The 115,211-nt window shown below is 46.0% G+C and overlaps 6 protein-coding genes, 2 long non-coding RNA genes and 2 pseudogenes across 14 annotated transcripts in view; 8 read left to right on the top strand and 2 right to left on the bottom strand.

Annotated features, from left to right (window-relative positions):
- LOC120668806 overlaps positions 1-1,636 on the bottom strand; it is a 2,918-nt gene extending 1,282 nt beyond the window's left edge. The window contains exons 1-2 of the long non-coding RNA XR_005672574.1: positions 1,482-1,636; positions 1-40 (exon numbers count right to left, since the gene is read on the bottom strand). The exon at positions 1-40 is cut by the window's left edge and continues 30 nt beyond it. This is a non-coding gene — a long non-coding RNA (uncharacterized LOC120668806). The remainder of the gene's footprint in view (positions 41-1,481) is intronic.
- A 1,882-nt stretch (positions 1,637-3,518) lies between these two features.
- LOC120668805 (ruBisCO large subunit-binding protein subunit beta, chloroplastic) lies at positions 3,519-8,396 on the top strand. The gene is made up of 14 exons (XM_039948602.1): positions 3,519-3,662; positions 4,678-4,836; positions 4,929-5,054; positions 5,405-5,542; positions 5,627-5,965; positions 6,070-6,304; positions 6,381-6,550; positions 6,644-6,721; positions 6,814-6,885; positions 7,049-7,153; positions 7,257-7,349; positions 7,454-7,546; positions 7,867-7,990; positions 8,091-8,396. Exons 2-14 carry the CDS (start codon positions 4,684-4,686, stop codon positions 8,102-8,104), a joined length of 1,740 nt encoding a protein of 579 aa, XP_039804536.1. The 5' UTR covers positions 3,519-3,662; positions 4,678-4,683; the 3' UTR covers positions 8,105-8,396.
- A 12,768-nt stretch (positions 8,397-21,164) lies between these two features.
- On the top strand, positions 21,165-26,389 carry LOC120670604 (putative disease resistance protein RGA4). Of its 3 annotated transcripts, XM_039950746.1 has the most exons (4): positions 21,166-21,662; positions 21,770-25,197; positions 25,753-25,852; positions 25,979-26,389. In XM_039950746.1, exons 2-3 carry the CDS (start codon positions 22,620-22,622, stop codon positions 25,821-25,823), a joined length of 2,649 nt encoding a protein of 882 aa, XP_039806680.1. In that variant the 5' UTR covers positions 21,166-21,662; positions 21,770-22,619; the 3' UTR covers positions 25,824-25,852; positions 25,979-26,389. The 3 variants fall into 3 exon arrangements, with proteins under 3 accessions (XP_039806681.1, XP_039806680.1, XP_039806682.1); XM_039950747.1 differs by having other exon boundaries at positions 21,165-25,197; positions 25,985-26,389; XM_039950748.1 differs by having other exon boundaries at positions 21,167-25,197.
- Positions 26,390-36,188: 9,799 nt separating this feature from the next.
- LOC120670897 (putative disease resistance protein RGA1) lies at positions 36,189-41,604 on the top strand. 5 transcript variants are annotated; one of them, XM_039951076.1, is made up of 4 exons: positions 36,189-36,933; positions 37,041-40,468; positions 41,023-41,122; positions 41,249-41,604. In XM_039951076.1, the coding sequence occupies exons 2-3, from the start codon at positions 38,077-38,079 to the stop codon at positions 41,091-41,093; spliced, it is 2,463 nt and encodes an 820-aa protein (XP_039807010.1). In that variant the 5' UTR covers positions 36,189-36,933; positions 37,041-38,076; the 3' UTR covers positions 41,094-41,122; positions 41,249-41,604. The 5 variants fall into 5 exon arrangements, with proteins under 5 accessions (XP_039807010.1, XP_039807009.1, XP_039807012.1 ...); XM_039951079.1 differs by having other exon boundaries at positions 36,207-37,692; positions 37,763-40,468; XM_039951075.1 differs by having other exon boundaries at positions 36,189-40,468; positions 41,255-41,604.
- A 13,413-nt stretch (positions 41,605-55,017) lies between these two features.
- Positions 55,018-56,264, top strand: LOC120670356. The gene is made up of 2 exons (XM_039950436.1): positions 55,018-55,892; positions 55,966-56,264. The coding sequence occupies exons 1-2, from the start codon at positions 55,220-55,222 to the stop codon at positions 56,262-56,264; spliced, it is 972 nt and encodes a 323-aa protein (XP_039806370.1). The 5' UTR covers positions 55,018-55,219.
- On the top strand, positions 56,231-63,369 carry LOC120670353 (annotated as a pseudogene).
- Positions 63,370-64,506: 1,137 nt separating this feature from the next.
- On the top strand, positions 64,507-70,293 carry LOC120669858. The gene is made up of 8 exons (XR_005672839.1): positions 64,507-65,127; positions 65,202-65,293; positions 68,314-68,457; positions 68,615-68,716; positions 68,841-68,918; positions 68,993-69,088; positions 69,730-69,862; positions 69,963-70,293. It is a non-coding gene; the product is annotated as an uncharacterized LOC120669858 (long non-coding RNA).
- Positions 70,294-88,525: 18,232 nt separating this feature from the next.
- LOC120669519 lies at positions 88,526-92,867 on the top strand. The gene is made up of 2 exons (XM_039949254.1): positions 88,526-89,356; positions 91,192-92,867. The coding sequence occupies exons 1-2, from the start codon at positions 88,899-88,901 to the stop codon at positions 92,501-92,503; spliced, it is 1,770 nt and encodes a 589-aa protein (XP_039805188.1). The 5' UTR covers positions 88,526-88,898; the 3' UTR covers positions 92,504-92,867.
- Positions 92,868-101,477: 8,610 nt separating this feature from the next.
- Positions 101,478-103,628, top strand: LOC120670352 (annotated as a pseudogene).
- A 5,354-nt stretch (positions 103,629-108,982) lies between these two features.
- Positions 108,983-111,946, bottom strand: LOC120670350. Its single transcript, XM_039950433.1, has 4 exons — positions 111,689-111,946; positions 111,235-111,296; positions 109,106-110,122; positions 108,983-109,067 (listed from the first exon to the last, which is right to left on the bottom strand). Exons 1-4 carry the CDS (start codon positions 111,944-111,946, stop codon positions 108,983-108,985), a joined length of 1,422 nt encoding a protein of 473 aa, XP_039806367.1.
- Positions 111,947-115,211: the final 3,265 nt, after the last annotated feature.

Raw genomic sequence — 115,211 nt, 5'->3', positions numbered from 1 at the left:
ATAAATGCTTACAGAGTCCTTTTTATTTCAAACAGGGATTCTGACAGTAGCATAAAACACATTAATTGTAATCCACATATATTGGCAAAGACTGATATGCAGCACTGATATGCACAAGTACATGATAACTACACAAGCAAGGATAACTACCTAGATCACTTAGATTATAACAAAAGGCCAAGTACAGGCATGTCCCACAGCACTGAAAATGGGAGCCGAACAAAAAAATGCCATGACCACCCACTCAGCATTAACAGTACTATTTTATTAGCCACACATAAGAAAATGGCTGCCATCATTTTGTTGTGCAAAAGCAGTTAACCCAGGGACATGTTATTCTGTCAAAAAAGGATTAAATACAGTTGCCATTTTTTATATGTTGTACAGAAATTGGAGAAAATAGTATAATCTGTACGACACAAACTAAAGATTATCTAGCCAACTTGCAAATCTGGACAAGGACTGGAAAGGCAACCAGCAAATATTACCAACTAAAAAAAATCTTAATAGAGATTGCCAACAAGTAGAAATTTTACTTTTGTCATTGAAAAGTGTTGCAAATTTCCTTAAACAGCTACAAGAAGAGAACGTGTATATGTGTCAACTAAAGAGCAGGTTATTGGTAGGCTTGCATGTCACTGTGGTCTATGTTTATAGCCAACAAACACGCAGACAAAGATTTAGTGTCACATTTGACAGTGAGACAAAGCATGGGTATTCACATGCTTTAGCTATCTGTACTTCTTCACAGGCAATTTGTTAAGCACATGGTGTGCACCTTCTTTAACACTGAGATGAGGTATCGGAGATCAGAGAAGTGACGATGGGAGAGGTGAAGGCTTGAGGCTGTGCATCGAATGGCTTGGGCGGACGGTGTGATTTATTCCAGCGCCGCCGGCTCGTAGGGAAACGCTGGTCAGGGGGAGGGAGCAGCCTGGACCACGCTATGGCCAGACACGCCATGGCCATGGCCATGGCCGGCTGCAGGGCAGGGCGAGCCCACTGCCGGCGGCGGGGCAGGGCAGACCAGCGGCTAACGAGCCCGGGAGGGGTCGGCGCGCTCGGCGGTTGGGCACGGCGCTGTATGCTCGCAGCCCCCGACGAGCGCCGGCGCGGCCGCATTCCGGACCCGGCGATGCGCGAAATCGACGGTAAAAAAATAGGCCGGACAGGTTGAGGGCTCACTGGGGATTCGATTTTGCAGGCCGGAGGGTGAGGATGAGGACCATAGGAGGATCATCGACGGAAGGTCGCAGCTCCGGGCGAAGCTGTAATGGCGGCCGATGGTGGTAGGGTCTATTATGGCTGATTCGGCCATGGAGGAACTCGGCAAGGGGCTGAGGAAGATGGAGGGGGTAGTGAGGAAGGTGCTCCCGGAGGGAATCGACGAGGGGATGCCGGAGATGTCCGGAATCGACCGGCGAAGTCCGGAATCGGCCTGACTGGAGGAGGAAGAAAGTGGAGGAAGAAAGTGTAGTTACCTGCTTGCAGATCGTGGGTGAAGATCGCGGGGGGAGGGGGGCGCAAGATCTCTGGCGCAAGAGCGTTGGCTGTTTGGTGCTGCCGACAGGTATCGCGAAAGGTCGAGAATCTCCGACTCGACTCTGCTGACTGTGCTTGATTTTGATTGTCGATGTAAGATCCGACGGTGCTAAAATAGTAGTGACGTGGCCCAATCTCCTGCTGGATCTTATGGTGCTGCTTTCGTTCTTTAGAGATCGGTTCGATTGGGTTAGGGGTAAAATAGTCGGTTCATGTGCTCTGCAAAATGAAAATAAAAAAGAAATTCACTAAATTCAGAAAAAGGAGGAGGAATCCCCTGTTTTGAAACAATTCGCACGCTCAGTGTTATATTTTAAAAGACTTGCGAATTTAATGTCAAAACAGATGACACGTATGTATTCGATGTCAAATTTTGAAATTCCTTACTATATGATAGAGCTTGTGTGAAATAGCTTATGACCCATCACTTTTGTTAATGCTATCACGATGACCTGTTAGTGGCGGATGCAGTCTTGGATGTTAGACTGACCCCAACAGCGCGAGGCAAAAGCATTTTTGCCTCGCGCTGGCACTGTGCATGTTCGCTCCCTCCTCCAACAGACCATGCATCGCGGGATGCATTTTCCCTTCGGAGGAGAGAGGGGATGCAAAAATACATCCCCTCTCTCCTCGAATGCATCCGGCCGGCAGGGGAGAGGCGGCGGCGGACCAGAGGAGGAGGAGGAGGAGGCCGGCCACGAGGAGGGAGCGAAGACTTCGCGCGCGTGCCCTGCTCTAGCAGCCGGTCCACGAGGTGGCTGCCGACGAATCCGGCCCCGCCGGTGACGACGACTTGGCGCGGAGGCGGGCGGAACCCGGCGGGGACGCCGGAGCGGGCGGCGAAGGAGAAGAGCGGGCCGAGGCGGCGACGGCGGAGGGCGAGGCCGCCTGCGCGGGCCTCCCGGAGGCCGTCTTCGTGGAGGCCCGCTCCGCGTCCAGCTCCTGCCGCAGGCCGTGCGCCGCCGCCTCCGCGGCCTCCTTCTCCCCCGCAGCAACCTCACCGCCGAGATCCTCCACCCGTCGCGCCTCCGCCGCTACAGTCCCGCCCGACGCTGTGCGCTCGGCAATCTCTTCGCGGACCTTGACCGGCAGCGCTCGTCCGGCTCCGGCGGAGTGGTGCTCGCCGCCGAGAGCCTGCGCAAAGCCATGTTCGGTCTGCTGGCTGCGATGTGCTTCGGCGGCGGCGTCGACGCCAGCCTCGTGCGCGCCATGGCCGACGCCCAAGATGACCTCGTCCAGTGCTTCCTCGGGGGTGGGGCGCGGAGTGGGGAGGAGCGAGGTGGGCGGCCGGCCGCCGCTGCAGGGACCATCTTCTCCGGGCCGGTCGCCGCCATGAAGCCCCTCAGCTCGCCCCATGGACCCGTCGCGCTGCTCCATGTGGCCGCCCGCGCGTGGAGAGCCGGTAGGCCACCTCCGCCCCGTGCGTGGAGCTCCCGCGGCTGGCCGACCACCTCCGCCCGGGCCTCGAGCTCCCGCCGCTGGCAGTGGAGGAGGTGCCGACGGGGGAGAGAAGGGAGGGGAAGGGGTGGCGCCAGCAGCAGATGGAGGGGAGGGATGGGGGTGGCGCGGAAGAGGAGGCGAGGAGACGGCGCCGGCGGCGGAAGAGATTTTGCATCCGTCTGTTAGAGAGAAGAGTTTTTGCGGGCGCGTTGCAAATACTGTGCGCGATGCAAACTCCCGGATGCATCGCTCATTTTGCAACGTGTTGTTGGAGTCAGTCTTAGAAGGACTTCTCTACCTCCTCCTCCACATTTATCTTTTTTTCTCTCTTTTCTTTTTTTCTTTCTTTTTTCTCCTTCAACTTATGCTCCAATCACTCTATTCGGCTGTCAGCAACAGCATCAGTCGCTAGATACTGGTCTGTGAGCCGGTATCTGCAACTAGGTTTTCAGTGGCCTAAAAAATTGTAGCGTGGTGCTTTAACAAATAGCCATAATCACAGGGGTGTATGCGCGAACGTGTAGCCTATTGCTAAACCCTGGCGTGTATTTAATACCTCATCCCTTCCCCTCTGCCCCGCCCCCAAACCCCTCCTCACACGCAGCGCAGCGACCCAACCTCCCCGAGGCCGCCAGCCTTATCCTCTCCGCCCCCGCCACCCTCCGATTCCAATCCGCGAGGTGAATCTCTAATTCGAGCTCCTGCCCTCCTGTTCCGCCCTGATTTCGAGGTTATCCCGCGCTCTCCCAGAGTTTCGCGGCGAGTTTTCAGCAATTCGACCCGTGGTTCGAGGATTAGGCGAACTGGTTTGCCTGTGCCGTGTTTCGCTCGAATTCGTTGGTGGGTTGGATGCGAGATGGCTCCAGTTCGTCCGCGTAGGTTGAGGGCGCGTGGGTTTGGGACGTTTTGTGGATGTATTTTGTCACGTAAGCTAGTTTCGCCCGAATGTTGTGGGTGGTTGGCCTCGTGAATCTCGCAGGGTTTTGTGCTTGAGGTGTAGTTAGCTCAGTAGAATTGCCACATTAGTCTAAAGGGCATATCGGTTGAAGTAGATTCTTCTTTTTTCTCAAAAAACCCCTTCCCAAACTGTTATCGGGCAAGGACACCAGAATTTTTACTAGAAGTGGAAGGATTCTTTTCAATAAAATCCGATGCCATCATAGGTAAACTCTTGAGGTAGGGTACCTAAGGCCTCTGGTTCAAGGCTGTGGCATACTGGCATGCACATTTTGGCCTCAGCCGTAAATGAACTGACTGTTATTGGTTGGTTTGGGATTTACCTATTTCACTTGTCTGTCTCTGCTTGGAAAAAGGTTAGGGGCTTGCTTTCTGTAGGTGGTATGCTTTTGCTTTCCGTTGCTTGGACTACCAAAGCAAGATGGATGCACATGCTTTGTGCAATTGCCATTTGGGTAGTGGAAAGTGTCAGAAATGCTATGTATGTTGGTGACCATTAAGTTCTTAGAAGTTGCGAAATTGCCGGAATGGTTGAATGTCACCTGAATTTTGAAGGCCATGCAAATTGGTTTTTGATTACCCTTTGTTATCGTGCCTCAACGCATGTAGTACAGGATGATGCTTTCTGTTATGCAGTCAAAATATCCTTTTGTTAGTTTCTGCTTGAGAGCTGTTAAGATTGTAGATTATGGTTTGCATCGATTGTTTTGTCATGCTAATGTAATTCCTGCTGCACAGGCAGATATGGCTTCAACATTCGGTGCCACTTCTACGGTTGGCCTTATGGCTGCGCCAACCGGTAAGAATGTGCGCCTTCAGAGGAGGGCTAACTTCAGAGTGAAAGCAGCTAAGGAGCTGTACTTCAACAAGGATGGCTCAGCTACCAAGAAGCTCCAGGTGGGCTTCACCATTCTTGGACATTCTTTTTTTTAATGAAAATGTACTGTTTTGTCTTAACTAGACATTAATTAGTTTTTTCTGTATTTCAGACTGGAGTTAACAAGCTTGCAGACCTAGTTGGAGTTACACTAGGGCCAAAGGGGAGGAATGTGGTTCTGGAGAGCAAGTATGGGTCTCCTAAGATTGTTAATGATGGTGTTACAGTTGCAAGAGAGGTACAGTGCAAATGTTATCTCATTTCAAAGGATTACAGTGATCAGCATTGTACTTTGAATTTGCTTGCTAGCTGGTAAATTGTGTACCCCTGTCTATACATTTTTTTCACTCTCGCGACACAGTTTTAATATGTGAACTTTACAAGATGACCACAAGCATAAACTTGTTAGCTGTTGTCTGTACCTCATTTATAATGTACCCTTTGTTTTTCTTATCAAAAAGAATATTGCAAATTGTTGAATTTGTATTGAATGAGTCTCTTCTGAGGGCTTCTGGATTGTCATATGCAATTTGTGGCATAAATTTGAAGTCCACGCAGAGTTTTATAGTATTAGTTGTTATACTGCAGGTTGAGCTGGAGGATCCAGTTGAAAACATTGGAGCTAAATTGGTCAGGCAAGCTGCAGCTAAAACCAATGATCTAGCTGGAGATGGGACAACTACTTCCGTGGTTCTTGCTCAGGGGCTGATAGCTGAGGGTGTTAAGGTACACCATAGCTGGATCTTTTTTGCTACCAGTACAATTAAATGATGAAATACTATTTTGTAAGCTAAACACTCTCTTGTACAGGTTGTGGCAGCTGGTGCTAATCCTGTTCAGATTACCCGTGGTATTGAGAAAACAGCAAAAGCACTAGTTGAGGAACTACGAAAGCTTTCAAAAGAGGTTGAAGATAGCGAGCTTGCTGATGTTGCTGCAGTCAGTGCCGGTAACAACTATGAAATTGGAAACATGATAGCAGAAGCCATGAACAAGGTTGGTCGGAAGGGTGTGGTTACCCTTGAAGAGGGGAGGAGTTCTGAGAACTTTCTATATGTTGTGGAGGGAATGCAATTTGAGCGTGGTTACATCTCTCCTTACTTTGTAACTGACAGTGAGAAGATGACCGCTGAGTATGAGAACTGCAAGGTAGCATGGAATCTAAGCTATCATTTTGATTTTTTTATTTTGCTGTTCATTGTATGGCTGTTTCAGATTATTGATGCTACTATATCTTTATCTACATTACCCAGCTGCTTTTGGTGGACAAAAAGATCACCAACGCAAGGGATCTTATCAATGTTTTGGAGGAAGCCATCAGAGGTGGATACCCAATCCTGATAATTGCTGAGGATATCGAGCAGGAGGCTCTTGCTACTCTTGTTGTCAACAAGCTTAGAGGATCATTGAAGATTGCTGCTATCAAAGCCCCTGGTTTTGGAGAGCGCAAGACCCAGTACTTGGATGACATTGCCATCCTTACCGGAGGTCAGCTGAGCTTCCCTTCTGAGCATCCTTATGCTTATGTATGCTTCTTATTTATAAGCATTCTTCATTTCTGCAGGAACTGTAATCAGAGATGAAGTTGGGCTCTCACTTGACAAGGCAGATAAATCAGTCCTTGGAACAGCTGCAAAGGTCGTCCTTACCAAAGAGGCAACAACAATAGTCGGTGACGGCAGCACACAGGAAGAAGTTACTAAGAGGGTTGCACAAATTAAAAATCTCATTGAGGTCTGACCTTTTCTTGTGTCTTGTTGAATTGACTCAGTATCACACTGTTCACGTGAAAGTCTGAAACAATGTTTTTATTGACCTAACTTTCAGGCAGCAGATCAAGAATATGAAAAGGAAAAACTCAATGAGAGGATAGCAAAGCTTGCTGGTGGTGTTGCTGTCATTCAGGTATAGTTAAAGTACATGGATAATGAATTTCATCGATTCAATGTTGCAAGGATGGTAGCTAACTGTAATTCATGTTCGGTGTTGCTCGACAGGTGGGAGCACAAACAGAAACTGAACTAAAAGAGAAGAAGTTGAGAGTTGAGGATGCCCTAAATGCAACTAAGGTAAGTCTGTCGGAGTAATTAACCATTCTGTGCTGCCAGATTCTTATTTGCTTCATAAGGAATGGGAATTCTGCATTATAGTGCTTTCTGAAGCATTCTATATGTTCTGCTGATTTTTCTTCTGGTCACTTGTATCACTAAAATGGTTTCTTTGTCTCCACAGGCTGCTGTTGAGGAAGGTATTGTTGTTGGCGGAGGGTGCACTCTCTTGCGGCTTGCCGCTAAAGTTGATGCCATCAAGGACACACTGGAGAATGATGAGCAGAAGGTGAGAATGAAGTCAGTAATGAATTCATTCATTTCAAACAAAAGTCCTATAGCTGCGCCATTGGGCAATCCAAAGTGATGCGCTGAACTGTCAACATTTGTAGGTTGGAGCTGAAATAGTGAGGAGGGCTCTGAGCTACCCACTCAAATTGATTGCTAAAAATGCCGGTGTTAATGGAAGCGTTGTCACTGAGAAGGTACCGGGGGGGGGGGGGGGGGTTACTCAAAAGCTCATGATATGTCTGCATTTCAGGGCTTAGATCGAAAATTCTGATGCATATGGAAATGCCTTTTGCACCAGGTTCTTTCTAACAATAATTTCAAGTACGGTTACAATGCTGCTACCGGACAGTACGAGGACTTGATGGCTGCTGGTATCATTGACCCCACCAAGGTTTGTGGCCCTGTTGCTTTACTATCCTTTTGCTCGAGTACTGGATAGTTGTTCCTGCAACTTCAGGCATTCAAAGCTTGTACCCTACCATTGGGTAATGTTTGGTTCATTACTTTCTGATGTAGAGCTAGATCTAGGTGAAATGGGTAAGCCAACCTAATTTATCATGTGTAGAGCTAGTTCTTTAGTTGAATGTCAAATAGATATAGAAAGAACTTGCAGTCCTTGCACGTGGTTGACACTACAATTATTTCATATCTTTTCCCAACCTTCCTTTTCCCCCCCAGCCGAACATCTCAAAACCGTGATGAACTGTGTAGGTGGTGAGGTGCTGCTTGGAGCACGCTGCGTCGGTGGCCAAGACCTTCCTCACGTCGGATGTCGTGGTCGTCGAGATCAAGGAGCCTGAGGCCGCTCCCCTCGCTAACCCCATGGACAACTCTGGTAAATGATGATACCCTGCATCTCACGCTGATAAACGTTTGTAGTGTATGCCTCAAGACATGTTTTGCTAATTACCTGCTTCTACTCTTGCCACGACCAGGCTATGGATACTGATGAGTGACGGCCATGCCATGGTTGCCCCTGGGAAGAAGTTGATCACCATTTTTTTTTAGTAGGCGGGTCTTGGAGAGGTTGGTCGAGGTAGTTTTGAGATAAAAAGTGAATTTGTTGTACCGCTGAAAGGTGAAATAAGCAGAGGAACCGTAGTCCAAAATTTGCGATGTAACTGGAACTGAATAGTAGTCAGGTTAAGCAGAAGAAGAAATTGCTGAAAGATTTTGAAACTGGTGGAATTGATTCCAGCTTTATTCTTCTGTTTGTTACAAAAGCTCTTTATTTGATCTCATCAAAGCAGCTATCAAGACCATGACAGCCATGGTTAAGGATATAAATTGAGTTTATTGCTATGCTATGAATCAGTTTTATGGCTGCCATTAGAAAAAGAAACTGATGTTCTAAATGCCTAGTCTTAACTAGGTTGTAATCTCCCTATATAAAGGGATCTTGAGATCAATGAGAAAATTTGCTCCATTCACTACATTCTTGTCCCTACAATTTTCATTCTCTAATACGTTATCAGCACTGGCCCTAGCCAACTGAGTAGAAGAAGACGACAAGAACTCCGACGAACAAGTGTAAGATGCCGAAGCACTCACCAAATTCGCTCGAACTTCGACGTCAACTTTGTCAGCTGCTCCTGGATGGCCTTCGTCATCCACTGCACCACCGTCGTCATCGCGGACGTCACGGTGGAGGCGTTGCCGCAGCTCGCCGTGATGCCAAGGGAACCCCTTGCAATGCCACCGCCGACAACCTCACCGTTCGCTCCCGTTCTACAACGGCGGGTGAACTCAAGCATAGCGGCCCAGGTGGTCTTCGACGAGCCGACCCTCGCGCCACCGCCTCAATCTCCGACACCAGCAGTCGTCGATGAGCTCGGCATCGCCGAGCCGGCCATGGCCCCTCCACTCCAACCTCTGCGTGGCCCCGAGCCTCGCTCCTCTCGCTCCGGCGAGGGGGAGAGCTAGGCGCACCCGGAGTTGGTGAGAAGGGGGGGGGGGCGCGGAAGGGGGGAGATCCGGCCACACCATGGCCGGATCCGGACGGCGCGATGTGCCTCGGCGGCAGCGCCTCCGCGCTCGTGTGACGGCACACCGGCAAGGCCGCGGCGCCAGCGCCTCAGCGTGGCGGACGGCGGCACCAGTCCCGCGCGGCAGAGGCACGGCGGCGCATCAGCGCCAGCGACGGCGCCTCTGCGCGGCTGTGGCAGCGCACGGGCACGACGACGCCTCGACCCGCGCGGGCGGCACGGCGGCAACGACTGCAAGGCATGGCGGCGGCGCCTGCAATGCGCGGAGGCAGCAGCGCATAGCTGCTGGCGACGGGGTTAGGGTTCGGACCCCTAACCCTTGCCTGGCCGGGCCATCAGGCCTTGGCGCGGCAGCTATGGGCCAGCCCAACAGGCCGCGCTAGCCCAAATTGCTCCGCCTGGCTCCCTCCGGACCCAAATCGGCAGTGGGCCGAAATTGAAGTTGTTTCGGCCCACCGCCCAATAATTTTTATTATTTTTTGTGAATTACACGATGGTCCAAACAGATTATTAATGTATTCCCGAATTATGTTTTAACCCTCAGGTTTTAACAGAACTACAAAATAATATATTTACAACATGTAAATATAATTATGATGCACCATATTTACCTCATGTAAATAAATATTTTTGTGACTATATGTCAACAGAAATTGCATCATATGAGTTTACCACAGTAAATTCGTGCATATGAGTTCCTATCTTTCAAGGAATTTGTTACAATGTTCAAAGTGTTTGCCCATGGCAATTCCCAATAACATGTAACCAAGGTGTTGAGTATATTGTTCAAAGTGTTGTCATATGACATTCCCAATAACAATATATTCCACTTTATTTTTCATGCAATTTATTTTGTATGCAATTTATTTTCCATGCAATTTAATTTTGCATTTCTTTAATAAAGTGCTTAATTTATTATATGCAATTTACATTTGCATTTTTAATTAAGCACATTTACTTATATTTTAAATATCTAGTGCTTAATTTATTTCATGCAAATGTTTTATGTGATTACCTCTTCATTTGTGTATAATATTCTAAAATTTTGCATATTGCCAACGTGCGTATCCAATATCAAATTTTAGAACAAAGGACCTTCACCTTCATGGTGACAACTTTTGTTCATTACAAAATTGGTCATACACGCATGGTGTACCACAGTACCACCATAGGATTTCATCCTCAATATATGCGTCCCAATTTTAAATATGAACTACAAAAGAGGGCTACACCTACAGGTGCTTGCCATAATTCATCTTTGAGATTGGTCATACACAAGTTAGTATCACAATATACTACTGCAGCATCTACACTATGTCCATCACATAGTGATTATCTGCATGTGATTATCCAATCTAAATATGAATTGCATAAGGTTTACATCATTTGGATGTTTACTTTCAAAGCAATAGTCTCACAATTTGAGGTCTACACCGTGTTTTCTACAAACATAGTGACTACCTCCGAGTTCAATCACCCAATAAGGTTGATGTCATATGACCACCTTCAAAGTGTGATCAACTCGTACTATTGGCATAAACACAAAGGTAATGGGATGTCATCTACTGCACATACACATATTTGCCGATTATGCTCCCTACTACAAGGTCACCAATTTGGTTTGCGCTTTTGTGTGTTAAATTGCTAATATCAAATTGATACTATATCTTGGCAATAATCATTGTACATAATGATGATAGTAGTGATTTTCTATCACATATCCAATATGAGGTAAACACTATATGTAATTCAAGACTCATCTTGACTTCACAAAATTTTGCATATGCCAATTCAAGACACATCTTGAATATGAAGTTATTTAAGTAACCATTTACTTAAATAAATAGCATATATAGCGCATAATTTGGGGGTCTATTCTGTCGCATACAGAGCCTATGTTTTGGCAAAGATTTCACATCATCTATTCCCACAGGAATAGATCCCAAAACACCTTGAATCCCCAAAAGTTTAGCCCTTATGCTATACAATTTACTCTTCGAGTAAATTTATACATGATAAACTCATGTAGGACATGGCTAATATATCCAGCTTAGGATATATCCAACCTCGCATTAGATGGAATTAATTTTTCCTAACATGAGCATTAAGATATCAACGATATCATTAGGGGCATATGGCATAACAACAGTTATTCCTCAACCCCCAACCAAATGCTCAATCCATTCTGGATATTGTCATATTTGCATTTTTATGCAACTCCAACACTTGGATTTTTTTACAAATCCGTGTATTCAAAGGAGTGAGATCCATCTACCCTTTGCATGTCCCTCATTGGGATTTCAACAAAGGATGTAATTTTGCCCAAATCATAAATGATTGTTTACTCATTCATTTATCAAGGATCTTCGATCCATGGCAATTTACAACTTATGGATCCTCATGAATGCAAACATTTTTTTCACTTAGCATAGTGAATGTGTGTGACAAATCTCACATTTTTCAAACAAAAATGTGATTGTACAGTCCATGTACACAGAAATGCCAAATCCAACATTTGGCTAAATTATACCTCTAACTCATTGGAGGGAAGCGAGTTCTTTGGATCAATTTAAAGTTGACTTTCACAAGCGAACGCTTACAAAAGTCCTCATATTTTCATTGAAAATATTATTAGCCTAATGTCATACTACTGCATGTAGTATGATATCCATAATATGTGTGAGGAACCAGCCCAAGTTGATCCCATTTAATCAAGTTATCGTCCATTGATCAACTAGATTAAAAAGGGCCAACCCCGGTAGTCCTTGGAATGTGTCATGAGCACCACCCAGGATTTAAACACACTCCACTTGCACAACATGTAGACATCGTCACACAAGCACAACCGTACATAGAGTTTAGATTACATAAAAGAGGTTCAAGTACAAAGACATCAAGTTTCAGAGTTTTTGCAGCAGAAAGTTCTACGTCGCGCTCATTCCATACATAGTACAAAATAGAAGGTTAACACTATATGCCGATAGTGCCCTCCTCATAGCCACCGGCCATCTACTCATCACCCGCACCTCCGTCCGCGGGGTAGAAGTACCCAAAGACGGCCTCCGACTGCGGATCACCTGCAACAACTTTTACGATAGCATCATGAGTACAAAAGGTACTCGTAGGGCTTATCCAATATGGGTATATACTATCCCGACCTCAAGGAGAATGCATTTGGTTAGTAGCAAGGATAGGGTATGGTATTTAACTTTTGCATAAAAGCATCTAACTTTGATCAAGTTGTAATAAGCAAAAGACAGAGCATCTATGATCTCTAAAGCATGCATCAAACAATTACATAAGTAAAGTGTTCATAAATCATAAGCTCAATCTTCCATGAACTTCCACGGTAAGTCTACGTTAAAGTCAAAGTACAAGAGCGTGCTCAATGTCCAAGAGCGTGGCTATTGCAATAGATCAAAAACCCTGCAGGGGTGTACAACTTTTCCCACACGAGAACAAGACCAACGACTATACCCACGGCCAAGGATAAGTGTTGATTCATGCCTCAACCTTTCACACAAACACAACCGGCTATGAGCGAACGGTCGAGAAGGACAAGTGGACCGGACCCGCCGATCACACTCCATCACAACTCGCACCGAATCTGATCAAGGCAAGGTGTGACTCATGCTAATTGGCTTACCATCCCATTATAAAGTATGCGGTTTGTACGGAAAGGTGCTCAAGTATCAAAGCGATTACGCATCAGTCCTCAATCAACTCAAGCAAGACTAACCATGTGAGCTCCATCCCAACATGGTCCTATCATACTTGCCCAAGTCTGAATCATCTTTCATATTTGCTCAACTTTTATCCATTCTTGACTAATCATGTAAATTAATCAAATATCCTATAGCTCGTGAGTGGTGGTGACCTTGCCACCTCTCGTCTTATACCGTAGCTAAGCATGGCTAAGCATATAGTTCGTGACACCTATTCAAGCATACTCATCTAAGGATGATATCCTAATCAAGGTTGATAATGCATCAAATAGGTTCTACGCAATCAATGATATATATATATATATATATATAGTAACTCATGCGCAAACAAGACACATATACTTCTTTGATCCAAAATAGGGTGTAAGAAATGCTTAGGGGCCCGCCTTGAGTCTCGACGGGAGTAGAGTCTCCAACGATCTCCGGTTCAAGCTCCTCTTGCTCCGGCGTCACGGTCTCTACACAAGTGCAATGATGCATGATAAATAAATATGCCATGAATGATTGACATGGTATGCAAATGGTATGAAAAGGTATGATTTAACATTGTAAAACTATGATAAAAGGGGCTAGACATGTAGTACATATGTGGATTAATCATAGCTAAGTGTAAGGGTAAAGAACAACTAAATGCGGACCGTTCGGCTTGGGATAAGCGGACCGTCCGGCTCTAAACGGCGGAACATTTGGCGGACCGTCCGCCGGTCAGGTGCGGACCGTGTTGGGTGAAAACATGCTTTCTGACTAAATCGCGAACCGTCCGCGTAGGTTAAGCGGACTGTCCGCCTCTCAATTTGTGAAAGGCTAAGAATCGTGCATAGTCTCTGTTGGTTTTTGTCAGGAGCTGGCGGACCGTCCGGCCTTGTCGGGCGGACCGTCCGCGACACGGCCGGGGCTCATCGGCGAGTTCGCCGCTGGCGATTCCGGCCACGGTTTGGGGTGGGGTTTGATCCTAGAGGTTCCTGGGAGCCTAGGGAGTTCACTTTAGTAACTAAATCTCACATGCATTAGGGTTTCGAAGTTCTAGATCAACAATGGTGATTGGGCTCTAGGTGAGTTCTTGGCTTCAAATCCTTGGGCAATGGGGGATGGATCGGGGAGGGAAAACACTCACCGGCGTCGAATAGGATACCGGCAAGGGCTTCAAGGCGACGGGGAAGGCTTGGAGTAGCTCGGGGTCGTCTTCCTTGCTTGGAGCTTGAAGGAGGAGATGGAGTAGAAGAAGAACTCGTTGGGGAAGCTCCTCCCCAAGGAAGAAGAGGAGATCGGGGCGGTGTAGCTCGTCGGCGTCGTTTCTTGGCGTTCTCCGGCGATGCTCCGGTGAGGTAGGGCTTCAATGGCAAGAGAGGAGGAAGGGGAGCTCCTCCATGGCTTAGCTAGGGAGAGAAGTGTTTGGGGAGAGTGGGAGGGAGAGAGAGAGGGTTGGGAGATGGTTCCCAGGTGAAGAGGGGTCGGGCTGACGAGTGGGGCCCGAGGGTAGGACGTGGTGCCCAGACTCTGCGCGCATGACACGCACCAGAGATGCACTAGTGGACCGTCCGCGAGGAGCGGACTGTCCGCGGATGGGTGATATGGTAGTGATGTCGATGTGTCCGAGGTTAACTATGGTCGGCCACGTGGCATAACTGCGGACTGCCCGCCGTATAGGGGCGGACTGTCCGCCACTACAAAAAACAGTGGACTAGTCTAAGGTTTAATTCTCTCCTTAAGTGTGAGCTAATTATGTTTAAAGCTTAATGGTGCACATGATGCCATGTTTACCTCATTAACAAACATAGGGCTGTTACAAATTCTCCCCCCGTTAGAAAAATCTCGTCCCGAGATTTGGCTAAGGACCTAAAAAGAGGGCGGACTGTCCGCTAGCTAGGGCGGACTGTCAGGTGGTCAGTGAGGAAAAATTACCAAAGAGGGCTGTGCTCGGTGAGGTCCTGGGTTTTGTCTACGGCGGACTGTCCGGTTCAGAAATGCGGACTGTCCGGTTCAGAAATGCGGACCGTCCGCAATAAAAAGGCTGGAAACTCTAAATTTCGGGTTGGTTCTGTGTAAATCTGGGCAAGTCTGCTGCGGACCGTTCGCGACATATAGGCGGACTGTGCGTTGATTTGCATTTGAACGGCCTTTTAGCTGAAGTGGTGTGTGCGAGAAGAATCCAAAGGCAGTAGCAGTGAAGCAGGTCTACGGAGACTGGTTAAACGGATGAACCCTTCTCTGATGATCATCACCTTCACGAGAAATCATGAAAAGTCCCTAAAAAAGTAGAATGTTTGTATTTTTTTTGAAACGATACTCATGCGTAGCGCATCCATAGATACACATGCGAAGCGCAAGTAGCTCCGGTGCAGTTCGGTTCGAATCAGTACTAGAGATGCTCTTATACAACTGTGGTGCTAGTAAGTGTAGCTTCAAACAATGTCACTACATGAAAGTTTGACCACCATTGTTCATACCTGAAATTTGCGTGCTAAATTCGAAGTTAGTAATCAAATTATTTGGAAGTTGCAGTCTTGCAGACACTCACGAATTATCAGTCACAAGGCTCAGCAGTAGAGTAAAACAAGTAGCTATTATTAATTGCAAACTGGGCTGTGCTGTCTACGTCTGGATGCATTGATAGGGATGCTGATTAGGTCTGATTTTTTCTTGCGAGAAAGTCTACGGCGAAGTTTCACGGAAGATTCTGCATCCAGTTCAGTCTCCATCATGTGAACTACTTCTAAGCAAGTTGCAGACCGACTGACCGACTCAGCATATCATATTGCTCCAAGTACCCAAACAGTGCACCCTGTTATTAGCTGTATCCTATTAAGGAAATTTGTCCACAGCACACCATCAAAAATGCAGTTTTGCGCAGAACACACCATCAAAACCGATTTTGTCTCCAACCACATCACCAAAGTGCAACTTGGTCTACAACACACCACATGAAATAAACTAATTATTTGCAGCTAAGAGGTTAGGTAAAAGGGCCATTTTGCCCTTTATTGGAGCCCACTTGACATCCTCTTCCTCACTTCTATCGCTGCTGCACTTCTACGGCCTCGACACCGCCGGCCCGCGCCTCGCCGCGGCCCCTCACCGCCGGTCCAAGCCGCCTCCGCCTAGGCCCTGCGCCACCGCCTCCTTGCGTCCCGCCACGGCCCTCAACGCCGTCCGCGCCGCCACCCGCCCGTGCCTCGCCATGGCCCCTCGCCGCCAGCCTGCACCGCCTCCGCCCAACGCCGCCGCCAACCCGCACCCCGCCGCGGCCCCTCGCCGCCTCCACCGTGGCCTCGCTCCGCCGCCGGGCCGCGCCCCACCGTGGCCCCTCGCCGCCGGTCCGCGTCGCGCCCTCCGGGGAGCCCCTGGAGCAGCCCGAGCTGGAGGCCGCTGCGGCGGCAGCGCTCACCATGCGGGAGGTGCAAGAGGACGTGCACCGCGTCGTGGAGAGCGTCCTGTTTCGGTCGTGCATGCCCGTCGCCGTCGACAGCCGCGACGGCATCCGCCTCGTCTTCGAGGACCGAGGTCCTTGATCTATGCCGGTAGCAAGACCTGGAGGCGCCATTGAAGCACAGCCGCCGCCCCCCGCGCGCGTCCGGGAGGTGGCAACTGCGCTGCCGTCGCGCGGAGCCCGCACCACCGCGCCCCGACCTGCTCACGGCCGTCGTCATCCTTGCCATCCTCGCCGTCGTCTTCTTCCTCCTCTGTCTCCTCTACCAGTTCGTGGCGCACGGCCGGGGCGGCTTGTCCGCGGGCGTCCACCGCTCCTTCGGCTCCTTGGGCAGGAGCGCCCGCCATGGGCTCGACGCGTTCGCGCTCGCCGCGCTGCCCGTCACCACGTACCGCCGCAAGCCGGAGCAGGTCGACGGCGGCGGGCCTGCCTCGGCCTCCTACAGGCGGTCGGGGGAGCGGACGCGCGCGCGACGGGGGCAGCGCGGTCGTCGGTGACCGCCGCACGCGCACACTGGGGCGACGCGGTCGCGGGCTCCGGACGACGCGGGGACGGCAGATGCGCGAGCAGGGGAAGTGGCAGCGCTGCCCTCGTCTACAACTCTGTGGCGCTCGGCTCGTCTTCAGCACCGGCGCGGGAGTCAACGGGACCGACGGCGGCGGGTACAGGGGTGCAGCCGGTGAGCGGCCAAGGGGGTGGCGATGTCCGGCCTTGCAGGGAGGAGAGGGGAAGTGTAACACCCCGGGTATCTGCACAGTAATTAAATAGGTGTCTGCACAGTAATTATGTATGTTTACTATGCATCATGTGTTTGATTTGCTTAAAAAGGATCTTTTTGTAATTATGAAAGGTTATATGTGTAATTATGATTTTATGCAAGGTCCTTTATATAGTTATTTCTGAATATAGCTTTTGTGGAGGGTGTTTTTGTAAAATTTTAGTGCATTTAATGCATGGTAGTCAATTTTGTTTGTAAGTCTACTTTTGAAGTGAAATTGCTTTGAAAAAGACAAATTTCCTACAATTCAAATTCCTTTCTATGTTTTTAATTTTAGCCCTTGAATCTTTGGTCAAATAAATTTTTGCACAACATCAAAGTTCTAGATCTTGAAAAGTCGAACAACTTTCATGTTGGGCACTTTTTCATTTGAGCCCTATTTTAAAAGTTATCGCTGGTTTACAGTTTAGTCCCTGGAATTTTTAGTAATTACAAATCGACCCTTATCACCATCTCCCACCTCCCTGCTCTGTTCTCGCCGCCGACGCCACCGACAGCGCCGCCGCCGCCTTCCCGGCCATTCCGGCCATTAATCCGCCGTGCGCTGGCACCCAAGCGTCGCGGACGCCTTCCTCCCCCTCCTGTTGCCTCGCGCTGGAGCTCCTCGGCCGTGCCACGCACCCCCGCTGCTTCCAGAGCCACCTCGACGGCCGCCACCGCGACGCCGCCGTGGAGCGCCCCCTTCAGAGCCCGCTGCTCTCTTCTAGCGAGCACCCGCGCACTACAAGAGTCCCAGAACTCGATTTTGTGCGTCCCTTCGCTCTCTCATCGCTCCCACGCAGCAGAACGCCGCCGCCGCCCCGCTGGAACGCCGGCGAGCTCACCCCCGCCGCGGAGCCGTCTCACCGCCGCTCCTCCGCCCGCTCTGACCCCCTAGCTAGCGCCGCCTCATCCTAGCGCAGCTCCCAGGCCTTTTTCCCCTCGCCCAAACCTACCGGAGCTACTTCGCCGCCGTGCTCCGAGCCCGCAAGCCGCCGCTCGCCGTCGACCCGCTATCTCCGGCCCTCCTCTCGAGCTCCAAAGCCACCCAGAGGTGCGCCTTGGCCTTCTTAACCTCCCACGACCCTCCACCCTCGCCGCCGGCGCTCACCGTCGCCGGATTGGGCCGGCCATCCTCCCTCTGTTCTTTTCCCCACGGCCAGGGACCCCGAGTTTGAATTTGAAAAACCTCAGGGGGCTATCTGCGTTGTTAGTGACTCAGGGGAATAGTGCTATAGGGGCTTGTTTGTATTAGTTTGCTGTGATATTTGAAATTCAATATCAATTCGTAGAAAATTCGTAAAATAGCAAATCTTGATGTTTTGGAATCCTCTTGAAGATCTCTATGCAGTAGAACCATAATATGTTAGGCTTTAGTTGCAAGTTTTTGCTGTAGATTTTGATTTGTGTTACTAGGTATATAAATACTTGTTCTTTAATCTTTTTCTTATCTGATGCTTGAAAGCTTGTATTGCTCTGAAATTTTTGTGGTAGTTGAATCATGTTACACTAGTTTTGCTATAAAAATTTCATATTCAGTTCTTTGTTATAGTTATTTATTTGATTTAATCCTTGTTTAGTAGACTTTAATTATGATAAATAGTTTCTGTTCTTAGTAATTCATGAATTTATTTTTTGCATGTTCTTCTGGAGTAGCTTAGCTTGTCCAGGAAGTTTGAGCCTTAGTTCATGACTAGAACAGGAGCTAAATTTGAATCTTGCTAAACTGATGTCTGTTTTGTTTATTTTCTCAGAATTAATTCCGTATAGACAAAATCATGAAAAATTCACAATAGATAAATCATCCCTGTGTAGATCTCCTGTTAAATTTTGAGCTTCTGTTTGGCTCTAGTTTGATCTGTATAATTCAAGCTTGTACTAGGTGTTGCCTGCATAAATGATTTATTGTGATTAAATGGTTACATGTCTTGGCATGATATTTTTTACAGGGTAGATTACTTTGTTCATGTTCTGTTTAGTGTAATTTTGGTAGCTTTTATTACTATTTGTACTCTGAGTTGTTGATTTATTTACAAACCATGACTTAATTGTTTAGGAAATCACCCCCACTTGTTTAGAAAGTTAACCAACTTCTTTTGTGCTGTTGATCATGATGCCTTGTGTAGTTAAATTTGGTATTTAACTACTCTATAAACGATTGCCCATGTGTGTATTTATGATGTTGTTCTTGCATTACATATAGACACGACTGCCTTATCAGACGGGACGTACGAGCTGATCCCGGAGTCTGACGGAGGTGATCTCGAAGCTCAAGTGAACACCGCCGAACTAATTGAAGCCCCGGACCAAAGTTTGGAAGAGCCTAGAGCTGAAATAGTTAGCAACTACCGAGAAGGCAAGCCCCGGACATAACCTATACTTCAAATTATTATCACTACTGTATTACTTACTTGTGCATTTACAGTTCATAGGATTTGAATTGAAACCCTAGATGCATGATCCTAGAAACCTATGTACTGAACACTAGACCTGAGTTCGACTACTTGCTAAGCTTATAGGACCGGTAAAAGTCGAGTGATTGCCTGTCACTCGCGAGCTTTATAGGAATTGATTGTTTACTTTCTGTTATCAATATAAGGACGACGGATGGGGTTGTGTTCGATATCATGACCTTATGTGATACCCCGTCTGTGTTGATGAACTTACTAAGGTCGCGGTGTGTGGTAGTGCCGGTTAAGTTTTTGAAAGTACTAGCCACATGCCGTAAATATGGTACGCTGCAAGCCTAGTAGCCGATTGGACCGGGGAGTGGATATACCTTTCACTCTCTCAGTAGGGATAGGTTTTAATTTATGTTGCGCAACACTACGACTTCGAGGGACAAGGTTCGGCCTTGGAGCCCTGTAGTCGGGGAGAGTGACCCTATCCACAAGCCGGAAAGAAAGGTCAACGGTTGTTTGGGAATGACCCGACGGTGTTCCAGACATGTGTGCTAGGTTATCCTTGCAAGGTTGAATTTCGATTCAGAATCGTCCGCCTCTCACGATGAAATGAGACTGCTTGATTGATCTGCCACACAGAGTAATAAGAGCAACAATACTCTGATCAATCTTGTTGTTTGCTTATAAATTTCCACCATGATTGGATAGTAGTTGCTTACATAGAATGGTTAATCAACTAGAATCTTGAAGCTAAAACTTGAAAGTAAGGACATACTCTTTATTGCTTTTCAGCAAAGGAAAACCAGAGCCTCACAAAGCCTTGCATAGTCTAGCTAAGGTGGGTTACTTATACCCGTTGTCGGTTAAGTCTTGCTGAGTATTAGAATACTCAGCCTTGCTGTTGCCACTCTTTTTCAGGTATGAGTTTTGAGGATCAGATCGCTAGCTTGACTTATCCTTGCTCGTTGCCTCCTGGCTGGTCCGTAGAGTGGGATACGTCTTCGACCGGCAATGACTATGACGAGTGATACCATGCTTGGGCTAGCCTGGTATCCTTTTTGCGACGTGTTGTAGCCGTCGTGTTTTATCTTCCGCTGTTTCAACTCTGAACTTGCACTTATGGCTTGTATAGCTGTTTTTACTTAAGTTGGCTTTGTAATAATGTTTTGAACTGGTTTGTAATCATTTCTTTGCCTGTGTTGTAAAATTGTGGTTGTAATATCTCTAGACTCGCCTTCGTGCGGGGTATGCTTGTTCGATCCGAGAACCAGTGGTTGTATCGGGACGTTACCCGACAGACCCAGAATTGTTCCGTTTGAAGTGCGTTTGAGCTAATGTTGCATTTATGGTGATGGCCTGCGCACTTGAGCCGGGATAATTTAGGCGGTTCTGCCACAGGAAGATGACGAGTGGGTCTAATTAGGGGCAATATGATCTTTTTGCCCTTTATTTGAGCTAAAATGTTTATTTTATTCGGTGTGGTGTGTTGCACACCAAACCACTCTTTCGCGGTGTGCGAGGAACAAAATCGATATTGGTAGTGTGTTCTGTACAAATTCACTCTTTGGCAGTGTCCTACACACAAATTTCCCATCATATTTTGTCCCCTGTGCATCTGTGCCTCAGTGACAATGTAGTAGTATTACAATGAAGCCAAGCAAGTAGGGGGTATTGTGTCTGTGTATGCCAACAGAGTATCCCTAAGAATTTCGAATGGAGGTCAAGTCTTATCTCTGCGCTGTTCTTTCTGAAGAAGCAAAGTTCTCATATGCATCTTACAAATGCTCTGATATCCACAAAATTTCTTTCTCCCTGATACTCTCATATGCATCTCCAAATGCTCTGATATCCACAAGATTTCTTTCACTCTGATACACACATAAATCCATGGCTGTGGCTGCTGCCGCAGCACTCGCGTTTACCGGGAAGTCGGTCGCAACTGCAACCATATCCTTCTGGCTCAACAAGGCTTTCACCTGCCTGACTGAGTATTGCAAGGCTGAAGGTTTGGAAGATGTCAAGAAAAGGGTACTGAAGTCAATGAACAAGGTCAAGGCTGTGCTCATGGTAGTGGACACCGAAAACATCAAGGAAAAGAGCACTGATCTTGATGCATGGCTGTGGGACTTCAGGGATGCAGTCGAGGAGGCCGAGGACGCGATCGACGAGCTTGATTACTACGAGCGCAGCGAGAAGGCAAATGAGCACAAGGTTAGTGACTGGGGCTCCTCTTTTTCAAAGATGAAGCATAAAGTAGTCAGATCCGTTAAAAATGTTAGCATTTTGGATAAGACTGCAAAGCAATTTACTCGCCGCAGCACACTCAAGAGGCTGAGGAAAGCTATGGAGAGTTTAGACAAGGTTGCTTCAGACATTCTGCCTATTCTCAACGTTGCTGAACATCTCATGGGCATTCCTTCTGGAAGTCAGACGCAGGTGGACTGGATGAACGTCAACGACCGTGTTACAGGTTCAACATTATCTGAACCTTACTTCGTTGGGCGAGAAACGGAGAAGGAAAGGATACTCCAATGGTTAGCCAAGACATCAGATGAAGATTCTGAAATTGTGATGAGTAGTAACCATATTCCTATTCTTTCAATAGTTGGTCATGGTGGCATGGGGAAGACCACTTTAGCTCAACACATTTGTCAACAAGATGATGTTATGAGTTTCAGGGTCATATGGCTATGCGTGTCGACGAGATTTGACGTAACACTTATTACAAGAAAAATATTCGAGTCTCTTACAGGGGCAAGACCTAGTGCAGATGATTTTGATGCGGTCCAGCGGAATATCAAGCAGCAGCTTATGTATGGTAAATTTCTCCTTATTTTAGATGATGTTTGGGAAGATAAGAAAAAAGATGAATGGGAGAAGGTATTTGCTCCTTTGAGGGAAGGTATTACGGGGAGCAAAATTTTGGTAACAACTAGAATGAGATCAGTAGCAGATATGGCTGCGAATGCAATGGGTGTTAAAAGAGAGTATCTTGAATTGGAAGGGCTGCAACAAGCTGAAAATGTTAAACTCTTCAACCATCATGTCTTTTCTGGTCTGAATCCACAAAACTATGAAGAATTAATACCAATTGGTGACCAAATTGCAGAGCAGTAGGACGGGTGTCCCTTGGTAACCAAGGTTGTCAGTGGTCATTTACAGTGCATCATGAGTCCTGATTACTGGGATGGGTTCTTGCGAGGTGGTCTGGAACGTTTCAAAGGAACTGAAGATGGTATTATGGAAGCCCTCCGATTAAGCTACAGCCACCTACCAACAGAGCTTCAGATTTGCTTTCGTTATTGCAGTTTGTTCCCGCAGGACTATGAATTTAAAAAGAAAGATTTAGTGATAATGTGGATGGGTTCAGGATTGATCTCACTAGCTGGAAAAGCTAGAAAACAGTTCAGAAGGCCTGAAGATTTTGGAGAGCTAATCTTGTCTCAGTTAACTAGCAAATCATTCTTTGAAATGAAATTCAAAGTAGTTCCATATAGTCAGAGAAAAGAAGAGTATTATGTAATGCATGACTTGGTGCATGAATTGGCCATCTATGTGTCATCAGGTGAATGTGCAGCAATAGTTGATTCTACCATGTTAGAAGATGTTGAGGGCACCATTCGGCACCTACGTATTGCATCGATTGACAAATTACCTATAGAAGATGTCAAGAAAATCACGCATTTTAAGAATCTTCGCACTATTATTATTGACGGTCCAGGTCTCATTAACAAGGATATGTTACATACAGTTGAGAATGTGATAGAGAACTCAAAATCCTTGCGTCTACTGCGATCGAATTTGGAGAATGCTTTCCTTCTTCCTAAACTTGCTGATTTGAAGCACCTTCGTTATATACATCTGCATAGGATATCGTCCATGGGAATATGCGGACTTGCCAAACTTTATCATTTACTGCTCATTGATTGTTTGACTGATCGGGGGGAAGAACAAAGACAAACAAGGTACATAGGGAACATTGATCAGTTGCGCTATGTAAAGTTTGGGCCATCTAGAAGTGCCGAGTTTCCAATTGGAAGACTAACTTCTCTTCAGGAGCTGCACAGCTACCGTGTACAAGGAAGTAAAGTTAACAGCATTACTGCTGTAAAGAACTTGACGAATCTCCTTGAACTAGAAGTATCGGGTCTTGAGAATGTTGAGAGTGCTGAAGAAGCTGATAATGCCGAGTTAAATAAAAAGAAGTATCTCAACTCTTTGTCACTCTTGTGGTCAGGGCGTGATGATGTGGAAAGCAGTAAAGATGACTTGATTCTTGACCACCTTGAGCCACATGCTAGTATTAGAAACTTGAAAATTTCTGCTTATTGTGGTGCAAGACTTCCTGTTTGGATTGAGAATGTGCACATCACAAACTTGATTTCACTTGAATTGGCGAGATGTTTGCATTTTGAACACCTGCCTTCATTTGGAGGACTGAAATATCTTAAGAAACTTTGGTTGGAGCACCTTTCTAACCTTCAACAGATTGGTCAGCTGTCAAATACTAGTTGTATTGACTCATACCTTCCTCCCAATCTTGGAACTTTGATTGTAAGATATTGCAAACTACTGACGCAGTTACCAATCCTTCCACCCAGCTTGGTTCATTTAGAAATATGTAAGGTTGGGTTGACCGAATTACCAATGATAGGCAGGCTACACAGTGTGAGCACTGAGACCAGGCAATCCAAATTACTATTTATCAGTATTGAAGAATGTGAAAATTTGACCTCACTTGGAGAAAGCCTTCTGTCGCAAACACAGTATATTGGAACTATCCATGTCCTAAGCATCAACGACTGCGAAAAACTGGAGTCTGTACCATTGTCTTTCAGAGAAATGAGTGAGCTTAGAGAGCTTGATATCAGAAATTGTCCAAGGTTGAGGATCGTCTCAAGCGATGTTGGTGATAAGATCCTGCCACCATCTCTTGGAAAACTTGTAGTTAAACAGTGTGGTGACCTTAAACTTGTACTGATCGAGTCACTGCATGGCCTTGCCAACCTTTCTGAATTGGTATTAGAGAACTGCCCAGGCCTGGAATCTCTTCCCTCTGCAGACGTGTGGAAGAATCTCAAGTCACTAAAGTTCATGGAGATAATCGGGTGTGAGAATCTCACATCGTTTGGCGGGCTCGGCTCCCTTGGATCCCTCATTTCGCTGAAAATCAGCGGTTGCAGTAAGCTCACTGAATTAAGCTTGTCTATGACACCACAAGAACCTGCTGCTGCTGCTGAAGGTGCTTGTGGTGGTGGTGATGATGATGGTATACAAGAGGATAATGTAGTGGTGCCAGCTGCCAGCTCCCTGCACGTCGACTACCTTGAAGTTGATATCCCATCTGTATTGAACATCGATCCTCTAAAGAGTCTCTGCCACACCAAAGGGCTGGCAATTGGAGGTGGAAGGCAAATGCAGAGCTTACCTGAGCAATGGCTTCTGCAAAACCGCAGAAAACTTCAATCACTGAGGGTGCAGGGTGCTAGTTCCTTGGAGTCTCTACCAGTGGGCATGCGAGACCTGACCGCTCTCAATTACTTGCTCCTGTCAGGTGCTGAGAAACTGCGATCACTAGTAGACTTGCCCTCTACCCTGCGGTCACTTGATATCATGGGTTGCTGTCCAGAGTTGGAGACAAATATTAGAGAAAAGAATAGTGATGAATGGAAGAAAATCACCCACATTCCCAAGGTGCACATAGTTGCCGTCAAGACTGTACAGTCCCGTCTTCACGTTTTTCATGGTACTGATGCATCTTTATGATCTGCATAACAGTTTCCTTATGTGCAAATTGTTTCAATGTTCATATGCTCTATGACAATTCAAGGAAATTTGTCCCTCTACAAAGTTCTATTTACCAATCATATTGCGTGACTGCACTTTTGGTTAAACATCATGTTATATCATGTTCTGCTGTTTATTCTTAGGTCATCTATTGTGTTTCTTAGAAGTATTCTAGTCTTTCTATCCTTTTTCTGGTTGCATCCATGTTGCCTCCATTTTCAAAGTAAGTGCTAGAGGAATTTTATAGTCATTATTGTTAGGTAACTTAGTAGCATCCCTGGGTGTTATAGAAAAGGCATGCATGTGCTTTAATTTAGCTTTGTTTACACATAATTTTATCTTTTCTCCTTTTTTTCTGTTTCAGAATAGGTGGAGTTAGTTTCTCCTCATAAGCTATCTCCTAGACTTGCATTGCTTACCAGTAATTCAAATCTTTTAAACATTGTTGACTACTTTTTAAATTTCTTCCACAATGATAATAGTTTTGTTCTATTGGATGAATAAAAATCTGTAGGTGGTTATTACTTCATGTACGGCAAAGAATGCAGTGAAGAGACCTTTATGGACGACAATAAGCGGAGCTAAAGCATTTTTTCACTCTTCTTAAAATCCAGGTAATTACCTTTTGCTTTCCATGCATGCTCTTCATTTCATTGCTTTTATTGACTGCAGCATCGACACTATGTTGGCCGATTTACGAAATAGTTTTTGGCAAATGTTGGCCCAAATCCTTTTTGAAGGTACAGTTTAGAGGGATATATTGGCTCCGACAATGAGCCCAATTACAGTGACACGAAGAACAACATGATGATTTGCTTGCGGCGTGCTGATTACTCGAATCTTCGTCTCTTGAGCTGTTTGCTTCTAAGAGATGTTTATCTACTTTTAGGATTGGTTTTCATTAGTCTAAACTAAAGAAACTTTGCATGTTTGTGTCTGTACCTGGTATGTGTGGAGATGCAGGTCATCCGTTAATGGCGTGTTAGTTGCATTGGATTGTGGTTCTAATAATTGGCCTGATTTTACCTCACCAAGGTAAATGAAGCTGGATGATTTCTACCCTTTTATCTAAAAAAATGCATGCTCTTTATTGCAACATGCTGTCTCTAATCCAACAGTTCTGTTAAATAAGATTCCTTAATTCAACATTAGCATTTGTCTCCAAGTCAATGGGGTGCTTCCATTTGAAGGTGTTGGGGTTTTAATTGGTGCTTATCCCCCTTTTGAGGAGTGAATTGCATTGTTAACATATATTCTCAGCAGATTAAGTCATGCACATGAGAAAGAAAACTGCGGTTGACATGCAGAGTCTTAGGACTTAATCTTGTAGAATGTGATCTGTTTTTGCTTCATTGAGAAACGATAAGAGAGGTACATACATTTTAGTTGTACAGTGTTTTTCGCTTTGTAACTTAAAGGCCCATACAGTCATACAGAACATCGGCTAGCTAGAGGAGTACTCCCTCCGTTTTCATTTACATGTCGTGTTAGTTTTTGTTCTAAGTCAAATTTAGCTAACTTCGACCAACTCTAAAGAAAAATAGAGCAATAATTATACTAATTAACATATGCATTATCAACATATATTTCATGGTGAATTCAATAGAACAAATTTGGTGATGTAAATGTTATTATCTTTTATATATAAGTTTGGTCAAAGTTGGTAAAGTTTGACTTAGGACAAATCTAACGTGATATGTAAATAAAAGCAGAGGGAGTAGAGGGAAAACTCGAAATAGCTTCACATAGCTGAACACTGAATTTGTTACAAAGCGCAATTCAATTGCACATTGGGCCCAGCCAAAAACGTTGGCACGGCATGCAGCTTTGTAGATGAACAATTGTACTCCGATCTGAGAGCAACTCATCAGTGGTCAAGCATTTGGATGCTGGTGCCGTCTTATGCAGTGTAACATAATTTTCTGAAACTTGACAAACACAAGTGTAACACCTCACGTGTTAATCACCTATAATTAAATTTAATCACAGCTATTAGTTTTAAACTTACGTGATAAACCACTAGATAAATTTTTTTATCAGCTCGGGCTGGACCGGTCCGACCGGTATGAGTAACCGGTCGGACCGGTTAAACCTGTATGACTTGGTTGGTCCCACAATCATTAAAACAAGAAGCAATATCTCTCCCTCTCTCTCTCTCCCTCCCTCACCAGCACTCTCTCCATCTCTCACGTTCACTCTCCCTCTCCCTTACCGTTCACTCCCTCTCTCTCTCCCTCACGAGCTCTCTCTCCCACCTAAGCCCTAGACCTCAAATCCTCCATTTCCACTCAATCTCAGGCTCAAGGAAGCTTCAAATCCGCGTGAAGGATCATCTCCCCCACATGCTCCTCCCCGGGGTGCCCTTGATTTCAAGTTATTCGCGGAAAATCTCGTTCAAGGTACTCCAACTTCTGCCGGCCCGATCTATCTATGTAGGAGGTTCTAAGTGATTTCCTTTGGTCAATCGTCTCTATATGCATCCCTTCACTAGGATCCAAATGGGGTTTTGATTTTTGTTGGTTAGTTTTCCCGTGATAAGGATTTCTATTTTTGGCTGAAAACGTGTTTATCGGAACTTCTGATACGTTGTCGGAACTTCCTACATGTTTATTTTGGATAGGCCGAGCACCCCTTGACGGAAGAAAACAAAAACTTCCGATGGTTGTCGGAACTTCCTACACATTTATTTTGGTTTGGCCGAGCGCCTCTTGTCGGAAGAAACTCAAAACTTCCGATGGGGGTCGGAACTTCCGACAGCAGGTCGGAACTTCCAATCAGCACTGAGCAGTAGTGCTTGTAAAATGCGTAGAAAATTGCAGAAAATCAGAAAAATGCAAAACTAAGTTTGTTAGCTTTGTATTTTCATGCTCTATAGGATAGAACTATAAAATGTGTTATTTGATAACTTTTACTATGTGGTTTTAATTATATTAGATAAAATGCCCTTATAACTTGTTAAATGCATAATTAGGGTTAGAAAAGTGCTAAAAATATAAAACTAATTGGGTTCACTTTGTTTAGCCTGGTGTAATGTTTAATCGACTTTCGCTTGTGTAGTTGTTCATATTTAGGCAATAGTGACCTTGTGCTTATATTGCTGCACTTTTTATTGCATCATCCATGCATTTATATATATGCATCGTTGCACCTCATTTAGGTACGCCAGATATACAACGTGTGATGTGAAGCACACAGTGTTGGAACCGAACCACAAGACGGTGTTCGGTGGACATCTCCAGAAGATGGAAGGACCCGCTGAAACAACCGAAGACCCGGTCCAAGGTCGGAAAGGTCCAAGGCCTTGATAGTATTAACACTAACTTAGTGTTACCCTCAGGCAAGTCCCGGTGCATAACCTACTATTTTAAATTATGAAAGATTATATATCTATTACTTGTGCATTACGTTTCAGGAATTGTTTGAAACCTTAGTTGCATGATCCCTAGGTTCCCTTGAGTCTTATACTAGTATGTGTAGGTCGATAGTACTTCCATGTTTAATAGGTCTCGGTAGAAGTCGAGTGATTTACTATCACTCGCGAGCTATAGGGTAGAAGTCGAGTCCCAGTTACTCGCGAGATATAGGATGTCCTTATATTTCATTATATGAGTTATTATGTTCAACATGGAACGAATGGAAATTTGGAGACCGGATGGGGAATGATGAAGTGTAGGTGTGGCATCAGGGCAGAGTTCCTGGTGTCTAGCCCCGTCTGTGTCGATTGAGGATCGTACCATTGTTGGCCCTGCTGATCGAGTTTGAATTGTACTAACCGCATGCCGGGAGTAGGAGGTAGTTGAAACCGGTAAGCCTAGTACTGCCTTGCTTCGAAAGTACAGGAACCTGCACCCAACTCCTAGGATAGTCGAGTGGCCGCGGAGAAAGGGGTTGCACGCATTTACTTTTGGTGGTCTCTCGTAGGGCTCGGCTAACTATATGTCGTTGGGCTGGTTCCTGTAGTTCGAGGTTGGGAGGGGAATGGTTGGTGCGTATGATCTGACGGGACATATGTGTGCCATGTTGGTTAGGTCAACCTTGCAAGGTTAAATCGAATCGATTCGCCGTCAGTCGCTCTTGGATATGAGCACCTTGATCACTGCGTCGCATCGTAGTAATGAGATAGATTATGAATGATATATGATGATGATTACTTTAAATTGTTATTTAATGCTCCACCATGTTTGATCTAGTTGTTATACAAATATTAGCTGATGGTTAGGCTAAAGAAAAATCTTGAGCTAAAAAATTGAAAGTAAGGACTCACTTTTAGATGTTTTTTCTGCAAATAAAACACCAGCCAGAAAGCCGTGCATGTCTAGATATGTGAGCTATGTATACTCATAGTCAGGTAAGTCTTGCTGAGTATTAGTTGCTCAGGGTTTGTTGTTTATCCTGTTGTTTCAGGTGTAGAAGCTAACTAGGACTCCCATCGGTGGGCTCGATGTGACGTCCTGTCCTCACGTCTCCGTAGTTCTCGATTTATTGTCTTTGTTTTACTTGTCCTCTATTAAAAATATTCCTTAAGTTAGATTCTCTTCCACTCATGTCATTTCTTATATTAATTCTAGATTGAAAGCTATTTTGTAAATGTATTAGTAATATTTACTATTTTTTTGTGAAATTGTATCATGCTGGCACCGTCTGCGCTCGCCGTCGTGCGAGACTTCTGATGTGTTTCGGTCGGCCTGTGGGTTGGAAGCAGACTGTCAAGTTACGCCTAATTAAGCTAATGCGCCTGATGTATTCAAATGATGGCCATTATGCTTAATTAGCCGGTTTAACTCAGCGGTTCTGTCACAACAAGCCTACACGTAAATCCTTTGATAGCTTCAAAGTTCAAACACGTAAATTTTTGATAGCTCAATAGACACCACCTAAACTTGATTGTAGGATCGTGGATTTCAGAAGATGAGTGCAGACCAGATCAGACAAGTAGAAATCCAAACCTTCCGACACACTGCGTTGATTTGCATTTGAACGGCCTTTTCGCTGAAGTGGTGTGTGCGAGAAGAATCCGAAGGCTGTAGCAGTGAAGCAGGTCTATAGAGACTGGTTAAACTGACACCCTAGCAGTGGTTTACCGATGGTCCATGGGTCTAGCAGCGGTTGAACCGATGCTTTACGCAGAAATGCCATAACGGCAACAAACAACTACTTCGAGTTGGTGTTGGCAGCCAAAATTGGCAATGCCGAAGGCCGACCGGTCAGACCGGTTTGGTCCTGTGTAATCCGAATCAGATTAAATTTGATTTGTAGAGTCCGTTTGTAATCCAATTTGGAAGGGGTACGTCCTCCCCGGCCTATAAATATAAAGGCCACGGCCGATTGAGGTCCTTCTACCCAATCGAATCAATTAATCTACAATTTTTCTATTTTTCTCCAAACCCTAGCTTTTCCAATCTCGTGCTGTTCTTTGCTCGTCTCTACGGCATTCAAGGGCGTCTTGGGTGGCCTGCCGACCTCAAGACAATCCTAGATCTTCGAGCTCCGATGGGTCCCTCCCGAGCTTGAGGTTCTAGGTCTTCACGGAGCTCTCTGCGCCCGACCGGTCTGATCGGTTGGCACAACCAGTCTGACTGGTCGCCGGGGGACTTCATCTGGTTCTAATCGTTGCGATCCTGCGCGTTCTAGCGCTTGTGTGTTGGCCAATTCTGCATCAACATACTTTTTGGCGACTCCGCTGGGGAAAGATCTGAGTTCATCGGGTGCAATGGCTAGTGATAAGGTTGACCCCAAGGTAGATGCAACTCCCATCGACATCAAGTATGAAGACATACCTGAGGAGATGCGTAAGCAATTCGAGGTTGTATTCTAGAAGGAACAGGAGGATGCCAAGAATAGATTGCTTGCATGCTTCGGGAAGACTCGGCAAGGCGTGTTCAAGAAGGAGGAATTCAGCATGCCCACATTTGCACCGCCACCGCCGAACCCATCTACTATGGCTACAGCTCCTGCTTCATCTGCTTCCACTCCAAGCGAGGTAAGTTTTACCTTCGATTCTATTAAGCAGTTTGCCGATGCCTTCTTGAGTAGATTCGAATAGTCCCAAAAGCTTACGCAAGATATACTTTTGGACTTGAGTGTGCAAAACAAGGGTAAAAAGCCTGTCAATGAATATTCCGATTTTTCCCTTAACCCTAGTCTTTCGGTCGCACCGTCAGAGAATTATCAGTATGGGATGCCGCCGAATTACTTCGCGGGATATACGTCCCCGCCGGGCTCAGTTCAGCCGTCCAGGGCCGAACCAGTCAGATCGGTTGCCCCGACCGGTCAGACCGGTGCCCCAGCGGGCGGACCGGTCAGACCGGTGCCATGGTGCTCGGTTCTGCATCACAGCCGCACGTCACGCCTCCTCCTGCTTCAGCTGATTATAGCCTGGAGCGGGAATTGGCGGATTTTGTGCTGCCGTATACAACAAAGTCATATGGTGAACCCCCTTTTCCTCCACCGTTTGGGGGGCTATTCTGTCGCATACAGAGCCTATGTTTTGGCAAAGATTTCACATCATCTATTCCCACAGGAATATATCCCAAAACACCTTGAATCCCCAAAAGTTTAGCCCTTATGCTATACAATTTACTATTCGAGTAAATTTATGCATGATAAACTCATGTAGGACATGGCTAATATATCCAGCTTAGGATATATCCAACCTCGCATTAGATGGAATTAATTTTTCCTAACATGAACATTAAGATATCAACGATATCATTAGGGGCATATGGCATAACAACAGTTATTCCTCAACCCCCAACCAAATGCTCAATCCATTCTGGATATTGTCATATTTGCATTTTTATGCAACTCCAACACTTGGATTTTTTTACAAATCCGTGTATTCAAAGGAGTGAGATCCATCTACCCTTTTGCATGTCTCTCATTGGGATTTCAACAAATGATGTAATTTTGCCCAAATCATAAATGATTGTTTACTTATTCATTTATCAAGGATCTTCGATCCATGGCAATTTACAACTTATGGATTCTCATGAATGCAAATATTTTTTTCACTTAGCATAGTGAATGTGTGTGACAAATCTCACATTTTTCAAACAAAAATGTGATTGTATAGCCCATGTACACAGAAATGCCAAATCCAACATTTGGCTAAATTATACCTCTAACTCATTGGAGGGAAGCGAGTTCTTTGGATCAATTTAAAGTTGACTTTCACAAGCGAACGCTTACAAAAGTCCTCATATTTTCATTGAAAATATTATTAGCCTAATGTCATATTACTGCATGTAGTATGATATCCATAATATGTGTGAGGAACCAGCCCAAGTTGATCCCGTTTAATCAAGTTATCGTCCATTGATCAACTAGATTAAAAAGGGCCAACCCCGGTAGTCCTTGGAATGTGTCATGAGCACCGCCCAGGATTTAAACACACTCCACTTGCACAATATGTAGACATCGTCACACAAGCACAATCGTACATAGAGTTTAGATTACATAAAAGAGGTTCAAGTACAAGGACATCAAGTTTCAGAGTTTTTGCAGCGGAAAGTTCTACGTCGCGCTCATTCCATACATAGTACAAAATAGAAGGTTAACACTATATGCCGATAGTGCCCTTCTCATAGACATCGGCCATCTACTCCTCACCCGCACCTCCGTCCACGGGGTAGAAGTACCCAAAGACGGCCTCCGACTGCGGATCACCCGCAACAACTTTAGCAATAGCACCATGAGTACAAAAGGTACTCGCGGGGCTTATCCAATATGGGTATATACTATCCCGACCTCAAGGAGAATGCATTTGATTAGTAGCAAGGATAGGGTATGGTATTTAACTTTTGCATAAAAGCATCTAACTTTGATCAAGTTGTAATAAGCAAAAGACAGAGCATCTATGATCTCTAAAGCATGCATCAAACAATTACATAAGTAAAGTGTTCATAAATCATAAGCTCAATCTTCCATGAACTTCCTCGGTAACTCTACGTTAAAGTCAAAGTACAAGAGCGTGCTCAATGTCTGAGAGCGCGGCTATTGCAATAGATCAAAAACCCTGCAGGGGTGTACAACTTTTCCCACACGAGAACAAGACCAACGACTATACCCACGGCCAAGGATAAGTGTTGATTCATGCCTCAACCTTTCACACAAACACAACCGGCTATGAATGAACGGTCGAGAATGACAAGTGCACCGGACCCGCCGATCACACTCCATCACAACTCGCACCGAATCCGATCAAGGCAAGGTGTGACTCATGCTAATTGGCTTACCATCCCATTATAAAGTATGCGGTTTGTACGGAAAGGTGCTCAAGTATCAAAGCGATTATGCATCGGTCCTCAATCAACTCAAGCAAGACTAACCATGTGAGCTCCATCCCAACATGGTCCTATCGTACTTGCCCAAGTCTGAATCATCTTTCATATTTGCTCAACTTTTATCCATTCTTGACTAATCATGTAAATTAATCAAATATCCTATAGCTCGCGAGTGGTGGTGACCTTGCCACCTCTTGTCTTGTACCGTAGCTAAGCATGGCTAAGCATATAGTTCGTGACACCTATTCAAGCATACTCATCTAAGGATGATATCCTAATCAAGGTTGATAATGCATCAAATAGGTTCTACGCAATCAATGATATATATAGTAACTCATGCGCAAACAAGACACATATACTTCTTTGATCCAAAATAGAGTGTAAGAAATGCTTAGGGGCCTGCCTTGAGTCTCGACGGGAGTAGAGTCTCCAACGATCTCCGGTTCAAGCTCCTCTTGCTCCGGCGTCACGGTCTCTACACGAGTGCAATGATGCATGATAAATAAATATGACATGAATGATTGACATAGTATGCAAATGGTATGAGAAGATATGATTTAACATTGTAAAACTATGATAAAAGGGACTAGACATGTAGTACATATGTGGATTAATCATAGCTAAGTGTAAGGGTAAAGAACAACTAAATGCGGACCGTCCGGCTTGGGATAAGCAGACCGTCCGGCTCTAAACGGCGGATCATTTGGCGGACCGTCCGCCGGTCAGGTGCGGACCGTGTTGGGTGAAAACATGCTTTCTGACTAAATCGCGAACCGTCCGCGTAGGTTAAGCGGACTGTCCACCTCTCAATTTGTGAAAGGCTAAGAATCGTGCAGAGTCTCTGTTGGTTTTTGTCAGGAGCTGGCGGACCGTCTGGCCTTGTCGGGCGGACCGTCCGCGACACGGCCGAGGCTTACCGGCGAGTTCGCCGCTGGCGATTCCGGCCACGGTTTGGGGTGGGGTTTGATCCTAGAGGTTCCTGGGAGCCTAGGGAGTTCACTTTAGTAACTAAATCTCACATGCATTAGGGTTTTGAAGCTCTAGGTCAACAATGATGATTGGGCTCTAGGTGAGTTCTTGGCTTCAAATCCTAGGGCAATGGGGGATGGATCGGGGAGGGGAAACACTCACCGGCATCGAGTAGGATACCGGCAAGGGCTTCAAGGCGACGGGGAAGGCTTGGAGTAGCTCGGGGTCATCTTCCTTGCTTGGGGCTTGAAGGAGGAGATGGAGTAGAAGAAGAACTCATTGGGGAAGCTCTTCCCCAAGGAAGAAGAGGAGATCGGGGCGGTGTAGCTCGTCGGCGTCGTTTCTTGGCGTTCTCCGGTGATGGTCCGGCGAGGTAAGGCTTCAATGGCAAGAGAGGAGGAAGGGGAGCTCCTCCATGGCTTAGCTAGGGAGAGAAGTGTTTGGGAGAGTGGGAGGGAGAGAGAGGGGGCTGGGAGATGGTTCCCAGGTGAAGAGAGGTCGGGCTGACGAGTGGGGCCCGAGGGTAGGACGTGGCGCCTAGACTCTGCGCGCATGACACGCACCACAGTTGCACTGGCGGACCGTCCGTGAGTGAGGAGCGGACCGTCCGCGGATGGGTGATGTGGCAGTGATGTCGATGTGTCCGAGGTTAACTATGGTCGGCCACGTGGCATAACTGCGGACCGTCCGCCGTATAGGGGCGGACTGTCCGCCACTACCAAAAACAGTGGACTAGCCTAAGGTTTAATTCTCTCCTTAAGTGTGAGCTAATTATGTTTAAAGCTTAATGGTGCACATGATGCCATGTTTACCTCATTAACAAACATAGGGTTGTTACAAATTCTCCCCCCGTTGGAAAAATCTCGTCCCGAGATTTGGCTAAGGACCTAAAAAGAGGGCGGACTGTCCGCTAGGTGGGGTGGACTTTCCGGTGGTCAGTGAGGAAAAATTACCAGAGAGGGTTGTGCTCGGTGAGGTCCTGGGTTTTGTCTACGGCGGACTGTCCGGTTCAAAAATGCGGACCGTCCGCAGTAAAAAGGCTGGAAACTCTAAATTTCGGGTTGGTTCTGTGTAAATCTGGGCAAGTCTGCTGCGGACCGTTCGCGACATATAGGCGGACTGTGCGTTGATTTGCATTTGAACGGCCTTTTAGCTGAAGTGGTGTGTGCGAGAAGAATCCAAAGGCAGTAGCAGTGAAGCAGGTCTACGGAGACTGGTTAAACGGATGAACCCTTCTCTGATGATCATCACCTTCACGAGAAATCATGAAAAGTCCCTAAAAAAGTAGAATGTTTGTATTTTTTTTTGAAACGATACTCATGCGTAGTGCATCCATAGATACACATGCGAAGCGCAAGTAGCTCCGGTGCAGTTCGGTTTGAATCAGTACTAGAGATGCTCTTATACAACTGTGGTGCTAGTAAGTGTAGCTTCAAACAATGTCACTACATGAAAGTTTGACCACCATTGTTTTCACCTGAAATTTGCGTGCTAAATTCGAAGTTAGTAATCAAATTATTTGGAAGTTGCAGTCTTGCAGACACTCACGAATTATCAGTCACAAGGCTCAGCAGTAGAGTAAAACAAGTAGCTATTGTTTAATTGCAAACTGGGCTGTGCTGTCTACGTCTGGATGCATTGATAGGGATGCTGAATAGGTCTGATTTTTCTTGCGAGAAAGTCTACGGTGAAGTTTCACGGAAGATTCTGCATCCAGTTCAGTCTCCATCATGTGAACTACTTCTAAGCAAGTTGCAGACTGACTGACCGACTCAGCATATCATTGCTCCAAGTACCCAAACAGTGCGCCCTGTTATTAGCTGTATCATATTTTGTCACCTGGTGCATCTGTGTCTCAGTGACAATGTAGTAGTAGTACAATGAAGCCAGGCAAGTAGGGGGTATTGTGTCTTTGTATGCCAACAGCGTATCCCTAAGAATTTCGAATGGAGGTCAAGTCTTATCTCTGCGCTGTTCTTTCTGAAGAAGCAAAGTTCTCATATGCATCTTACAAATGCTCTGATATCCACAAAATTTCTTTCTCCCTGATACTCTCATATGCATCTCCAAATGCTCTGATATCCACAAGATTTCTTTCACTCTGATACACACATAAATCCATGGCTGTGGCTGCTGCCGCAGCACTCGCGTTTACCGGGAAGTCGGTCGCAACTGCAACCATATCCTTCTGGCTCAACAAGGCTTTCACCTGCCTGACTGAGTATTGCAAGGCTGAAGGTTTGGAAGATGTCAAGAAAAGGGTACTGAAGTCAATGAACAAGGTCAAGGCTGTGCTCATGGTAGTGGACACCGAAAACATCAAGGAAAAGAGCACTGATCTTGATGCATGGCTGTGGGACTTCAGGGATGCAGTCGAGGAGGCCGAGGACGCGATCGACGAGCTTGATTACTACGAGCGCAGCGAGAAGGCAAATGAGCACAAGGTTAGTGACTGGGGCTCCTCTTTTTCAAAGATGAAGCATAAAGTAGTCAGATCCGTTAAAAATGTTAGCATTTTGGATAAGACTGCAAAGCAATTTACTCGCCGCAGCACACTCAAGAGGCTGAGGAAAGCTATGGAGAGTTTAGACAAGGTTGCTTCAGACATTCTGCCTATTCTCAACGTTGCTGAACATCTCATGGGCATTCCTTCTGGAAGTCAGACGCAGGTGGACTGGATGAACGTCAACGACCGTGTTACAGGTTCAACATTATCTGAACCTTACTTCGTTGGGCGAGAAACGGAGAAGGAAAGGATACTCCAATGGTTAGCCAAGACATCAGATGAAGATTCTGAAATTGTGATGAGTAGTAACCATATTCCTATTCTTTCAATAGTTGGTCATGGTGGCATGGGGAAGACCACTTCAGCTCAACACATTTGTCAACAAGATGATGTTATGAGTTTCAGGGTCATATGGCTATGCGTGTCGACGAGATTTGACGTAACACTTATTACAAGAAAAATATTCGAGTCTCTTACAGGGGCAAGACCTAGTGCAGATGATTTTGATGCGGTCCAGCGGAATATCAAGCAGCAGCTTATGTATGGTAAATTTCTCCTTATTTTAGATGATGTTTGGGAAGATAAGAAAAAAGATGAATGGGAGAAGGTATTTGCTCCTTTGAGGGAAGGTATTACGGGGAGCAAAATTTTGGTAACAACTAGAATGAGATCAGTAGCAGATATGGCTGCGAATGCAATGGGTGTTAAAAGAGAGTATCTTGAATTGGAAGGGCTGCAACAAGCTGAAAATGTTAAACTCTTCAACCATCGTGTCTTTTCTGGTCTGAATCCACAAAACTATGAAGAATTAATACCAATTGGTGACCAAATTGCAGAGAAGTTGGACGGGTGTCCCTTGGTAACCAAGGTTGTCAGTGGTCATTTACAGTGCATCATGAGTCCTGATTACTGGGATGGGTTCTTGCGAGGTAGTCTGGAACGTTTCAAAGGAACTGAAGATGGTATTATGGAAGCCCTCCGATTAAGCTACAGCCACCTACCAACATAGCTTCAGATTTGCTTTCGTTATTGCAGTTTGTTCCCGCATGGCTATGAATTTAAAAAGAAAGATTTAGTGCTAATGTGGATGGGTTCAGGATTGATCTCACTAGCTGGAAAAGCTAGAAAACAGTTCAGAAGGCCTGAAGATTTTGGAGAGCTAATCTTGTCTCAGTTAACTAGCAAATCATTCTTTGAAATGAAATTCAAAGTAGTTCCATATAGTCAGAGAAAAGAAGAGTATTATGTAATGCATGACTTGGTGCCTGAATTGGCCATCTATGTGTCATCAGGTGAATGTGCAGCAATAGTTGATTCTACCATGTTAGAAGATGTTGAGGGCACCATTCGGCACCTACGTATTGCATCGATTGACAAATTACCTATAGAAGATGTCAAGAAAATCACGCATTTTAAGAATCTTCGCACTATTATTATTGACGGTCCAGGTCTCATTAACAAGGATATGTTACATACAGTTGAGAATGTGATAGAGAACTCAAAATCCTTGCGTCTACTGCGATCGAATTTGGAGAATGCTTTCCTTCTTCCTAAACTTGCTGATTTGAAGCACCTTCGTTATATACATCTGCATAGGATATCGTCCATGGGAATATGCGGACTTGCCAAACTTTATCATTTACTGCTCATTGATTGTTTGACTGATCGGGGGGAAGAACAAAGACAAACAAGGTACATAGGGAACATTGATCAGTTGCGCTATGTAAAGTTTGGGCCATCTAGAAGTGCCGAGTTTCCAATTGGAAGACTAACTTCTCTTCAGGAGCTGCACAGCTACCGTGTACAAGGAAGTAAAGTTAACAGCATTACTGCTGTAAAGAACTTGACGAATCTCCTTGAACTAGAAGTATCGGGTCTTGAGAATGTTGAGAGTGCTGAAGAAGCTGATAATGCCGAGTTAAATAAAAAGAAGTATCTCAACTCTTTGTCGCTCTCGTGGTCAGCACGTGCTAATGTGGAAAGCAGTAAAGATGACTTGATTCTTGACCACCTTGAGCCACATGCTAGTATTAGAAACTTGAAAATTGATGGATATTGTGGTGCAAGACTTCCTGTTTGGATTGAGAATGTGCACGTCACAAACTTGATTTCACTTGAATTCGCGAGATGTTTGTATTGGGAACACCTGCCTTCATTTGGAGGACTGAAATATCTTAAGAAACTTTGGTTGGAGCGCCTTCCTAACCTTCAACAGATTGGTCAGCTGTCAAATACTAGTTGTATTGACTCATACCTTCCTCCCAATCTTGGAACTTTGATTGTAAGATATTGCAAACTACTGACACAGTTACCAATCCTTCCACCCAGCTTGGTTCATTTAGAAATATGTAAGGTTGGGTTGACCGAATTACCAATGATAGGCAGGCTACACAGTGTGAGCACTAAGACTAGGCGATCCAAATTACTATTTATCAGTATTGAAGAATGTGAAAATTTGACCTCACTTGGAGAAAGCCTTCTGTCGCAAACACAGTATATTGGAACTATCCATGTCCTACGCATCAGCGACTGCAAAAAACTGGAGTCTGTACCCCTGTCTTTCCGAGAAATGAGTGAGCTTAGAGAGCTTGATATCAGAAATTGTCCAAGGTTGAGGATCGTCTCAAGCGATGTTGGCGATAAGATCCTGCCACCATCTCTTGGAAAACTTGTAGTTAAACAGTGTGGTGACCTTGAATTTGTACTGATCGAGTCACTGCATGGCCTTGCCAACCTTTCTGAATTAGTATTAGAGAACTGCCCAGGCCTGGAATCTCTTCCCTCTGCAGACGTGTGGAAGAATCTCAAGTCACTGAAGTTCATGGAGATAATTAGGTGTGAGAATCTCACATCGTTTGGCGGGCTCGGCTCCCTTGGATCCCTCATTTCGCTGAAAATCAGCGGTTGCAGTAAGCTCACTGAATTAAGCTTGTCTATGACACCACAAGAACCTGCTGCTGCTGCTGAAGGTGCTTGTGGTGGTGGTGATGATGATGGTATACAAGAGGATAATATAGTGGTGCCAGCTGCCAGCTCCCTGCACGTCGACTACCTTGAAGTTGACATCCCATCTGTATTGACCATCGATCCTCTAAAGAGTCTCTACCACACCAAAGGGCTGGTAATTGGAGGTGGAAGGCAAATGCAGAGCTTACCTGAGCAATGGCTTCTGCAAAACCGCAGAAAACTTGAATCACTGAGGGTGCAGGGTGCTAGTTTCTTGGAGTCTCTACCAGTGGGCATGCGAGACCTCACCGCTCTCAATTACTTGCTCCTGTCAGGTGCTGAGAAACTGCGATCACTAGTAGACTTGCCCTCTACCCTGCGGTCACTTGATATCATGGGTTGCTGTCCAGAGTTGGAGACAAATATTAGAGAAAAGAATAGCCATGAATGGAAGAAAATCACCCACATTCCCAAGGTGCACATAGTTGCCGTCAAGACTGTACAGTCCCGTCTTCACGTTTTTCATGGTACTGATGCATCTTTATGATCTGCATAACAGTTTCCTTATGTGCAAATTGTTTCAATGTTCATATGCTCTATGACAATTCAAGGAAATTTGTCCCTCTACAAAGTTCTATTTACCAATCATATTGCGTGACTGCACTTTTGGTTAAACATCATGTTATATCATGTTCTGTTGTTTATTCTTAGGTCATCTATTGTGTTTCTTAGAAGTATTCTAGTCTTTCTATCCTTTTTCTGGTTGCATCCATGTTGCCTCCATTTTCAAAGTAAGTGCTAGAGGAATTTTATAGTCATTATTGTTAGGTAACTTAGTAGCATCCCTGGGTGTTATAGAAAAGGTATGCATGTGCTTTAATTTAGCTTTGTTTACACATAATTTTATCTTTTCTCCTTTTTTCTGTTTCAGAATAGGTGGAGTTAGTTTCTCCTCATAAGCTATCTCCTAGACTTGCATTGCTTACCAGTAATTCAAATCTTTTAAACATTGTTGACTACTTTTTAAATTTCTTCCACAATGATAATAGTTTTGTTCTATTGGATGAATAAAAATCTGTAGGTGGTTATTACTTCATGTACGGCAAAGAATGTAGTGAAGAGACCTTTATGGACGACAATAAGCGGAGCTAAAGCATTTTTTCACTCTTCTTAAAATCCTGGTAATTACCTTTTGCTTTCCATGCATGCTCTTCGTTTCATTGCTTTTATTGACTGCAGCATCGACACTATGTTGGCCGATTTACGAAATAGTTTTTGACAAATGTTGGCCCAAATCCTTTTTGAAGGTACAGTTTAGAGGGATATATTGGCTCCAACAATGAGCCCAATTACAGTGACACGAAGAACAACATGATGATTTGCTTGCGGCGTGCTGATTACTCGAATCTTCGTCTCTTGAGCTGTTTGCTTCTAAGAGATGTTTATCTACTTTTAGGATTGGTTTTCATTAGTCTAAACTAAAGAAACTTTGCATGTTTGTGTCTGCACCTGGTATGAGTGGAGATGCAGGTCATCCGTTAATGGCGTGTTAGTTGCATTGGATTGTGGTTCTAATAATTGGCCTGATTTTACCTCACCAAGGTAAATGAAGCTGGATGATTTCTACCCTTTTATCTAAAAAAATGCATGCTCTTTATTGCAACATGCTGTCTCTAATCCAACAGTTCTGTTAAATGAGATTCCTTAATTCAACATTAGCATTTGTCTCCAAGTCAATGGGGGTGCTTCCATGTGAAGGTGTTGGGGTTTTAATTGGTGCTTATCCCCCTTTTGAGGAGTGAATTGCATTGTTAACATATATTCTCAGCAGATTAAGTAATGCACATGAGAAAGAAAACTGTGGTTGATATGCAGAGTCTTAGGACTTAATCTTGTAGAATGTGATCTGTTTTTGCTTCATTGAGAAACGATAAGAGAGCTACATACATTTTAGTTGTACAGTGTTTTTCGCTTTGTAACTTAAAGGCCCATACAGTCATACAGAACATCGGCTAGCTAGAGGAGTACTCCCTCCGTTTTCATTTACATGTCGTATTAGTTTTTGTTCTAAGTCAAATTTAGCTAACTTCGACCAACTCTATAGAAAAATAGAGCAATAATTATACTAACTAACATATGCACTATCAACATATATTTCATGGTGAATTCAATGGAACAAATTTGGTGATGTAAATGTTATTATCTTTTATATATAAGTTTGGTCAAAGTTGGTAAAGTTTGACTTAGGACAAATCTAACGTGATATGTAAATAAAAGCAGAGGGAGTAGAGGGAAAACTCGAAATAGCTTCACATAGCTGAACACTGAATTTGTTACAAAGCGCAATTCAGTTGCACATTGGGCCCAGCCAAAAACGGCATGCAGCTTTGTAGATGAACAATTGTACTCCGATCTGAGAGCAACTCATCAGTGGTCAAGCATTTGGATGCTGGTGCCGTCTTATGCAGTGTAACATAATTTCCTGAAACTTGACAAACACAAGTGTAACACCTCAGGTGTTAATCACCTATAATTAAATTTAATCACGGCTATTAGTTTTAAACTTACGTGATAAACCACTAGATAATTCTTTTTGTCAGCTCGGGCTGGACCGGTCCGACCGGTATAAGTAACCAGTCAGAACGGTTGAACCTGTATGACTTGGTTGGTCCCACAATCATTAAAACAAGAAGCAATATCTCTCCCTCTCTCTCTCTCTCTCCCTCCCTCACCAGCACTCTCTCCATCTCTCACGTTCACTCTCCGTCTCCCTCACCGTTCACTCCCTCTCACTCTCTCCCACCTAAGCCCTAGACCTCAAATCCTCCATTTCCACTCAATCTCAGGCTCAAGGTAGCTTCAAATCCGCGTGAAGGATCATCTTCCCCACATGCTCCTCCCCGGGGTGCCCTTGATTTCAAGTTATTCGCAGAAAATCTCGTTCAAGGTACTCCAACTTCTGCCGGCCCGATCTATCTATGTAGGAGGTTCTTAGTGATTTCTTTTGGTCAATCGTCTCTATATGCATCCCTTCACTAGGATCTAAAGGGGTTTTGATTTTTGTTGGTTAGTTTTCCCGTGATAAGGATTTCTATTTTTGGCTAAAAACGTGTTTATCGGAACTTCTGACACGTTGTCGGAACTTCCTACATGTTTATTTTGGATAGTCCGAGCACCCCTTGACGGAAGAAAACAAAAAATTCTGATGGTTGTCGGAACTTCCTACACATTTATTTTGGTTTGGCCGAGCGCCTCTTGTCGGAAGAAACTCAAAGCTTCCGATGAGGGTCGGAACTTCCGACAGTAGGTCGGTACTTCCAATCAGCACTGAGCAGCAGTGCTTGTAAAATGCGTAGAAAATTGCAGAAAATCAGAAAAATGCAAAACTAAGTTTGTTAGCTTCGAATTTTCATGCTCTATAGGATAGAACTATAAAATGTGTTATTTGATAACTTTTACTATGTGGTTTTAATTATATTAGATAAAATGCCCTTATAACTTGTTAAATGCATAATTGGGGTTAGGAAAGTGCTAAAAATATAAAACTAATTGGGTTCACTTTGTTTAGCCTGGTGTAATGTTTAATCGACTTTCGCTTGTGTAGTTGTTCATATTTAGGCAATAGTGACCTTGTGCTTAAATTGCTGCACTTTTATTGCATCATCCATGCATTTATATATATGCATCGTTGCACCTTATTTAGGTACGCTAGATATACAAAGTGTGGATGTGAAGCACACAGTGTTGGAACCGAACCACAAGACGGTGTTCGGTGGACATCTCCAGAAGATGGAAGGACCCGCTGAAACAACCGAAGACCCGGTCCAAGGTCGGAAAGGCCCAAGGCCTTGATAGTATTAACACTAACTTAGTGTTACCCTCAGGCAAGTCTCGGTGCATAACCTACTATTTTAAATTATGAAAGATTATATATCTATTACTTGTGCATTACGTTTCAGGAATTGTTTGAAACCTTAGTTGCATGATCCCTAGGTTCCCTTGAGTTTTATACTAGTATGTGTAGGTCGATAGTACTGCCATGCTTAATAGGTCTCAGTAGAAGTCGAGTGATTTACTGTCACTCGCGAGCTATAGGGTAGAAGTCGAGTCCCAGTTACTTGCGAGATATAGGATGTCTTTATATTTCATTATATGAGTTATTATGTTCAACATGGAACGAATGGAAATTTGGAGACCGGATGGGGAATGATGAAGTGTAGGTGTGGCATCAGGGCAGAGTTCATGGTGTCTAGCCCTGTCTGTGTCGATTGAGGACCGTACCATTGTTGGCCCTGCTGATCGAGTTTGAATTGTACTAACCACATGCCGGGAGTAGGAGGTAGTTGAAACTGGTAAGCCTAGTACTGCCTTGCTTCGAAAGTACAGGAACCTGCACCCAACTCCTAGGGTAGTCGAGTGGCCGCGGAGAAAGGGGTTGCACGCATTTACTTTTGGTGGTCTCTCGTAGGGCTCGGCTGACTATATGCCGTTGGGCTGGTTCCTATAGTTCGAGGTTGGGAGGGGAATGGTTGGTGCGTATGATTCGACGGGACATATGTGTGCCGTGTTGGTTAGGTCCATCTTGCAAGGTTAAATCGAATCGATTTGCCGTCAGTCGCTCTCGGATATGAGCACCATGATCACTGTGTCGCATCGTAGTAATGAGATAGAATATGAATGATATATGATGATGATTACTTTGAATTGTTATTTAATGCTCCACCATGTTTGCTCTAGTTGTTATACAAATATTAGCTGATGGTTAGGCTAAAGAAAAATCTTGAGCTAAAAAATTGAAAGTAAGGACTCACTTTTAGATGTTTTTTCTGCAAATAAAACACCAGCCAGAAAGCCGTGCATGTCTAGATATGTGGGCCAAGTATACCCATAGTCGGATAAGTTTTGTTGAGTATTAGTTGCACAGGATTTGTTGTTTATCCTGTTTCAGGTATAGAAGCTAACTAGGACTCCCATCGGTGGGCTCGATGTGATGTCCTGTCCTCACGTCTCCGTAGTTCTCGATTTATTGTCTTTGTTTTACTTGTCCTCTATTAAAAATATTCCTTAAGTTAGATTCTCTTCCGCTCATGTCATTTCTTATATTAATTCTAGTTTGAAAGCTGTTTTGCAAATGATTAATAATATTTACAATTTTTTTGTGAAATTGTATCATGCTGGCACCGTCTGCGCTCGCCGTCGTGCGAGACTTCTGATGTGTTTCGGTCGGCCTGTGGGTTGGAAGCAGACTGTCAAGTTACGCCTAATTAAGCTAATGCGCCTGATGTGTTCTAATGATGGCCATTACGCTTAACTAGCCGGTTTAACTCAGCGGTTCTGTCACAACAAGCCTACACGTAAATCCTTTGATAGCTTCAAAGTTCAAACACATAAATTTTTGATAGCTCGATAGACACCACCTAAACTTGATTGTAGGATCGTGGATTTCAGAAGATGAGTGCAGACCAGATCAGACAAGTAGAAATCCAAACCTTCCGACACACTGCGTTGATTTGTATTTGAACTGCCTTTTCGCTGAAGTGGTGTGTGCGAGAAGAATCCAAAGGCTGTAGTAGTGAAGCAGGTCTATAGAGACTGGTTTAACTGACACCCTAGCAGCGGTTTACCGACGATCCATGGGTCTAGCAGCGGTTGAACCGATGCTTTACGCAGAAATGCCATAACGGCAACAAACGACTACTTCGAGTTGGTGTTGGCAGCCAAAATTGGCAATGCCGAAGGCCGACTGGTCTGACCAGTCGGGCCGACCGGTCAGACCGGTCTGGTCCTGTGTAATCCGAATCAGATTAAATTTGATTTGTAGAGTCCGTTTGTAATCCAATTTGGAAGGGGTACGTCCTCCCCGGCTATAAATATAAAGGCCACGGCCGATTGAGGTCCTTCTACCCAATCGAATCAATTAATCTACAATTTTCCTATTTTTCTCCAAACCCTAGCTTTTCCAATCTCGTGCTGTTCTTTGCTCATCTCTGTGGCGTTCAAGAGCGTCTTGGGTTGCCTGCCGACCTCAAGACAATCCTAGATCTTCGAGCTCCAACGGGGTCCCTCCCGAGCTTGAGGTTCTAGGTCTTCACGGAGCTCTCTGCGCCCGACCGGTCTGACCGGTTGGTGCGACCAGTCTGACTGGTCGCCGGGGGACTTCGTCTGGTTTTGATCGTTGCGATCCTGTGCATTCTAGAACTTGTTTTGGCTAATTTTGCGTCAACATACTTTTTGGCGACTCCGCTGGGGAAAGATCTGAGTTCATCGGGCGCAATGGCCAGTGATAAGGTTGACCCCAAGGTAGATGCAGCTCCCATCGACATCAAGTATGAAGACATACCTGAGGAGACGCGCAAGCAATTCGAGGCTATATTCTAGAAGGAACAGGAGGATGCCAAGAATAGAGTGCTTGCATGCTTCGGGAAGACTCGGCAAGGCGTGTTCAAGATGGAGGAATTCAGCATGCCCACATTTGCACCGCCACCGCCGAACCCATCTACTATGGCTAGAGCTCCTGCTTCATCTGCTTCCACTCCAAGCGAGGTAAGTTTTACCTTCGATTCTATTAAGCAGTTTGCCGATGCCTTCTTGAGTAGATTCGAACAGTCCCAAAAGTTTACACAAGATATACTTTTGGACTTGAGTGTGCAAAACAAGGGTAAAAAGCCTGTCAATGAATATTCCAATTTTTCCCTTAACCCTAGTCTTTCGGCCGCACCGTCAGAGAATTATCAGTATGGGATGCTGCCGAATTACTTCGCGGGATATATGCCCCCGCCGGGCTCAGTTCGTCCGTCCAGGGCCGAACCAGTCAGATCGGTTGCCCCGACCGGTCAGACCGATGCCCCAGCGGGCGGACCGGTCAGACCGGTGCCATGGTGCTCGGTTCTGCATCACAGCCACAAGTCACGCCTCCTCCTGCTTCGGCTGATTATAGCCGGGAGCGGGAATTGGCGGATTTTGTGCTGCCGTATACAACAAAGTCATATGGTGAACCCCCTTTTCCTCCACCATTGCCCAAAGATGTTTGGGATGATTGGCTTAGGGCCAATCCATAGTATGCCGCACAAGCGATGTCCACTATTGATCCTGCGACACATTGTTTTGGCCAAACATCTACGGGTAACTATGAGGCCGATCTTGCTAGAATGAGAGAAGATCTAGCCGATATGTTTAAAGAAAAACTTGGTTTTGTTGCGGGTAGGAGTCGGCTATATCGTAGGCTGTACGTTGATGCTTTTGATTTGATTCCTTACCCCACTAGTTGGCGTGTTCCCAATTTTGTCAAGTTTAGCGGTGATGATAACTGATCCACTTGGGAGCATATTAGCCAATATATTACTCAACTTGGAGAAGTCGGTTCTAGCAAGTCTTTGCGTGTTCGCATATTTTTTTTTATATCTTTGACTGGAACAACTTTCTCTTGGTTTTTGTTGTTAGCTCCTAACTCGATTCGTTCTTGGGATGAATTAGAACAAAAGTTTCATGATCACTTTTATAATGGGGATAACAAAACTAAGTTGACAGACTTGACATCGGTTAGACAGGGTAGAGATGAATATATCCAAGAATACTTTAAAAAGTTTAAAGATATTAAGAACCGATGTTTTAATTTGTCACTTTCTGGAAAAAATTTGGTTGATTTGGCTCTTGCGGGTTTACATTCTAGCTATAGAAAGAAGCTTGATGGTTCGAGTTTTTATTCTATAAATCAGCTTCAAGCTAAAACTTTGAGTCAAGAAACCAAGTTTAAAAAAGAAAAGGATACCTACAAGTCCCATCGTTCAAACACTCACATTGTTGAATATGATTCTGATTCATCGGACGATGAGGACAAAGAGGTATATGCTGCTGAGTTTGTTTGGCCCGCCTCGGCCAAACCATCTACTTGTACATCTCTTAAACCGACTCAAAAGAATCGGCAAGAGGAGATGAAGTTTACTTTCGATGTGTCCAAGTGCGATAGCATTTTTGATGAATTATTACATCTTGGGCATTTGAAAATTACACATGTTATACCACCGCTTGAGGAGCTAAAGCGGCACGCTTATTGCAAATTTCATAATTCTTCATCTCATGCAACTAATGATTGTAATGTGTTTTGTCGACAGGTGTAATCGGCCATAAATGAAGGACGATTGGCCTTTCCGGAGATGAAGATAGATAAGGCTCTGTTTCCAGTTCATGCCATTGATCTCAATAATGCAAAGGTGCTGATTCGGCCGGATCAAGCCGAAGGAGCAAAAGGCAAGAATGTGATCATTGGGGATGATAGGCCGTTGACTGTTGATAACAAGATTCTAGCCGGGGAGGAGATTCAGGAGAAGACTCCTGATGGAAAGAAGAATCTGAGGATCATACTTAAGCCTCGCACGCTCGGGGGGCAAGCGGATTCTTCTTCGGGCGACCGGGCTGCTGCTCAGTCGAGACCGGTCAGACCGGTTTCTCTGACCGGTCAGACCGGTCCTGACGGCCGGTCAGACCGGTCTGGTGGTCAGCCCTGGACATTCAAGCCGAAGCGTCTGGAAGTGGGTACATGGAAGACTAATCAGCCAAAGGTGCAAGGCAAGCTTGCAAATCAGAAGCCTACCTTTTGCAGACTATTGAACAAGTACTCAAAGGCCGCTCGAAACGATCGGCCTATAAAAAAGAGACTGAGGTCACCTCCGTGTCAAGGCGCACCTTCTTCTCCTAGGGGAGAGTCAAGCAAGCGCAGGGGTGATGTAATTACCTTGTTCCCTTCTCAGCAGATGCAGCCGATGCACGCTACAATGCCATGGGCTCCACCGGCATCGGATTCTCAGTTTCCCGCATGGGTGAACGAGGGATTTTGGATGCAATGCTATCTGATGCTGTATCCACCACGCTTCCAGGGGAATGGAAGCTCCAGAGGACCTGTATTTGATAGGTTGAAGCAGCCGGTTCACGACTGACTAGGTCAACACCAATCTGGTCAGGGGCAGAACCCCGGACCGGTCAGACCGGTCTCAGCAGAGGCCAGCTCAATTTCGTCCCATGCGCCAAGAATACCGTGTCAAGGAAAGGAAGGACAAACCAGTGCCAATGCAGGTTGATTCTGAGAAGGTTCCAGCTGCAAAAGTTGTGCAAGTTGAGGATGGAAAAGGCAAAGCTCAAGATGCACAAGGGGGACCGGTGATCGTTGAGAAACCGGTCAATGTCTCTTAGAAGCTTGTGTTGACCAATAATCATGAGGCCAGCAGCAGCAACCTCAAAGACCAAGACAAGGAGAAATACTTCCAGCCCAGGTGGTGCCCACCGGGGTTAACACATACTCAGAAGAGGAGGTTGCAGCGTCTTCGCCGCCAAGAACAGAAGGAACAAGAGGTGGATAAGATGAGGGATGAACAGTTCGACAAGTACAGACCAAGGATCCCTCAAGGCAAGGTGTGGCAGGTCAAGGCAGCTGACCAGCCCACAGGACCGGTCGGACCGCTCCAGCCGACCGGTCTGAACGCTCAGAGCAACCGGTCAGACCGGTCGTCCCTGAGCCTGAGCAGAAGGCCAAAGAGGTAGTTCCTACTTCGGCTCCTGGAGCATCAGAGGTTCCAGCAGCTCCTTCAGCTGCAGAGGATGAGGAGTTGGTGGATTATAAGGCTTCTCCGGAACGCACAAACATGGAGATCAATATTGTGCGCTTTTCTGATGACTATTGGGTGATTCCGGAGGAGGAGACAGCACATCTGGACTTTGGGCCCCGCGAAGCCGTATTTCAGAAACCCAAAGATTCGGATAACCACTTGAAGGCTCTCTACGTGAGGGGGCACATCAACGGGAAGCCAATTTCTCGTATGCTTGTGGATAACAGGGCAATTGTCAACTTGATGCCCTATTCACTCTACAAGAAGCTCGGTGGGACGGACGAAGAGCTCATCAAGATGAACATGACGGTCAACGGCGTTGGAGGAGGTGATCCCATTGGTGCCAAGGAGGTTGCTTCGATGGAGTTGACCGTTGGGAGCAAGACGGTTGCTACGACATTCTTCGTCTCCGAGGCGCAAGGTAACTTCAACCTCATACTTGGACGTGATTGGATTCATGCCAAACAATGTGTACCATCTTACTTGCACCAGTTTCTTATTCGGTGGATCGGCGATGAGGTCGAGGTTGTGCATGATGATGCCTCTTTCTTCATTGGTACCGCCGATTCTGAGTTCGTTGGTGCACATGATAACATCAAGTGTTTATCAGGCCTGGACTTGACCGATTACGACTTGATCAGTTGAACCAAGGAGGGTTTTGTCTCTGCAGTCCTAAAGCCGATGGAGAATCGGCTACACTAACTTCTATGATGCAGCAGGGTAACAACACAGAACCGACCGGTCAGATCGCTTCCTCTGACCGGTCAGACCGGCCGAAGCCGACCGGTCAGACCGGTGCATCAGACCAGTCCAACGCAGACTGGCAGCAGCAGCGCATCGAGCAGTACTATCAGGACAAGGCGAACGATATGTGCGAGGCTATTGAAGACTTGGATAACTTAGACAAGTTAGGCCAAGGTTTTATGTCGGCTGATCCTTTAGAAAAGGTAGACATTGGAGATGGTTCTATTCCTAGGCCGACTTTTGTAAATGCAAACTTACCGGATGATTGTAAAGCCGATTTAATAAATTTATTAAAAGAATATGTCGATTGTTTTGCATGGAAATATTCTGAAATGCCTGGTTTGAGTCGTGTTTTGGTTGAGCATCGGCTGCCGATTAAGACTGGTTTTAGACCTTTTAAACAACCTTCTATGCATTTTAATCCTGTTACGTATGACCGAATAAAAGAAGAAATCAATCGTTTATTAGATGTTCGATTTATTCGGTCTTGTCGTTATGCGGAGTGGATCTCTAATATTGTGCCCGTTGAGAAGAAAGATTCGAGCAAGATTAGAATATGCATTGATTTTAGAGATCTTAATAAAGCTACTCCGAAAGATTAATATCATATGCCTATAGCCGATATGTTGATCAATGAGGCTTCTGGACATCGTGTTATCAGTTTTCTTGATGGTAATGCGGGTTATAATCAAATATTTATGGCCGAAGAAGATACATCTAAAAGGGCCTTTAGATGTCCTTGTTTCGTTGGTTTATTTGAGTGGGTTGCCATGACTTTTGGTTTGAAAAATGCTGGTGCTACTTATCAAAGGGCTATGAATTTGATATTCCATGATTTAATTGGCATTATATTGGAAGTTTATATTGATGATATTGTGATCAAATCGGCCGGCTTGAGTCATCATTTGGTTGATTTGAGACTTGCTCTTGAAAGGATGCGTCAGTATGGATTGAAGATGAACCCGCTCAAGTGTGCTTTTTGGTGTATTGGCTGAGAAATTTTTGGGCTTTATTATTCATGAAAAGGGCATATATATTGATCCAAAGAGAATTAAAGCCATGAAGAAGGTAGAGGCTCCTGCTTGCAAGAAAGACTTGTAAAAATTTCTGGGCAAAGTAAATTACTTGAGAAGGTTTATATCTAATTTGTCCAGAAAGTTAGATGCTTTTACTCCTATTCTTTGGTTGAAGAACGAGACTGAATTCACTTGGGGGGCAGAACAACAAGAGGCTTTTGAGGAGATCAAAAAGTATTTGTCTTCACCACCGGTTCTCAAGGCGCCTATGTAAGGTATTCCTTTTAGGCTTTATGTGGCTGCAGAAGACAAAGTTATTGGTGCTGTTTTGACTCAAGAAACCAAAGGAAAGGAGTATGTTATCACATATGTTGGCCGACGACTTATTGATGCGGAAACAAGGTATACATTTATTGAGAAATTGTGCTTATCATTATATTATGCTTGTACCAAGTTGAGGCATTATCTTTTATCAAGTACTTGCATAGTTACTTGTCAAGCCGATGTTATTAAGCATATGCTACAAAAGCCGATTTTGAGTGGAAGAATCGGAAAGTGAGCTTATGCACTTGTTGAATATGATTTGGCCTATAAGTCTTTAAGAGCTATTAGAGGCCAAATTATAGCGGATTTCATTGTTGAACATCAGATTAGTGATGAGCATGATTTGGAAGTCGGCTATGTTACTTGCACATCATGGAAGTTGTTCTTTGATGGATCGGCTTGTGATGATGGACAAGGGATTGGTGCCGTTCTAATCTCCCCGAATGGTACTATTTTTGAGTTCTCAAACTGGTTAGAAGAAGAGCGCACAAATAACCAAGTTGAGTATGAAACACTTCTATTTGGCTTGAAATTCTTGGAATCAATGGGTGTTAAACATGTGGAAACATATGGTGATTCGCTTCTAGTGGTGCAACAAGTATCCAAGGTATATTAAAGCTATAATGGTTCTTTAAATGCATATCTTGATAGATGTCTTGATATTATCTCTTGCTTTGATGAATTTGTAATCCGACATATTCTAAGAGATAGTAATAAGAAGGCAAATGTTCTGGCTCAACAAGCATCTGGCTATGATGTCACTTAAATATATTTTAATATGACAAAACCGATGCGACCAACAGCCGAGTTACTGATTTTGGACGAACCGGTTAGACCAGACGCCCTGCTGAAAACAGCAAGTCGGCTGCTAATTCCGATTCCAAAGGGAAGGCCGAGGTTGTTGATTGGAGGGTGCCTATTGTGACATATTTAAAGGACCCTGGTCATGGTGCAGAAAGGAGTATTCGGCGTTTGGCATTTAAATATATTTTGATCGACGATGAGCTTTATCATCGAACCGCCGAAGATGTACTTCTCAAGTGCTCTGTGTTGCTATGGGGGAAGTTCATGAGGGCATATGTGGTACACATCAATCGGCTCCTAAAATAAAGTGATTACTTAGGAGAGCCGGTTTTTATTGGCCAACTATGATGGCGGATTATTTTAGATATTATAAAGGGTGTGAAGAATGTAAGCGATTTGGTAATGTTCAGTTAGTGCCTACTGCGTTATTACATCATATTATCAAGCCATGGCCGTTCAGAGGTTGGGGGTTGGATTTCATTGGTCAGATTAATCCCCCTTCTTCAAAGGGACATCGCTTCGTGTTGGTTGCTACTGATTACTTTACTAAGTGGACCGAAGCGGATCCTTTGAAGAATATGACACACCGGGAGGTAATTGAGTTTATTACAGAACATATTATTCATAGATTCGGTATTCCTCAAACTTTGACGACGGATCAAGGTTCATCTTTTATTTTAAAGGAGGTACGTGATTTTGCTGAATCATATAAGATTAAGGTACTCAATTCATCTCCATATTATGCTCAGGCCAATAGTCAGGCCGAGTCTAATAATAAAATCTTGATAAAGCTCATCAAGAAGAAGATAGAGGAGAATCCCAGGAGATGGCATGAGGTTCTATCTGAGACATTGTGGGCTCATCGTATATCTAGACATGGTGTTGCTGGAGTCCAGAGGAACCTTATACACATTAAAGAAACATATCCATGCCGTCAAGTGCAAATTGATCATATCCTTAGATTTAGCACAGTTGTGAGTATCCTTAGGTTTAGCACTTGGTTTGTGATTTAGAGTGCTAAGTTATCTCAAGATTCCTAGTGTCACAGCGGCAGCAGTTCCTGCCTGCGGCAAGCTGAGAACAAATAGATGTCTTGAATTGTAGGTAGCTTCCCGAGGGGGCTTCCATTTGATCAGTTGGGAAACAACCCCTTGTTTAGTTGCAAAGTTCAAAATTCCAAAAAAAAAATTCCGGCACCTGCATAGAAACTTAAATCTAGATGAAATAAAAAACACATTGCACAGTTTGCCTGTAAATCGCGAGACGAATCTAATGAACCTAATTAGGCCGTAATTAGACACTAAATTGCTATATCTAATGATGGATTAATTAGGCTCATTAGATTCGTCTCGCGATTTACAGACAAGCTCTGTAATTTATTTTGTGATTAATTTATATTTAGTACTTCAAAATAAAAAAAATACTCTTTCAAAAAATTTATAAGAGGCAACTAAGGGGCCGTTTAGTTCCCTGGGTGAAAATTTTTGATGTCAAATTGACTGTTTGACCAGATGTCAGGAGGGTTTTTCGGACACTAATTAAAAAACTAATTTCACAACTCACTTGGAAACCGCGAGACGAATCTTTTGAGGCATTTGACCGCATCATTAGAACATGTGGGTTACTGTAGCACTTATGGCTAATCATGCAATAATTAGGCTTAAAAGATTCGCCTCGTCATGTACATCCAAACTGTGTAATTAGTTTTATTATTTAATTACATTTAGTGCTTCATACATGTGTTTAAATGGGAGGTAAAAATTTTTGGGTGAAAATTTTTGGGAACTAAACGGCCCCTAAACAAGGCCCAAATCAATTTGGGAAGAAGACAGGCATGACCGGAAATGCACTTCAATCTTTGTTGAGGGAGCTCCATACATAATAGCCATCACTCGTTTTTCCACCGTCATCTTGTCCATCTGTTGCGCATCCATCGGCTCCGAACGAGAGGCAGCAAGGAGCCTGTGAGGTGCTAGGAGTCGCGACCGCAGCAGTAGCTCAGTCATGAGCAGGGTTAAAAAAACCGCTGGGAACCGGACCGGTAACCGCGGTTACCGGTGTAACCGGTCCGGCCCGGTTCCGGTTCCGGGCGGTTCAAACCGGGGCCAAATTCAAATTTTAAATTTGAATTCCAGGAAATGAAAAAATCCCAAAAAATTCATAAAAATACTTCAAGTTGCGAGGAATGTAATGGTGTCAAATTTTTTGAAATATTCATTCATTTGATATATTTTGGGGGCATTTGAATTTAAAAAAAAAACAGGCGGCCCATTAAGGCCCACCGGCCCGTCACCGACACATAAGGCGCCCCCCCCCAGAACCTTCAGACCTGCGCCCCCCACCCCATTTCCGCCTCCCTCTCCCTCCAGGCGGCGCCAGGAGGCCCGACCGCCGGTGACCGCCGGCCAACCGCTCGGTTAGCGCGGCTAGCCGGCCGGCAGAACCGGTTAGCCGGCCTCGGCCCGGATCTAACCGGCCGCGCCGGTTAACCGGCCGGGCGCAGCGGTTAGCCGGCCGGAATAGGCGGTAAGCCGGCCTGGGAGGTAGGTAAGCCGTTTTTTTTTTTCCTTTGAGTTTTTGCAAGTATTAGATGATTTGTTTTAGGATTTAGATGTATGATCTAGGTGTAGTTAGGATTTAGGTAAGATTTAAGTGTATGACGTAAGGATTTAGGTTCATTTAGGATTTAGGTAGAATTGAATATTAAGGTGCATATATGTTTTTAGGATTTAGGTTGATTTAGGATTTATGTGATTGATATGTCTTTGTTGTCCATTTATGCAGATAGACAATGTCAGGTAGAGATAAAGATATTGTATGGGAACATGGTGAAAATTTTTATCCCGGATGGCGGTGCAAGTATTGTAATACGCAGAAAGCAGGAGGTGGTGCGACTAGATTGAAACAACATTTGGCTCACCGCGGGGCGGAGGTGGTCCATTGCAGGAATGTGCCGCCAGATGTGCGGGAGTATTTTCAGCGTGACATTGAGAAGGCTAGGAAGGCAACTGCTGAACGGGCTCGAGAGAGGTTGAGACGGGAGAAGGCTGCAGCGGAGGGAAACTATCCCGGTGAAGAAGAAGATGAGGAGACTCAGCTGCAGCGTGCCTTGGACCAATCGAGAGCGGAAGCAGTGTACCGACGGGGGGTGGAACAGAGAGGAGGTGTATACGAGCATGGAGGGGATAGTGGTTCGACGAGGGGGAATCCTTTGCAGAGGATGTTGCGTAGGGCAACTTCGCAGAGGGAGAGTCCTGCGGTGAAGGATTATAACGTGGCATCCGGTGGGAGAAGAGGAATGACCCAACAAAGAATTGATACAGGCTCCTGGACGCAGAAGGGTAGAAATGCAAAGGAAGCTATTGGTAAAGCTTGGTCAAAGTTTTTCCATTTTGCGGGAGTACCTGGAAGACAGGCTGACAATCCTTACTTTGTCAGCGCGGTCAGGGAGACACAGAAGTGGGGTATGTTTTCTTTCATTCGTATAACACCTATGAGCTTACATTTCTGTATCTCATGATTTTCATATATTTGCAGGTGAAGGTATCGCATCACCAACTGGACGGGATATTGATGGCAAGTACCTTGATCAGAACGAGCAAGACTTGAAGACGAGGTACGTAAAGTTTCGGAAAGACTGGCCCTTATTTGGCGTCACGTTGATGTGTGATTCATGGACTGGGCCGACGAGGATGAGTGTCATCAACTTTTTGATATACTGCAATGGAGTCATGTGGTTCCACAAGTCTATTGATGCGAGTGGAAGAACTCAAGATAGCACATATTTGCTTAGAGTAGGCCCTAAACATGTCCCATTCACTTTGAGTATATTTTGAAACTTACTAAAAAATCCTACCTATTTTGACAGGAGATTCGAAAGGTGGTGGACGAGATTGGACCGGAGAATGTCGTGCATATAGTCACCGATAATGGCTCGAATTACAAGAAAGCTTGCAAGGCACTAGGAGAGGTGTATGAACACATTCTTTGGACACCTTGTCTAGCACACACCGTCAATTTGATGTTGAAGGATATAGCTCGAAGGCCCGAACATTCTGGTACGATCAAGCAATGCAAGCGAATTTCTAATTGGTTACACAATCATGGTCAGTTGAATACAATGATGAGGAACGCAATCGGTGGTGAGTTGGTCAAGTGGAATGCCACTCGATTTGGAACCAATTACATGTTCTTAGAGAGCATATATCGGAAACGTGATCGTTTCATGCAGTGGATGGCATCTACTGAGTTTTTACAAAGCAAATGGGCAGATACCGAAGATGGTCGATTTACTCATTCCAGGTTTTCAAATTTGGAGTGGTGGGACGGATTGAAATATGTCATCGACACAGTTCAAGCAATATACAAGTTCCTTCGCTTCGCTGATCAGGACAAGCGGCCCAACATGTGCGAAGTCGTGATGTCGTACCAGAATACGAGACAGGAGCTGCAATCTTTCTTTGGAAATAATGTTTCCACTCGGGACGAGTATCTTAAGGTTATGGACGATAGGATGCGTGACCTTTTCATAGGCACGTATGTGGGTCCAGGTAAGACTATACGAGTCATCTATTTTGGAACTCTATGAAACTTATGCTTATTTGAAGTGATTTATATTTTGCAGCTGCTGTCCTAAATCCGAGGTATTCATACACGATGGAACCAACTCAAGAAATGTTCCGTGGACTCAAGGATACTTTTGAGCGCATGACGGATGTCCAGAGCGCCGTGCAGGCATTGCAGGAGCTTGAGGTGTTTCGGCAGAAGGTTGGCGAGTTTGGCAGTGAAATGGCAATGAGAATGGCGATGGATCCAAAGACATCCCCATGTAAGAGTTACTCCGTAACATATTGTTATTTTCTCTATATTTGAATATATTGCTTACATACTTGGTTGCACATACAGCGTCCTGGTGGATGATGTTCGGATCAAGCACTCCAAAGCTGCAGTATCTTGCCATGCGGCTTGTTTCACAATGTTGTTCGTCCAGTGGATGCGAGCGCAACTGGAGTACTTTTGCCTTGCTGCATACAAAAGTTCGCAATCGATTGTCGCACAAGAAACTTAACAAGCTGGTCTATGTCAACTACAACCTTCGTCTGCGACTAGAGGAGGTCTCCGGCCCACCGATACGTGAAGAAGGTGATTTTATCGACCAGCTGGCCCATCTTTCATTTTATGATGAGAATAATCCGGTGCGGGAATGGATGGAATATGGTCGATCTAACCGCGCTCCAGTTCTGGACGAGGATGATGATGACGGAGACGTCCCTCTCCCGTCTCATATTGTCAGGGATCAAATAAACCTCTCAGATCTACGTGACACTACGGGGGATGCTTGCATCAGCGATTGGGCACGTAGACATGTGGGTGACACTCACCTAGGGAAGAGGAAATTCCAGAGGGGGCATACGAAGGGTGACTCGAAGCGTCAAAAACAAAAAGAAAAAGCAACAGCAAAATCAATGAACAGCGACACGTCCACAGATGATGGCGATGGTGAGCGTAGTCCACCGTATCAAGAGACTGGGGATAGCAGCTCCGCTGGTGATGGTGACGGTAGTGACGGTGCAGATGCTGCTGCTGGTGGTGGTGGTGGTGGTAGTGGTGGTGGTATTCCCATTCGTTTCACAGGTATACATTGCACCTATATATGCACACTTGTTTCTGATTATGAGTACTAATTATTATATATGGTTAATTGCAGGGGAGACTCAGTTCACACATGCTACACAGGACCCCGATCATGGAGCACCGGAATCGCCGAGGAGAACGGTTGGACCGACGGACAACGATACTCCACAGTACTCTTCTTCCTCCTATAGCGATTCCAGGCACTCTTTTCACTATCCCATACCTGACATCAGCATGGAGCCACAGACGAGATGGGTGTACGAATGGGAAGACCCCCATTTTTACACTATGTTAGTTCAGGAATGGGAGACAACATCGGCGTGGACAGGGCAATCTTTGCAAGACTACAAGGCTGAACTGCTTAGAGTGCGAGGTTTGAATGTGATGTCCATCGCCGAATACCAAATGGCGTCCAGAATGGGGGTCTTCCCATTCTTACGTTGAACTATTATTAATGTGTATCAGTGACTACTGTATTTGTAGGCACGATTAGGACTATGGTATTTGTATGCACGCGCATTAATATTGTATATCTCTGCATAATTATAAATTGTTACTTTGGTGTGGTATTTTACATTAATATGTGCATAGTTCATACCAAAATTTCCTTTTATTTCACACCACGGAACCAATTTAAAACTGTCGGTTTATTTTGTTAAAAGGCCGGTAACCGGTGCAACCGGTCTGGTTTTACCAACAAACCGGCCGGCTAACCGGTCCTAACCGTTAGAACGGCTACGTTTGAATTTGGTTTTGAATTTGGCCGGTCGGAACCGGTAACCGGTCCAACCGGTCCGGTTAACCGGAACCGGTGGCCGGCGGTTCGGGTGAACCGGTCGGATAAAAAAACCTTGGTCATGAGTGAAGCCTCCCGCACCAGCAACGCCCCCGTCCTTGTCTCCGCACACTCGGAGGCCCAGGCCGACGCGCTCACGCCCGACGGCCAGGCGCTGCTGGCGTTCAAAGCGGCCGTCGTCCAGGACCCCACGGGGGCGCTCGCCAACTGGGACGCCACCGCCGCGGACCCCTGCGCCTGGAACGGCGTCGCCTGCTCCTCCTCCCCCGCCGGCGCCACCCAGCCCCGCCGCGTCGTCGCGCTCTGGCTCCCCAAGCAGCGCCTCGTCGCGGCGCTCCCGGCGGCGCCGCTCCCTTCGTCGCTGCGCCACCTCAACCTCCGTAGCAACCGCCTCTTCGGCCCCGTCCCGCCCGAGCTCGTCTCCGGCGCGCCCGCGCTCCAGAGCCTCGTCCTCTACGGGAACGCGCTCGGCGGCCCGCTCCCCGACGAGCTCGGGGCCCTGCCCTTCCTCCAGATCCTCGACCTCTCCTCCAATGCCCTCAACGGTTCCCTCCCGCCCTCGATCCTCAAATGCCGCCGCCTCCGCGCGCTCGCGCTCGCGCGGAACAACCTCACGGGCCCGCTCCCCGCAGGCTTCGGCGCCCAGCTTCCCGCGCTGGAGCGCCTCGACCTCTCCTTCAACGGCTTCTCCGGCGCCATCCCGGAGGACATCGGGAGCCTCTCCAGGCTCCAGGGGACGGTCGACCTCCCGTACAACCACTTCTCCGGCACGATCCCGCCGAGCCTCGGGAGGCTCCCCGAGAAGGTTTACATCGATCTCACCTACAACAACCTCTCTGGCCCGATCCCGCAGAACGGGGCGCTCGAGAACCGGGGGCCCACGGCGTTCGTCGGCAACCCGGGCCTCTGCGGGCCGCCGCTCAAGAACCCCTGCTCGCCGGACGCTATGCCATCGTCCAACCCGTCCCTGCCCAACGACGGGGACTCGTCTGCGCCCGACGCTGCCGGTGGCGGCAAGGGGAAGGGCAAAGGGCTGGGGAAGATTGCCATTGTGGCCATCGTGCTGAGTGATGTGGTAGGGATTTTGATCATGGCGCTCCTCTTCTTCTACTGCTACTAGAGGGCAGTTTCATCCAAGGACAGGAAGGGACGCAATGCAGCTGCCGGTTCTAAGGGGTCCAGGTGTGGAAACGATTGTGGATGTTTCAGTAGGGATGAGTCCGGGACTCTGTCCGAGCACGCCGAGCAGTACGATCTCGTGGCCTTGGACCAGCAAGTGAGGTTTGATCTGGATGAGCTGCTCAAGGCTTCAGCATTTGTGTTGGGGAAGAGTGGATCGGGATCGTGTATAAGGTGGTTCTTGAGGACGGACTCACCATGGCCGTCAGGCGGCTTGGGGAAGGGGGATTGCAGAGGTTTAAGGAATTTCAGAATGAGGTTGAGGCTATTGGCAAGGTCTGGCATCCCAACATTGTCACCTTGAGAGCCTACTACTGGTCTTTTGATGAGAAGCTGATGATATATGATTACATTCCTAACGGCAGCCTCTCTGCAGCAATTCATGGTATGTATTCTGTTCGGCAACTCACACTGAGATTTAACAATGACTTTGCTATGTCCTCTTCCATTGATTCTGCTGTTTCAGGAACAAGTAATTATATATTTTATTTTCTTTCATGTCGTAGTTGTGTTTGTCAGGATCCTAGTAATACCTGATTCCTAATTTAGTGCAATAACTGCAATATGATGGAAAATTGGTACACACTTGGCCGTATTGTGTTGTGCCTAACTTTTCAATTGTTTTGTTTTTTGTGATGATAGTATGTCAAGATTTCGGAATTCAGTTCATGCCAATTACTGTATTTCTATAGGCTTGGAAGAGCTAGTGTTTTTTATATAAGTTTGGTACAGTTTGGAATCTGGTATCTGTCAAAGGTTGACTTTCTGATATAACCTGTATGGATGTTTTCTTTACTCCGAAATTGAAGATCGTGTGTTACTAATTGGAATAAAGATTGCTGGATTATGTTCTGAACCTGTGGTGTAGGACATGTGTGGTTGTTCTGAGCTAGTGCCGTGCGTGTTTGCTGACCGCCAGCTCTGGCAAATTGCTATGGCTTTCAGGTAAACCTGGAATGATGACATTCACGCCATTGCCATGGGAGGCCCGATTGAACATCATGAAGGGAGTCGCCAAGGGGATGTCTTTCTTGCATGAGTTCAGCCCCAAAAAGTATGTCCATGGGGACTTGAGGCCAAATAACATCCTCCTTGGAACAAATATGGAGCCATACATCTCAGACTTTGGCCTCGGCTGTCTTGCAAACATCGCTGGAACATCACCTTTCACGCAATCAGATCGAGTCGGTCTAGAAAAGGCCCAGAGCCAACAGTCAGATGCCTCAGTGAGCCCTCTCATGAGCAAAGGGTCATGCTACCAAGCACCCGAAGCACTGAAGACGCTGAAACCGTCGCAGAAATGGGACGTCTACTCCTACGGTGTGGTCTTGCTTGAAATGATCACTGGCAGATCGCCTGCGGTTCTCTTGGAGACCATGCAGATGGATCTCGTCCAGTGGATCCAGTTCTGCATCGAGGACAAGAAACCGTCTGCCGACGTGCTTGATCCTTTCCTTGCCCGGGACTCGGAACGGGAGGATGAGATGATCGCAGTGCTGAAAGTCGCCCTCGCTTGTGGTCAGGCCAACCCTGAGAGGAGGCCATCGATGAGGCATGTAGCAGAGACCTTGGAGCGCCTTAATGGGTCGAGCTAGAAATTGCTATACCAACAACTGGCGGTGATTTTAGATGGGATACGACCATTGTACAGCTCAACTGTGGGACAAAGCTTAGGGGAGGAGGGCATGAAGCTGCATTAGCGTACTCCGGTATGTAACATTATCATTTCCGACCTATGCTATGCCGACCTATGCTATGTGCACTTTAAAGCTTCCTGCTACAGTCATCAAAGCCATTGACAGAGCAAGAAAAGATTGCCTGTGGAGAAAGAATGACGGTTCTGGTAAACCCCTAATTGCTTGGTCTAAAGTAACTACTCCCAAGAAAAATGGAGGGCTAGGGGTCAAAAACCTAAGAATCCAAAACCAAGCTTTGCTCATCAAACATCTGCATAAATTTTACAATAAAATGGATGTCCCTTGGGTTCAGCTTGTTTGGACAGCTTACTATGGTAATGGTGCAGTGCCACATGCAACCAGATTGAAAGGGTCTTTTTGGTGGAAGGATGTTATGGAATCGATTGATCATTTCAGAGGGATTGCAGCTCCTTGGACTGGAAATGGGAGTACTTTCCTGCTCTGGCAGGATATCTGGAATGGGCAAATGCTTCAGTCTAAATTCCCCCATTTATTCACTTATGCTACTAACACCAATATCACTCTAGCCACTTATCTGAATAACCAGGACATTCAAGCAAACTTCCAGCTCCCTCTATCTCAAGTGGCAATGGAAGAATTTCACAGTTTCAATGATTACATTCATAGTCAGATGCAAAATTTACAAGGTAATGATGTCTGGACCTACAGCTGGGGCAATGCGATCTACTCTTCACAAAAATTATACAAGAAAGCTTTCACATCAATCACACCACCTGATCCTTTCAGGTGGATCTGGAGGACAAAACTCAGTAAAAAAATAAAAGTTTTCATCTGGCTACTTCTCCGAGACAGAATTAATTCTAGAAACCTTCTAAAGAGAAAGCACTTCATTGATGAGAATGAGGAGGCAAACTGTGTGATGTGTCATCCGGCACCAGAAGAAACAACTTATCACCTCGTTTTCCAATGCCCTTTCAGTGAACTTTGCTGGGACTTTCTGCATATTGGCTGGGACCACACTATAGACTTCTTCCAAACCATGATCAAAGCACAACAGGATTTTGGGCAACCTTTCTTCATGGAGGTTTTCTCTATTGCAGCCTGGGAAATATGGAAGCAAAGAAATGGTTACATCTTTAGAAACAAAATTCCTAGTTTTCAAGCTTGGAAGACTTGCTTCATCGATACCATTAAATGGCAGTTGCTTAGGTGTAAAGAATCAGAGCGTTCTGTAGTGCTAGCGTGGCTAGATTCAATTTAGTTTCCTTCCTTTTTTCATTCAATCCCCTCCCGCTTTCTCTCGGTTTGTACAGTTTCTAACCCTAACTTGTATTCTTTCCTTTTTTTAATATATATATTTATACCACAGTAGGGGTTTTCCCCTACTGTTTTCCCCTTCAAAAAAAAAACATTATCATTTCCATAGTGCCACAGATTGTACTGGCTGTTACATGTTAGGTAGTAGCTAGCTCAGATAACTAGTGTGTTGTATTTGAGATGGGACTTTCTTGTGCTTGCTCAGTAGTCACATTGTGGGGGTGAGTTAGTTTAACTCTTTTTATCCTTGCTCTCTGTTATGAGTGAACAACAGCTTGTAGTAGCATATGAATCTTGCTTGAGCATTTGGGCCATGCTTCTTATGTTTTGAATCTTGTGCATTTGTGGGGGTTTCTACTGACCATGTTGTGTTCTCCCTGGGATTGCTGAAATGTTAACTGTTGAGATTGTACTTCTTCTTTTTTTGAAACGGAACCGGCAGAAGAGCTGCCCGTTGTATTAATAAGGAGAGAGTAAAGCCAAGAGGCTACAAAACTGGAAGAAAAAAACTTTACAAAGAGAGCCCGCATTCAAGCTCTAGAAGAAACTCAAGCTCTACAAATTAGGCACGCTAGGTGCTTTGCCCCTGCCAAAATCCAAGCCGAAACCTCTCCCTTAATCTTCTCTGTCACTGTAAACGAAGGCGCTTCTGTACCGTTGAAGATACGTGCATTACGCTCATTCCAGATCTCCCAGCATACGAGAATGACAAGAGATTTTAAACCCTTGCGCGAAACTCCTCTTGTCGCAGCCATTTCCGACCACCATTCATGGACCGAGTTTGTGTATTTCCAGTTTGTCGGGTGCAGGGACGGCTCCCCAAGCCAAGAGGATAGGACGGCCCAAATGCGCCTGGTGAACCTGCATTTGACAAGAAGGTGATTTCCTGTCTCCAGACACCTACGACAAAGCGAACAGGTTGGGTGATTTCCTGTCTCCAGACACCTACTTCTACTTCTGAGTGATACAAGTGTTAACTGACATTATTTGCAGCAGTCCAACAATCATGGCTTGAAGCTTTGGCCTTGCCATTAGGTGAAAGTCTTGCTCATTCACTGCTCCTGATAGCATTTCAACATGGATAGGTTGGCTGTCAAGAAGCTGCAAGTGAGTTAGCACATGATCTTTCTTCCGGACGACTGTGCTGTTGAATCTGCAGTGGTGTCATGAATCAGATAATTATGATGTCAAACTTTGCCGTGACCATTATGTGTGGTATACTGGTATTACTGAGCCAGTGCCCATAAGGGATTGCATATCAACATGGATGGGTGGGTCATCAAAAAGCTGCAGAGGAGCTGCTCTAGTCTAGATTTTTTGTTTTGCTATGCTGATTGGTGTTCTGTTATGTGTACTGGTGCCAATAAGCTTTTAGACATTGTTGGGTTTACTCGTGGACTGGAAGGGCTCAATGTACTTGATAGTGTGTGGATCACCTAAGATTGTCAATAATGGTGCTACAACAACAAAAGAGGTAACTTATAATTTACTGAAAATAACAATATTCTTAGTAGCACCCTCGTCTGTCATCTCCCTCAAAGTAGATTGAAGATAATAAAGTTATGCACTCTTCTGATACGAACCACTGAAAAATTAGGTTGACGTACATTATTACCTGCAATTCTGTGAGTATTATTCTGTTATACTCTATTACCAGTTTCCGCAGCAGTAGTAGGTTGTTCGATAGCATAGATGGCTATCCTAGGCGAGACAATATTACATCGAGCTGTCTTTATACTTTCTTACATCGCTTTGAACTCCTCACTTGAGACTGAAGTTGCAGTTTGATTTTGCTCTGTGTTTTTTTCTTCATAATTTCTCTGTTTTCTCTGAACAATTAAAGCTGCACAAGCACAATCATGGTATATTTCTACTTCAATGATGATTTTAGTTGAACCTTTTTAGATCACAGAAACATTAGACCTCTAAGCTAACTGTGATCCTAGTTATTGGTTCAAAATGGATATTTTACACTGAAACAGGTTGATTTTTTTTTTTGGAAAAGTAAACAGGTTGATCTTGAGGATCCAGTATTTATTGGAGCCAGATTTGTCAAGCAAGTAGCTGCTAGGATCAATGATTTGTCTGGCGATGGATTAAAGTACTGGTTTTAATGTTAAAAGCACTGTACACGTTTGAAATTCAGCCATTAGTTTATAAGAGAAGAAATAAAGTTTACCATTTTTCAGGATATTCAGTGGTTTCTGCAGGAGCCAAAGATAACTTGGTATAGAGAAATAGGAAAAGTTCTAGTCAGTGAACTAAAAATATGTCAAAGGAGGTATGTTCTGGGCAAGATATGGTGCTTCTTGTTATGTCTAGTAATATATCCTTAATTCCAAATGCGCTACAATATGAACTTGATTCTTATTTCAGCATTGTAATACAAATGACTAATGTCATCCAATTGTTGTGGCTCTTTACTTGTTTGAACATCCATTTATCAAACTCCTCTTGTTCTTGTCCTATAGTATCAGATTGTCTTGTGTTTTTTTTTTGAAGGAAAATTGTGGGGGAGATCCCCACAGTAAAAAAAACCTTTATAAATAAAAAAGAGAGGGGGGGTGTTCAGAGTTTACAGTGTTCTTACATCAATTCAACTGAAAGTGTCAAGCCAAAAGCAAAAGGCTGACCGTAGGTCATCCTTGAACCTAACAGGATGAGAGAGAGCTTGAGACTTAAAATTGCTAGACCACCTCACAAACCTAGGGTTAATATTACGGAAAACTTTATCATTTCTTATCTTCCAGATTTCCCAAGCAGCGATCAAAGTGGCTTCGGTGAAAAATTGCAGGTTGTTAATCTGTCTGGCCTCATAGAATCTGTCGAGCAGGCTTAGCAAAGAGTTCCAGTTTATGTTCATGGAAGTCCAGCAGCGTCTGGAGAACGGGCAGTCAAAAAGGAGGTGGTCAATTGTCTCTTCTGCACGTGTGTTGCAAAGAACACAAAGATCATCACTATGCACATGTATATGTCTTCTTGTCAGCACTGTTTTTGTATTTAGACGGTCAACCGAGACTAGCCATGCAAAGAATTTTATCCTTGGAATGCATCTAGATTTCCATAGGATCTTGTAGAAGGGGTGAGCTTGGACAATATCATAGACGTGTCTGTAAAACCTGCTGGATGTGAATTGACCCCCCCCCCCCTCCCCCCCCCCAGATTGTTAGCCAATTGTCTTCCTCTTCCTGATCATATTTGTCATGCTGTAAGGAGTTTTGTAGCTGAACTAGTTCTTCCATGGCTTGCTGAGAGAGTGGGAGATGAAAGATGTCATCCAAATTATCAGTTTGCATAACCTCTTGCACTGAGATGGTATTTGACTTTGAGAAGGAAGCAATTCTTGGGAATTCCGTGGCTAGGACAACTCCATTTGCACCCCAAAGATCCTCCCAAAAGCAAACTGTTGCACCATTCCTTACCACACAATGGGTTATGGCACGATAAAGGCCATGCAATCTGAAGACATCCTTCCACCAGAAAGATCCTATCTCTCTTGCAGTGTGTGGTACTTTGTTCAGATAATATCTATGCCAGACAAGCTGAACCCAGGGCACTTGTGCATGATTATAGAATTTATGTAGGTGCTTCATGAGAAGGGCATCATTCTGCAAGCGTAGGTTGGTAACACCAAGGCCACCCTTTTCTTTTGGTCTTTGGACGATCTCCCAGGCTACTAAGTTGCCTCCTCTTTCTTTTTCAGAATTACCTCTCCAAAGACACTGCCTTTGTATTCTGTCAGTGTTTTCGATCACTCCCCTAGGTAGCTTTATAGTACACATGGCATAGGTGACTATTGGGGAAATAGCACTATTTATCATCTGTAATCTTCCTGAATAAGAGAGCCAGGTGGCACACCCAGAAAGACGACGCTCCACCCTGTCCATTATCGGTTTGAGGTCTTCCATTCTGGGTTTAGTTGTGCCCATTGGTAGTCCAAGATAGGTGAAGGGCAAGGATCCCACCGAGCAGCCAAAGGTAAGTGCAAGATGTTCCATTCTCTCTGCACTTAAGTTGATTGGGATCATCTGTGATTTTCTGTAATTTACTTTGAGGCCAGTGGATTCTGCAAAAGTGTTAAGTAGGGATTTGAGAAAGAACAGTTGCATTGGGTCTGCCTGCATTATGAGAAGGGTGTCGTCTGCATACTGGACAATTGGAAAATCATCTGTTGGCTGGGGTATTGGTGGCCGTAAGAGGTTGAGAGATGAAGCCTTGTTGACCAAAATTTGAAGTAGCTCAGCAGCTAAGACAAACAGCAGGGGGGAGAGGGGGTCCCCTTGTCTCACTCCTCTTTTGCATTTAAATTTTTTTTCCAGGAACCCCATTGAGAAGGACAGCTGAGGAGCCCGAGTTGAGAATGTTGGAAACACAAGAAAGCCATTTGCTTGGAAACCCCATGTGGTTTAGGATGATAGCTTCTCTTCTCGATTGGTGACATTGGTGGATGTATTCAAAGCTCCAGGCAAGGCAATCTTGGATTGTTCTTGTTTTGATGAATCCATATTGGTTCTGGTGGATAAGCAAAGTTATTACTCTCTGCAGTCTGTCAGCCAGTATTTTGCAGACTATTTTGGGGCTAATATTCATCAATGAAATTGGCCTATAATCATTGACAGTCTCTGGGCTCTGAGTCTTGGGGATCAGGGTAATATAAGAACTGTTAATGCATTCAAGGTTTGCCTGACCTTCAGAGAAGCAATCAATAAAATGATAGAAATCATCTCTAATAATAGGGCAGCATTTCTTTAGAAAAAGGCCGTTAAAACCATCTGGCCCAGGAGCTTTGTCATTAGGCATCTGTTTGACAGTGGCATCAATTTCAGAAATCTGTATGGGGTCTGAGAGATCCTGCAGAAAATCTCTGTGATGGATCAGACTATTGAGATCAAAATGCATGGAGATACTTGTACTAACTCCCATTCTGTTTTTAAAGGAGTTCCAGAGCAAGCCAGCCTTTCCTTCATGATCTTGTATCCAAGCACCTTGTTCATTCTGAATTTGACTAATTGCATTTCTCCTGTGAGAGATTGTAGCCATAGAGTGGAAGAATTTTGTACATTCATCACCATACTTGATTCTGTTAACTGTGAACCTCTGTTTCCAATAGCCATTTCTGTACTTCAGAAGGGTTTGCATTTGTACTTTGATTAACCTGCGAGTGTTGGATTCAGGGTTGAAAAGTGGTCTTCTGTCCTCTAGGCCATCCAGAAAGCTGATTACTCTGAGATAGAACATGAGAAACATAACCTCTTGAATGAGAGGCTAGCTAAGCTCTCTAATTTTGTTGCTGTTATTTAGGTATATCTACTTGACAGTCTGGCTCATATGTTGGTCGGTTCTTTTTCTGTGGCTATTGACTAAAATGAGGGAGTCATCCAATCTTGCTATATAGGCTGGAGAGCAATTGGAACCTTGACTGAAGATGCTCTGACTGTAACAAAGGTGAATGCCCTTTTGCATCTTCAACCACCACACTTGTTGTGTTCCCTCTAGCAGTTCATTAACTTCTGGGGCCTGATGTGCTATAGCAATGCATTAACTATTTACACCTTTTCTTAATATCCAGTTGCTAACTCATTGTCATATGCTTTTCGGTTAGGCTGCTGTTGAGGAAGGGTTTGTTGGTGATGGCTGTACTCTTTTGAGGCTGGCTTCAAAAGTTGATTCCATCATAGAATCTCGTGAGAATGATAAGCAGCAGGTAGAAGAGTGGAGTCATCATGTCTAAACTCATCAAACCTATTATTTTACCAGTTCATGTTTAACTTTAGTTGGTGTTATGCTTGCAGCCACCAAATAGTGACATATTGTACAAACTGATGTAGGTTGGGACTGAGATTGCAAGGAAGACTCTGAATTACCGTTTAACTTTATTGTCAATAAGATAAGCAGAGCAATGACAGGTTTGAATACCTTTCAGTTATAAAGTATAGTTGAATGGTTTTTGCAGCTTGTGAATATAAAATTTGAAAAACAGATCTTTGCAAGGTTCTTGCCAGGCAACTTGAGGTATGGATATAATGCTGGAAAGTACGAGGACTTGATGGTTGGTGGAATTATTGGCCCCTTTAAGGTATGCCATTTTGTAGTGGAGTTCTGGTTACTGCTACCTATGAAGATTTTGTAGTGTACTTCTGGTTATCCTACCTATGAAGATTTTATCATTAACAATTCTGTTAGATTATGGATGAACTCCCATAATAATCTTATCTTGTTTAAATGTTCTTGTACATGTTTCCCTAAAAAAAATGTTCTTGTACATGTCGTTATGCTTTTTATCTTATGTCCCCCTATGCATATAATTTAATCCATTTCCCATTCGCAACTGCAAAAGGATTAACTTAATGTCAGGTTCCCCGGTTTATGCCCCCACCCATCTGTGCCTGATTCCTCTCTGGTACCCCTTTTCTCTTTCACCTGCTCTGTAATGCTTGACGGTATTTCTGTTATTGAATGTAAATGGGGTATGGCCTCGGTTCAAAAAAAAAAGTATTAACTTCATGCGTCTTCTTGAATTAAACAACATAATTCAAATTTGTAACATCAAAGATCTCTGGCTACTTGAAATTGACAAACTGGGCAGATCTGGAGAGGGAAATCAGCTCCAAGCACTAGTTCTGGGAGCAATTGCATAGTTTTGATATGTTTATGTGGATGCTTTGGTACACTGAAACATTAGCTGTGCACGTAACCTTATTTTCCCGACTTTTCCAGCTCGAAAATTTTTGATAAACAGAAGGCTGTGATGTGCTGCTGCTTGGAGGACCCTGGGAACATCATGCTGCATCCGTGGCGAAGACATACATCAGTTCCAGACCGCGTGCTGGACTACTGAAGTGCTGGTAAGGTAAAACCAATGGCCGACTCTGGTGCCTAGCCTATAGGACACCTGATTCCCTGCAAGCTTTTTTGACCGTTCCATAATCTGGTCTTGCTCTCACGTTCAGGGCAGCAGGCCATGGATTCTAACCGACCGAAAAGGTGATCCGGTTTTCTTATGAGTAACGGGTAGGGGAGGACGACTGGACGAGGGGGGCGAGTTACTAATCCCATCCAGGTATGCACGGTCACGTCGCTTCCCTGACGCTCTAGTTGGCAATGCATACGTATGTTTCATGGTCATGGACACACACATGCCTAAACGGCCTCCTTTTCCAGAACGAGAAATGCATGTTTTGTTTCATTCTCAAAATGCGCATGCATCATGCTGTTCATCCAGCCCCTAGAAAACTACAAAAAAAAAACCTTGATAGCACACGAGTACGGAGGAGGGGCGCCGCCACCAGATCTAGCGCCGCGAGAGCCAGAGGGCAGAGGGTGACGATAAGGTTTGGGGGTGATCGACAGCTCGTGTGATGGTGCGGGAGGGAAGTGGGTCGGGATGGTCCGTTGATTTTCGAGAAATCACCCTGACCCGCATCTAGTGGGTATATTCTCCTCCCGGTTCAACTCGTCCCATGTGAACCCTCTAACCAAACATGGGTCCGACTGGGTCCAACCCATCCCGACCCAGTTGAACCCCGGAACCAAACACATGCTTAATTAACGCCTTCGTTGGATTCTGGTTCTAGAAGCCCGTTTGATCCGAAATATTGAAGACCCAGAAATCTCAACGGATGAGGAGTGGGGAGGAGCATCGCGCTCACGTGCGCATCGGATGCCCCTGCTGCGTGCGTGCGTACGTGGCAGTTTGTTTCTGCAGGGGCTACGGTCTTTTGGCAGTCGGCAGTAGGAGCAGTAGTTTGGTACCGTAGCGAGCAGAGAGAGCAGCACGGCAAAATCCAGTGGGGGGCCGGTCCGGCCCGGCCCGGCCGTCTTTGCTCTTCCTCCCTCGCAGCCAGCAGCCTTGACCTTTTTACATTGCTCGAGGTGGTGGTGGTGGTCTCGATCAGGCGAGCCCGGCCGGACCCGGGAGGAAACTCCAAGCAGAGCTCGCTGCTCTTCCTTTGGAGTGGAAGGCTTGGAGAGCATCCCAGCCCCAGGCCCCCAGCCGGGCTCTGGGCCAGAACAGAACGGAGATACTCCTACCATTTTGCTGCTCCAATCCAAACCAAGCCGTTCTGGTTACGTACTTCCACCGCACAGTGTACGCGGTACAGGTGCTCGTACGCATGTTGCACCCGCCACCCCCCCCCCCCCCCCCCCATCAGATGAGTCCATGGCGAGACCTGTTGTCCCAGCCTTTACCATTGTGGCGCCCAAGTGTTGTGTTGTTACCAGCAATAGTGTAGTGTTACTACTCGTACAACCTACCCTATTCCTACGCATGTGTACGAGTAGCTGCAACGCCGTCCTACAGGGAGGCTAGGGACGTCGGCGGCGGCGATACCACGCACTGATCCATCCGGGTGCCGGCCGCTCATGGCGGACCAGGGTTCACCAAACCGGTGCGAACCGGTCCCGGTGTCCGGCCCGGTTTCGGTTTGGGCCGGTATCAAACCGGTCTAAATTCAAAATTCAAATTTAAATTCAAAAAATTCCTAAAAATACTTCAAGGTGTGACGAATTTAATGGTGTCAAATTTTCTCAAAAATTCGTTCATTTAGTATAGTTTGCGAGGATTTGAAGTTAAACAAAAAAATGTGCATATAAAAATATACAAATACAATGTAAAAGTAATACAAAAGAGGGTTGGAGGGTTTATTTAGTCTAAAATATGTTATACAAATATTTATTTAGTATACTTTGCTGGCATTTGAATTTAAACTAAAAAAATTTGAATTTAACCGGTTACCAGTCAAACCGACTGGTAATCCGGTCGGAACCGGTTGAACATGCAATTTTGAACTTGAATTTGAATTTGACCGGTTTCCACCGATTTCCGGCCAAACCGGTCCGGTATACCGGTACCGGACCCCGCCGGTTTGACCGGATCGGTCGGTAAATTAAACCCTGGGCGGACGCGGCCTCTCTGGTCCTAGCCAGGGCAGCCGACGGGAGTGGGGAGCCGGGGTGAGCCCAACGGCCGGCCGGTGTGGCAGTACCGCCCTAATTAATCCGGCTCAAATGCGCTAACCATCATCTTAAAGATAATCCTGGCTAACACGCACTTCAAACGGAGTAATTCGGCAGTGCTGTCGGGTAAAGTCCCGAAGAATCCACATGAGCGTCGATCGAACCCAAAGCTTACATGTAACCCACACGAAGGTGAGTCCAGATAGTACAACAATTCATAGTTACAATATATTACCGAGTCTTAACTTAATTATTACAAACCAAGTTCGAAATCTCCGAAAGGTACTTGAAGTTCAAAATGAAGTAGTTCAGAGTTCACTGCAGCGGAAATAAAACGAGTTCTAAACAACGATACAGGATGTCATGATGAAGCCTATACATGACATCACTCGGCATTGTCATCGTTGGCCGGGGTCGTATCCCACTCCACCGACCAACCAGGAGGCAGAGTACACGGCCAAGTCAAACTAGCAATCATGTCCTCAAAAGTATCACCTGAAACAAAATTGAGCCACAAGCAAGGCTGAGTATACTAATACTCAGCAAGGCTTACCCGACTAGGATATAACTAACCCTCTAACTAGACATGCAAGGCCTTTGGCTTGAGGGGTTTGTCTTTGCCGAAAAGCAATAAAGAGTAAGTCTTTATTTTCCGATTTTAGCTTTCAAGTTCTAGTCTGATTAACCATTCTACATTAGCATCTACCCTAAAGCATACATGGTGAGAAACAATTATTTTTCATCATTCAATCATATTTCTCATCATCATTGTTCCACTTCTTACTCTATGTGGCAAAAGGGTTAAGCAGTCTCAATATCCGTGAGAGACGGACGATTCGAATCGAATTTGTTAACCTGACCAGGCAGACCTAAACACACGCATGGGGAATGCAATCACCCACGCGACTTTTCCCCTTTTTCCCCGGGCATGAAACAGGCCCACCGCCCTAGGGTGCCCTGCACCCGTGCGTGACCATAGACCAGACAGTGGGGAGTATGTTCCACGGCCGGTTCCATCAGGTACTTAAGCTTACCGATTACCATATTCTCGGCATGTGGTAGTACGTTCAAACGCTTAACCACCACTACCACACACCGCGGCCTTATCCATTTTCACTAAACAGACGGGGTATCATGAGTACAACAACCCCGCCCGTAAACCTTATATTGCAGTGCGTAGTACTCATTCAACTCCTATGAGCTCGCGAGTGACAGGAAATCACTTGACTTCTACGGAACCATTAGCATAGCCAACTAGCGACCTACACATACTAGTTTTCAAGCATAGGTACCTAGGATCATGCAACTAAGGTTCCAAACAATTCCTGCAACTTAAATGCACAAATAAATAGGAATATAAATAGTTGCATAAATTTAGAATAGGTAGGACATGCTCCGGGGCTTGTCTTCCTGAGCGGAGCTAGCCTTGGGCTCTTCTGAACGCTGGTTCAAGTCTTCAGTGATTTCAGTTAGATTAACTTGAGCTTCACGCTACTCACTCTCGGACTCCGGCACCAACTCGTACGTACCGTCAGGGAGAGTAGTCGAATCTATATGAAATGCATAAGCGTGAGTTACTTTAGTGATAACGATTTATTCAATTCTTCACTATAGAGTTGTAATCCAACGCAACTCAAGATGATTTGCAAAATATTCTGTTACATCATTTTGGGCAATCATTTATAGAGTAATAATCGTTATATCTGACTTCACAAAGTAACTAGGGTGGATTTTACCTTTTCTCCCTATGCAGCAAAAGAAATGATTTTTCTCATTTATTACTAGGTTAAGCATGTCCTTATCATAATTAAAGTTATACAGAGATTCTGGGTTTGAAATTTTTATGCAAGGTACATATATGAGTAACTTGCCTACTGTGAAATTTTCAGCCTAATTCATGCAGCCTATTAACCATGAAAAATAAAACAAACAGCTACTGCTAGAAACAAAAATGAATTTTACAAGTCAAATTATGCAAGTAATGGTAATGAAGTTTTAACTGAGTGTTGCCTACCTAAATATGAGCTTGCCATATATTTTTCACAATTAAACAAGCATTGTACAGGGCATGAAAAATAGAGCAAAGTACAACTGCCTTAAAGAAAATTAATTTCCACAGGTAGTTCTAATGAGTTTAAGAGGTCAAAAATTTTCCAGCAAGATACAGTACTAAAATAGCAGCTCTTATAAAAACATCAGATTTTTCTAGGTAGAGGAACTATTTTTCTTAGTTTAGTGCATTTAATCACAGCACAAAACACTTGAGCATGTTCTGCTTTTGGTAAAAGGCCCTACATTTTTCTAGAGCATCCAGGTAACAACTCAGAGGCACTGAAAAAGTTTCAGCTTGTGGTTCAAGGTGGAACAACTTGGAAAAACAAAACTATTTATACTAGGCATACATCAAGATTTAAATAAACTGATAGCTAGGCATGTCAACTGTCCACGAAACTTTTACACAAGGTTATACATCTAACATGTACCCCACTGACCAAAAATGGCTAACAACTCATGCTTGTAACTTGAGATCTAATATAAAGTACATTTTCTTTGCATTTAAAATGAAGTAAAAACTATTGAGCAAATGAAAAAGTGCATGTAGAAAAAGTTGTAGATCTCTTTGCAAAGATCCCAGAACAGTTGAGTTTGAATTTTTCCGATTTTTCTACGAATTTACATCGATTTTACAAGTTCTCTAGAAAAATTAGAAAACACAAACACATATTCGCAAAGGGGCCCCTGGAACTTTCACAAAACCCCCTGGAAAACTAAAACTAATCGCGTCGGGATCCCTGGCCGGAGGTAGGAGACAGGGGAGGCGGCGGCGGCCCGTTTCCCGGCGAGGGAGCTCGCCGGAGGTGGGGGAGAGGGGGGAAAGGGAGAGGGGACCGAGAGCTACCCCGTGGTGGGTCGAATCGGGGTCGGGGTGACTGGTAGAGGGCCGGCCACGGCGAACAGGGAGCGGCGGTGGCGGCTATAGCGAGCGGCGGCGCTCCGGCGGTTCGGGGCGGAGGCGAGCGGGCCTGGGAGCTTCACAGAGGCGAGTAGAAGCTAAATAGGGGGTCCATTGGAGGCGAGGAAGGGCGGGGAAGGGGGCTCCGCGGTGAGGGGGTGCTCGGCGGCGGCAATGGCGTGGGCGGCGGCGTTCTAGGGCGCGGGGAGCGGAGGGGGAGCTCGGTTTGGGATGGAACGGGGAGGGGAGGAGCGGGAACGCGAGGTGGCGAAGCAAAATGGGGAGGAGAGGGCTGCAGAGGGGAGCTCGGCAGGGGAGGAGTTAAGGGCGGGCGCACTGGCGTGGGCGGCGGCTCGTCGCTTCGCCGTCGTTGCGGAGTGCCAGCACTCGAGCATGGCACAGTGAGGGCAGGCGAGCACTCGAACGCGGCGCGGGGTCAACGACGGGGACGGGAGCGTGGTGGCGTGGCCGGGCGGCGGGGCAGTAATGGCGCGGCGGCAGGCGCTGCGAGCTCTGGTGGCGAGGGTGCCGTGCGGGCGGGCGGCAGCGAGCGGCATCCGGGCACGTGCAGAGTGGGGAGGGGCAGCGAGGGAGAGAGAGGAGAGAGAAAAAGGGAGCAGAGAGAGAAAAACCAAGGTCAACCATTTGACTTAGCCCAAACTCAAGATTTTCAAAAGAAACTCGAAAAATTTTGAACACGAAAGTTGTTCAAAATTAAATTTCCTACAACTTTCCTTTCAGGCAAAACTTCATTTGAGCGATGATTTGGAAGTTTAAAATTTGAATTCAAGTTTAATGGTGCCGCTTGTTTTTCGGGGTTAACTCCAAATTTCATGTTGTAACTTGAAAAACTTTGAGCACGAAAGTTGTTTATCTTGTCAAACTCTACAACTTTTGTTTTGGGCAAAAGTTCATTTGAGCAAAGGTGCGGGAGTTGACTTTTTGGTGTATTTAAACGGAACTCGGCTTTTAAGTAATTACCAAAATAGGGTTTACTATGTCATTTGATGTTAATGGCATGTTTAAACAGTGCTAAATACCGGAGGTGTTACAGCCGGCTGGCCATTTAATATTGAGAAAAGTCCATTTGACCCCCTGAACTTATCACCGAGTCTGAAAAACCCCCCTTAACTCCAAAACCAGATATTATGCACCCCCAACTCGTGAAAACCAGACAAATAACCCCCCTGCAACAGTTCAAAGTGGTTTTTGGGGTGGTTTTGCTACTGTGGCATGCGGGCCCCACATGTCAGCCTTTTCCCTCTCTCACTTACATGTGGGGTCCACATGTCATCACCTACCTCGCTCTCCCCGCCGCCACCAACTCCACGCCACGCGCCCGCGCTACCCGGCCGCGCCGCTGCTCCACTCGCCGCGCGCGTTGCCCACTCGCGGCCGGCCGCACCACGCCCTGGCTCTCGCTGAGCTGGACCGCTGCGGGGAGCTCCCGCGAGAAGCGTCGCGGGCTCCCGTGAAGGTCGGCTGCCACGGGGAGCTCTCGCGAGGCCGCGAGTGGGGCCACCGCCGCAGGCTCATGTTGAACTCGGTCGCCGCCGCAAGCTCCCACCACCACGCCCGTCGGAGCTCGGCCTGCGCCACGCCGGTCCTAGCCCCCATTTTCCCCCTCCACCATTGCAGCTGCCCCAAGCTCCTTGCCGGCGTCGATTCTCCTTCTCTAGTGAGCCTGCCTTCGATTCCTTGCGCTGGGAGCTCATCCTCCCTTCTCTTGAGCTGTTCGGGCCCTCACCCGACTGTTTCCAGGCTCTTCCCGGCGTGCTCCTCCGCCTGGCGCCGCCTCCCTCCGTTGCGCCACCCCTTCCGCCGCCTCTCTCTGCCCGTCCAAGCCGTGGTGAGGCTCGCCGCCTCCCCCTCGTGCGCGCGCGGCGAGGGCAGCAGTGACGCGGCACGGCCGGCCGCGAGCGGGCAGCGCGGGTGCGCGCCATGTGGCGGTAGGGAGAGCGAGGTAGGTGATGACATATGGACCCCATATGTAAGTGAGAGAGGGAAAAGGCTGACATGTGGGGCCCGCATGCCATAGTAGCAAAACCACCCAAAAACCACTTTGAACTGTTGCAGGGGGGTTATTTGTTTGGTTTTCACGAGTTGGGGGTGCATAATATCTGGTTTTGGAGTTAAGGGGGGTTCTTCAGACTCGGTGATAAGTTCAGGGGGGTCAAATGGACTTTTCTCTTTAATATTCCCTCGTCCTCCGCCCGCCCGCCCCCTCTCTCTCTTCCCTGGACTGGATGCGCTCCCTGCATGGAAAGCTGTGTGAGGCTGGCCACAGCTGTCATCCTCTAAAATCCTCCACTATAAGGAATATTCTTGTCTAATTATCGAAATTCTCTCCTCTATCCCAATTTCTCCTACACTCGTCATACTTTATATCTCATCCTCTATATCCTAGTCACCTCCATTTCATACTCAAATCCACTTCTTCTATAGTCAATGACAAGCGGGTCCCACACTTCATCTTTCTCCCCTCTCCCCCTCCTCTCTTTCTCTGTCCCCTGCGAGCCCTCCCCTGCTCTGCTCCCACGGCCATCCCCCCTACCTCTCTCCCCGGCGGCGGCGGCGAGCTGCTGCCGCTCGAGGTCCGCTGCGGCCGGGTGGCGAACCGGCGCGCAGCAGCACGTTGCAGCGGACACGCGCCACCCCCTCCTCCCTCCTCCCTCGCCGCGCGGAGCCGCCCCCTCGTCCTCCCTCCCCAATCTACTGAGTTCCAACACAGCAAATGGGCGAATACCGAAGATGGTAGATTTACTCATGCAAGTTTTGCAAGTATGGAGTGGTAGGATGCATTGAAATATATCATCGACACGGTTGAGGAACTATGTGGGTGACACTCACCTAGGGAAGAGGAAGTTGCAGAAGGGGCCTACGAAGGGTCACCCGAAACATCCAAAAGGCAAAGGAACAGCAAAACCAGTGAGCAGCGACACCGAGACTGATGATGGCGAAGGTGAGCGTAGTCCTCCGTATCAAGAGTCCAAGGATAGTAGCTCGGCCGATGATGATAATGATAGTGACGGTGCTGATGCTGGTGGTGGTGCTGGTGGTACTGGTATTGGTGCTGGTGGTGCTGCTAGTGGTGGTGGTGGTGCTCGTGGTGTTCATTTTACAGGTATACATTGCATATATAAATGCACACATATTTCAGATTATGAGTATTGATTACTAATTATGATATATGGTTGATTGCAGGGGAGACTCAGTTCACACATGCTACTCAGGACACCGACCATGGAGCATCGCAATCGCAGAGGAGAACAGGTGGACCGACGAACAACGACACTCCACAGTACTCTTCTTCCTCCTACAACGATTCCAGTCACTCTTTTCACTACTCCATTCCTGACATCAGCATGCAACCACCGACGAGATGGGTGTACGAATGGGAAGACCCCCATTTTTACACTATGTTAGTTCAAGAATGGCAAACAACATCGGCGTGGACGGACCAAACTTGGCAACACTATAAGGCTGACCTACTTAGAGTGCAAGGTATCGCTTTGATGTCCACCGCTGAATACCAAACCGCATCACAAATGGGGGTCTTCCCATACCTACGTTGAACTTTTATTTCATGTGTATAAGTGTATGACTCCGTATTTGTATGCACGCTTATTACTATTGTATTTGTATGCATAATTATAAATTATTGCTTTGGTGTGGTCATTTATATTAATATTTGCATAGCTCATGCCGAAATTTCCTTTTATTTCACACCGGGGATCTATTTTGTAACCGTCGGAAAATTTCTTTAAATCACCGGTATACCCGCTGGTGGCCGGTATACCGGTCTAACCGGCCGGTATAGCGGTATTCTCAAATCACCGGTATACCGGCCAAACCGGCCGGTATACCTGCCAAACCGGCCGGTATACCGGTATGAACCGGTTGAACGGCGAAATTTGAATTCAAATTTGAATTCCACCGGTTCCGACCGGTAACGGCCAAACCGGATAGGTATACCGGTACCGGAGCCCGACCGGAGCCCGACGATTTGGCCGGTTCGGTCGGAAATTAAAACCCGCCTCTGCCCCCTTTGGTTCTCTCCCTCTCTGCCTCGCTGGCGCCGCTCTGGCTGCCGCCCGTCGCCCGCCTACCTGCGCCGCGCCGGAGTCCGGCCGGGCGCCCAGGCCGTGTGCCCGTGTCGCGTAGCGCCCGCACGCTCTCACACTGTTTCCCATGTGTTGCGTGTGGCCGCTGGTGCAGCCGATCCTGCTTAGCTGGAGTGCGACTCCAAACTCCAAAGCCCCGCCCCGCGTCGCGTTGGAGTTAAAATATTTGCCTGTCTGGGAACGAGCGGTAGCTCAGTTGATGGAGCGGCTGGCTGCAGCGCCCACCGCCCCGCGTTCCAACGCTGGCTCGGACGGGGTTTTCCCACCGAGAACACTGGTTTCCTAAATAATTTTTGGTATCTGACTTTCGCGTATGGAGCCATAAAAAGAATGTGACGCACCCGTCGCCTACGGGTGAAGGATGCGGTGTTACATCTGTGTGTAGTTGTAGAACTATTTATACACGGGTGGTGTGTGTGGTGTGGTGTGTGGAGTGGGCGTGCGTGTGTATGAACAGATACTACCACTCTGTTCTACTGTTCTGCTCCAGCACCAGTCAACAGTATTTTTCTCTCACACCACTCCAGCAACAGTCACCAGCTAGACAGCAGTGTTTTTTCTCTCATATCACTCCAGCAGCAGCCTCCAGCACCAACACAGCGAATATGGTGTAAATTTGTACCCAAATGAGAAGCACTCAAAAAAAAATATTTGCCTGTCTGCTCCGCTGGTGGTACTACTATACTAGTACCATGCTGCCCCTGGCTTGAGAAGATGCTCGCCAGTTTAGTTATCGAAAAATTTTGGGCAAAAATTTTTGGATATTTTTACAGCGCTAATTAGGAGTATTAAATATAGATTAGTTATAAAACTAATTACACGGATGGACGAAAAATCATGAGACGAATCTATTAAGTTTAATTAATTTGTCATTAGAGGTTGTTTACTGTAGTACAATATTGTCTAATTATTACATAATTAGGTTCATTAGATTTGTCTCGCGTTTTCACTCGGGAGTTATGGAATGGATTTTATCAGTTATTCATATTTAATATTTCTAAATAATAATCAAACAGTTGAAGTTATTGTAGCACACGAAAAATTTTGGAAACAGTGCCGAACAAAGCTGGTGTGAGACCGGGTCTACGTACACAAAATTATACTAGTAGCCAAACCAAAAGCTACGGGTGAGGAAAAGGGGTAATAAAAGGTTGGTTGGGGGAATATCTACCTCTTTGTGGATTAGCAAATATATACCCGTTTGATCTTCTTTTGGTCCTTTTCTCCTTGCTTTTGCACCTTTGATCCTTTAGGGTCGTTTAGTTCCCAAATTTTTTTGTCTTCCTTTTGAACACATACATGAAATATTAAATGTAGTTAAACAATAAAATTAATTACACGGTTTGGATGCACACGATGAGACGAATGTTTTGAGTCTAATTAGTACGTGATTAGCCATAAGTGCTATAGTAACCCACATGTGCTAATGATGCGGCCAAAGACCTCAAAAGATTCGTCTCGCAATTTCCAAGCGAGTTATGAAATTAATCTTTTAATTAGTGTCCGAAAAACCCTCCCGATATCTGGTCAAACAATCGATGTGACCTTTGAACCAAAAAATTTCGAGCCCTTTTAGTTATAAAAAATTTTCACCCAAAATTTTTTACCTCGCCTTTGGACACATGCATGGAATATTAAATATAGTTCAAAAATAAAATCAAATGCACAGTTTGGATGTACACGACGAGACGAATCTTTTGAGCCTAATTAGTGTATAATTAGCCATAAGTGGTACAGTAACCCACATGTGCTAATAATGCGGTCAATGGTCTCAAAAGATTCGTCACGCGGTTACCATATGAGTTCTGAAATTAGTTTTTTAATTAGTGTTCGAAAAACCCTCCCGATATCTGATCAAACAGTCGATTTGACATCCAAAATTTTTCATTTTGGGAACTAAACGGCCCCCTCCCCTGCCTTGGAGAAAACAGATTGTTTCCTGGAGCTGACATCATTTGCGGTACACATTCACATTAGTATTGTATGTCTGGAGCTGTGAATGTGACATTAAAACATTTTGTTCGGCAGCTCCAGGAGCCTCCAGCCCAACAGTATTTTTCTCTCACATAATTCCAGCATCAGCTTCCAGCCACCAGCTAATCAATAATATTTTTCTCTCACAGCATTCTAGCTACCAGCTCGAGATCAGCGAACAGAGTGAAAGTTGACATCTACACGCCGTCCTTGGGTGTCAGTGGTACAGTCAGCCCACCCGCCGTGCTGAGGCTGCTGCCAGATTATGCCCCAACCAATGTGGGAGTAAAATCATTATGGCATTACCTTCCTTTAACTGCAAACGCCGTCGCCAAAAGCAACGCCATTTTCACATTCAGAGCCTCTCCTCTCCTCCAAATGCCATTCTTGCTTGCTTGCTCGACACTTGGGTTGGGAGCCTGACAGACACCTTCAATTTAAAACAACGTCATCGTACCCAACGTCCCAACCCAAAGCAGGGGTAGCTTCCAAGGCAGACCAGAGTTTACCTTTTCATTTTTTTTCCGAATCCCGCCGTTTGCCGGAAACGAAATTTCGGCCGAAATTTCGCCGAATTTCGCTAATTCCGAACGGAAAGAGAATTTAAATTCAAAAAATGAAATTTCGGTGAATTCCGACCGAAATTTCGGTGATTTCGACCGAAATTTCGGTGATTTCGACCGGAAAATGATATCCGTTGTGATTTTCGTACTGTTCCCGAGGTCAAATGAAAAACTTTTGAATACCAACTTTGTTCAGTTTTTCGAGATCTACAACTTTTGTTTCAGGAACTTTTTCATTTGAGCAATGGTTTGAAAGTTATTTAATTATTTCAAAAACTACCAATTAAAAGTCTTGTCATTTCATGTGACAACTTTCATTTTCTCTCTTAGGCCTCAACTGGACTTTTATTATTCTTGTTATGGCGGATATTCCTATAAATTTTTAGGGACATTAGTTGATCCAATTGAAAGTTGTTTTAAATCCAGGACAAACATGATTTGAATTGGTTATCAATTCATGTGACAGTGTTTGAATTTTTTGTTTGATTCAATTTGTATAGAGAATTGTTAAAGCATTTTGAAAGGTGTGTTTTCCGGCAGTTTTCCAACGGAAAGTTTTTCCCTGCTCTATAGATGGTGACAATTCTCTTGTGGCCTAAGATTTTGGTCACATGCATGCTGTGGATGCAAGAATTTGACCTTCTCTTCTTATCCTCGGGACTGGAATGACGTCAGAGGAAATTCACTGGAATAAGGTTACAGTCACCGACCTACTATTGCAATGCAAAGCTTTCTTCCACGAAGTGGGGGCAGATCAAAGGCCACAACTGACTTAATCTGCAGTTGCCAATGGAGAAGAATTACCAATGGAATTTAACACGTATCAGCAATGGCCACAACTTCAAAAAAAAACTCCCAAGTCTCCACAGTTACCGGCTACAAAGCTAGAAGAAGAGCCAGATCGAGGGCCTGGTTAACAATAATAGACTACAGCAGACAGAGAGCTTTAGCTGCCATCTCATTCGATCTCACCGCTACATACAAAAGAAAAGAGCTGCTAGATGATAATATAAAAGCAGATGCAAAAGGCAAAAGCGAAGCAAGATTGACGACGAGCCTAATTGAACAGCACGAGGAGACCAGATCTACTAGTCTACTGATGAGAGTATAGTCCACCCGGGCCGGCCGATGGATCATCATCCTAGTTGTAGGTATGCATATGAAATTGAATAGGTACCTCACCAATATCATGATAAACCAAAGTTTAGTTGAAGTCGAGGGGAGAAAACAAATTTTTGCACATGAAATGACGAGTCATTCAAATTACGGTTTCAAATGTTAATTTTAGCCTAGCAAATGATCTTAGATTTGAGTGTGTTCTAGTCCTATTTGCTTAGAAAAACACCTAGTTTTTTATCATATTTTTTACATATTTTTTTACAAATTTTTTTTGAATTTTTGAATTTTGAAACGAAATTTACCGAAATTCTACTTCCCGGTAACTACCGAAAACGAAAAAAATACCGAAATTTCGCCGAAATTTCACCGAAATTTTGAACCCTGAGGCAGACATGCAACCACAACCGCTGCTGCGGACGTTGCAATGCTGCAACGTGTAGCAGCTCGCTCGCTCTTCGCATGCGTCCCAATCACCACAGCTGTTGCACCTGACCTGATCATTGTCTCAAGTGTACTCTACAAAAGTACTACTTGGCCACATTGCAGGTTAGTACAAAGTTCAAAACATTTATAAATATAGTATAAAATGGGACGATCCTACGGATATACAAGATGCGGAGAAAATCCTGCCCCCTCTGTCGAACGTCTCTTGCCAGTTGTGGCCGTTGGAAAGGGACAAACTTGACCGGGCCATTGCAGCTTGCCTCTTGGACTCGGGTGGGAGGGGCTACTCGTTCCTGCTCCGTGGCCGTATCTTCCTCCAGTATTGTCCGGCCTACTCGCATCTCTACGGAACATTATTTTGTACGCGTGCTCGATCGAGGTGCAGTCCAACTGGTCCGGACCTGCCTCTGAGATCGTATGCTAGCTGCGGCTGCACCGTCGGTACAAAAACAGCCGTTGAGATCGCTCAAGTGCATCGTCAGATTGTACACGTACACGGCCGTTGTACGTGACTCCTCTTGGATTTAAATTTGAGCTTCTGTTTTCATTTGTTTTTAATATGCAACTGTGCATGTAGTTTATGCTGGCAATAAGGTTGTTTCGATTGATCTTTTTTGTCGCACGAATTGCTGGTTGGGTTGGTTCCAGCGAGACACGGATGCGTGCCGCATGAGCTAGCAGCCATCATCGCGGCCAACATGTAAATGTAATGCCTGCCCAACTGAAAATGTCGAGCTGGGAACTGGAGTGACCGACCGACCCTGAGCTGTGAGCTGCACGCTCACAACGCACAAAGAGAGAGATGGGTGAAAAAAAGAGAGAGGAAGTCGTCGTCGTCCTCCTCCTGCAGAGGAAGCTCTGCAATATTCTCTTGTCCAACGATCAAACCTAAGCCCAGGAAGCAAACTCCTCACTCCCACATGCTGTTGTACATTACCTGCTCGCTAGCAGCCACATAGTGGCAACCTGTCTTAACCAATTAGCTACTACAAGTGAGAGAAAAAAAATGAATTTTTAAAATAGTACATACAGTTCTACTGGTACGACTAGTGCTGAGTCCTGAATGCATGCAGAGGACAGCTGCAGAGAGAGAGAGAGCAGACGATCGTTGCGATGCGTTGAGTTGTTTTTGCATTTGATTTCTTTGAAGAAAACAAGCCATTAATGGGATGCTTTGGGGGTCCTGGGGAACAGCACCACCAGCTGTCTCGGCCTGCATGCGTATCATTAGCGGTGCAAAAGCTGAGGGAGGGGGCCCTTTTGTGCAAATAATGATACTTCTCGAGGGGGCCAGGGCCAAAGGCGAGGTTTTTGCAATCCAATCCCTCCAGCTTCCAAGTCAAAAGGGCCGCCCGGGAAAGAGAAAGGCGCGCTAGGGCTTGCTTGCTGGGCTGCCGCGGCATGCCGGCATCATTGCGCAACTCTCTCATTTCTGCTCTCCCTCCTCGCCCCGTTGGAATCCAAGATGGTTTCCCTGTAAAGGGCAGCACCGTGAGAAGGGAACACCAAAGTTCTTCTTGGACCCTCCCGGCTCTCTCATCACACAAGTGAACACACACAGGCTTGCTGTAAACATCGTTTTCCAGTGTGTCCTGCCTGCATGCTTTCAGTCTTTGAGCAAGCCAAGAGGCTTCTTCGCCTGCTTCAACCTGCATTCACTGCGTTCGGCTGGTCTCCAGCCTCCAGCCCTTACAGTATTTCTCTCTCACATCACTCCAGCTCCAGGCTCCAGCCTCCAGCCACCAGCCAGGTAACAGTATTTTTCTCTCATATCACTCCGGCTCCAGCCTCCAACTCCAGCCTGCCGAACACGGTGAATTGAGCGCACTATTATGCTGGTTACTTTGGGTGTGTTTGGTTTGGGAGTCGAGTGGGACGGAACGGTTCCCTCCTGTGTTTGGTTCATGAGCGTGAGAGCGGAGTCATCCCAAAGAGCGAATATTCGCTGTTGATGCGGGATGGCTGCGTCCGGCAAAATTGGGCGGACCGAGCGGCTCCAATTGGACGACGTCTCTCGCTGTGAGCCCGTGACGCTCTGACACGACAAGGCACAACGCGGGGGCGGAGCGTGGCAGTCGACGCTCGGCGCAGAGCAGGGGCGGCGCTCGGGCGGAGCCCAGGCGGTGCTCGCGCACGAAGCAGGGGTGGAGCTCCGGCGGCGCTCGGGCGGAAGCGGAGGGGGCGGAGCTCGGCGGGGCAGAGGCGGAGCTCGACCGGAGCTCGGAGGAGAGGGAGGGGTGGAGCTCGAGCGGGAGCGGTTGGAGCAGAGCTCCACCGGAGCTCGGGGCGGAGCGAGGGCAGACGAACTCCGCGGCGGACCGAGGGCGCAGGATCTCGACGGCGTCGGCGCGGCGGACCTTTGCTCCCCGCGAGCTCGGGCGGAGCGCGTCCGCCGTCGGAGCTCGGGCTGCGCGGGCGGAGCGAGGCCACCAGCGGAGCTCGGGCCGGGCAGAGCAAGGCCACCGACGCCGACGGAGCGCGAGCGGAGCGTGGCTGCCGGCGGAGCGCGGCCAGGACTAGCGCGGTGGAGTGCGGCCGAGGAGGAGTGCGGGCGGCGCGAGCGGAGCATGGGGCGGAGGCGAAGCGTGGGCCAGGGCGCGGGGTCCGGCGGCGCCGCGGGTGGAGGGCAGTGGCGCGAGGGCGCGAGTCCGGCAGCACGAGGGAGCAAGCACGGCGGCGCAGGGAATCGGCGAGAGAGGGAGGGAGGAAGAAGAGGGAATCAGGGGGAGAGAGAGGAAGAAGAGGATAGTGCGGCTAAGATGCGGGCCCCACATAACGGGAGTTAACGGACTAGTAGCAGTTCCATGCTCGTACCTCAGAAATAGAATCGTTCCATCTCTCTAACCAAATATAAACATATAGTATAGAGCCATCCTATCTCTAAAATCTGGAATGGAACCGTTCCATTCTATCTCTCTCCAGCCAAACCAACGCTTTGGCTGTTGGGTCGTGGGTGAGCTGGTCCGGGTCCTTCTCATCACAGGAACCAGGATGCATGCGAGTGAGAGACTGCAGGACAGGGGAAAAGAGGTGCTCACTGTACTAGTGTGCCACAGTTGCAGTAAGCTGTATTAGCACTAATAATGCAAGTGAGACACGTTTTCGATCGATGGCCAGCTAAGCTGAGCCACAGTTCTCGTTGCATTGTGTGTAGGAGGAGTAGTAAGCTGCCGGTAATAATTGAGCCGGCGAGGGCGAGTGGCATTTTTTGGGGCAAGGGGTGGTCCTTTTGTCTTGTGCTTCAACCGGCCAGCAAGCGAAAAATAAACCCCCCCAATGGCCAAGGGAGGAGGGAGGGTTTAGCTTGAGCTTGAGCCCTAGCATGTGACCATTCCCCTTGGAGCTGCATGTTGTACACACATGGTAGGACCTGGGCTGGGGGTGAGGTGAGGTTAAAAACCTCACCCGGGCTCACTTTATGCTCACTGTAGCAAACTCGAAGTTTCATAGACTAGCTCGTTCACATGCAATGCATGGAATCCAAATGACCTGGACCCTCTGAAAGGCACAGGATGGATTACATTTACACAAGTGCTTACATCACTAATGCTTATTAGAAAAAATGAGTATTGTTCTTATTTCAAAAAGTAAAAAAAAACATCTGTGGTGTGATTTGGGCTTGGGGGTCATTGTCACACGAATCTTGGCATGATCTCCACTGGGTGTGTACACAATACAGCGGTTACATGTTGTTCAGGCAAGCGGCTTTTGTTGTGTTGGGGGTGGTGACCGTGGCCTGTGACATCCTGATGACCGCATCGCGGCGTGAGATCAGAGTACGCTCGTATCGCTGTCCACGACGTAGCAGTTGGATGGATCGGATGCAGGCCCAAAGCATACCTTGTTCAGACTGCCATTATTGCGTAAATGTTTAGTAGTTGCTACAAGACAAAGGCAAATCGTAGCAGCAGTTGTTGTACAAGTTGGTAGTAGTATTGTTGCGAGCGGCTTGTTGTCATGACAGCGAAGTGGAGGTTGCCTCATGGATGTGGCGAGGGCCATGCGGGCACATCTCTCATCTGATCATCGAGAGAGAGAGAGAGAGAGAGAGAGAGAGAGAGAGAGAGAGAGAGTAAAAAACGTGACCTCAGGAAAATGGAATTTGGTGAGATAGTAAAAGGTGAAAATGGAGGAAATATAGCGCATGGCACTGCATGCAAGGTGGAGATATGAACAGAGAGGTGTTTGTAAAACCGAAATGAACAAAATTTCCGATTCTCAAAGCAGGGACCACCACCACACCACACCACAGTCTCCTGGGGCACTGGGCAAGGCAAAAATGAAGCTATAGGTATCCAAAGGCCCATGTTCCTCTCCACCAGGAACTGCTATGGGTCCCCACTCGAGTACCCTCCTTCTGGTAACAGTAACAGTGCTTTCCGTTTTAGAGGAAAATAAATAAATGAGGAAACTTTAGTTATTTGCTATGCTATAGTTTCAACTGAATTATTGTAGCCCTTAGGAATTTATGTGCTGCTAAAGTCTACTGTGTTTTTATCAATTAAATACTCATGATGAAAACGATGGGTGATGCCAACAAATCCTATAAAAACATGGCTGAAGAAAACTACGAACTCAACCAACTCTTATCTCAACCAACTCTTATCTTGTTCTCGTACGCTATTCACAAAGTGCCAAACTACCAACCAATAGTGTCGTCATGTATACTGCCATATTAAATCTTTTGATATGTATTGTAACAATAAATTTAATTAAACACCGCTAATTATCTTATAAGTGTTTATCCCTCTACTCATAGCACCACACACTAGGTTCTTGTGATAGAAAACACACAAAAGAGAACAACCTAATCTCTAGTTTCACATGTTTAAAAAATCACATGTGAGCAAGTATCATCTGAAATAAATAGAGCAGTTTAAAACAACACTAGAACGGTTTAAAGTGATCACCACTCACTAAAGGTGTGTTTAGTTCATTTTGCAAAAACTTGTAAAGATGTAAACAGGGCATTTGAAGTATTAAATGAAGTTTATTTGCAAAACTTTTTGCATAGATGTGTTGTAAATCGCGAGATGAATCTAATTATGCTAATTAATCCATGTTTAATCAATAATTAGTGGATGGTTACTGTAGCATCACTGTTGCAAATCATGGATTAAGTAGGCTCATTAGATTCGTCTCGTGATTTACAGTCCATCCATGCAAAAAGTTTTATAAATAGATTTCATTTATTGTTTCAAATTAGTAAGATTCCGTTTCACTTTAATGTGTTTATAGTTTTTTTGCGTTTACATGCAAAGATCTAAACAGGGGCTAAGTATGGAGGGAGACGTAGACGGTCCCATCTTCCAGCGCGACGGAAGGCCTCTAGGCCAACTCATAAACACCAACACTAGTGTTGTGTGCACCCCCGTCCTTCTTCCCCCTAGCAGAACCCCACCCCATAAAAGCACCCCTCCATTGGCCGAACGGCGAGCACCACTCTTCCCACTCCAGCTCCCCACCCCTCCCAAAACCCCAGTTCAATCCCAGGTTTCAAATCCGCCACCTTTTGCACATACACACATACACAGGGAGGCGCACAGTCACACTTCCCCTACCCCCGTAGCTCAGCTCTCAGCTGCTTTACCCCAAGCAAACCAAACCCAAGGCCAAGGATTCCTCAAAAGAACCGCTAGGAGCTAGCCGCAGCGCTCGTGAGCGCTCTCTCTCTCCTCTTCACTCCTCCCAGCTAGGAGCTAGCCGCAGCGGCTGTTTAAAGAGGGGGAGGGGAGCCAAGGGGGAGGAGCAATGTCGGAGCAGCCATTGCCGCAGCCTCGGAGCAGCATGCGGGAAGCGCTGGAGAAGGAGGACAAGGAGAAGGCGGCGGCCAAGGACAAGGCGGCCGTTCCCAAGAACGGCGGCAACGGCGGGGGCAAGAACGGCGGCGGCAACGGTGGCGGCGGCGGGAACAACGGAGGGCCCCCCCAGTCCGGGGAGGAGACGGCCCGGGAGATTCAGGTCGTGAGGGAGGCGTACCGCCGCGAGACGACGGCGCCGTCGTACGTCATCCCCGAGGAGCCGCCGGCCATGGTGGAGCTCGTGGGCTGGTACCTCTACGGCTTCTGCTCCTACTTCATCACCCACCTGCTACTGCCGGTGCTCTTCCCGGCCATCGTCACCCAGGTCGCCTTCCCCTCCTCCGACTTCACGCCGGACCCTAAGTACACCCTCAAGGGCGCCACCTGCTCCATCCATGAGATGTCCATGTAAGAGACGCACCACCTCCTATCCTCCTTGCCTACCCTATCTTCCTTTCCCTTGGTGCTCACATAAATCTTTTGAGATTTTGTTTCTCACCCTTCCCTCTTCTTCCCCTGGTTTTTGAGTTCTTGGGGGTGGTTTTTTTTGGTGGTTTAGATGGGTGTTTTAGTTTGTTCCTTTCTCAGGGGTTTAATGATTTGTTTTTTCTTCTGGTATTTTTCTGTATCTTTTTTCTCTCAAGACCTAAGGTAGTACAGAGTGGGTCTCTGAATAGACTGTTGTCTTTCAGGTTTATTTCCTTCGAGGAAGTTGTGATTTTTCACCTCTTTTCTTTCAAACTTCGAGCTACTAAGTAGTGAGTTTGCTTTGAGGCTGTTTCCCCCAGTGCGAGAGTTATCCACTTGCTCCTCTTCTTTTAAGAGCTCTAGGTTGGTGCCTCCTTTTCAGGTTTCCACCTGATGTCTTCTTAAAAACAAATCTTGTTTTGTTTAGCAAACTAGGAGGCATACGCTACATCCTTCACTTGGAAAACATGTTCCTTTTTGCCTTGTTTACGCCGCCAGGCTCTCTGTCTCCTCTGGTTCTTGCTTTGAAGTTTTCAGCTTGTTATTGTTGGTCCTATTCATCTTGTGATGTTGTGCATACCTCTTCTTTCTTCAACCACGATTATTTACCTGCCCCGTACGCTAAATGTGGAAATAAAACTTTGCTGAAGCGTAAAAACTGTATTTATTTTCTTGGCTTTAGTCTACTTATCCGGTGCATATGCAAAATAAAACCTAAAAGAAAAGACCCTGATTCCTACTTCTGTGCTCTCAATTATTAGTAGCAGATAAGAGATTCATGAGCAAAGCTCCAAAAGATGCTACTGTTTGGCCCTATCTAGTTGAGTAGTGTTTAGCTAGGTATTTCATATCACCCATTTCTTTCTTTTTCGTTATTGTCCTATTTAGATTTCTCTATCTAGACGTGGTCTTGGAACACGCATTTTTTTTTGTCAGTTTCTTTTTGTTAGCTCGCTAGTGAGGGTCACAAGATTGCTTGGGTGAAAAAGGTCAAACAAGAAACTCTTAGGGGTGTGTCTGCAAAACTTATTTAAAATCTTTTTGCGACGTTGAACATTTTGGTTGCTATTCCTGAGATGGGAAAGTGGTGGCGGGAGCCATAAGTGTGAAATTTATGAGGTGCCAAGAGGAGGCCTGTGCATCTCATTAAATTGTTCAGAAACTTGAATCATACTCAAGATAGCTTCCAGTTTCTACATCAAAATACAGCAATGAAATACTGACCCAACCGAATTCAACCAGTTACTACTCACCCTAGCAGTAAATTTCTTTTGCAATCTGTATGATGTTGGCTGTTAGATCTAGTTGGCACAGCTGGGGGTTACATTTGCTTGTCTCACTTTTGATAGAACCTAAAAAAAATGAGTGCACAAAAGCAGGCCCATGCTTTTGCCCCATCTCTTTGGCCTTGGCCCTTTTTCCTTTTGAACAGGAAAAGAGGGTCTTTACCGTTGCAATTACACAGAACAGCACTCTGCTCCAAAAATACTGTTGGTGGCCAACTACAGGTCCAGCCAACTGGCAGGTGTGCTACAGCATGTCATGCTTAAAACTCCACCAGACCAACTAACTGCTCTTGATTGCAAAAGGGAGGGGTATTGCTGATTCTTAAATTCATGAACATTGACGCCCCAACTGTCAACTGTTCTTTCTGGCTGTGTGTAATCTGTGAAGTTTTGTAGTTATGTTTGTGTTCATTTTTAGTATTTACGATTCAAGGTTCATGTTATGCACAAAACTTGCATGCTCACACCAAATTTGTTGACTGTGGCCAGGTACCAAAGGCTTACTAGGCACTCCATTGCCATTGATGGATCCCGGTTGTCACCATTGGGCTGGAGTGGTCTGTCATGGGCAATTGGCATCCTCATCGTGGCGCCGATCCTCACTCAGACTGCTCACCACCTTGACCGTGGCCAGTATCAGTCGCTCATCCTCATTGCTGCCACGTCCTTTGGGTCATTCTTTTGCCTGCTCACTGGCTTCTTCAAGACAGTCTGGGTGTTCCTCTTCTACATCCTCTTCATTGCAGGATCAATCATTGTCGCTGAGGCTGTGCACACCCGCAACCTTGGACTGATGATCCGTGGCCTTGCTGCGCATGACTCAGGCAAGCACCTTGTTCTTCGTCGCCGTGCTGCTGCTAGCCAGCTCAGCCTGTACTGCACTGCCATTGGAGGCATTGGGGCAGCCCTCATGGCTGCATTCATGTACCACATGCTGCGGCGCACTGATCAGCTCACTGGACTTTGGGTTGTCTCCATCTTCAGTGGCCTTATCTGGTTCATTGGCATCTGCCATGGTCTTTTCACAAACAGGCCCAGCAGCTCATCACCCTCCACGGCATTCGAGCCCAACTTCTTCACCAAGCTCAGCTACAGCATGACCCTTCTGCGTTACCCACAGGCCATTGGCAGCTTGGTTGCTGTGTTCCTGTCATCTTTTGCCACGATGTGCATCTTCACTAGTGGTACACTCTTTGCCATTGGTGGTGTTTGCATCAAGCCTGTGCTCGTGCTCGTGCTTTGGATCCTTTATTTCCTATTCCCCTTGATATCACTTCCACTTCTCCACCCACTCCAGATCATCATCCGTGCTGATGCTGTTCGCATGCAGCTGCTTGGTTTCATAATCTGCCTTTTCGTGTCTGGTGCTGGATTCTACTTCAAGAGCCGCAGGTGGAGAGCTGCCCACATCATTGTCATCGCCCTTGTGCAGAGCACTGCCAATGGTATATTGTACGCATTTGGCCGCATTCTGCTCCTTGACGCCTCACCACCGGGAAAGGAGGGTGCATTTGCGGTCTGGTATGCATTTGTCCGCTGCATTGGTGCTATGATTGGCTTCGCTGCTGCATCAGCTGGCCCTGGACGTGCTGGAGGATCATTTGCTGCTGCATTCCTTGGGAGCTTCCTAGGCATCATTGTTCTGATCTTCGGCAATGTCAGCAACATTGGGGCGTTGAAGGCTGCGGGGCACCTCAAGGGAATGGACGATGAGAAGAGGATGGGTGGTCTTGGCATGGAGAAAGGTGAAGGCATGGGTAGTGCCGTTGCTGATTCCGGCGAAGGCAGAGGGAGGGTATGATGACGATTTCAAGAGACGTGGTGTATTCTGGGAGGAAAAGATTGCATTGCTGTGGAGGTTGTGTTTGTGAGAAGGATTTGTTCTCTTCTTTCTTGTTTCTTGGTCATGTTTCAGTGACACTGTTAATCCCAGTGCGTTGCCCCTGATGCATGATGATGGATGACATAGTGGTAGAGGAGTGTGCTAGTTGTTAATATCTTATTCTTTTGCTTGCAAGACAATTGTAACTGATGATGATATGGTTCTTTGTTCACCACCCATCCAAAAATCTCTTGCAGTCTCCATTCATAATTTAATTTCAGTCTGGAAAGCTGCGATTGTGTAGTATGAATATACTTCTGTAAACTCTGATGTTCCATGTGCATTTCATTGGTATGTCACCAGTGTCGTTTCAGCATATCTATCTGTGTTGAGAACTTCCCTCATCCGGCTAGCCATATGATGAAATTACATATCTTATATTATTTGTTTGAACTTTGAAGCCAGTGATGTAATGCCTAAAGGTTCTTTTTTATTACCAAATAATCAGGCTGGCAAATGCCATTATAAACAAAGATTATTGGAGCCAATTTTAATCATGTTGAAGGCTGCTATAAACAAAGATTTTTTAAGCCAATTTTAACCTTGTTGCAGCCTGCATCTGGAGTAGTTACAACAGCATGTGATGTAATTCCTTCTGACTTTATCTGTTAATCATTGCACAAGATATTGTACTTCCACGCATTAGTTAAATTGTGCAAACATCATAACTAAGAATTTAAAAGGTACATTATTTTTCCCAGGCAGCGACTCTTAGCATCTGACACATATTGTACCCCCTGTGCATAATAACGAGGTATCAACGGCTAAAAAACAGCATCATGACAAAATTAAGCCTTAGTTGCTCTTTCAGAGTCTGTTGGGGGGCAGCTTTTCACACCAGGTTTTATCATATTTTTGCCTGCGTTCTTGTCTTCACCTGCACGAAGAATCTCTCACCTCGCCAATCTCCTAAAGTCAAGAGACGACTCCTGCCAAAAAAGACTCCAACTCGCTCGAGTTGCAGTCAATTCACGCCGGAATTGAAAGCAAAAAAAAAAAAAAACTCTAGCGATGTGTGTTTAAGTCAAATTGGCATACGCGACGAGTACAAAGAGGTCTACGGAGCCGTCTACGTCCAACGGTCTCGACGTACACATCCAGGCACGACCGGAGCAGGTCTCGGCGTCAGCATTACGGCATGTCTAATCGTCCTCTTTTTTTTTTTGCGACTATGTCTAATCGTCTTCTAATCCAATTGGTAACCTCACTTGTTCTATACCAGAGTCAACTTAGTTGCTACCTTCTAGACCGGGTCAGGTGTGAAGTGCAGTTTTCTTTAGGCCTGTGCTTTTGTGCAAAAGTGACACGGCCTTTGAACAACTCAGTGGCCATGGAATTATCTCTGAATTTTCAAGGATTTATGAGCGCGTGCTGGAGAAGATTTAACCTCAATTTCAGGTCTACAAGTGCGACTTTTCCGCGCGCTAATAATTCAACTGTTGATGGTTGGACTTTTGCACTTGATGATGTGTTTACAAAGACTAAAGTACAGGGCTGAGGAGAAAGCAAGAGGTGTTTAAGCGTGCTAGTGGCAAATCTTAACTACTTCCCGCTTTTTAAAAAGAACTGATTAGTTTGTTGTGAACAAGAGATTTCAAGAAATATTAGTATTCTGATCCGTGAAGCCATGCCCTGAAGTCTGAAACTGAAACTGATCCGTGATAATGACAGGCACGCTTGTTTCTTCTTCTTCTTCGGTTCCTGGCTTGACCGCTTGACCACTGTAACGCAAAGAATCCCGTTTCCTTGTCCTCTCTTCCGTTTCATCTGAGGGCAAATGTAATGTTGACCCGTTTCTGTACTAGCCGTTACTGTAGCCTTCTGTGTCAGGCCCGTCCAACGGTCATGTGTAGAGAGAGAGAGCGCGCGCGCGCGGCGCACATGCCACATGTCCAGTGCAGAGAGAGAGAGAGAGAGAGAGAGTAACCAGGCACTACTAATCACTCTCTCTGTCCTCTGGAAGCACAAGCATCATTCAAGTTTGAATAGTGCTGAAGCATGTGTGCAACTGTTGTCACAGGCTTACAGCAAGCAACGAGTGTCAATCAGTTGCTTGTTTATGGCTGCTTAAGTTGTTGCCGTGCAAGGTCCAAATTTCTCTCTCTCTCTCTCTCTCTCTCTCTCTCTCTCTCAGTACAGTGCCTACTTCGATGGATTACCAACCAGCACACAGTTTAAGTTAATCTCCACTGAGTAATGTGCTTTTCGCCGCTCTCATCGCTGGTTTGAGAATTCTAATTCTGTCCCATGCGGCAGCTGCAGGCAGAGAGAAGAGAGTTGACCAGTGCATGAACCTAATAATTTGTTATTAGTACCCCTGCTGATGCTACTGTAGACAATTAACAAAAAGGCTACGGCAGTAGGAATTAATAGCACTTGATACAGTCCTAATCACTTGTTTAACCAATGTGCCCAGCCTATCCAACCAAGCCTGCAAGTGTATGTGCAGTGTTGTCTTCTTGAAGGTGGCTTGTTCCTGTTGTTTTCTGCTTGCAGCAGCATGGATAGTGAAGCATCAACTGGCATTACAAGATTCTTGCCTGCCTGCCCTGCCTCTCCACAGATCAGCAAGTGGTTAGTTCCCTAACCACTGTGATTGCATGCTTTATTGTTAGTAGTGTTTTAACAAAGAAACAAAAGGCAATGGTAATTGCACTGCAATTGAAGAATGGCAGGTACTGCTGGAGGCCCTGAACAGAGTAGTAGTACACCTTTTTCTGATTCTGAAGATCGGCCGTGCTCAAATTGCTTTTACCATGTCCTTTGCATTAATAAAATCAAATCAAATCAAGCCGATATATGTCCTGCAAAAGTCCAGTCGTCCCCACGAGCAAAAGAGAGAAGCAAAGCCAGCGCGCCAACTCCTTTTGAACGGCCAAAAGAGGAAAAAGAAACATTCTATATATATCCTGCCATTTTTTTAATGTTTATCGTCGCTGAATTTGGGGAGACCATGGAAAAGGAGCATCATTAGGTGGGACTGAGATTCATCTTGTCCGCACCATCCTAAGCTGACCCATATCTCGGATTTACCTGTTTTAACCCAAAAAATAAAAGTTCTAGTGAAGAGGAATGATGGCCAAAAGGGGTTTCTTTCATTCATGTGTCTCCTATGCACTGGAAACAACAAATGGAGGCGAAAAACATGTAAATATATATAGTCACTGGTCTCTGGACTGCTGGCTCTGACCATTATGACCTCATAATTAGCACTATGCATGCACTGGCACACAAATTCTATTCAGAACATGGACCCATAATTAACTTACTCAGAAATATCTGATAATATAGCGCTTTAATTTGTGCATACAGCTTATACATGGATGATTCTAATCCAATGCAAGAGGCCCCAGCTGCAAGCAATGTCATGTGTCCAGCGTAGAAGCCCAGCTACCTCTGAGCACTAACTGAAGATACAACTGCTACTCGCTTTTAACCTTTATTTTTTCTCAAGTACCAGTACTTGTTGTCTGTCTTTTTTTTTGAACGGGAAGTACTTGTTGTTTGTCACTTGATGCTCACGACTATGAGAGAACAGTATGTGTTATGACTTGTGGCTGTGTTATGATGCTCAAGTACTAGTATTCGCTTGGCTGTGGCTGATGGCTGGTGCTGATTTGTTATGAAAGAATAGTGCTGCTGACTGACTGGTAGCTGATGGCTGGTACTGATTTAGTATGAGAGAACAGTACTGCTGGCTGGTTGGCTGACAAGCCAAGCGAACACAGCTCAGCCATGGCAGCCAACATCTAGTGGGCAATGTTCTCACATGGATCGACCGGGCACCTGGCCACAAAAGCGCTAGTCCTCCTAGTGCGAGAGTTGGTGCGGGTCCAGCGGCCAACACCATGATGAGTATGCTTCAAGAACCCTAGATTCAGGAAAGCAGCAACAAGTTACTTGTACTGCACACTGGTTAACACATCCTATCTCTACATCTCTCTGCAGTCTAATTTTCTAGACCATCGTTTTCAGTTTACTGCCATTTGATATTGTTCTAAATTCTGATCAGACTCTATCCTTTTACCCTATCCCTGCAGAGAACTACTGCTGCTGAAGGAACAGTCACAAAGTTTTATTTCTTGTGCCCGACGATTGTCTTTTGGAAATGACTGTTAATATTGTAATATTAGAGCAACATGTAAGCTTTCAATGTGAACAGTGGGAGGAAGTACACATGACATGTATCTAGAAGTTGGAAGTGTCATATGTAAAAGAGACATCGCACCAGTTCCCATTTAGTAGTGCCAAAATAGATTATGCAAGCAGCAGCCATATCTCTCAAGGTGAGAAAGCAAATATAAAAAGCAGAGAGGACAATTACAAGCAGCGCCCACAAAGTCTATTTTCTAGGTCAGAATTAACGATGCCACTGGCATCTTCCAAATGAAATTCCAACCCATCTTATCCACTCTCACAGACTCACTCTTTCCCTGTCCTGTGTAATACAAGTCTACTCCTGTGTACGGATAGAGACTGCACAAAAATCATGTTTTTTTTTGTGTTTTTTCTTTCCTAACCATTTGATTCTCAAGTTTCTTTTGGTTACTTAAGACAGGGATGTGCTTGTCAGGTTGCCATTGGCATATATATTTTCCTAGTGAATGTGACACCAAAAGTTTTAATTGGTTATTGACGTGTAGTTTCCTCTTTTCGTTTAGAAAATTCAAAAGTAAAATGAGTGTGACTTTCTGATAACACATGTGGAGGACTGCTGGTCGCTCATCTATTATCTTATTATTTGGCCAACAAACGGAGTCTCCACGTTCGCGCTCAAGGCCTAGAAATTCTCACGTTAATTGGAAAAATAGAAAAATAAAATTACCCACCACTGCCATTATGATAAAAATTAGTCTAAAATACCCCTTGCCTAATTAAAAATCACCCACCAATGCCATTATGAAAAATTAAATATAAAATACCATTTAGCTATGTATCAATTACAAACATATACTATTAATAAAAACTAAAGCTAACAACAATCAATCAAAATAAAACAAAAATAAGAATAATTATATGCATAATATTATTAAAGCTCAACAAATCAAATTGTTATTATAGGTATGTCATATTTGAATTGTTTTAAACAACAATAAGACATAATTTACGATAATGAACAAGGTGATGTATGGTAAAAAAAACAGTATAATCTTTAAGTAAGGATAAAAGACATGCAAATTTTTGAATTTTCAATACTAGCCGCGCAAATGCGCGGGCTATACGCCTAGTTAAAAGTAAACAAGAAGGTACAAATAGGAAGAGATAGAGTAGGAAAGGTTATTTACCCCCCAAATAAATGAGGAAACCCCAATCCATTTGAAATTCCTCTCTTGGAACCCATTGAGTTCATGGAGCTCATGTCAAATTATGCTGCACCGTGTTTAGTTCAATTTATGCCTGATTGGCCGGTCAATTTATGCACCGTCCATGTTTGAAAGTTTCCCAATTTGTGGTGAGACCGAGCCTGCATTGATCTGCCGGTCAGTCAAATTGGACTGCATGCATGACCAGGTGTGTGGATAGCCATGCTGCATGCATGACTTGTATGAAATTCTTGACACCCAAAGCCAAAGAAGGTCAGAGATTCAAAGTCCAGAGTCCTCTCCGGTTCCATGTATCTGCCTTGTTCAGTTGTTCTGTCATGCTCGTGGACGTGCAAGTTTTTCTGAGTCTGATTTTTCTCCATTGGTGAAAAACAGAAGATGCAAAGCCATCAAGATGCTGAGGTGCTTGCAGGCCTCCAAATAATGACGATGGGGGCCATGCATGCTTTTAAGAGGAAGAAAAGTAAACATGAGGGGGGCAAAAGTGATGGATGCAGATAAGCAGCCAAGTCATCTTTTTTTCTTGGTCACAAAATCGTTTGAAAGTGAAAAAAACAACAATGGCTGTGGCCTATGGGACTATGGGCGCTCATTTTCCATACTGGCAGCTAGCTCGCATAGCAATAGCATCACGGCAGTTTTTACCCAAAGGGATGAACAAAGTGATAGCCACATGTAAAAGATGTGGTGATGGATTCTCACTTTACTATGGGACCCTGTTGATTAGGTGACCTTTAAAATAATTCATGAAATCTGGATAACTGCCATAAGGGAAATGACACAAATATGTGAGAGTTGCTGAAAACAAAGTTAGTGACTGCAACAAAAGTGCAGTGCAGGGAGTTGAGAAAATTACTCAAATTTTGTGGCGACAAAGAGGAACAAGACATCAATCATGGCGGCAGGGTAGAAGAGAACCCTCTCACGATTGGTTTCTGCAAAAAGGAAGGCAGACAAGCCGTTAAACAGGAGTGGAATTCCCGTGATGGAATAAAATGGGAAATTTGGATTTATACCATTAAAAGATCTCAAAGTTAGATATATACCATCACTATCTTACTAATATGTGGGGTTCACAGGAGTCAATGACAGGTCACAATGGTATATATCTAACTTTGAAATCTTTTAATGGTACAGATCCAATTTTTCCAAATAAAATAGACACGGCAACTCAAGCTTGGGCTGACACTTTTCTTGCTGAATCTTGTTTTGGGCCCAGCCCAGGATTCCTGGGCGCCTTGTTGGTGCTAGTGTGGCACTGTGGCCCAGCCCATGTCACCAAGTGGCCCAAATCTTATACTGGCTTTGTGTTTCTAATTTTCCTTCCATCTTAAACACATGATGATGTCATCTCAGTGCACTCTTACCATCTTCAAGATATGGTGCTTGTGCTGCCATTTTAGTAGTAATATTCAACTTTTTGTGCCATTTTTTAGACATTGACCCTGTTTGGTTTAGTAGCGTTAGATGTTGTAGCCAATTTTGACCATTAATTATAGGTATTAAATAAAGTCAGTTTACAAAACTAACTTCACAACCCCTGCGCTACTTCGCGAGATGAATCTAATGCGGCTTTTGACTGCACGATTAGAGGATGACTACTGTTGCATTACTGTAAGTTGGTTGGTATATTGGCAACAACTAGCAAGCAAAGACAACAATAGTTTCGTGCAATCTTTGATTTGAGAACTGGTTAAAAGTTAAAACTTAGGCTAAAAGCGTAGCCGCAGCAAGTGTTTGAGCCTTAGAAGCCATAGTGGCTTCACATGTGCCTAAAACTTGGGCTAAAAGTGCAGCCGCAACAAGTGTTTCTCATGTGCATAAAACAGGGGCGAAAAGCCGCGGCCCATCAAGTGTTTCAACCCTACCCTTCAGAAAAAGGACGTTTGGAGCTTTTGGAACCTTGGCTAAATGCGCAGCTGCTGCAAGTGTTTGAGTCTTAGAAGCCATAGTGGCTTCTTATGTGCTTAAAATTTTGAGTGTGCTTGTAATAATTCAGGACTGATTTCCCTTCTATCAAAGAGTCTGAAGCCAGAACTTTTCTATTATCTTAAAACAAGAACGAGCATAGTTTTACTTGTCATAACTTGCAGTTTTCTCTCTTTTTTTCACTCAAATTTCAAAATTAAGTTGAGACTTAATTTTTTAAAAATGCAGCTTTTGAGATAGTCGTTCATTAGATGTCCGGAACGCGTCGCGGCGGCGGTTCTCCTGCTCCTATGAGGCGTCGATCTGGTCGCAGCGGCAGCCTGATGCCATTGCAGTCCGCTGGTTGAGAAGGGGGTTCGAGCGCTAGCTCGGCAGCTTACCAGAAATGTGCTGCACTCCTTTCCGGCATAAATATATTGACTACACAGAAACGATGTGCTGCAGGTTAATATATATCTCAAGGCAGGGATCTCCCACTTAATTTCCCTGATCCGAAATTATCTCAAGGCAGCCTTCCAAAAAATGTGCATTTATTGTTGTCAGTTGCAACCAATCTTAAACAAACTGCAAGCATGCACGCAGATGAAGTACCATGGTAACGGAGATGCTGATTATTGCAATTTTCAGCTTTAATTAATTATTTTATCTCTCTTGAAATTTAAAGGCTCAGATTTTTTATTATATTACCTCCTAGGAGGTAATGGGTGTACCGTAGCAAACCCCGTGTTCAGAGGATGACCGATTGATCGTGCTGTAAACTAACTAGCTGCCGATGAGGCAGCCGGCCCCTCGCGAGTCCGTGAAGAATCGCCGCAAGCCAGCAAGTACGAGCCGCCCGTACGTGAATTCCTTCCGCTTTATCTGTCTCTTCTTTTCGTCATCAGATCTGTCCATTTCACAAGTGTATTGTTAATACATCTCTAAGAATTTTTCTAAATTGCACTCTGTAAATCATCATTTGTTAATAGCACCTAGACATGCCCCGAAGTTGAACCATGACGTGGCATGAAGCCCTTTTTTGTGGGGACGGCGTGAGTGCTACAGTGTGAATGGTCGGTCCACTAGCTTAAGTTTACTTTAGGTCAGTCTTAATGGTAATTTTATGAAGAGTTTTATGGTATTAAATTTTATGGTAGATTATCAATTTATGCTAACGCGGCGGAATCATTATGATGAGAGAAAAAGGGGAGTTTTCGTCGTTTGATAGAGGAGTTTCATCCTCGTAAAATCCAACCAACACGGTTACCTCGCTAATTTCCAGTCTAGATAATTACGATGAAATCATGCTGACGTACCTGGATTCTAACAGAGCCTGTGTACGGGCATGTACAGGAAAAGAAGTCGACACTACTGTCCAAATCGGATCTACGTAGTAGGCTCAATTCTACAGGCCCACTCCCATTGCAGGAGCGTCGCCGAATCCGATTCGGGGTACCTCGTCGATCGGAAGCCCGATCGGAATCGCAGCTTTCCCGCCGGCCCTATAAATAACAAAGACGAAGGCTTTCCCTCCAAACCACAACGACGAAGCCAATGCAAAATCAACGAGCTCGGCTTGCCACTCGTGATAACAATTCACACAAGACAATAAGACGCGCCGCGTGTTCCTGCTTGTGTCATCGTCGATAGTTCGGTTCGCAATGGCGGGCGGCGCGGCTGTGGCGCCGGCCGGCGGCGGCAGGACTACCCCGGCGGATTGACCCCGTTCGTCTTCATGGCGTGCCTGGTGGCGGCCACGGGCGGGCTCATCTTCGGCTACGACATCGGCATCTCCGGCAGCGTCACGCCCATGGACCCCTTCCTCGTCCGCTTCTTCCCGTCCGTGTACCGGAAGCAGGCGGAGGCGGCGGACGGCGGCAACCAGTACTGCAAGTTCGACAGCCAGCTGCTGACGCTCTTCACTGTTGGAACCGAGGATTGACGGACGATCATAGAACACGAGGAACACACAAGGATTTCCGGCGACGAACTCCTGTATCTTGGCCTGTTATTCACTCATCTCTGCTCGGCTCGAATCTTACACAGGGATTACATGGCCATTTAAAGGCCTCCCGGCGATGCAGCACCCACGCAACGTCCTCCGGCGAACTCGGCGCGCACGTACGCGCTCTCCCTGGCGACCCGGCCTTCTCCACGTTCTGAGCAACGAACTCCCGTCCGTGAGAACCGGTCTCCAGCGCCTTGACGTGCTCCTTCCCAGCTGCCGCCAACTAACTCGCCTTGTCCTACGCGCAGCGCTCCTACACGACTTGAACTTGACGCACGAACACACCACACAGCTAGCCCGCTTGACCGACCCACGCGCTAACTATCTACGCATGGATTAGCACAAGCTAATCTACATGCAAGCATGCAACACATGCACGCATCTACCAGACACACCAACGCACACACACGATCAGTCAGATTTATTCCTAACATTCACCTCCTCGCTCTACGTCGCCGCGCTCGTCGCCTCGCTATTCGCGGCCTCCGTCACCCGCGCCGCCGGCCGCAAGTGGTCCATGTTCTACGGCGGGGTCACCTTCCTTGCTGGGTGCGTGCTCAACGGCGCCGCCATGAACGTGGCCATGCTCATCCTCGGCCGCGTGCTGCTGGGGATCGGCGTCGGCTTCGCCAACCAGAGCGTGCCCGTCTACCTGTCGGAGATGGCGCCGGCGCGGATGCGCGGCATGCTCAACAACGGCTCCCTGCCGCCATCAGCCTCGCGCTCGCCGCCGTCCCCGCCGCCATCATCACCATCGGCTCCCTGTTCCTCCCGGACACGCCCAACTCCCTCCTGGAGCGCGGCCGCCCCGAGGAGGCCAGGCGGATGCTGCGGCGCGTGCGCGGCACCGACGACGTGTCCGCCGAGTTCGACGACCTGGTGGCGGCCGGCGAGGCGTCCAGGGCCGTGTCCCGCCCGTGGCGCGACATCCTCCGCCGCAAGCACCGGCCCCAGCTGGTGATGGCGGTGGCGATCCCTCTGTTCCAGCAGCTCACGGGCATCAACGTCATTATGTTCTACGCGCCCGTGCTCTTCAAGACGCTGGGCTTCGGCGGCAGCGCGTCGCTCATGTCGCCGGTGATCACCGGCCTTGTCAACCTCGCCTCCACCCTCGTCTCGGTGTTCACCGTGGACCGCGTCGGCCGGCGCGCGCTGCTCCCAAGGTTTTAAATAGCGGGACAAGGGGTTTAGCGGCTGGACTCTAAAAACAACTAATAGCGGGTTAAATGAGACTATAGCGGGTTAAATTACACGTGAGTTCAAATAGCGGATTATGCATAAACAGCTATAGTGATCTATAGCGGAAGCTATAGGGAGAGATTTAAAACTTTGGCTGCTCCTGGAGGGCGGCGCCCAGATGCTGGCGGGGCAGCTGGCCGTGGGTGCCCTCATCGGAGCCAAGTTCGGGTGGAGCGGCGTGGCGACGATCCCGCCGGGGTACGCGGCGGCCGTGGTGGTGGTGATGTGCGCCTACGTGGCTGGCTTCGCGTGGTCGTGGGGCCCGCTAGGGTGGCTGGTGCCCAGCGAGGTGATGCCGCTGGAGGTGCGCCCGGCGGGGCAGAGCATCACCGTCGCCGTCGCGCAGGCCTTCCTCCCCATGCTGTGCCGCCTCAAGTTCGTGCTCTTCTTCTTCTTCGCCGCCTGCGTCGTGGTCATGACGCTCTTCGTCGCCTTCTTCCTGCCGGAGACCAAGGGCGTGCCCATCGAGGACATGGCCGGCGTCTGGAAGTCGCATTGGTACTGGAAGCAGTTTGTCGACGACGCCGACGGCAGGGGAGACGTCGAGATGGGTATAGTAGTTTAGCGTAGTTAGGTTTTCTTGGCTAGAATTTATCAATTTAATCAGGATCGACCGTGTGTTCTTTGTTCAACTGTTCATAGGTACAGTAGTACAGTACAGAGTAGCTGCTAGCTATAGTTTACTTTATTCAATTGAATACTTGTTCTATGTTCATTGAATTTTTAACCCATGCAGCAGTATAGCGTGTGGTTCTTTTTCCGTATTAGCAACCAGGTAGCCTAGCCTCGCTTAGTTCCCAAAATTTTTCATAAGCTACAGAAACTTCAAACATTTGACCACTAATTAGAGATATTAAATGTAAATAACTGACAAAACTCATTTCATAACCCCGGGTGAAATTGCGAGACGAATCTAATAAACCTAATTATGCAATGTCGTACTAGATTACACAACCTCTAATAACGGATTAATTAAGTTTAATAGATTCACCTCGCGATTTCTCGTCCATCCATATAACTAGTTTTATAATTAATCTATGTTTAATACTCGTAATTAGTGTTGGAAAAAAGTGCCAAAAAATTTTGCTAACTAAACGGGCAGACGAGGGTGAGGAACTCGCCACCTTCGTCCAGGCTCTTGGCGTGCAGGGATGAAAACGGTCGGAAACGATAATTATTCGGTAATCAATTTTTTGGTCGTTTTTCTTTGATTGCGAATAAATAGGATATAGAATCTTGTATACAAATTTGTATTCTTGTTTTGAGCATTGAGCTTGTAAAGATTCATAAAAGGTAAACCTTAAATGCATCCTATATTTTCTCAAATGATAGATATAAAATTCGGTATGGATTCGGAAACAAATTCGGTATTTTTTTCACCTTTTTTTAGGGAGCAAATATTGCATAAAATAATTTATGCAAAATTTTATTCTTATTTGTAATAATATGCTTGATAATATAAGAAATGATCACCATCAAATTTTATACATATCTATTTTAAAATATTAAATTTATTCTAACAATTCAGATTACCACTTTCATCCCGGTGCAGGACCCCCCTTCACATGGCGGCGGAGTAGCAGAGCATGCCGACCCAGACGCAGTACATCACCTCCCAGCGCGTCTCCGCCGGCTGCAGCCCCATCAGATCGTCGGAGAGCCTGCACGCGTCGTGGATGAGAGGGCACGCCGACGACCTGCCTGCCTCCTGGACGGTCGTCGCCAGCAGGGCCGCGCCATCGAGCCCCGGCCGCCGCTCCCCGCTCGGATGATGCTGTAACGATCCGGCCCGAGATAACGGTTAAGATCTACTCTACATCGGTATGGGAGGGCCGCGCCATCAAGCCCCGGCCGCCGCTCGGACGATGCTGTAACGACCCAGCCCGAAATAACGGCTAAGATCTACTCTACATCGGTATGGGACTAAACTGGGAATACTGTGCCGGAGAACATCGAACCAGCTTACCCATACGGGACAAAGGAGCAGGATCCCCTCTCTTGGGCCACGTCCCATACGTCTAGTGCTACGATCCCATATGCCACGCCCGTGGGTTCACTGCCAGCAGCCCATGTGTGTCCGTCCGACGTGCTCATGTATGCGACTTCTGCCCGTACGTGGCGTGAACCGCAAGAGTATGGCTCTGATACCCCTGTAACGACCCGGCTCGAGATAACGGCTAAGATCTACTCTACATTTTGAGTAAACCACACCTACTAAATAACTCTCTTGTGCTTTTGTTCTCGCTTCACGCAAAAGGCTGCAGCCGGAATTATTTAACTTTCCGTGACCGGTCTTTTAAACTGGTCTGGCTCGTTACCGTTTCTGGGAATACAGTAGACGTGCTACAGTACTCGAATCCAGCCCGGCCCAACTGGCCACGGGCTGTCGCAGATGCGCTCGACGTCCTCCATGGCTTCGGCGAGCAGGTGCCGCCTGCTGCCGGTGATCAGCATCTCGGGCCGGGAGCGGAGGAGGTGGGCCATGTAGTCGGAGATCGGGCGCGCGCGCACCTCACGCCCACGGTCCCCGCCGGCTGGAGGGCCGCTGCGGCGGAAGCAGAGGTCGGTGGCGACGTGCCAGACGAGGACGCTCTCGTCGAACGGCTCGCGCAGGCTGCTCTCGATCGTGCTGCCAGCGCCGCATCGCCGTTGCAGCTCCACGGCGAGGATCCAGTTGTCGGCGTCGAAGCTCCGGTAGGTGGCGAGGTCGAGGCCTCCGGCAGAGGCGGCGCGCGCCACCGCCACGTCGAGGATGACGGATCCCGCGACGTCGCCGTCCGCCATGCCCTCGTCGCGCTCGCGCCTGCACTTGCGCAGCCAGCCGGCCTGCACTCTCCGGCGAGCCGAGCGCAGGAGGTTGTGCTGGGGGAGCGTCTCGCACAGCGCCGGCACGCCGGCCGCGGACATGAGCTCCTGCTGACTGGCGCTTCCTGCTGGGGCTCCTCAGGATGGTGGATGTGATGGGACGGTCCAGGTAATCCTCAGGATGGTGGATGTGATGGGATGGTCCAGGTACTCTTGCAGGCAGTGTTTTTTGTCCTGACCATCTGTAGAAAGAAGAGGCAACGTCTCTAGTCCTGGCCATATGTACGAAGAAGAGAACAAGACAAAGAATGTTTAGAAAGAGGTTATGAGTGACCTTAAAGCAAAAAGAAGCAGGTGAACACACTCAAGAGACAAGTATGCAAAAAAAAGGGGTCAGTTGGATCTATGCCACTCCAATTTCTTGAAATTGAATCTCATGTTGAAAATCATGCCATTGAGTGGCATGATTTTGAACGTGACACCCAATTTCATGGAGTTGTGGTGGCATGAATCGAATTTTCCCAAAAAAAAAGGTGAGATAAACAAGTGTTATATCAAGGATTTAAGCAAGTTTCAGAGCAAGCAAGCAAATTACTAAGCAAGAGAAGACCTTAATTTTCGACCATTACTAACTAGGCTAACGTCCCACTGTCAACACAACTCTGATATCACCTCTGTCATACCTTTTTTTAGGAAGAAACCAGATGCATCTTACATGTGCACCAGAATCAAGTTCACACACATATGATAGACGTTGTCAGTGAATACCAAATACTATGTCATAACGAAGGATAGTATTAAGTATTGTATTACATAACCGAAAGTCTTAATCTTAAGGAAATAAATAAACGTCTTTATTCTAACAGCAGAACTTCATCTCACAAGCAAAATGAGAGGGAGAGATACGCCTAGCAATTCTCGAAGTCTTCAGGAAATTCCGAACAATTATCTTGTTTTGAGCAGCATTTGTTTTAATAAAGCAAATGTGAGTACACCTATGGTTGGTACTCAGCAAGTGGAGTAAATTATATGACATGCAAGGTTAAATTCAAGGGAAAACTAGCATGGTTTAACTGCGATAACCACTTTAATTTATCAAATTTTATTAAGCAAGCATTTACTAAGTATAAGTACATACCCAAAAACCCATAATTAAGCAATAGAGATAAATAGCATTGTGAAGTGTGGCTAATAGAAGTCATCATTTTTTTTTTGGGAACTGGTTGGGGTGAATTTTAAATTAAAGTAAAATAAACCTTGGCATCTGGATAATGAGTTTAAGCTTTCACAAGTGTATACTAGCTTTTACAAAATATGATAAAGATAAAATAAAGCAAAATGTTTGTGAGGGTTGATGGAAACGAATACTGTGGTTTGGCAACATGCAGCGACGAATTGACCAAAATAAAAAAAAAATGCTGCCGTCTCATAGCACCGAACAACAAGGCATCAGAACGATGAGATAGCATAATAAGTGCGGAAGCAGTGATGATGATTCGTGAAAATGCATTAGTAACATGTTTGTTTGTTTCTAGCATGGGTGCAGCCTATGTCACCAAGTGGCCCAAATACTAGCATGGGCTCCAATACTCGATCGATATATCTTAGCCTGCCACTTGTTTTTACCTTTGCCGCTCGCCATTTCACTGCTACTGATGGTAAGTTACTATCAAGTTGTAGCATGCATGTCACACTAATTCTGATGGACATGGAAATAACATGCACGCCCACACATTGCAGAGCACAACAACACTTGGATGCAGGAGTCAATTATCTTATATTAATTTCTCTCACTTCTTGTATAGTGGCAATGCCACGCAATTTTTCAGCTAGAGCCTCCCTAAACCTTGTCGTCCGAGAACAGAAACTCTACGTTGGCAATGCCGAGGCAACTTGCGTGCCTCCAGGCCCAACCTAGCTGCAGCTCACGCAAAAACCATCCATTGACCCGTCTATATATACATTCGGCCGTCGATGGCAGTCAGCAGGCCATATACATGAAAGATAAAGATAGTCTTTTTCTGCATTGATACAAGTTATTAGTCTTGCATCTATCTTTCTTTCTATAGCAATGTTAGAGATATTGGGGTGAACCAAAGAGTTCTAGAGACGGGCACTAAATCTTAATCCATCTCCACACATATAGGGACTAAATCTTAATCTATCTCCAGGCATTCTCTATTGAGTGGAAGAGTCCGAGCAGTTTGAGTACATTTGCTAATCCCAAGCCCCTTTGATTGATTTTGATTTATACTAGACTTGGTCTTATGGTCTCAATTTGATCGCCACTTTGGATGGTTCTTAGCCGAATGTTATGATGGGGTTTGTACGTACAAGAGAACCAAAGTGTAACCACCCGAGAAATAGCCCTCGACAAATGTATTTTTCTTGTGCAGGTCCGGGGATAACATGCTTGAAGATTACTATAACAAAGAATAGAATCCAGCAAAGTCATCACCTCCGAGATTAAGAAGGATACGGTGCTCAAGGTGCCAGGGTCATGAATACGGCCTGAAGCTCCCTCGGAGATTACGATGGTGTCACGAGGCAAGCGTATATAATCCAATTTGTACACACTAAATTGTTAAATAACCTTAGGGTATATAAATATTCCGTGTTACCATGGGATACATTGTTCCTGAAGGTCGTGAGAGATGTTTTTACTGAAGGTCGGTGAGTAATGAGATATCAAGGGTTCGGTTTGTCGAAATCAGCTCTCACACACGAGTGGCTAATGTTTGGGGATTGCCACTCTAGATGGCTCTTGGCCGAAGGTTAAGATCGAGATTCTAAGTACAAGAGCCAGGATGTAACTTCCGGAATGGCAATAGCATAAGCATGCAAATGGATCATATCTTGCAGCATTTGCCAGGTTATCCAGATGAGGTAATGGTGTATTGAATTGGGGAAAGAAATTACCATATAATTTTCTTATTTTAGCAAAGATGTGCATAACATTCTGATTGAACAGTAAGTATTAGAGCATGTTCAATAATAAAGACAACTTTGTCTTTAAGCCCATATATACCATATCATCTAGAGCAAGGATTTACACACATCACATAAAGACAACAATGCAAGGAGCTAAATTCCCAAGGTAAGCAAAGATGGTCACTACCCACCACCACCATAAACCAAACTGGGGAGCACCCAAAGGCTCTGTAGTCGACTGCAATGCACACATTGGGTTCCGGTATAGGTTCGGGCTGGTATGAACAACCCATTGCTGTGCACGTGCAAGGTAGAAGCTGACCGAGCTCAACCACACTCCAAGCTTCATCAGAGTCTGCAGACCCTCTGGCACTGTAAATATAGTTGCTCTTCCCTCCCCATCTTTTGGGGTTCATGCAAGAAAATGTTGGATTCCTCCTATCAAAGCTAACAAAGAGAGCATTGTTTCCTAGATTATCCACCTTTACCCACTTAGCTGGTTCAACTGATGAGTTGAGGCGAAAGGCTTTGAAGGTGGCAGAGTAGTCAAAGAAGGCATTCCTGCTGACTGAGAGCTCAACCAGGAGAAGCGTGTCACCACATACCACCAACCATGGTTTAACTTTTAGACCAGCAACCATGTCCTCTCCCTGGACAACTGGCACTTCCTGCATGGTGATCTGAGGTGCCAAGCGTATTCTATGGAGCTTGTCATGGAAATCCATTGCAAACATCTCACCTTTGAAGAGAACAATCTGAAGGATGCGCCCACAGTCAAGAGGGTGCTCCACCCAGGAGCTTGTTCCAACTTGCCACTGGAACATGCATGATCTGGTGGAGCAAAGGAAGAGATGCGAATTGGGTGAGTTGATGGGAGCCACAAGGATTCCATAGTAGATTTCATGGTTGCCATTGGATTTTAGTCCGGGAGGCCTCACGGTAGCACCACTGTAGACATCGACGAGGAGGCATTGCTCCAAATCTGAGAAGATCAGATAACCATATGAGCAGCCCAAATAGCGCATATGGCGCCTAACCCTAAGGTATCGAGGCGCTAAACGGTGAAGGGAGGATGTTCGTTTTGCAGGATCAACAAGCTGCCACTTGCAATTGGATAGAAGATTGTGCTTGGCAGAGCTACTATGGGGATGAGGGTCACCAATAAAAGCAAGGAGGTCATGGAATGAGCTCAGGATGACAATTATTTGGTGAAGCAGGCTATCCAGAAGATCTGCCCAAACATCAGGGCCGCACATGGCTGCAGAGATAGAGCTTGAGACGTGGCAGGTTTTCTTAGAGGGCCTTTGCATAGCAGCAACTTCCCTGTCAAACACAGGTTAACTCACTGTTAATAAAGATCAGAAGCTAGAACTCAATCTCTGTAATTTCGTTGCTCTACGTAATGAAATTCGGGCAAAGTCCCACGTTGGAAAAGAAGCTAGAACTCAATGATAATGGATAAACAACAGGTTAACTCATTGTCACTGTTAATAAAAAGGAAACGGCCTCTTATTTGGGATGAAGTGGCCGAGCAGCTGAAAATCTACTCTCTTTTTTAACAGCTATCTAGAGGCTGTACAACTAGTTGCAGCTAAGAACCGTGTTTTGTCCTTGTGCGATCGAAGAACAAGAAACAGCTCTTATCTGAACTTTATTTTTTAAGGTCACCGGGTGGGGAGAGTGTCCCCCACCTATCTGAACATTGGTATTGGTCCTATGAGAAAAGAAAGTGAAGTTACATGGTAAACGGAAAACATTAATCTGTAATGTGCATACCACATAAATACAAATACTCTTTATCTGCTCCAGTCTGCTTTAAGCCAACAAACAAGCAGTGGTGTCCGGTTGAAAATGTGCACTATTTTGCAATACTCTACCCAGCCAAATTGCCCGGCCATGGGTGGCGTGTGAGTCCAGCACGAGTCGGCGGTGTCTCCTTCCTTGGGCGAACTCATGTCCACCCCTCTTCTTCGGATTCTGGACGTGAGAAGCCTTCATCCATTTTAACGCCAGCTGGTTCAGGCCGGCGGCGAACAAACCGAGTCGCCGGCGAGGAGACCAAGAGGCGGCGGATGGGCGGAGCGCCCGCTGGCGACGGAATCGAGACTCACTGACCGATGCCAACCCGTGGGCCCATCATATGATCCCAGGTGAACCTTTTTTTTTTTTAAGAAGCATAATTGTCATCACAGTGTTCACGGATATTCAAGGGGGAGCTAAGAATGAATGAATTGTCTCACACAGTAACCAAATGACATGTTCACGCCTCATGAAAAATGGAAATGGAAGTAGCATGCATTCATGGGCATTTTGATAGTATCATGGCACTATATATAATAAGTACATATGCATACATATACTCGTCGTTTGGCAGCAGGGCTCAAAAGCAACCAATGCACATGTTCTTTCTTATTCGTTGAGATATTGGAGCGAACCATGAAGTCGAGAGTAAAGAAATGACACTCTTGACGCCCTTGATATATCTGTTGTCTCTTTGCTGAATTTTGAGTCAAGCACCGAATAAAGAAATGACACTCTTGAAGCCCTTGATATATCTGTTGGCTCTTTGCTGAATTTTGAGTCAAGCACCAAATATCATGCTCGGCTGTGCCGGCTGCAGGGGCAGTGTTTGCCCTACAGAAGTTCGGCAGCATGCCGTCCAACAGTTGTTGCACCAATGTTGGCGTAGCTGACGAATTAGACCCGGCAATCTTATAAGAATAAATACTATATATCTACCGAGTTGTCTTTTGAGAGAATTTGCACTTGATCGGCGAGATTGAGAAGTAAATCATTCGTGAATTTAATTGAATCAGCAAACTTCTGGTCCACAATAGATAAGAATTGACCAACTAAATCAGGGGACAAAAATCTCACATCGTTACATACCTTAGATGGGAGTGTCGGCATGACAAATTTCTCTTTCTCGACCACACATTGCCGAGTCTTCCTGAAGTATGAAGCCATCTTCCTTTTGTAATCTGCTTGAAACTCCTTGAAGAAGGCCTTGAGAGCTAGGTGCTTATGTTCTGGTACATCGTCATACTCGGTAAGTCTTCCTGAAGTATGAAGCCATCTTCCTTTTGTAAAATGCTTGAAACTCCTTGAAGAAGGCCTTGAGAGCTTGGTGCTTATCTTCTGGTACATCGTCATACTCGGTGTCGATGATGTTGTTGGGGTCGACTTTTGCTTTGTCTTATCTTCACCAGCCATATTCGTCCATGGTGATTTATTTCTTCTTTAGTGGAGTCGCCAAAAAAATATAATGACGCAAATCTGATCCAAACATGAAAGTGCTAGAACGCACAGATCGCAAATGATCGTCGCTGGCGGTGCACCTGCGCATGCAGGCCGGTCAGACCGGTTAGCCTAGGGGCAGGGTGAAAATATAGAACTACGAGCTCGGAGGGACCCGTTAGAGCTAATAGAATTAAGGTTGTTCTGAAATTGGCAGGCCACTTAGAACGTCTTCAAACACTGTAGAAACGTAGGAAGAACAGAATTAGGGTTGAAAAGCAAGAGTTTGGAGACTAAAAATTAAAAAGCAAATAATTGTATCGAATCGATTGGATTATATATCCTCAATCGCCCTTAGCCTTCTCGAGTCAGTTTACAAAAAGATTCCTAATTATATCTACACCTACTCGATTACACATGCTAGACCGGTTAGACTGATCCGTCTATGCCAATTTTGACTGTTAACGGCTAGATTTCGAGTCAAGCATCAAATATCATGCGAGAGACGTGGGTGCCATTGATGGATGTCGTCGGAGAATCATTTTTTTAGCAATATCGGAGGGGAGTCGCCCCACCTACTGATTTGTATTGATCGAAGACACATGGGTTTAGAGCAACTCCAACGGAGAGACTAAATTTGAGCCCCTATATTGCTTTTAGGAGCCAGCCTATAAAAATTTAGGGGCTTCAAACTCCAGCAGGGTGACTAAATTTAGAGGGCCTCCAGTTCTAGGGACTCTGGACCAAAATTTAGTGGTCTCCCCAAAATGGGGGCTCGTATAGAGGCCCGGTTGGAGATGTTTTTTCTATTGGGAGACTAAAACAAGAGATAGAGTCCCATTTAAAGGCCCGGCTGGAGTTGCTCTTAGTACAAAATAAAACCTGGCATCCCAGGTCGAGAATTACAGGGGCGTTGAGAGGAGCAGGGGAGGAGCTACCGAAAACAGTATTACATTATACTTTTGAGCGAATCGAGTCCTTCCAGTGGTCCATGTGTGGGGAGTGACATCCGTATCTGCAACACCAGACCTCAAGGTCATGGAGAACTCGGCGGAGAACGTCCACGGTAGAGAGGTTGTCATGATTGAAAATCAAGGCGTTCCGAGCCTTCTAGATGTGCCATAGGAGGAGGAGCAAGACATCGGGTCGGTCTTGATCCGGGAGGGGGAGTTCACTGCCAAGGGCCCACGGTGTGCGGTGTTGTCCAGGCAATGGCAAGTGACCAAAACAAAGCCAAACATCCCGCGCACGCGGGCACTCAACAAAAATGTGAGTATCAGTTTCCAGCTGGGAGGGGCACAGATCGCAGTATGATTCCTCTCGCCCTCGCAGATTCCTGCGATGTAGGTGAGCGCGAGTGCTGAGGTGGCCAATGAAGAGTAACCAGCCGAAAAACTTGACCTTGTTTAGGAGCTTCATCTTCCAAATGTACATGAAATCTGTGGAGTTGGTGGCAACAGGGTGCAAGGTCTGGTAGGCGCACGGTAGGTGAATACAGCATTCGGCGTGTTTGCCAGACGGCACATGACGGGTCCGAGGGCCCGGGGTCCCAGCAGGCCCACTTAAATGACCATCACAGCTAAACAAATATCACTGATTCCATTCCCCGAGCTCGCATGCACGAGCAGGAAAAACAATCAAGAACACCCGTGTAGACCACGGCTCCAGATGCAAGCCAATCAAAAAAAAAAGGGGAATCAGAGCAAAGGCAATAAGCAAGCAGCAAGCAGCAAGCAGCAAGCTACCACGCGCACACACCCCCTCGGGTCTCGCTTGCTACGCCCCATACCAAGTCCGAGTGCTGCCACGGTGCGGTCTCCTATAGGCTGCTCCATTCGACCTCCCGCTGCGCAGCACCAAGCCCGTGTTTAGTTACAAAATTTAAAATTTCAAAAAAATTTCCGGCACCTGCATGGAGACTTAAATCTAGATGAAATAAAAAACACATTGCGACTGCTGTCTGTAAATGGCGAGACGAATCTAATGAATCTAATTAGGCTGTAATTAGACGCTAAATTGCTACAGTAATACGGACACAACTTTGCCTAGTTGATGGCTATACTGCGGACACAACTTTGCCTAGTTGAAGTGACAAAGAATTCCTCGGGTGGCCACCATGTCGTACCTGCCTGCAGAAAGACTGCCCCGACTGACAAGGACATCGCCCCCGACTGAGAAGCCCCATCCGGAAGAAATCTGCAGCGCCACTTTTCTTCTTGGGCAACACGTTAGCTTCTTCTGTAACGAGCCTCCCTTGGTCTATAAAAGGGAGGACACACCACATAGGAAGGGAGAGGATTTTTAGCCTCCACACTCTATAGCTTTCTAGTTCTACTCGTTCAGCTATAACTCCCCATCTCCTTCTCCCTAATGAGCACCTGGGCTCAAGCAATACAAGGAGAGAACCACCCCCATGCTGGACGTAGGGCATTTCCGGCCTGAACCAGTCTAAATCCTCGAGTCATTGTGTGCTAGGCCATATCCGATCGAATGCACGACAACACACAATCGAGTAGTTTGGTAGTCGTCCATTTTTCGCAGCGACAACGCATGTCCGGCATGTCCCGGAGTTGGAATGGATCAAGGCAATCCAACAACATTTGGTGTTCAGCAGCGGCAGCTGCAGAGAGCCTGGGTCAGAACAAAGTCGCCTACTCTGACGAGCAGAATGTCGCCACTGACATGCCAGGTCGTATGCAGTGGGAGTAGAGCGCTGGAAAAGCCGAGGCCAGGGTATCACCAAGCAGCCAGCAATCATGCCAGAAGGAGGTCTGAGTGCCGTCTCCAACCATGACCACAGTGATGCTTTGGAAACGTGGCAGCTCGGCACGGACCAACTGCCCAAGGTAGGAGTCGCTCACCAGATCGGTGGAGTGAGATAGGAATCAGCGTTTCCAGGGGGAAGCGACGGACCGAGGAGTTTGTGGACGAATTTCATGAGGAGGCAATGGTTCACATCCTCAAAGTTTTTGACTCCAAGACCACCAAGCTCCTTGGCAGTGCAGCCTTGATCCCAAGAGAGAAGGCACTGCGAGCCATTGCAGTGGGAATCGCCGGTCCAGAGGAAAGCGCGGCGCCTTGCATCAAGCAAGCAGCGCACACCTTTCGGAAGAAGGATCGAGGACATGTGGTAAAGCGCGGTAAGCTGCTGAGGACGGCGTTGGCCAGCACAACA

The sequence above is a fragment of the Panicum virgatum genome, chromosome 4N, assembly GCF_016808335.1.
Source record: "Panicum virgatum strain AP13 chromosome 4N, P.virgatum_v5, whole genome shotgun sequence".
In the NCBI taxonomy this organism is placed as follows: domain Eukaryota; kingdom Viridiplantae; phylum Streptophyta; class Magnoliopsida; order Poales; family Poaceae; genus Panicum; species Panicum virgatum.
The sequence above is the reverse complement of the archived record's forward strand: the minus strand, read 5'-3'. Positions and strand labels throughout refer to the sequence as shown.

What these genes read in the sequence shown, in the direction of transcription:
- LOC120669519 (XM_039949254.1), top strand. Translation starts at nt 88,899, where the DNA reads ATGTCGGAGCAGCCATTGCCGCAGCCTCGGAGCAGCATGCGGGAAGCG. An exon ending in TCCATCCATGAGATGTCCAT is followed by an intron (nt 89,357 to 91,191) that starts GTAAGAGACGCA and finishes GACTGTGGCCAG; the next exon opens with GTACCAAAGGCTTACTAGGC.
- LOC120670897 (XM_039951076.1), top strand. Translation starts at nt 38,077, where the DNA reads ATGTGGATGGGTTCAGGATTGATCTCACTAGCTGGAAAAGCTAGAAAA. An exon ending in CCGTCTTCACGTTTTTCATG is followed by an intron (nt 40,469 to 41,022) that starts GTACTGATGCAT and finishes AAAAATCTGTAG; the next exon opens with GTGGTTATTACTTCATGTAC.
- LOC120668805 (XM_039948602.1), top strand. Translation starts at nt 4,684, where the DNA reads ATGGCTTCAACATTCGGTGCCACTTCTACGGTTGGCCTTATGGCTGCG. An exon ending in CTGAGTATGAGAACTGCAAG is followed by an intron (nt 5,966 to 6,069) that starts GTAGCATGGAAT and finishes TACATTACCCAG; the next exon opens with CTGCTTTTGGTGGACAAAAA. An exon ending in AAATTAAAAATCTCATTGAG is followed by an intron (nt 6,551 to 6,643) that starts GTCTGACCTTTT and finishes CCTAACTTTCAG; the next exon opens with GCAGCAGATCAAGAATATGA.
- LOC120670350 (XM_039950433.1), bottom strand. Translation starts at nt 111,946, where the DNA reads ATGTACCAGAAGATAAGCACCAAGCTCTCAAGGCCTTCTTCAAGGAGT. An exon ending in TCTTTACTCTCGACTTCATG is followed by an intron (nt 110,123 to 111,234) that starts GTTCGCTCCAAT and finishes TGTGTTTGACAG; the next exon opens with GGAAGTTGCTGCTATGCAAA. An exon ending in CTCGGTCAGCTTCTACCTTG is followed by an intron (nt 109,068 to 109,105) that starts CACGTGCACAGC and finishes ACCAGCCCGAAC; the next exon opens with CTATACCGGAACCCAATGTG.
- LOC120670604 (XM_039950747.1), top strand. Translation starts at nt 22,620, where the DNA reads ATGAGTCCTGATTACTGGGATGGGTTCTTGCGAGGTGGTCTGGAACGT. An exon ending in CCGTCTTCACGTTTTTCATG is followed by an intron (nt 25,198 to 25,752) that starts GTACTGATGCAT and finishes AAAAATCTGTAG; the next exon opens with GTGGTTATTACTTCATGTAC.
- LOC120670356 (XM_039950436.1), top strand. Translation starts at nt 55,220, where the DNA reads ATGTCAGGTAGAGATAAAGATATTGTATGGGAACATGGTGAAAATTTT. An exon ending in CAGGGAGACACAGAAGTGGG is followed by an intron (nt 55,893 to 55,965) that starts GTATGTTTTCTT and finishes ATATATTTGCAG; the next exon opens with GTGAAGGTATCGCATCACCA.